Source organism: Ctenopharyngodon idella, chromosome 9 (assembly GCF_019924925.1).
Source record: "Ctenopharyngodon idella isolate HZGC_01 chromosome 9, HZGC01, whole genome shotgun sequence".
Classification (NCBI taxonomy): domain Eukaryota; kingdom Metazoa; phylum Chordata; class Actinopteri; order Cypriniformes; family Xenocyprididae; genus Ctenopharyngodon; species Ctenopharyngodon idella.
In genome coordinates this window covers 31,598,233-31,742,411 of record NC_067228.1, presented here as the reverse complement: position 1 = coordinate 31,742,411, position 144,179 = coordinate 31,598,233, and the positions used below count along the sequence as shown (strand labels likewise).

Sequence of the window (144,179 nt, the reverse complement as noted above, 5' to 3'; positions counted from 1 at the left end):
ACCACACAGCGTTTTTATTCATCTTGTCAGTGTATTTGTAAACCCAGCAATGACACATTATCATGCATGCATGTTAAATAATAAAAAAAAACAAGATTCTGTCACCAAATCTTTTATTCAGCTACATCATTCCAAACATATTACTTTCTTTCTTTTGTAGAACACAAAATAAAATGTTTAGAGGAATGTCTGTGCTGCACTTTCCATACAGTGAAAACATGCAGTGACCAGGGGCTCGCGAGCTCCAATCTGTGCCAGGAATAGTTCAAAATGCTTTCATAGCTTTAAATAGGTTTTGATTACATTCAGGCTATCTGCATACTTAAATGAGATTTGGGAGCTAACTAAATTTTTTTAGTTAATTCACTCCCCCAAAAAAAAAAAAAAAAAAAAAAAAGTATTTACTCCTTATTGTGTTCATATTGTGTTGCAAAACACTTGTGCTGCTATTGAGGTGGATATGGGTACAGTTAGGATAGGTTTGGTGGTATGGGTAGGTTTAAGGGTGGGTTAAGGGGTAAGAGAATGTCAACAGTGAAATTACAGATGTAATTACATACAGATATTTTTGTTAAATATAAGTACAATGTAAAAATCTATGTATAGAATAAGAGTGTTGTATCAAATAATTACTAATTGAATGTTATTACATAATAGTTAACCCTAGCCTAATGCATCATATTTGATACGCAAATTATCAACATGATCAAAACTTTGCAGAAAAAACTGTTGTACACTATCTAGTATGCGCCTTCTGTCATCTGACTGATAGTTTATACTTTTTAGAAAGTAAAAGGCCTTTAGTATAATTATTAATATATCACAGATTTTTATAAAGTAAATGTAAAATGAACTTTTATATTGTTAGAAATATTTCAAGATGAACACTTACTGGACTGAAGCAGCTTAGGTTTACTTTATTACCCATACATCATGGTTGTGAGGAAAGATAACCTTGCTTCCCAAAGAGCCCAACGTTAAGTGTAGCTGAGAGATTTGTGCTCACGCATTACATTGATGCGCTCTCGACATTTGTCATTAAAATAACCATAGAAACCGCCTTAAAGGAATCATTGAATCTGATTAGACCGTTAGCATCTCGCTCAAAAATGACCAAAGAGTTTCGATATTTTTTCTATTTAAAACTTGACTCTTCTGTAGTTACATTGTGTATTAAGACCGACAGAAAATGAAAAGTTGCGATTTTCTAGGCCGATATGGCTAGGAACTATACTCTTATTCCGGCGTAATAATCAAGGAACTTTGCTGCCGTACCATGGGTGCAGCAGGCGCAATAATATTACACAGCGCCTGTGACCTGTGAATGAGAGTATAGTTCCTAGCCATATCGGCCTAGAAAATCGCAACTTTTCATTTTCCGTCGGTCTTGGTACACGATGTAACTACAGAAGAGTCAAGTTTTAAATAAGAAAAATATTGAAAATCTTTGGTCATTTTTGAGCGAGATGCTAACGGTCTAATCAGATTCAATGAACTATGCTAAGCTAAGCTAAAAGTGGTTCCGCCAGACCCGGAGATCGGCTGAATGGATTCGAAAAAGGTAAAACTCAACTGTTTAACTCTAGGGGAGTTGGAATATGAGCCAATTTTCAAAAAAAGTGGAGTGTTCCTTTAAATTAACTATCAAAATAAGGATAAAGTCATGTCTGAAAGTTAATCAATAAAAATATTTTATTGGTTAAAATGAATGGAGAATATCTCATGTTTTTCCGTGGCTGCTCGAGCCCTCAGGATCGGCACTAATAGTTACATAAACAAGGCCCAGTTCTACGCTGGATTTACAGATCGTTTGAAACTGAAAGATGGAGCGGTCACAGCGATAATGATCCCGGTCATAAGTCGGAACCGCAGGTGCTGAGTAAAACTGCTTCAAATGTCTGTTTTGTTGGCAGTTGGCGCGTAAGTGCATATAATGTAAACAACACAAACGTATAGTGATTTAAAAGTTATCCAAGGATAATGCGATGGTGTATTGTGTGTTTAAATACATTTGTTTAGCTGAACATCGATAGCTTGCAGACGATCACTACAAAAAAGCTGCACATGCTCGTCACTCTTTAGCTTCGCCCACAGCACACCTTCGGAAAGACTCAGTACAGCATATCTGTCTTTTAGAAATATGATAAAACTAAAGACTCTTCGGAGATATGAAGGATGCAATACTACTCTATAGGTACTCAAGATTAACATGAGATTGGTAGAAACTGTGTGTGTTATGCCTGCTGTACCGTTATAAAGATCTCATTGATTTACATCTGAGGCTATAAGAAACTCATCTTACTTTTTGGCCATAAAAATATCAGCAACTGCACAAAACTGCTTATTCTCACTCAGTTTCAGCCTCTGAAAAAAATGTAGGCGTTTTTTCCTCCTCGAGTTTGAGCTCCATATTATTCTATATCATGATATATGAGCCAAAAATATAGCGTTTTCTGACTATTATTTCATATGTCAAGGTTAAAGACACTTAACATAAAGTGGGTCCATCTATTTTCTGTTCCTTGGTTCAAAAGAAAGTCATAAAGGTTTTGAACAACATCTGGGTAGTAAATTGTAAATGATGACAGAATCTTAATTTTTTGGCTGAACTAGTCATCCATCATAATAATACATCTAGAATGTTGTGTGTTTTGAGATTGGGTGACTACTCCAAATTGATCAGCTGAAAAGCACTGAACTCCCCGACTGCATTAGAGCCTGCATGTGGTAACACTGACTTCTTTCAAAGTAAAACTCCTTCACAGACTAAATGGTATTTAAATTTCAACTGTGTTTGTCAAACTGACAAGACTAAATATCCACAACATCAGATTTGAGCAATATTTGAAATGTTACTTTAGCGCAGTTCTTAAGTCTGATAACATGCATCACATTTTCCGGGTCCAAAAGCTCCTTCAGATCCCAAAAGCAAACAACAGATGGTGCTAATATACACTTACGATGTGCTGTAGTACTATCAAAAAAATCACGATGTAACCTTTACCTCTATAACGAAATCTTAGTTGGCCAGACAGTGATTCATCTTTTCTGAATCATTAAAATATTGGTCTATGGGACTAGAGATTGTAGTGTACAAAGTGAGTATTAAAAGCTTAAATGTGTGCTATATATGAGTAGTACTCAAAAACAGCTGTTGAGATTATAGTAAGGGCCTGGACCCGGAAACAGTTATATCAGAAAGATATCACGACTTTACGAGCAGATACTGACAATGGAAATCTCCTAGAAACTATTTCCTGTGGACAATGCAAATAAAATGCAAAACCAAACTCTGATAAAGAAATGTACCTCCAAAACAAGCCAAAGCTGCCCTCCAGAGAGCTCATCTGCTTTGTAAAACATGCCAAAGAACTTCACCACGTTGGGATGGTTGGACAGCGAGCGCAGGATGTTGTACTCCGCTTCAATTTCCTCATCCACATCCTGACACAACCATTAGCACAACCGCATTAATCATATATGTTAGTACACAAAACAGTGCCCTGGTTTATGGCGGTTCTATATAATTTGCATTTGTTGTGTGTAATGACATGGTGTTCTTATGAGATATGACTAACTACATGGACAACTGTCCTTAATTGAAGCTAGAAATGATTGAAAAATTGCTGCTGATTCAAAAAAGCTACCATATACAGTACAAAGACACTGTGGCAAAATAGATGATAACAATGAAAAAGGTGTAAAAATGCTCCCAAGCTTTCGTGCATGTGCTTGTATGACCAGCAGGGTATTCGATGGGTACAGTGAAGGCAGCCATGCATGCACTATGCAGCAGGGGGTTATGGGGGATCAAGCAGCACTAATGACATCACACTACATGGGGAATATCAGGGTTAGGCATAAAAATAAAACATCCTGACTAGTTTTCAAAAAATCAATAGCGCTATAATAGGAAAACATCTGTGGGGGAAAATTAGGAAGAACATCTACTTACTCTGTTAGTATGACTGGGATTCTGAGACAAGCCAGAGGACAAGAGGAGAAGAAATGCCTTTAAAAGGTTTTTTTCTGTTTTTGTTTGATTTTTAAATCATCGTAAATATGGAGTCTTACATCCTAAAATAAATTCATTTGACTGTAGAGAGCACAGGAAAAGGTTACATATATTCACAGGACATTTTTAGCACATTTTTCAGATTCATTACTGAATTGTAATGTCACACTGCCCCCTTTTGAATCTATTGGGTCTAGTCTGTAAAAATGAAGGTTTAAGACTCTCAGAAGAAAAGCAGAGTACAGTTCATGGAAGTAACAGTTTCCATGTGCTCACATCAGGAAGAGGATACTGTTGCAATATACTGAACACAGATGCCACAACTGAATAAAATCTCAGAAAGCCCAATAATGACTCACATTAATGGGATCCAAAACTTTCACAGCTGCTTGACTTCCATCTTTCTTACTGATGACTTTGTAGACCTTGCCATAGGTTCCTTTTCCAATTGTTTCCAAGATGTCCCAATCAGAAGATGGATCTGCCAGCGACTCTAGACCGATCATGCTTGACTTGTAGGGATACAGTCCATAGAGAGACCTCCTGAACATTACAAGTAACAGTAATTCAAAGCATAGATTTAATTACATTTCTTCACACATTTTTATACATATAGGTATGGTTACATTTATCATTGTTCGGTGAATTTTCATGGTCGAAATCAAGTCATTTCAATAGTAATTCTTAAAACTGGGAATTTTGCCTGAGGATGAAAGATATCCCTATGCAGAAGTTTGTCTCAAGTTTGACTTTTTTGCCCTCAAAATTTCACTTGTTACTGCACCTTTATGCTTAATGCAACGGTTCTCCACAAAATTAAAATTCTGTCACCATTTACTCGCCCTTATATCATTCCAAACCTGTATGATTTTTATTTCTCCATGAACACAAAACAAGAAATTTAGCATAGTTTGCACATTTAATGATCACTGTTCTTTTTCACACAATGAAAGTGAAAAGCGACAAGAGGTACGAAAATTGGCTACAAAAATGACGAATTGTGTGTAATGTTTCAAATCTTCTGAAGCCATATAATAGATCTGTGTGAGGAAAAGATTGAAATGCATTAGTCAATGACAATCTTCTCCTCTGCTGCAGGGCTCATATCTCATTAGTGTTCACATACAGTATATTGAAATATCACATCAAAACGTGTCACACCAGGTTTAACATAAGTATGCAAAACATGTGCCTTGAAACAAGATGCAATGCGCCAAATTTGAATATGCTCATATTTATAATTGCACAAAGGGAAAATTGCGCTTGAGGAAAATTAAAGGGAAGATTCAAAGTAAAAACTGACCAGATTTCAGTCTTTTCCTCACACAAAGCTTTTTTCATTCCTCACACAAAGCTCTTTTGTCATTTTTTTTTTAGCTTGACAGCCTAACAGCGAGAACATCCTGTCTATCATTCCTCTTGTATTTGGTGGGGATAAATCATTCAGGTTTTGGAACAACATGTGGGTATAGGAAAATATGAATAACTATCCCTATAAATGCTTGAAATTAGAAATATAAGACAGTTTTGCGGTCACTACAATTCACAACCTTTCATTTGTGTTGTTTCATAAATTTTGGTAACGTTACTATTGTTCTTTGCATCCAAACTTTTCACAGTTAGTACGTAAACACTAGGTAAATCTAATTAAAAAATGTCTCCTTAAGTCAAACAGGCTAAGGGTTCACATCAGGTTGGAGAATGCTTTGACAATACATGGCTAATTATGACAATCACACAAGGATTTACAAAACAACAAAATCACAAAATTATGATATTATCTTTTACTTGATGTTTGAGAAAAACAAGACGACATAACAGAAAATTAATGTCTCTCAAGAAATTGCATTAAATACCAGATTTAGAACTGCCGTTACAGGTCTGTATGACCTCTGCATAAGAAAGAAAGCTAATGCTCTCATTCCTTATAATATATTGCATAGAGGGAAGTATTTACAGCAAACAAAAAGGACCTAAGACTGAGCCTTGTGGTACACCATTAGTGTTTTGTAAGGTTTGAGCACTCAGTAACTCAAACACAGTGGTAATGATCTGATACTGTAGGTAGGATCGAAACACACTTATCCACAAATAAATCAAGAATATGAGAGCCATGTTCATAATCTGCTTTAGTTCACTGCTCTAGTGTAATGTTTGTTTGCCATTAGGGCAGACAGTTTTAAAAGAACATTACGATCACAATAGTGTAAGTACTTACATGGAGAACAAGACCCCTCTTTGACTCATCCTCTTAACAACAAACAGTAAATAACCAAATAGTCTCAGGAGTACAAAATGTCATCATAGTGCTCCAGCTAGGACAAAAAAAGGAAGAGAAAAGGAAAAAAGCAAGAAAGCTGTGTTTTGCTGGTGCCTGGGAGTATTCGTTGATGGATACAGATACCACTTTCCCGTCACTGCGCTCTAAGAAGTCACAATCAGCTCATCGTGATTGGATTTAACTGAGATTAACTCCGTCATGTAGCTCAGAACTACCACTCTCTCATTTATCATTTAGAGTCGAGATGTCCAAAACTTTCCCTCCTGAACGTAATCTAGAGAGGTATGGAGAGAGATACCACAGACAGGGACTGCAATACCAGGGGACCGATGTCTGTCCTCATTGCAGGGTGATGATAAACGACGCACAAAATGTGCTCTGATTCCCAGCTTTTGTTTAAAGGGATGGATTGACTTTAAATGGTAAAGCATAACGACAAATTAGAAAAAATAATACATAGTACAGAGGTGCTTAGGACGATGGATGCAATGGTTGGCAACCTTTTTGACTTTATTTTTAATTAATGTGCCAATATCAACATTATGGTTCCCATTAAGTTTAATTATGACACTTCATTAAAATAATGTAATGATCTCATTCCTTTGTAATAAAAGGCTAAGTCTGGAAAAAACCAAAGCACCTAGACGAACACGCTGCGGAAGATGGTTTTACTTTTACATGCTTGCATTTCATATTCACCTTTACAAAAAAATTTTTTTAAATAAATGATAATGGCTGTACCGAGTCTAATATATCAGGTCCATGTGATGAATTTTGCCTCTCAGGCAGACTCCTGAGGGAGGGAAGCGTTTATTTTGAGGTCACGTTGAAGTGGAAAAGGTAAATGGTGTTCTGCCCGTGGGGGCTCTGAGCCTTGCACACACAGAATTACGAATAGCATGAGAGATTAAACCGATGGATGCTTTGACTGTGCCGTGTGAGATGGATATTTCGCACCCCTCATCTATTTTCTGGAAAGGTAGAGAGCTGAATTTTGACTGATGTTTTTTTTTTTTTTAGGATGAAACACACATTTGCAAGACCACCCAAAGAAAACAGAACAGCTTATAATACATTGAATACTATACCATGGTTGTGCACCATTCAATATTAAATTAAAAATGCCTTTTAAATCACAACATTTTCTTAATTTGAAATTAATTTGAACTGAGGTATAGTAAACAGGCTGCAGAATAGTAATTCAACTTTGAATTGAAGGAAGTACATTTCTAATTATGTGTTACTCATTCGTATTCGTATATACGTATATTATCATCACACATATAGCATATGGTTTTTATTCTAGAAAATATGATAAATCAATGCATTTATAGAAACTGTTTATGTTATAAAGCATTTTAATTAAGCTGCTTTGTATCTGTATAAATCATTATATAAATAAATGTGATTTGACTTAAAGGATTGGTTCGCTTCAGAATTCAAATTTCCTGATAATTTACTCACCCCCATGTCATCCAAGATGTTCATATCTTTCTTTCTTCAGTCGAAAAGAAATTAAGGTTTTTTAGGAAAACATTCCAGGATTTTTCTCCATATAGTGGACTTCACTGGGGTTCAACGGGTTGAAAGTCCAAATGTCAGTTTCAGCGCAGCTTCAAAGGACTCTACACGATGAGGAAAAAAAATAAAAAAATAAAAAAATATATACTTTTTAACTACAAATGCTCATCTTGCACTGCTCTGTGATGCGCCACGCATTACGTAATCATGTTGGAAAGGTCACACGTGACGTAGGCGGATGTACCGATCGAATGTCTACAAAGCGAATGTGCAAGAATAAGTCAAACGGCCTTTAGAAAAAAAGGTAAAACAACGATGTCGGATGATTTTGAAGTTGGAGGAGAAAATGAGATGGAGTTTTTCGCCCTACCGTGGTACTTCCACCAACGTCACGTGTGACCTTTCCAGCGTGATTACGTAATGCGTGGCACATCGCAGAGCAGTGCAAGATGAGCATTTGTGGTTAAAAAGTATGTAAATTTTTATTTCTTTAGAAAATGACTGATCGTTTCGCTAGATAAGACCATTATTCCTTGTCTGGGATCGAGTAGAGTCCTTTGAAGCTGCATTGAAACTGCAATTTGGACCTTCAACCCGTTGGTAGTCCACTATATGGAGAAAAATCCTGGAATGTTTTTCTTCAAAAACCTTAATTTCTTTTCAACTGAAGAAAGAAAGACAAACATCTTGGACGTCATGGGGGTGAGTAAATTAATTAACTAATCCTTTCATATATCTCTTTCATATATATTCATATATCTCCATTAGATTTAATAAATGAAGTTTTTTTTAGTGGAAGGGCACTTATTTTCCAAGAATGCTTTAATTTACCCCAAAGTCAATTTGATTTCATTATAATTTACTTGAATTCAAAATCCAATTCACATTCACACTCATGAACAGACAGAAAGACGATTCTTAAATTCTGAATTTTGTCTAACACTGTTTTATACATATTACAAAGCAGCAGAAAACACACTAAGGTGTCTAATTAAATATATCACATTCCATAATTCCTTAAATGCTGCTTTAAAATTTTATCTAGAAAAGTTTTAGGTCTGACCAAACAGACAGCAGCCTTCAGCACTGAGAATGTGCAAGTCACTTTCTGCTGTGTGTAGGACAGCATGGACGGTTTATTAACGCTGCCCAAATGTGTTTTGAGTCACTGAAGCATCTGTCAGTGTAGAGGAGTTGAATTGCCTGTAGGTATCATCTGATCTGCTCTTTTCCATATTAACTTTCACCGTCTCTGACACTCCCTCACCTCTACACACCTCGCCCCACACACACGGAGAGACCGGTTCACTTATAGAAAAGCCACAACTCAATTCAACTAATATATTCTTCTTCAGATTATTAAATTACAGAGTATCAATACTTATATTTCATATTTCACAAGTTTTAAATTTTCAAAGGCAGAAGAAAAATAAAAATCCATCAGTTCTATTAATATTATTATTATTATTATTATTATTATTATTATAAGACACTGCAGGCTTAGCAAGCGCCTAATCATGCAAAACTTTGTTACATAACCATAAATATACTGTCCCCTCAGATACCATATTCAAATCCAGTACAAAAGAGCACCGATATGAATATCATAAAACAAGCAACTCCAACAAGTTTTCTCTTTTAGGAACTTTGGCAAAAGTATATATAGGAAGGAAATTTATAGCTTAAAATTGTTTAATTATGAGCAATAAATATGAAAAAAATAAATAAATAAAAATACATTAAAAAAATACATTAAAAAATGAACAAAGAACATACCTCAATTTGATAGACCTTCCTAACAAGTTGCTGAAATGTATGTGAGGGTTTGTCTAGAAGCCTAAATCATTCTAATCAGCCTCTATGAATTATTCATTAGGTTGTAATGTGTAATATGATCTTGTTTTAAATATTCATTAGCCAGATGGATCAAATCATAAAAGAGCTTCATATGGAAGACAGTAAGTTGCACAATACAGTTATACAGGTGCACATGAGTGGGAGGGAATTGTTTATGAATTGTGTCAGTCATGTGACTCGAACAACTCCCATAATATTTTCCCATAAAGGCAGAAGCACTTACATTCACAGATTATATGTTCACCTGTAACAGGGAATGACTCGCGATTATTTTAATATCGAAGTATTAGCTGTAAACTATAGAATGAACCTATTCATTGTTGATATAAAGCTCCCTCAGACAGGTTCAGAAATATAAAAAGAGGATTTAAACCATCATGGTCACAGACAAACAAACAAAAACGTGCTTATAAACAGAAAAATTTGTTAGTTCCAGTGAAAAACGCAAGATCTTTGTGTGCTAGCTCTGAGACGGAAATGACAGGATGAAACTGTGTCTGTGCAGTCATAAACAGAGACTGTGTTGCTACGGCTTATATTCCCAAGGGAACAGGAGACCAGTGAAGCAGGACCTGAGTGAAAACAACAAGCCAGTACAATAGTTCAGTGAACGCTGTCTCTCATTCTCTGCTGGTGCACGTGTCAGTTTAACATCTGTCCAATTTACACAGATCACATTCTGTATTCACAATGCACAGCCTAAATAGCCAGTTAACCCTTTGAAGCCTACTGTATCATATTTGATACATAAATTTATAAGACCTCTAAATTATCAACATAATAAAAACCTAGCTGAAAAAAAACTTGAACACAATCTACGACCTGTCTTATGTCCAGTGTTGGGGGAAGTTACTGTGGGATTACAAATTTAAGAATCTGTTTAAGATCTGCTGATCCTACATCCTGACATAACCTCACATGAAATATTAAGGTGAAGTATATTGTATTTAACATTTTGAGGTAAAGATAATGACAATTTAAGGAGATCAAGGCAAGCAGCCCAGGTGTCTGTAACATTAACCTTTTGTCTTCATGCACTTCCTAACCATTTGGCAGGACAAAGCTCAAGATACAGCGGTGCCTTTGTCTCTATGATAATGTAAAGGTATGGGCTATACTGTCAGACTGAGTGGATTAGCACCTATGCATTTGAATGACACCGTTATGCTGATTAGATCATGGCTGGGAAATGTAGGGAATGGGCTGATCCCTGCACTGCATTTGCATGCTTTGTTTAGATTGTCTCCACCTCTATTCTATGTATCCCTTCCCCTTGAATGTATATGAACTACCAAGTACACTGCCTTAGTTGGACTTGGATGACTACAGCGACGCACAGCGCGTTTCTCAATAAAGAGTAACTTCTGCTTGAAAAGATATCCCAACGTCTCCTGGTCTCTGTTTCGACGAGGAAAAAGTTTCCTACATTACTTTTAAAAGTAATGCATTACAATATTGCGTTACTCCCTAAAAAAGTAACTTATGCATTACTTAGTTACTTTTTATGAAAAGTAATGCGTTACATTACTTTTCCGTTAGTTTTTCTCACCTGGGCAAAAAAGGTCTATTTTTGGCAAATTTTAAGGCCCTTTCACACCAAAAGTGAAAAGTAATTTTCATCACCCAGAGGGCTCGCGGATGTCCGCACATCTTGTCCGCGTGCAGCCCAAATTTCGAGACCGTGCATGTGCAAGCAGGACAGAAGAGTCCACTAGGTGGCAGTATGCACAGTACTGAGCACAGTGTGCAGTCGTCAAAGGAGAGTGTGGAAAGAGCAACTCAAAAACAAGACACTTGACACAAGGAGGAAAAAATGACAATGGACGGCGAACTTGACGAGGGTTTGTGCGAAGAGATCAGAAAGTACATAGCATATCCTTCTCCATCGTTTTTGATTCTTGTTCTCTTCTGAACTATGTTGCAATGGTGGATGCACTATTTTTCTTCTCTGATCCTACCCAGCGAATGTCCCGTTGATGACACGACTCAGTGCTGCCCTCCGATGTCTGGTAGAGTATAGAAAAAATTGTACTTCGCATCTGCGCTTTATGTTGCAAATTGAAAAAGTAACGAGTTACTTTACTAGTTAATTGAAAAAGTAATCTGATTACGTAACTCAAGTTACTTGTAATGCGTTACCCCTAACACTGGTTATGTCACGATTGATAGTTTATTTTTAATCAACTGTAAAACTGCCCCGTTCAGGTTGTGGTACATATGTTTTTTGCTGTAAAAACATAAGAATATCTTTTATATTGTTAGTAATATTTCAATATGAACACTTACTGGACTAAAGCAACTTAGATTTACTTGATTATCCATCATTTTTTAAATCATGTATCAAATATGATCATCAGGCTTTTGAGGAACAGTTATTTGTCCATCTCTCAATTATCATTGAACTGCATTGAATTATGTTTTACTCCCCACAATAAAAACAACAGAACTTTGATCATAATACTAAGCATTTAAATATCATCTTACTAAGACATATGGTAGATAAAAAAGTGACAACTGATATTTACATGCAGTTTATGACTGTTATACTGTTATAAAGATCTCATTGATATACATTACAAGCTATCAGAATTTCATCAACATTTTTGGCCATGTAAATATTAGAAACTGCACCAAATTGGATAATTTTGCTCAGTTTGGGCCTCTGAATAAAACTGAAGTGTTTTTCCTCCTCAAATATGAGATCTATATTCTTCTATATGAGCCATAAAAGCCTGATGCATCAAATATAATACAAAACATAAAGCACATATATGCAATCTTCTTTTTAGAATTTCTTTTATTATTTCTTCTGCCCTGCTTTACAGGGTTAACTTTCAGTTTAAATATATTTTTTAAAACTGCCAGAAGTTTATTACTTTTCCATTACACCATAGCAATCACTTAGCACTGCCATAGCAACCATACCCTAGCAACTGTATAGCAGTGCACTAAAACACTCACTAAGAACACCTTAGCAACCGCATAACAACGGCCTGGCATTCTCTCTCAGCATGGGAAACCTGTGGTAGAGCAAAGCAGACACCACCCGCAGAGACTGATGGGTTTACATTACCATGCCAGCCACACACTGCAACACAACAACAACAACAACACAAAACCCAGAAATAGAAGGAATACTAAGCATAACTTTCAGTTTAGCAACTTCCTAGCGGATCACAGAGAGAAGCGTGGCAGAACTGGTCAGGTGAGCGTGTAAGTGTAATTGGAGTTGGCAGCATAGGCAGAGAGAAAGAAGGTCTTACAAGATAATCTTATTTTCTAACCTCCCCTCTCACACATTCACTGAGGCCTGACTTCATTCAGGGCAAAAGTGCACACTCCTGTCCGCTGTAATCCCGTTAAGGGAACGTGACAGACTGTGTCTACCAGTAAACGCTGGATTTAGAAGCATGACCTCCCACTTTCTGTCTGTCTGACAGATCGACCCATACTGAGACCAACCATCACATCTTTGCTATCACACTAACACTGGACAAAGCTTGATGAACACATTTATCATGCCTTTCTTAAAGGGATAGTTCACCTAAAAATGAAAATTCTGTCATCATTTACTCACCCTCAAGTTGTTCCAAACCTGTATGAGTTTCTTTCTTCTGCTGAACACAAAAGATGATATTTTGAAAAAAGCCAGTAATCAAACAGTTGCTGGTCCCCTTTGACTTTCATAGTATTAAAAAAAAAAATACTATGGTAGTCAGTAGGGACCAAAAAACGTTTGGTTACCGACATTTACATTTTTTGGGTGAACTGTCCCTTTAAAGACCATTCACACCAAGGAAGATAACTATAACAAAGATAACTATAAAGTTGTAATAATCATTAGATAAAAAATATATTTTTTTAATCAGCCACGATTTACTAATTCATTCCCTCGTTTTAAGTAAATTGTGTACACAATATAATAATTAGTTTCGTTTTACTAAATTACTAATTTACTAATAATTTGTTCCTTCAGTTTAGTAAATCGTGGCCACGTTGCACTAATATATTCCCTCGCTTTGATTCAACTAAAACAAGTGAACAATTATTATATTGTGCACAAGATTTACGTGGGAACAATTTGTTAATTCGTGGCCATGGTATACATTTTTTTTCATTAATCAACTGAACAGGGAACACGTGTGAAACTAATCAGAAGCCATGGAAACAAATGATGAACGAGAACTCAGGCAAATGGTGACAGGGAAACTGAAACGGAACATGACCATGAAACTAAACAGAACAAGATACAGAAACGAAATATGATATGATCGTGACAAAATATTATAACAATCTCTAGTTTTCATATTTGGTGACTGATTTTCAAAATAAATTACAAAGGAGCAGTAATTTATCAATTTGCAACAAGAATATTTTCATACTCATTAGGCATGTTCAGACCTTTATTATGAAATAGCGATGAACATGAAAAATCATTAACGATTGCTTGAAACATGTTTGTTTTCATGCCAAGAGTTCAAAAGATAACATCCATTCAATTTTTTGAGAAAAAAAAGGTCTGAAAATGTTTTTAATAGAAAAAAAAATACATTTATGATTGTGGTGGCGATCTATAACCCACATACATGTTGTTTTTATGTTTGTTAGAGGCTGAATTCATATCAAATTCTTCCAAACTTCCCATACTACTTCTATATAGGATGTCTACTTCATAAATTGTATGAAAATAATGGAAATATATGGTCCAGATCACTCAAACTATATATGGAAATGGAGGTGCCCTTATATGGTCAGTAATGGAGCTTGGTTGTCATCTAGTGAAAAAGTTTGGTACTGCGCCCAAACAAAATCTTACTGAAAGCTCATTTTTTGAGATATCAACCTGAAATTTGGAACACAACTTGTTCAGATTTTTGGCTTTGATTTTCTTGCAGTTTTAGAGTAAAACTTATTTTGTAAAATATATATTTTATATAAAATATAAAATATTATATTTTTACAATTTACATTTTTATAAATTTAAACTTCTATAAATTTATGTTTTTGTTTCACTTACATAAGTTATTTCACTTCTACAATAATCTGCCAAATTTCTTCTTTAAAACAAGACCAGCCTTATGTCTATATTCCAAAGTATTCTTGAATTACAACCATTTAAGTTTGGATAGTGCATTTTCATGTCTATAAAAAGTGGGGGTGACAGTTAACAGGTTAAAGTATTGATTTTTTTTTTTTTTTTTTTTTTTTTTTTTTTTTTTTTAAATCTTACTGACCCCACACATTTATAGTAATAATTATTATTATTTTAGCCACAATAACATAAAGATACAACCTTGGCCTATTCAACCTCCACACAAACTATATGACATAGTATCATATCACTCTATTGACATGTGTTTTTGAAGTGTGCATCCATGTGATTTAATGGCTAAATTTCCCATGATTACACTGCTGAAAGAATTTGTTCATTGCTTGATAGTTTGTGTAGCCTTAACCATGTAAATTGTTTTAACAATTATAGAAAATTACAATCAGTTGCTTTAAATTAAAACAATAAATGGTCAAATTAAATAATAATAATAATAACAACTCTGTGTTTGCAGTTAGCCTGCTGGACTCTATCACTAAACAGGGCAACTAGCAACTAAAGTGTTTTTATTTTATTTATTTATTTATTTAATTTTATTTTATTTTAGCAGGGTATCATTTAATTATGTCTTTATTTATGTGATCCGTTACAACCGAGGATGTAACAGACATTTCTGTTCAGGCATTACACTCAGCCCAAGGAGGATGAAACTTAAGAAAATAACTATTTTTGTTTGATGAAAAGTGATGCTAGCTAGATGTGATTACCAATACCAGTGCAAACCAGTGAATTGGAAGCAACCACTGACATGTACGTTTGTGGTACAGTGCAGAGATGTATGTTCTTCAGCTGTGTGTAATGCATATTAAACATCAGCATCACAGTGAAGAACCCCAGTCTCTCTCTCTCACCATATCCTGCCATGGAGATGATAAAACTCTGGCTTCTGTGTTTCCTCAGAGTTATCCAGCCCTCTGGGCACAGGGTAAACACACACACACACACACACACACACACACACACACATACACACACACACACTTATCATGAGCTTTAACTGGACATGCACTCATCAGACCATAGATTTCACTCCTAAAGACCCATTGTCAATGCAGTCCTTGACACACAGACCAAATTATAAGCATCAGGTCAGTCAAGAGTCATTTACCTCTCCATACGAGAGTAATAAACAACATATTGGCAGGCTGAGCCAATATAGAAGGAAAAAAATATTTGTAACCAAAGGTAAGTTTGGGTGATATGCAGGGGTGTAACGATACCCTCATGTCACGATTCAATATATATCACGATACTGAACTCACAATACAATATTATTGAGATACTCTAAGACATACAGTAAAAGGATAACAAAAAAAATGTACTGTTGATTAAAATGCTGAATCTGGTATTACATTGGGGGTGGAAAAAAAATAGGCTTGGACTTGGTGCCTGTAACCCAATGCACAGGACGTTGATACCAGAATAAAAATATTCAATTTTGAAACTGAAAATACAGATTTATTTTAGACGAATATGCTTACACTCTGTCACTGACTAGATATTGTGACCCTGGACCACAAGACCATTCATGAGTCGCACGGGAAAATTTGTAGCAATAGCCAACAACACATTGCATGGGTCAAAATGATCGATTTTTCTTTTATGCCAAAAATCATTAGGATATTAAGTAAAGATCATGTTCCATGAAGATATTTTGTAAACCCTACCCTACCCTAAATATTAAAATATATATATATATATATATATATATATATATATATATATTTGTGAGTGAATATGCATTGCTAAGGACTTCATTTGGACAACTTTAAAGGCGATTTTCTCAATATTTTTCTTTTTTTTCTTTTTTTTGCACCCTCAGATTCCAGATTTTCAAATAGTTGTATCCCAAATATTGCCCTATCCTAACAAACCATACATCAATGGAAAGCTTATTTATTCAGCTTTCAGATGATGTTGACCCTTATGACTGGTTTTGTGGTCCAGGGTCACATATAAAATAATGATGGCCACTTTTTACTGGTAACATAAGACATTTGGCATTATCAGGACCCACAAATATTCACCCATTTCATTATTGTACATTATATTCAACATTATAGTAGTTTAATGTATTAATTACACTAAAACTCTGTAAACTTGAATTTTTTCTCACACAGTAATTTTAATTTTGGGTGAACTATACACAATACATGTTGTCACTATCCACGATACATATTGTTGCATTTTTGTATTGCGATATATTGTGACGTGATATATTGTTACACCCCTAGTGATATGTCTAGTGATACTCAAACAGAAACAAAATAACCCCAAAATAGTAAATGTCTAAATGGCATCAAGGGGAACTTATCACATATCTAATGCAATACAAGTTTAGACATATTTACATGTAAATTAGGTGCCCAAATACTTATGGTGCTTCTTAAAAAATTATTTATAATAAATTTCCTAATCAATAATTTTAGATACATTAGTTTTGAAGACTATATATAACAAAATATAGAGCAATATTATGAGTTTTCCTTTAAAATTGTCTTAAGTCATAAGAAATCAATAAAAACTCTTTAGTTTGCTTAAAATGATACATTTTTGTTTTTACCTGCTTTGGACCGCATCGGTTCTTCCATTGGCATTTCCTGTAAGGATATTGAATAATTAGACTAAACAAAACCTTATGTTCAGTGTGGACTAGCTCAGGTTTTCTAGATGCTGTTCTGTGGACTCTCAAATAACCTATCACAGCTCACTGGATCACTCAGCACATCACCTGCAGTCATGTCTGTATCTATCTATGGCCTTGTACTGCACTAATGGCTTTGTTTTTCCATTCTGATTATTTTTCGACCAGCTGAAATAATAATTTAGAGAAGACCTACCTTCCATAGCTGGTTTCTGACATATCCGAAGTGATTTTCAAGTCTTCCTAGCTGTCCTGAGGTTAATAATTCACTAGAATTTGATAAGTTCCTGTGTGAGCGTTTCAGAGAGGAAGCAGTGTGTACACATGACCAATCCCAGCACACACCTCACAGCTCAAGCACAGTGTAATATAACACACATTCTATACTTACAAAAAAGCTGTATAATGACTTAAATAATATTTTAAAAAAAGTACAGTAAAAGGTTTTTAAATGCGATACAGTATTTGAGACTTTACTGTCATGAAATGAGGGTCAAAAAGCGAAAACAACTCAGTGGTCATAATAATAATAATAATAATAATAATAATAATGACAACCTACTATAGATGATAATGATACCTACTGCAGATGCTGGAATACATGTGCCATCAAAATATTCACTGCATCCATTACAAAGCATTTTTGGATAAAACCTGCATAAAAAGAAACTGCAACAGTCCAAACAAATCCAGTTTGCCAAGCAAATACACTATGATGTCATGCAAAATGCGGCAGTGCATTGGTCAGTGTGTCGTCCAGGCAGCTATTGTGTCGCCAACCCACTTTCCATTCAGCGCACAAACATGTTTACAGGGGTTTGGTTTCTGGGCCGCAGCAGGACATCATTGAAGATTGAGCCATTAGACAACTGAATGGCACACATTTAGCAAACTGTGAAACTAATGCAGTGAATCTAATGCTGTTTTGAATGTGTGGTCAGCTATAACATATAAGAAAAATTTGTTTAGCTTTAGCAAACAATAAATCAGAAAACCTAAACTGTCACAGAGTTCATGTTATCTGCTGTAACTAATTGGCGCAGAAAAGGTCATTATGTTCTCTCTCGGCCTAGATAAACTCAAGTCTCTAGTGGCCACAATTAACCCTCGTGAGAAAAGACAAGACTCTCATTAATATGATGCGGTCAGTTAACAAACCTCAGCAAAATTAACTGCTGCTACACTTGCAGATGAGAAATTTTATGCTAATTTAAAGATTTCTAATTTTGTTTTGCAGTCTCCTACAATAGGTTTGCATGCATCCAAGGTCAAAAAACACTTTAATTTTCTCATAATATACATTGCTTTTCTTCTTTTGTATTCAAAGTCATATAGGTTTGAAAAGACATGAGGGTGAGTAAATGATGACGGAATTTTACTTTTTGAGTTAACCATCCTGTGAGCTTCATTTCCAGAAGGCCAGTTTAAAGAGTGATCCGCTTTCGACTCACAAATACTGAATTTAGCAGTCAGATATTGACCTGCAATCCATTTTAAGGGTTGAAACCTACCAGTTATGAATAGAGTGTCAAAGAATTTATAAGAGCAAACTTGTCTAATTGTGTAGTACATTTACATATATGCATCTAACAGACGCTTTTATCCAAAGCAGCTTACAATAAGTATGAAGCAGCCATCTAGATGTACAAAGACACTTTAGACATGACACGTGTGTGTGTGTGTGTGTGTGTGTGTGTGTGTGTGTGTGTGTTATACTTATAATTACTTATACTAAACATGTGGCATCTTTTGAAGTACAAGTTGTAATAACTGCAATTATAATTACATATACAGTAAGCATATAGGCTTGTCTGTGGATAGATGGCTCAGGTTTAGAAATACAGCTTCATCTACTCACTGTAAAAAAGCCAAATGTACTTCATGGAGATCCAGAGAATATGAAGGGTTTTATATCTCTGGAACATAGGCTATGAGAGTAGATGGAGATTCATTTCCAGTCTGTAAAGTATAATGGAAGAAAACATCACTCAGTATTTTGTCTTGCATCATTGTAGTCAATTTTTCTTTGACATAATTTTAGTCAATGTTCCAAATGTCAGAAATTGTAATAAACCCGTGAACATTTTCAAAAATGTATCAATATATCAATATGAACAAGTACAACAATTATTGAGCAGCCCATCATTACATGAGATTAAAAAAAAAAGAGTTCATGAAATAATAGCCTTTTTCTGCTAATAATTCAGTATACTGAATTGACCCTTCACAAAGACCCGCCCCCCTTTGTTACTGTTGCTTTGTCCGACAAGCCATGGCGCTGTCACACCACACAGAGTGTAAAATACATTGCGGAGCAAAGAGGACACTGACAACACGTTGACAGACAAGACAGAGCAGGATACTTATGATATTAAAAAGTCCATGCTTTCAAATTGTGTATTTTTTTTAAGAAATTCGAACAATAAAAACGTCTCGGTTACGTATGTAACCCTCGTTCTCTGAAGGAGGGAACGGAGTCATACGTCAGTAGTGACTGACGAATTGGGATATCGCTAGAGAGCCCTATCAGCTTCGAGTGAACTACAACAGGCCAATGGAGTTGGCGTGCAATATTTGCATAATGCGCACCGCCCCCGCCAGGTGGTATAAATAGGGGAGCAGATGCCATCGCACTCTGTTTTTCGCTGAGGAGACAATCTAGTCCGCACTACAGCGAGGGTACAGCAACTGTGGCGACGGGACGTACGTCTCCGTTCCCTCCTTCAGGGAACGAGGGTTACATACGTAACCAAGACGTTCCCTTTCAGTCGGTCACGTTCGACGTACGTCAGTAGTGACCGACGAATTGGGATCCCAAATAAAGCGCCACAGTATGAACCCCTTCCAGTGCCCAGCGCAAGCTCTAGCCACCCGGCGCACCAGTGGGATGGGGAAGGGGGCAAGCTGACGCCGAGAGAGTCTACTGCTGTTCCGTCATACCCACTAAGTAAACTAGACTACACTGGGGAAGCGAACCCGTAGGGACCACTACCCACCCGTAGGGGAGGAATTTACGTGGAGAGTACACATATGGACTGGCCGTGGGCAGTACGCATATGGAGTCCCTGGGATGGCTCCACCTGGGTAGGGGGAGACTCATCTGACAGGTGACAGCAGAGCTGGCTCTGCTAGGGAAAGACACGGGCTCGCCGTACGGAGTTGACCGTGGACAAATACACACATGGGACCGCTCACGTGGAGGAGTCACGACATGTGGAACCCAGCTAAACGTCAACGTTGGAGACGGAGGTTTGGCCTGGCATCAGACACTCCGCAATGTCTGAGCCGAAGGGGGAGGCGGAGGAACTCGACAGGGTTCGTCAAGCGGGGAACTCGACTGGAGTAAAAAGGATGCACGTATCCGGCCCAGGGGGCGGGAGTGGCATTGCAAGCCGACACTAGAACGGGCTCTTTGCGTCTACCGGCTGGTGGAAGCGAGTACACGGGAAGATACCGGTTCTACACAAAGGCTATAGAATCTAGCGAACGTGTTAGGTGTGTTAGGAGATGCGGCTCACTGCGCCAGCCGGAGGTCGTTGGACACAGTTGCATCGCAACAGACCTCTCGACTGTGGGAATCCGTGTATATCCCCTATCCTCCCCGCCATCCAGGTTGGTGAAGGCGGACGAGGGACCAGGTCTCGCATGAACGCTATAGGGCGTCCGCCAGGACCTGGTCACCTCATCATGCACCTCCAGGAAGAATGGCATCGGGGCGGGGCGCTGGGGACCAGCGCGGGCCGCCCCGAGGTACCAATCATCGAGCCAAGAAGGTTCGGGACACGGTGGAGGGTTCCAGACGAGCCCGACCTTCTCGGCAGCCCAGGAAATTATAGCCGTCAACTCGGGATCGGGCTCGGACAACTCTACGGTCCCGGAGGGAGGTAACGCAGCCGAGTCCTCATCTCCTGAGGACTCTTGCTCACCTTCCGATGCCGCAATCGACATGCGGTCATCCGCCGGTGCTCCGACGGAAACAGCTGGTCGCTCCGTAGAGGGACCAGCATGCTCGATCGGCAACACCACCGGTTGCAGTGAGGTAGAGGGGACAGGGGCCCGCGGAGCGGCGTTCGGCGGGGAAGCCCTGACCGTGATCCTCAGATCACCCTGCCTACATGCCGACACACCGTCACCCCGGCCGAAGCCCCAGAAAATGGCGGAATGGGGCATAGGCGAGGGGACCCCCGCTCCCTGAGAACCAAGGAACGAGAGTCTCGATCTCAACACTGCAATAGTCATGTTCCCACAATGAGAACATGAACTATCCACAAAAGCTGCTTCAGCATGCTGAACGCCCAGGCACGTGATGCAGTGATTGTGGCCGTCAGCGGGGACCAATGAACGACCGCATCCAGTAATGCACAGACGAAATGACATCTTGAAAAAGATGCAGGGTTCGTCTGTGAAGCTCTTTTAGGAGGGGAAAATTCAGCTCTCTTGTGCTGAAGCACACAGGGAGTGTCACGATGTGTTCGGGTACACCACTCCCCAAACACCCGGCCCAAATCGCAGCAGACAACAGCTGGGAATTGGAAATTTTATGCTGTAACAACAGCAGTTGAGAGCTTAAGCTCAGGCTCCTCGGGAAGCTCGCGACCTCGCTGAAGTGCCGTCACACCAACACAAGATGCAATTTTCCTTTTCTCACGGCTTGAAGAATTCACTCTGAGTCTCAAAGGTGGAACACAACTAGATGGATCCGAAGTGAAAGATAGAGTGCGATGGCATCTGCTCCCCTATTTATACCACCTAGCGGGGGCAGTGCGCATTATGCAAATATCGCACACCAACTCCATTGGCCTGTTGTAGTTCACTCGAAGCTGATAGGGCTCTCTAGCAATATCCCAATATCCCTACTAACGTACGTCAAATGTGACCGACTGAAAGGGAACCGTTTTGTAGCTCTTTAATGTGTTGTGACAGATGGCTGTAGCGCCTCAGCTTAAGCGGCTCGTGAACCATTCATCTCTTCCTACTATTTTTAGTTCATTTATAGCATCAAATAAACATGAATGAACATGAGAAGGAATGTTGTTTTAAACGCGGAAAGACGACAGTACACATCATTTTTCAAGTTCAAGTCCACCGAGGTTAATCTTCTACCTCCTGACTGCTTTGTCGGACAAAATGGTGGATTCTGCATTATGATTGGTTAGATCGCTTGTCAATCAAACTTATTATTGCGGCGTATTCTTACCAGTATGTAACTTTGTTCAGTGTGTGTGGTAATTTAAACAAAATAAATAATTAATTTAATTAAAGGGTTCACCCAAAAATTAAAGTTCTGTCATTAATTACTTACTGTCATGTCATCCACACACGTAAGACAGTCCAAATTTTCCGAAATGGATAGATCGCTTTTTATAATGAACAGTCATTATGATGAATTTAGGCTTTTACTCGCATATAAACATTGATCAGCGAACAGAAGCTCAACCTAACTTAAATAAGACAAACCTCTTTCGGAAGCTCACACCATAGGCTCAAACGGCTCTGGCTCAAACGTGCTGCGTAACACACGAGGATAAACCTCATTGGTTACACAGCACATGTGAGCTTCCGGAAGAGGTTTGTTCTTGTGCGTTATTCAAGTATGCGAGTAAAAAAAATTAAACCAGTTCATCATAATGATCAATTCTCTTCAGAAACTTGGGACTAAACCGCTCAATTCATATGGATTAGTTTTCCGATCTCTTTATGAAATTTTTGAAGCATCAAATTTTCAGTTACAAAGGCAGTCAATGGAAGGAAATCTGACAGCATTCTGTCATTATAAATATCTTAATTTGAAGGTCTTACTGATGAGGGTGAATAATTAATGACAGAATTTTCATTTTTGGGTGAACTAACCCTTTAATCAAAGGTATTTAAGGGAATAAATAAAAATCACTATTGTTGAAAAGTCGTTATTTTGTTTTTTTGACGCACAAAAAGTATTCTCGTCGCTTTATAATATTAAGGTAGAACCACTGAAGTCAAATTAACTGTTTAAATATGTTTTTAGTATCTTTATGGATCTTGAGAGAGGAAATGTCATTGCTTTGAATGCAGGCCTCACTGAGCCATCGGATTTAATCAAAAATATCTTAATTTGTGTTCCGAAGATGCATGAAGGCCTTACGGGTGCAGAACGACATGAGGGTGAGTAATAAATGACATTATTTTCATTTTTGGGTGAACTAACCCTTTAATTTTACTTACGTTAACTAATGGGAGCTTATTGTGAGTTAGCAAAATATTGTGTGTGTGGAAATCTACTAGAATCATCAAGGGAACGAGGCAGACAAGTGCTATGAAATGTGGCCTTGAACTTGAGCCAGATATTGTGAGGAAATATTCTGAGACGGCTAGTGTTAGTGTCCTACCATGAGGTTTTATTATCAACCCAGAAGCACCACATCTAGAAGCCAGTCCAGATGGATGAGTGCGCGATCCACCTGAAACCATCCCATTCGGACTAGTGGAGGTAAAAAGCACATCTGCTGCCAACATTGATCAGGTTTCATTTATGAAAATTCAAAGAGGACAAGCCAAACTCAAAGAGACCCACAGGTACTACTGGCAGGTTCAAGGCCAGCTTGCAGTGACTGCTCTTCAGTCAGTCATGTGACTTTGTGACCGACACAAAACCAGATTTCACAATACAGAGGATCTGGCAAGATGATTCCTTCAATTAAAGACAAGCTAGACATGTACTATTATAATGTTTACTTGGACGTGTATCTTTCAGTGGTCTGAATGGACAGTTTCTGTTCATATTGAAGTAAATGACCTTTGGATTTATTCTTATATTAATATTAAGTATATTGTACATACCATGGTAAATGCATAATTATATTTTGTATGAGATTTTTTTGTAACATAGATATTACATTGCATTTGATACATTATACTCATACATACACACATTTATTCATATTATAAAATAAAGTATATAGTACTTGCTATTATATGTAAATATGTATATGATTTCTGAAGGATCATGTGACACTGAAGACCGGAGTAATGGCTGATGAAAATTCAGATTTGCATCACAGAAATGAATTATATTTGAAAGTAAGTTAAAATAGAAAACCATTATTTTAAATTGTAATAATATTTCATAATATCACTGTTTTTTCTGTATTTTTGATCAAATAAATGCAGGTTAGATGAGCATAAGAGACTTTTCTTTCAAAAACATTACAAATATGTCTCCAGACTTTTGACCGGTACTGTAGTCTATGTACATTCACTGCTCTAGAAACATTGGTCCCTGATAATTAACCATAAAACAGCAATTATGCCAGATTTGATTAATGTGAGTGGCACAACAGAATCCCAAAGGTGGTTTTCCTCGACCCTTCGAATGACCCTTTCCAGCAGAACTCTGAGGCGTGCGATGGCCTGTGGAATGATCAGTCCAGCAGCAACACTGGAGAGCGTATCATTGATGGTGAACCCTCGTCTGCCATGACCTCATCTCCAGGTTCAAGCAGGTCCAAGAAACTATAGTAATTTAAAAAATATCATTTCTCCTCATTGTAACTGAGCATGCCCATAACATGCATATCCGGCCCTGCGCTAGGTGTCACTAGTGTCGCAGAAACTACATATTTAACCTTTAAATTCATATTTTTATAAATCGTGGAATTATTAATTTTCAAAGCTTTAATTATTCATTATAGCCCTTAAGCTAATTGAGTACAATCATTTAATGAATTTACAGGTGCAATTGCAATTGACACCCCTTCAATTCAGTGGCCTGGGCATTTTCCAAAAAGACGCATGAATTAATTGAATAAGCGATAATAATATTTTTAATAAAAATCTCAAAACACAATAATTTTATTTATTTAGTTAAAATAATGATTACATGCAGTTTTCCATGGTCACTAGTTTCCTCTCTCCCACACGCTTGTCAAAATTAAAAGTTTGATTCGTCAGTTTCTGTTATTCCCGCCTGGATGTAATACTAAGATTTGCGCGTTTGTGGAATGTGGAGTTGAATTTGAAAACTATGAAGCAAATATCAATCAGTCGATGCTTTAAATGCCTCATTTGGATGGATATATATTTTTAGATATGTACTGCTGCATGAAACCGCGCAAATCCCATAAAGCAGAGACCGTTTATTATGATGAGATCATCCCCGTGTTTAACCAGAAGCCCCTTCGTCTCAGAGTAATATTGCAGAAGACATGCAAAGATAAGTACAAACATTTATAGTGTATAGTTATAGTTAAAAGATTCTAAACAGATTTCCTGCAGAAACCTCGTTTCTCGAAATGTCATTTTTTTTTTTTTTTTTTTTTTTTCATAAATCATTAGGTCACACTTTACTCTGGGTTTTGAAATATTTAACCAATAAAAAAAGTACTAAAAAGGTCTCGTGACTAAACCTCGTAAATCCATTGGCTCTTCTGAAGAATCTGCAGGACCTGGAGGATTTTTCTGAAGAACAGAGCTCAGTTTAACTGCTCAGAACAAACAAGGGACTCATGAACAACCATCACAAAACAAAAAAACAGTCGTAGATCATCCAGGTAACCACACACAGTATTAAGCATCAATGGTTCACAAACTTTTGAACTGGGTCATTTTAATAAATACAGCTATTTTTTTTGTCTTATGGATTATATGTAAACATCTTTTATGTAAAATATCTTACTCAGGACAGTACTAAATAAAAAATAACATGCGTTTTTTTGCAACTGTATGTACCGCTGCAAGAAATCAAACAATGAAACCGCGCAATTCCCATAACGCGTTTATTATGATGAGATCATCCCCGTGTTTAACCAGAAGCCCCTTCGTCTCAGATTAATATTGCAGAAGACATGCAAAGATAAGTACAAACATTTATAGTGTATAGTTATAGATTCAGAAATCATTACTATTGGTCACCCTTTACGTCTCTGTGTTTTAAAATATTTAACCAATAAAAAAAGTATTAAAAAGATCTCGTGACTAAACCTCGTAACTCCATTGGCTCTTCAAACTGTCAGTCAAACATCAACTCCACACGCCTCTATCGTGAATGAAGTGTTTGAAGAGAGATCTCTGCTTGTTTACAGTATTATGGTAAATGAACTGTTTGTTTGAGTAAGTACAGCGTTTTCTTTACTCAAGAATCTCTCTATATAAAAACTAATGTTTATGTGTTTGAGGAGCGGAGAAGAGTCTTAAATAGCCTGTGCGTAGCAGCTTAGTCTTTAATAACGTGAGATTTTGGCCAAATGTCAGAAGAAACTGAGTGTCCGCATATCTACAGTAATCTTCATAAGCTGTAAGTTGATGAACACGTGATGCACTGCCTCAGATGCGGCTGTTAATGACGAATCTCCGACATTCTCCGAAAATGGTCAAAAACCTCATAACTCCATTTGAGCTTGATTTTGCTAAAATTTTAATAATATATTGACACGTACAAGTGCCTGACCATATATAAATTCATTAATTCATTCAGGTTATTTGCTGTTTTCTAACTGTGAACTTAAAACTGTGCTGTTTTTTTTTATGTTATTTATTTGTATTATTGTTGTTGTTTTTTTTATATAATTTGGCATGCAGTTTTTATATACGATGCGTTTAGGCCTATATGATTTCCCCACCCTGTTTTATGAAGGCCGTTTGAACGTTTCTGGCCTCGCCCTGCTTCAATTAAAAGTATAGACGTTTAATTCAGATGTATTTCTTTTATTGGGATTCTGTTATTTGATTTAACTGAAATTTAGGAATTAATAATGTAATGAACATAGCTGGGCAATAAATTATCTGTCGTTTAAATGAAGTCAATCACGTAATTTTGAAGTTTTATTTTATTGACATAAAGTTCATATTATTTTGATTTATGATTTTGTTTTATTACCATACATTATTCCAACGCTTCTACAGTTTAGAAAGAATAAGTCTCATATGTATTAAAGAAAACGTCAAAATGAAGTTTGTAACTATTCAATAAATGTGTTTAGATTCGATGTGCGCTCACGCGCTCTGCTCACACACGTGACTTCAGGTGTGCGCGCATGAGTGATTCAAATTTTAGTTTCTATAGCGACGCGTGTTATGAATTCTGTCTGCATATATACACACTCGAACCAGATCGCTATCTGTTGGTTGAGAGGCGAAGCGAATTCAGAGACTTTTGCAGAGCATTTCTTGAGATTTTGAAGCTGAGAGGAGACTTTTATTCTAGAAGGAGAGCGGAGGATATTTCTTTCACATAGTTTTATTTATTTTGAAAGACTTCATATTATTTCTGAGGACAGTTTTATTGTTCTTTTTTATTTTAGAAGGAGTTTGTAGTTTCGGTTCTTTCTTTCTTTTTTTTTTAGCTTTTTCTTTCTTTCTTCTTCTTCTTTTTTTTTTTTGGAGGATTATTTCTGAGGAGAGTTGTATTTCATTCTTTTTTTATATATATTGTATTTTGTAAGTTATTGTTTTTATTGCAGTTTGGAAGAGGATGTCGATGGCTCACGGGGGTGAAAGAGGAGGTGAGTGCTTTAGTTTTTCATTTGTTTATGGTGTGTTATGGTATGATGTTGTACAATGATTTACTAAATTAATGTGAAGAAACTTGTGCGAGGGAACCCATTTGATCCCCCAATTTTCCCAGCTAAGTGATCACAAGTATTTGATCCCTTGCATATGAAGTAAACTTTTCAATTTGAGTAGCTATAGTACCAATTTGTTATTGACTGATATTGATTATTGATTATTATTAAAACATGACTAACTATGTGATGTCTGAAATATTCCAGCCTCAGGCAGCTCCAGATCCAGGAGAGCTGCTTCCTGTCAGACGGCTGGTCAGGAGCTTTGGAGACCCGGTTCTGGTGACCACGATCAGGATCCGCTGCCAGACCCGACCCAGACACTGAGCCAGGAGATATCTGGATATTTAACACCTCTGCCGTCAGACTTCTCTGTTTTTGTGTCCACAGGTCAGGATCACTGGAGGAGGAAGTGGCAGAGCGGCAGCCAGCAGAGCCCAGATGATGGACGTCCGTCCACTCCATTTAAAAGACTTGTTAAACGCTCTCACAGAGGTCAGAACAGGCTTTTGTTAAAGGAGTTATGGCTCAGTTAATAAACGATTTATCTTTGAAAGTTGAAGAAAAAAAAAAAAATTAACAATTTGATGTGACCACTGACACTGATTACTGATATTATTAAAAAACAGTTTTTGATGTTTGAAATATTCCAGCCTCCGGCCACTCCAGATCCACTCAGACAGATTCTTCACCGGGCATCATGTCCACATCATCTCTGTCCCTCTCTGAGGACAATGTAGAGAGGCGGTCATGCAGAGAGTTGATGAGCCTCAGCAGCAGAGGCTCGTACAGCGTCATATGGAGGTGGAGTGGTGATGGATCAGATCGCCCAAACCAACAGGGCAACCGGTGTTTGTCCAGGTCCGACAGCCTCGAAGAGTGGATGTGCCCTCCGCTGCCGGGTCAAGTTCCTGTCGGGCCGTCAGAGACTTCAAATGGCCGAACTGCTCAGGGTGCCGTGGAGGAGGCTTCTCCTGTGAACAAGAGCTCAACAGGTGAGAGTGAAATAAGGCTGGGCGGTGTAAAGTGTACAGATAGAGATTCTGATATTTCATGTGTTAAACTGGCTCAAGTTTTTACATGTTAATGTCTGGTCACATTTACTGTTACTCAGCAATATTTAGCTGAAATTGGACATTTTTCCATTACTTTGGATTTATAACATCACAGATAGAAGAATTTAACAGTAAAATTTAAGTTATGTCATTATATCATTGTTTAATTTGATGTCAGAGATGTTTCTAATAGTTGTTTTCAATTGTTTTTCTACATTTCAGAAGAACCTACAGAATGTCGGAAGAGGAAAGGATTTGGTTCTGTCTTCCAGAGGCTGTGGAAGGCTTTGAAGAGTCCTTTCGGCTGCTGTTTCCACAGTAGTGCTGTGGATGTTGTGGAGCCTTTTGTCCCTCCAGCAGATCTGGAGCCAGAGCCTGATCCTGAGCCGTCACCTGCTCCAGATCACTCCGCCGTCAAGACAAATAACGGTAAATCGACAGTCATTATTTCTCCAACAGCACTGATATTTTTAAAAAGAAACAAAGGATCTATCAAGCTCATATTTTTCTGTTTGTTTTCAGAGTCCTTTGAGTCTCTCTATAACGTGGGAGAGATGATTGGATCTGGAGGATTTGGCAGGGTGTACGAGGGAACACGCAGATTTGACTCCAAAAAGGTAAATCTTACCGAACTGTACAAACATGTTGCTCTTGCGTGCATCAAAACATATTTAAAACATTTAACAGATGGTTTAACCCTTGGATCAAGGTCAGCTGCTTGAATAATTTTCCTGTTATTGAATTGTTTTTTTCAGGTTGCCATCAAGCGGATGCGCAAGACTGACAACAATCGTTACCTTGATATTGTAAGTTGGCCAAAACCTGAATGTGTATTTAGTTGTTTAAGTGCAGATTACTGTAGTTAATACACCTGTAGGAAGCATTAGGTGTAAATGTAACAGACAAATAAGCCTAGAAACACCAAATGACCAAAAAGACTCTGAAAAGATCAAAGAAAAGTATATTTAAAAATAATTTGTTTTCTTCAGATTTTTACCCAGCTAACCTTCTGTCTACTACTTTTCTCTAGCCTGGGCATCCCGAACCTCTCGTTACAGAAGTGGCGCTGCTGCTGATGATGAGGCGAGAACCCATAAGCCCCTACATCATACAACTATACGAGTGGTTTGAACATCCTCGAAAATTCACTCTGGTCATGGAGTTCCCTGAACCCTGCGAGAGCTTGCTGGACTTCATCGTTCGTCATCCTCAACTGGACGAAACAACAGCGCGGGTCATCATGCGACAGGCTGTGCTGGCAGTACAACACTGCGTTGAGCATGGTGTTTTTCATAATGACGTTCATGCGCAGAACTTCCTGTTGAAGAAAAACACGTTAGAGCTCAAGCTGATAGACTTTGGCTGCGGTCAGCTGTTGAGCAGCGACGGCTACGAGAGGAACATATACCGTGGTGAGCGTTTTGGGAGTGAATGTAGTGAGCTTACTGATTATTTGATGCTTTAAAAAAAGCTCAACAATGTGCAAATGTCCTGCTTACAGGAATACTGGATTACTGCCCACCTGAAGTCTTGACAGACCCTCGATTTCACGCCGTCCCAGCGAATGTCTGGTCTCTAGGAGTGCTGCTGTATGAGATGGTGAACGCATGTTCTCCTTTTCAGGACAGAGCGGAAATCGCACAAGCCAAAGTTACATTTCAGAACTCCAGCTTATCCAAAGGTGAGTGAATAATATTGAAAACATTGATAAACACACACATAAAGCAAAGGCTCTGCACAGAAACAGTTAAAGGTGAAGTATGGAACATTTTACATTACATTAATCATGTTTTAGGTGCTGTTTTCATAGATGCCAAGTCACATGGTCATGACTAACCAGCTCTCTCCTTATTAAAATGTGTACAGAATGCAGAGATCTGATTAGCCAGTGCCTAACCCGGGATCCAACTAAACGGCCGACGTTAGAGCAGATGTTACAACATAGATGGATTAGAAATGATGTAGATTGGAGAAGTTCAGGAGATTCACTCCATCAGTGATTACAGGTGTGAGGAAGTGTAACAGACAGAGTAGATTATTATCATTTGCCTTCAATTCTGGATTGTTTCTAGTGAGATTTTCAAATTTGTCTTCACTGTAATGTTCTTCACATTAATAAACAGGAAAATAACAGAATCAGTGATGCCAACAGAATTCAGTTCTGTTGTAAATCAGTTCTGAATCATTCATGAGTTGACTCGTTCATTTAATCTTTGTATTGGATAGGAAACAACAGACTTGCTGTCGTCGGTGGAGGGCTTGAACTCGAGATTTGACTGAAGCCTGAAGTCCAACCCCAGCCTGACAGGAACTCAGAGCCGCCGCACCAGAGACTCAGAGCCTGTCCACGTCTGAGAAGAACACGAGAGACGACAAGACTGGAGAGAATCGTCAAGTCATTACAGACACATGTGCTTCGTTCTAAAATGTCAAGACGAGTCATCTTTATTTATGACCAATCTGTCTGTGACTGTATATGTATATATGTATATAAAATCTCTATATGACCCCTTTGAATAAATGTTTTTAGTTGCATAAATACTACATGGTTGCAAGCTTCAGTGCATTGTAGAGCCTGTCATAACAAAACATAATCCTACAATAAATGAGACTATAAATGGACAATAATAATAATTTGGTGCACTATCCACTATTCATGTATTAGAAAGATTTAGGTCAATCTTGAAGCTTATAGGAATAGTTACCCAAAAACGCAAAGTTCTGTCATGAAACTCTAGATGGCACAGGCTGATAGGTCCTAAACTCAGTCTGCTTGCAATCACATCATTCTCTTTAGGGCACAGCTGATTGGTTCCTGCTGTATCAGTAGCCAATGAGCTCGCTTGCCCAACCTTCAAGTACTTTGATAGCATTTGCTGTAGTTGCAGCGCGCTTTCAGAAACCTCCCACCTTCCCCAGCTCCACCTGTATAGATCTGCCATGGGTAATTCATGAATGCAATACTGTACAGCAGCAGAATGTCTGTTTATGTATTGGCAGTAGCAAGTCCTGAACTCGCTTTCCAGCAGCAGATCTATTCCACCAAGACCAAACATATCAACATTGTCATATCCATTACCATGACAAAAACACTGAAAGTTGTCATGACAGAAATTCTATCATCTACAAAAAATCCATCTCTTATTGTCACACTGAACTTAATTCAATGTGACAATAATATATCTAGAATAATATAAAATATCCAAAATATCATTGATCAGGTTTCATTTACGAAAATTCAAAGAGGACAAGCCAAACTCAAAGAGACCCACAGGTACTACTGGCAGGTTCAAGGCCAGCTTGCAGTGACTGCTCTACAGTCAGTCATGTGACTTTGTGACCGACACAAAACCAGATTTCACAATACAGAGGATCTGGCAAGATGATTCCTTCAATTAAAGACAAGCTAGACATGTACTATTATAATGTTTACATGGATGTGTATCTTTCAGTGGTCTGAATGGACAGTTTCTGTTCATATTATAGGAAATGACCATTGGATTTATTCTTATATTATTATTAAGTATATTGTACATACCATGAATGCATAATTATATTTTGTATTAGATTTTTTTTTGTGACAGATATTAAATACTTTGCATTTGATACATTATACTTACACATACAGTGGTGCTCAGCATTATTGGCACCCTTGGTAAATATGATCAAAGATAACTGTAAAAATAAATCTGCATTGTTTATCCTTTTGATCTTTAATTCATACAATTAGCAAAAATCTAACCTTTCATTGAAGGAAAAGAATTGAAAGTAGGGGGAAAATCACATCATGAAATAAATGTTTTTCTCCAAAACACGTTGGCCTCAATTATTGGCACCCCTAGAATTTTTTATGAGTAAAATATCTCTGAAGTATATTCCCATGCATATTTACATTTTTTTGGCACACCAGGGTGATCATGAACATGAAATTGTCCAGCCATGACTTCCTGTTCCACAGGAGTATAAACATGAGGAAACACAAAGGCCAAATTCCTGTAATCATTCATCACAATGAGAAAAACCAAAGAATATAGTTCTGCTGTGCAGCAAAAGATTGTTGAGCTTCACAAAATAGAAAGTGGCTGTAAGAAAATAGCTGAAGCATTGAAAATCCCCATTTCCACTATCAGGGCAATAATTAAGAAGTTCCAATCAACTAAAGATGTTTGAAATCTGCCTGGAAGAGGACACGTGTCTGAATCGTCCTAATGCACAGTAAGGAGGAGAGTTTGAGTGGCCAAAGACTCTCCGAGGATCACAGCTTGAGAATTGCAGAGATTAGTTGAGTCTTGAGTCTCAGAAAGCCTAAAAAAAAAATGATCAAACAGCACCTACATCCCCAAAAGTTGTTTAGGAGGGTTTCAAGAAAAATCCTCTGCTCTCATCCAGAAACAATCTCCAGCATATTCAGTTGTCAGACAAGACTGGAACTTTAAACGGGACCGGCTTCTATGGTCAGATGAAACTAAAACTAGAGCTTTTTGGCAGCAAACCCACCAGATGGGTTTGGTGCACACATGGATAAAAAGTACCCCATGCCCACGGTTAAATATACTGCTGGATCTTTAATGTTGGGGGCCTGTTTTTCTGCTGGAGGTCCTGGACATCTTGTTCAGATACATGGTATCATGGATTCTATCAAATACCAACAGATAAAAAAATCAAAACCTGACCGCTTCTGCTACAAATCCAATAATGGGCCGTGGTTGGATCATCCATCAGGACAGTGATCCAAAACAAATATCAAAACCAACACAAAAATGTGTCACTGAGCACAGAATGAAGCTTCTGCCATGGTCGTCCCAGTCCCCTGACCTGAACCCTATAGAAAATGAGTGGAGTAAACTGAAGAGAAGAAGCACCTACATGGAGCTGGAAATCTGAAGGATCTGTAGAGATTATATATAAATATGTATGATTTCTGAAGGATCATGTGACACTGAAGACCGGAGTAATGGCTGATGAAAATTCAGATTTGCATCAGAAATAAATTATATTTGGAAGTATATTCAAATAGAAAACCATTCATTTAAATTGTATTAATATTTCACAATATCACTGTTTTTTTTTTTCTGTATTTTTGATCAAATAAATGCAGGTTAGATGAGCATAAGAGACTTCTTTCAAAAACATTACAAATATGTCTCCAGACTTTTGACCGGTACTGTAGTCTATGTACATTCACTGCTCAAGAAACATTGGTCCCTGATAATTAACCATAAAACAGCAATTATGCCAGATTTGATTAATGTGAGTGGCACAACAGAATCCCAAAGGTGGTTTTCCTCGACCCTTCGAATGACCCTTTCCAGCAGAACTCTGAGGCGTGCGATGGCCTGTGGAATGATCAGTCCAGCACCAACACTGGAGAGCGTATCATTGATGGTGAACCCTCGTCTGCCATGACCTCATCTCCAGGTTCAAGCAGGTCCAAGAAACTATAGTAATTTAAAAAATATCATTTCTCCTCATTGTAACTGAACATACCTATAATATGCATATATCCGGCTAGGTGACGCTAGTCTCGCCGAAACTACATATTTCACCCTCAAATTCATGTTTTTTGGAATTATTAATTTTCAAAGCCTTACTTATTCATAGTCCGTAAGCTAATTGAGTACAATCATTTAATGAATTCACATTTTATTGTAATTGACACCCCTTCATTTCACTGGCCTGGGCCCACCCAAGTTTGATTCGTCAGTTTCTGTTATTCCCGCCCTGGATGTAATGGTAAGATTCGCGCGTTTGTGGAATGTGGAGTTGAATTTGAAAATCATGAAGCAAATATCAGTCACTTTAATCGCCTAATTTGTATATATATATATATATATAGATAGATAGATAGATAGATAGATACAGTTGCCAGAAAAAGTATGTGAACCACTTGCAGAATCTGTGAAAATGTGCAAAATTGTAACAAGATAAGAGAGATCATACAAAATGCATGTTATTTTTTATTTAGTACTGTCCTGAGTAAGATATTTTACATAAAAGATGTTTACATATAATCCATAAGACAAAAAAATTGCTGTATTTATTAAAATGACCCATTTAAAAAGTTTGTGAACCATTGATTCTTAATACTGTGTGTGGTTACCTGGATGATCTACGACTGTTTTTTTTGTTGTGTGATGGTTGTTCATGAGTCCCTTGTTTGTTCTGAGCAGTTAAACTGAGCTCTGTTCTTCAGAAAAAATCTCCAGGTCCCAAAAATTCTTCAGTTTTCCAGCATCTTTTGCATATTTGAACCCTTTACAGCAGTGACTGAATGATTTTGAGATCCATCTTTTCACACTGAGGACAACTGAGGGACTCAAACACAACTATTAAAAAAGGTTCAAACATTCACTGATGCTTCAGAAGGAAACACGATGCATTAAGAGTCGGGGGGTGAAAACTTTTGAACAGGATGAAGAGGTCCAAATTTTTCTTATTTCGCTGGAATATAATTTTTTTTTTTTTTCTCCATTTAGTACTGCCCTTCGAAAGCAACAGAAAATACTTGCATGTTTCCCGGAAGACAAATTAAATACAATTTACCTTGATCTTCAAATTCCAAATGTTTTCACCCTCCATCTATTAATGTATCATGCTTTTTTCTGGAGCATCAGTGAATGTTTGAACCTTTTTTAAAAGTTGTGTTTGAGTCCCTCAGTTGTCCTCAGTGTGAAAAGACGGATCTCAAAATCATTCAGTCACTGCTGTAAAGGGTTGAAATATGCAAAACATGCTGGAAAACTGAAGAATCTGCAGGACCTGGAGGATTTTTCTGAAGAACAGAGCTCAGTTTAATTGATCAGTACAAACAAGGGACTCATGAACAACCATCACACAACAAAAAAACAGTCGTAGATCATCCAGGTAACCACACACAGTATTAAGAATCAATGGTTCACAAACTTTTGAACTGGGTCATTTTAATAAATACAGCTATTTTTATTTATTTATTTATTTTTTTGTCTTGTGGATTATATGTAAACATCTTTTGTGTAAAATATCTTACTCAGGACAGTACTAAATAAAAAATAACATGCGTTTTTTTGCAACTGTATGTACCGCTGCAAGAAATCAAGCAATGAAACCGCGCAATTCCCATAACGCGTTTATTATGATGAGATCATCCCCGTGTTTAACCAGAAGCCCCTTCGTCTCAGAGTAATATTGCAGAAGACATGCAAAGATAAGTACAAACATTTATAGTGTATAGTTATAGATTCAGAAATCATTACTATTGGTCACCCTTTACGTCTCTGTGTTTTAAAATATTTAACCAATAAAAAAAGTATTAAAAAGATCTCGTGACTAAACCTCGTAACTCCATTGGCTCTTCAAACTGTCAGTCAAACATCAACTCCACACGCCTCTATCGTGAATGAAGTGTTTGAAGAGAGATCTCTGCTTGTTTACAGTATTATGGTAAATGAACTGTTTGTTTGAGTAAGTACAGCGTTTTCTTTACTCAAGAATCTCTCTATATAAAAACTAATGTTTATGTGTTTGAGGAGCGGAGAAGAGTCTTAAATAGCCTGTGCGTAGCAGCTTAGTCTTTAATAACGTGAGATTTTGGCCAAATGTCAGAAGAAACTGAGTGTCCGCATATCTACAGTAATCTTCATAAGCTGTAAGTTGATGAACACGTGATGCACTGCCTCAGATGCGGCTGTTAATGACGAATCTCCGACATTCTCCGAAAATGGTCAAAAACCTCATAACTCCATTTGAGCTTGATTTTGCTAAAATTTTAATAATATATTGACACGTACAAGTGCCTGACCATATATAAATTCATTAATTCATTCAGGTTATTTGCTGTTTTCTAACTGTGAACTTAAAACTGTGCTGTTTTTTTTTTATGTTATTTATTTGTATTATTGTTGTTGTTTTTTTATATAATTTGGCATGCAGTTTTTATATTCGATACGTTTAGGCCTATATGATTTCCCCACCCTGTTTTATGAAGGCCGTTTGAACGTTTCTGGCCTCGCCCTGCTTCAATTAAAAATATAGACGTTTAATTCAGATGTATTTCTTTTATTGGGATTCTGTTATTTGATTTAACTGAAATTTAGGAATTAATAATGTAATGAACATAGCTGGGCAATAAATTATCTGTCGTTTAAATGAAGTCAATCACGTAATTTTGAAGTTTTATTTTATTGACATAAAGTTCATTTTATTTCGATTTATGATTTTGTTTTATTACCATACATTATTCCAACGCTTCTACAGTTTAGAAAGAATAAGTCTCATATGTATTAAAGAAAACGTCAAAATGAAGTTTGTAACTATTCAATAAATGTGTTTAGATTCGATGTGCGCTCACGCGCTCTGCTCACACACGTGACTTCAGGTGTGCGCGCATGAGTGATTCAAATTTTAGTTTCTATAGCGACGCGTGTTATGAATTCTGTCTGCATATATACACACTCGAACCAGATCGCTATCTGTTGGTTGAGAGACGAAGCGAATTCAGAGACTTTTGCAGAGCATTTCTTGAGATTTTGAAGCTGAGAGGAGACTTTTATTCTAGAAGGAGAGCGGAGGATATTTCTTTCACATAGTTTTATTTATTTTGAAAGACTTCATATTATTTCTGAGGACAGTTTTATTGTTCTTTTTTATTTTAGAAGGAGTTTGTAGTTTCGGTTCTTTCTTTCTTTTTTTTTAGCTTTTTCTTTCTTTCTTCTTCTTCTTCTTTTTTTTTTTTGGAGGATTATTTCTGAGGAGAGTTGTATTTCATTCTTTTTTTATATATATTGTATTTTGTAAGTTATTGTTTTTATTGCAGTTTGGAAGAGGATGTCGATGGCTCACGGGGGTGAAAGAGGAGGTGAGTGCTTTAGTTTTTCATTTGTTTATGGTGTGTTATGGTATGATGTTGTACAATGATTTACTAAATTAATGTGAAGAAACTTGTGCGAGGGAACCCATTTGATCCCCCAATTTTCCCAGCTAAGTGATCACAAGTATTTGATCCCTTGCATATGAAGTAAACTTTTCAATTTGAGTAGCTATAGTACCAATTTGTTATTGACCTGATATTGATTATTGATTATTATTAAAACATGACTAACTATGTGATGTCTGAAATATTCCAGCCTCAGGCAGCTCCAGATCCAGGAGAGCTGCTTCCTGTCAGACGGCTGGTCAGGAGCTTTGGAGACCCGGTTCTGGTGACCACGATCAGGATCCGCTGCCAGACCCGACCCAGACACTGAGCCAGGAGATATCTGGATATTTAACACCTCTGCCGTCAGACTTTTCTGTTTTTGTGTCCACAGGTCAGGATCACTGGAGGAGGAAGTGGCAGAGCGGCAGCCAGCAGAGCCCAGATGATGGACGTCCGTCCACTCCATTTAAAAGACTTGTTAAACGCTCTCACAGAGGTCAGAACAGGCTTTTGTTAAAGGAGTTATGGCTCAGTTAATAAACGATTTATCTTTGAAAGTTGAAGAAAAAAAAAAAAATTAACAATTTGATGTGACCACTGACACTGATTACTGATATTATTAAAAAACAGTTTTTGATGTTTGAAATATTCCAGCCTCCGGCCACTCCAGATCCACTCAGACAGATTCTTCACCGGGCATCATGTCCACATCATCTCTGTCCCTCTCTGAGGACAATGTAGAGAGGCGGTCATGCAGAGAGTTGATGAGCCTCAGCAGCAGAGGCTCGTACAGCGTCATATGGAGGTGGAGTGGTGATGGATCAGATCGCCCAAACCAACAGGGCAACCGGTGTTTGTCCAGGTCCGACAGCCTCGAAGAGTGGATGTGCCCTCCGCTGCCGGGTCAAGTTCCTGTCGGGCCGTCAGAGACTTCAAATGGCCGAACTGCTCAGGGTGCCGTGGAGGAGGCTTCTCCTGTGAACAAGAGCTCAACAGGTGAGAGTGAAATAAGGCTGGGCGGTGTAAAGTGTACAGATAGAGATTCTGATATTTCATGTGTTAAACTGGCTCAAGTTTTTACATGTTAATGTCTGGTCACATTTACTGTTACTCAGCAATATTTAGCTGAAATTGGACATTTTTCCATTACTTTGGATTTATAACATCACAGATAGAAGAATTTAACAGTAAAATTTAAGTTATGTCATTATATCATTGTTTAATTTGATGTCAGAGATGTTTCTAATAGTTGTTTTCAATTGTTTTTCTACATTTCAGAAGAACCTACAGAATGTCGGAAGAGGAAAGGATTTGGTTCTGTCTTCCAGAGGCTTTGGAAGGCTTTGAAGAGTCCTTTCGGCTGCTGTTTCCACAGTAGTGCTGTGGATGTTGTGGAGCCTTTTGTCCCTCCAGCAGATCTGGAGCCAGAGCCTGATCCTGAGCCGTCACCTGCTCCAGATCACTCCGCCGTCAAGACAAATAACGGTAAATCGACAGTCATTATTTCTCCAACAGCACTGATATTTTTAAAACGAAACAAAGGATCTATCAAGCTCATATTTTTCTGTTTGTTTTCAGAGTCCTTTGAGTCTCTCTATAACGTGGGAGAGATGATTGGATCTGGAGGATTTGGCAGGGTGTACGAGGGAACACGCAGATTTGACTCCAAAAAGGTAAATCTTACCGAACTGTACAAACATGTTGCTCTTGCGTGCATCAAAACATATTTAAAACATTTAACAGATGGTTTAACCCTTGGATCAAGGTCAGCTGCTTGAATAATTTTCCTGTTATTGAATTGTTTTTTTCAGGTTGCCATCAAGCGGATGCGCAAGACTGACAACAATCGTTACCTTGATATTGTAAGTTGGCCAAAACCTGAATGTGTATTTAGTTGTTTAAGTGCAGATTACTGTAGTTAATACACCTGTAGGAAGCATTAGGTGTAAATGTAACAGACAAATAAGCCTAGAAACACCAAATGACCAAAAAGACTCTGAAAAGATCAAAGAAAAGTATATTTAAAAATAATTTGTTTTCTTCAGATTTTTACCCAGCTAACCTTCTGTCTACTACTTTTCTCTAGCCTGGGCATCCCGAACCTCTCGTTACAGAAGTGGCGCTGCTGCTGATGATGAGGCGAGAACCCATAAGCCCCTACATCATACAACTATACGAGTGGTTTGAACATCCTCGAAAATTCACTCTGGTCATGGAGTTCCCTGAACCCTGCGAGAGCTTGCTGGACTTCATCGTTCGTCATCCTCAACTGGACGAAACAACAGCGCGGGTCATCATGCGACAGGCTGTGCTGGCAGTACAACACTGCGTTGAGCATGGTGTTTTTCATAATGACGTTCATGCGCAGAACTTCCTGTTGAAGAAAAACACGTTAGAGCTCAAGCTGATAGACTTTGGCTGCGGTCAGCTGTTGAGCAGCGACGGCTACGAGAGGAACATATACCGTGGTGAGCGTTTTGGGAGTGAATGTAGTGAGCTTACTGATTATTTGATGCTTTAAAAAAAGCTCAACAATGTGCAAATGTCCTGCTTACAGGAATACTGGATTACTGCCCACCTGAAGTCTTGACAGACCCTCGATTTCACGCCGTCCCAGCGAATGTCTGGTCTCTAGGAGTGCTGCTGTATGAGATGGTGAACGCATGTTCTCCTTTTCAGGACAGAGCGGAAATCGCACAAGCCAAAGTTACATTTCAGAACTCCAGCTTATCCAAAGGTGAGTGAATAATATTGAAAACATTGATAAACACACACATAAAGCAAAGGCTCTGCACAGAAACAGTTAAAGGTGAAGTATGGAACATTTTACATTACATTAATCATGTTTTAGGTGCTGTTTTCATAGATGCCAAGTCACATGGTCATGACTAACCAGCTCTCTCCTTATTAAAATGTGTACAGAATGCAGAGATCTGATTAGCCAGTGCCTAACCCGGGATCCAACTAAACGGCCGACGTTAGAGCAGATGTTACAACATAGATGGATTAGAAATGATGTAGATTGGAGAAGTTCAGGAGATTCACTCCATCAGTGATTACAGGTGTGAGGAAGTGTAACAGACAGAGTAGATTATTATCATTTGCCTTCAATTCTGGATTGTTTCTAGTGAGATTTTCAAATTTGTCTTCACTGTAATGTTCTTCACATTAATAAACAGGAAAATAACAGAATCAGTGATGCAAACAGAATTCAGTTCTGTTGTAAATCAGTTCTGAATCATTCATGAGTTGACTCGTTCATTTAATCTTTGTATTGGATAGGAAACAACAGACTTGCTGTCGTCGGTGGAGGGCTTGAACTCGAGATTTGACTGAAGCCTGAAGTCCAACCCCAGCCTGACAGGAACTCAGAGCCGCCGCACCAGAGACTCAGAGCCTGTCCACGTCTGAGAAGAACACGAGAGACGACAAGACTGGAGAGAATCGTCAAGTCATTACAGACACATGTGCTTCGTTCTAAAATGTCAAGACGAGTCATCTTTATTTATGACCAATCTGTCTGTGACTGTATATGTATATATGTATATAAAATCTCTATATGACCCCTTTGAATAAATGTTTTTAGTTGCATAAATACTACATGGTTGCAAGCTTCAGTGCATTGTAGAGCCTGTCATAACAAAACATAATCCTACAATAAATGAGACTATAAATGGACAATAATAATAATTTGGTGCACTATCCACTATTCATGTATTAGAAAGATTTAGGTCAATCTTGAAGCTTATAGGAATAGTTACCCAAAAACACAAAGTTCTGTCATGAAACTCTAGATGGCACAGGCTGATAGGTCCTAAACTCAGTCTGCTTGCAATCACATCATTCTCTTTAGGGCACAGCTGATTGGTTCCTGCTGTATCAGTAGCCAATGAGCTCGCTTGCCCAACCTTCAAGTACTTTGATAGCATTTGCTGTAGTTGCAGCGCGCTTTCAGAAACCTCCCACCTTCCCCAGCTCCACCTGTATAGATCTGCCATGGGTAATTCATGAATGCAATACTGTACAGCAGCAGAATGTCGGTTTATGTATTGGCAGTAGCAAGTCCTGAACTCGCTTTCCAGCAGCAGATCTATTCCACCAAGACCAAACATATCAACATTGTCATATCCATTACCATGACAAAAACACTGAAAGTTGTCATGACAGAAATTCTATCATCTAGAAAAAAATCCATCTATTATTGTCACACTGAACTTAATTCAATGTGACAATAATATATCTAGAATAATATAAAATATCCAAAATATCATTGATCAGGTTTCATTTACGAAAATTCAAAGAGGACAAGCCAAACTCAAAGAGACCCACAGGTACTACTGGCAGGTTCAAGGCCAGCTTGCAGTGACTGCTCTACAGTCAGTCATGTGACTTTGTGACCGACACAAAACCAGATTTCACAATACAGAGGATCTGGCAAGATGATTCCTTCAATTAAAGACAAGCTAGACATGTACTATTATAATGTTTACGGATGTGTATCTTTCAGTGGTCTGAATGGACAGTTTCTGTTCATATTATAGTAAATGACCATTGGATTTATTCTTATATTATTATTAAGTATATTGTACATACCATGAATGCATAATTATATTTTGTATTAGATTTTTTTTTGTGACAGATATTAAATACTTTGCATTTGATACATTATACTTACACATACAGTGGTGCTCAGCATTATTGGCACCCTTGGTAAATATGATCAAAGATAACTGTAAAAATAAATCTGCATTGTTTATCCTTTTGATCTTTAATTCATACAATTAGCAAAAATCTAACCTTTCATTGAAGGAAAAGAATTGAAAGTAGGGGGGAAAATCACATCATGAAATAAATGTTTTTCTCCAAAACACGTTGGCCTCAATTACTGGCACCCCTAGAATTTTTTATGAGTAAAATATCTCTGAAGTATATTTGCATGCATATTTACATTTTTTTGGCACACCAGGGTGATCATGAACATGAAATTGTCCAGCCATGACTTCCTGTTCCACAGGAGTATAAACATGAGGAAACACAAAGGCCAAATTCCCATAATCATTCATCACAATGAGAAAAACCAAAGAATATAGTTCTGCTGTGCAGCAAAAGATTGTTGAGCTTCACAAAATAGAAAGTGGCTGTAAGAAAATAGCTGAAGCATTGAAAATCCCCATTTCCACTATCAGGGCAATAATTAAGAAGTTCCAATCAACTAAAGATGTTTGAAATCTGCCTGGAAGAGGACGCGTGTCTGAATCGTCCTAATGCACAGTAAGGAGGAGAGTTTGAGTGGCCAAAGACTCTCCGAGGATCACAGCTTGAGAATTTTTAAGACAATGGTTTAATTTTGAAGAAAATACCTGTATTTTCTGTCGAGTTGATATAGAGACAACTGATCATCTTTTTTTTTTCTTGTGTGTTTTCAAATATTTTCTGGGAAAATATGTCTTATTGGTTGGAGACAAAGATTCATTCACTGCCCAATTTTGCTAGGAAACATATTATGTTTGGAATGCTGTTGGATGGTTAAAAAAAAAGAAAAAAAAAAAGATTTTTTTATTAATGTAATGTTGATTCTGGGAAAATTTTTCATTCATAAATGCAAATGTATGAAGACGAAACCTTATTTTTCTGTATTCAAAGGAGACTTTATTTGTAATTACTTTCCATGATTGGTTTAGATCATTGTGATGAATGATCTGTTCAGAAATACAATGTGATTTGTGTATTCTAATGTGCGGCACCTCAAACATGTGTTGGGTCCTTTAAGAACGTCCTCCCACCCCCTGGGGCGTATGTACTAAGAATGCGCGAGAGCTATGTTCATATGTGATGTGTCATATGTGTGACACGAGCTCAGTTAATAAATATCATCACATTCACCTGTGGCTGTAACTGTATAATTTATCGGACAAACAACATGTTGTCAGAAGACGGCACGGACTTTTCGCCTGTGAGTTAATCAGTTTTGTAGATGATTTGAACCGTTCGCGAAAATTTTCTGGAGACCGCGCAGTGAGTGACTGGCGGATTGCTTTCGAAGACCAGACCCGCTCACTTTTGATTGAAATGTCGCCGACAGTTGGCGAATCTTCGAGCAAGAGTATGACATTTTCATCGCCGCCGCGCACTACGATAAGCCTGCCAAGACAAGGGCGTATATCCTCCTCAATCTCGCAGGGCCGGAAGCCGTAGATCGAGAGCGTTCATTTGTCTATGCAGCGGAGGAGCGTGCACCGGGCGAGAATGGCGCGATCTTGACTCCCGCTGAATCGAGAGAAGATCCAGAGTGCCTGAAGAGAAAATTTCGTGAAATATGCAACCCTCAACAAAATAAAACAATGGAGAGGCACAAGATTCACTCTAGAAACCAAAAACAAGGTGAGACTATTGAGGCATTCATCACTGATCTCAGAATTAAAGCTAAAAGTTGACAATTTGGAGAACTGACTGACGAGCTGATCTGTGATAGGATAGCATGTGGCATCAACAGTGAAAGCTTAAGGAAAGTACTGTTGAGAGACCGCGATCTAACTCCAACTAAAGCCATCTCAATTTGTTGCGTACATGAAATGACAGAGGAAAATAACGTTGGCTATACCTCAGACTACCACTAATGTGGATTCAATACAGCCAGTTTCCAGCAGGAGGCGCCAACACACAAGACATAAACAAAGAACGGAACAATACAATTCACTAACCATAACCAATTGTAGAAACTGTGGAAGCAATCATGCAGCAAAGAAAGAAATGCCCAGCTTTCAGAGAAGTGTCATAACTGCAAGAAAATGAATCATTACAAGAAATGTTGCAAAGCACGCAGTCAGTTTAGTCAGAAGAAATTCAGTCACAGGAAAGCGGTACATGAATTCGAAATAGACAAACCCCTTGACCATGATGACACTTTTTATGTTGATGGCATCGAATTTGACAAGTTTGTCAACACTGTTAACCCTCACATGCCAGGGTTGGAGGAGGGATTTGTCACTTTACACATAAACAAAACTTCAATTGAAGTGAAAGTTGACACCGGGGCAAAATGTAATGTAATGTCACAAATGACTTTTGAACAAATTGCCAACAACGAACGGCCAGTGAAGCAATCAAAGACACCTAACCTTGTAGCTTATGGTGGAAGTAAAATTGAAACAAAAGGCTTAGTCACATTGCAGTGTGGCCTTAATGGGCAAAATCATTTACTTCCATTCTTCTTGGTAAATCAAGATGTCCAACCGCTGCTAGGATTTCGTGCATGCCTCGACATGGGGATCGTTACAATCAGCCCAGATGTGCATCATGTCAGTATGGAGGGCAGCACTGAAGACATTCCCACTGAGTACAAAGACTTGTTCACAGATGAACTTGGAGAACTCCCGATAACATATTCTATGACAGTGGACCCCAGCATACAGCCTGTAGTTCGCCCTGCTCATCGCATTCCTCTGGCAATGCAAAGCCGTGTCAAAGGAGAGCTGGACCGCATGGAGAGCCTTGGCATCATAACGACGATCTCAGAGCCGACAGATTGGGTCTCGTCCATGGTGGTTACACATAAAAAGGACAGACAAGAAATCAGGCTGTGTATCAACCCAAAAGATTTCAACACTTCCTTAAAAAGACCACATTACCCAATGCGCAGCATAGAGGAAGTGGCGTCCCAGATGTTGGGAGCAACTGTATTTTCAGTGCTGGACGCGAAGAACTCTTTCTGGCAGATTCGCTTAGACCGCAAGTCCTCCATGATGACCACATTCAGCACATTCAGGCCTGAAAGCTGATCCTTCCAAGACAAAAGCAATCTCTGAGATGCCAGCCCCCAAGGATGTCCCTGCACTACAGCGCTTCCTTGGATTGGTAAATTATCTGGGGAAATTTATACCAAACTTGAGCGACATTGCCGCACCCCTCAGATAGCTGACACACAAAGAGACTGCATGGTGCTGGTATCAGCAACACCAAAACGCATTTGAAACCCTCAAGTCATGTTTGTCCACCCCAACTGTCTTAGCATACTATGATGTAAAGAAGCCGGTTACACTAACCTGTGATGCCTCATGTTTCGGGCTTGGTGCTGCTTGCATGCAGGAGGGCAGACCAGTTGCGTATGCGTCTCGCACACTCACAGACACAGAGACGCGGTATGCTCAGATAGAAAAGGAGCTGCTAGCTGTTTGCCTGTACTAAGTTCAGAGACTATGTGTACGGAAAACCCACACTCGTTGAAACGGACCACCAGCCCCTGGTGACCATTCTAAAGAAACCCATCCACACAGCCCCTGCAAGACTACAAATAATGTTGCTCAGGTTACAGTGCTACGACATCACTCTGGTGTACAAGAAGGGTAACCACATGTATCTCGCAGACACCCTATCTCGATCTCCAGACATTGAAAATGACACATGTGAGGTCATGTCTGTCAATTACATCTCGACTGCCCGACTGGAGGAACTCAGAAAGCATACGGCAGAGGATGAGGTGCTACAGGATCTCAGCATTGTGATTCAACGAGGTTCGCCAACTAAAGAACATAGCTTGTGCCCTGCTGTGCGTCCATACTTTCCTTACAGAGATGAGCTTGCTGTGGAAGATGGAATAGTGATGAAAGGCCACAAAACAGTCATTCCTCGCTCATTACAGAGAGAATACATCTGTATAGTCCACAGAGGTCATCCTGGTCTGGATGCTACCAAGCACAGAGCTAGAGGTATAATTTTCTGGCCAACGATGATGGCTGATATCACAGCAGAACTCCTAACGTGCTCAGTCTGTAACAGCACAAAGCCGCATCAACCGAAAGAACCATTAAAGCCATACCCTGTTCCAGACTTGCCTTGGTCTACCGTGGCAACAGATATGTTTGAGTGGCGTGGCCAAAACTACCTGGTGCTTGTGGATTCATACTCGGGTTGGTATGAGATTGACCTCACAATCACAGCCCCCAAACATGCCCAGCAAGTCACCGCACAGCTCCGTCATAAGAGGATGACCCAAAAGCGGTACTACGATGCCTCAGGTTGTCCACTGCAACCATTGGCAGAGGGACAAGTTGTCAGAATGCAAACCCCAAAAGGATACGACCACCTTGGCACAGTAAAGGAGGTGAATAAGGAGCCTTGGTCATACACTATCAAGTGCAATGGGAGAACATACAGGAGGAACCGACGCCACATCCTTCCTGTTGCAGAGCCCCCTCCATCACGGCTCAACCCGAGGACATTGACTCTCAGAACACCACTACACATACACAGGACTTTGCTCCCCCAACACCTTCCACAACCAGAATCCACTCCTACTGACCTGCCAAAGCACATTGCACAGTCTCCTACTAAGGTCAGTAATGCACCTTACAGAACACGTTCAGGTCGCATCTGCAAGCCTAATCCAAGATACGAACAGTGAGTTCTAGTAATGGTATATTTAGTGACACTTTGGTTATTATTTTGAGTGCCTGTTTAATTGTGTTTATTATGGCTATTTCTATACTGCCAGTGTCATTCTTTGTTGATGTGTTTTCTTCATGCATACAGAGAACATCGTGAGATTTGTATCTGTTATCGTTCATTTATTCACTGCAATGGATACAATTTTATAATGGAAGTCATTCATATTTTTGGTTGTTGATCAAGTCTGCATCATGCCTGTACTGTTCAGTGTTTAATATGTTTTCTTCCCTTTGATAGGAGGTTTCAGCTAAAGGAAGGGGATGTAGATCATTGTGATAAATGATCTGTTCAGAAATACAATGTGATTTGTGTATTCTAATGTGCTGCACCTCAAACATGTGTTGAGTCCTTTAAGAACGTCCTCCCACCCCCTGGGGCGTATGTACTAAGAATGCGCCAGAGCTATGTTCATATGTGATGTGTCATATGTGTGACACGAGCTCAGTTAATAAATATCATCACATTCACCTGTGGCTGTAACTGTATAATTTATCGGACAAACAACAATTGGAATGTATGAAAATGAAAAAGACCCAGAAATTTGCTGGAATAGTAAGAGAACTTGATCTCTTAGAAGAGGAATGAAGAGACTCCATCTTATTTTATTTTATTATTATTATTAAATATATGTAATTTTCTTTTATTAATATTTATTTAGGCTAACTGACATGTGCCTTGCTTGATACTCATTTAACTATTTTTGTTAATGCCATTGTAGGTTTTAATTTTTTTTTTTTTTGTTCTTGATGTTCAATAAAAAATAAAAAAAAAGTTTCTGTTATTCCCGCCTGGATGTAATACTAAGATTTGCGCGTTTGTGGAATGTGGAGTTGAATTTGAAAACTATGAAGCAAATATCAATCAGTCGATGCTTTAAATGCCTCATTTGGATACATATATATTTTTAGATATGTACTGCTGCATGAAACCGCGCAAATCCCATAAAGCAGAGACCGTTTATTATGATGAGATCATCCCCGTGTTTAACCAGAAGCCCCTTCGTCTCAGAGTAATATTGCAGAAGACATGCAAAGATAAGTACAAACATTTATTATGTATAGTTATAGTTAAAAGATTCTAAACATTAATTCATATCGTTGCTGTCCTGCAGAAACCTCGTTTCTCGTAATGTTTTTTTTTTTTTCATAAATCATTAGGTCACCCTTTACTCTGGGTTTTGAAATATTTAACCAATAAAAAAAGTACTAAAAAGATCTCGTGACTAAACCTCGTAAATCCATTGGCTCTTCAAACTGTCAGTCAAACATAACGCCTCTATCGTGAATGAAGTGTTTGGAGAGAGATTTTTATTTATTTCTTTATTTTATTTATTTATTTATTTTTTTTTTACAATATTAGGGCAAATAAAGAACTGTTTGTTTGAATAAGTAACTTGGAACTGTGTTGAGTTTTATTTTATTTATAGTGTGGTTTGCTGTGTATTGGAAAAGTGAAGTCAATCACGTCATTTTGAATATTCTTTTTATTGACAAAGTTCAGTATTTCAGTCCGAATCGGCACATGAAGCAGATAACACATAACACATCTGTTAATAAATTAAATAATTTGTTAAACGTTGTTTAAGAAAGATAGTGCTTATGATCATTGCAAAATACATGACGACCGTCATCCTCCACTCCTTTGGATTTCTTCGCCACTCTACCACTAATGACGCAATAGTGATACTGAAAGCTGATTGGCCTTGATGGTTATATATGCGGAAAAGTGCAAATTTGGATTTTATAATACGATGATGTCCGATTTATCATCCCTTGTGCCTTTTTGCACGCATTTTGGACAAAAGCAACGACTCTGGGATCCATTAGATTATAAGTGCCTTTTATTCAATTATGAATAATGACGGTTTTGGACACGAATAATTCCACGGATTATAATAATAAGAATAATAATAACTGTTTAGAAAGAATAAATCTCATATGTATTAAATATAACGTCAAAATTAAGTTAGCAAGTATTCAATAAATGTGTTTAGATTCGATATTCGCTCACACACGTGACTTCAGTTGTGCGTGCATATGAACGATTCAAATTTTAGTTGCTATAGCGACGCGTGTTATGAATTCTGTCTGCATATATACACACTCGAACCAGATCGCTATCTGTTGGTTGAGAGACGAAGCGAATTCAGAGACTTTTGCAGAGCATTTCTTGAGATTTTGAAGCTGAGAGGAGACTTTTATTCTAGAAGGAGAGCGGAGGATATTTCTTTTACATAGTTTTATTTATTTTGAAAGACTTCATATTATTTCTGAGGACAGTTTTATTGTTCTTTTGTTTTTAGAAGGAGTTTGTAGTTTCGGTTCTTTCTTTCTTTCTTTCTTTCTTTTTTTTAGCTTTTTCTTTCTTCTTTTTTTTTTTTTTTTTGGAGGATTATTTCTTAGGAGAGATATATTTCATTCTTTTTTTATATATATTGTATTTTGTAAGTTATTGTTTTTATTGCAGTTTGGAAGAGGATGTCGATGGCTCACGGGGGTGAAAGAGGAGGTGAGTGCTTTAGTTTTTCATTTGTTTATGGTGTGTTATGGTATGATGTTGTACAATGATTTACAAAATGAATGTGAAGAAACTTGTGCGAGGGAACCCATTTGATCCCCCAATTTTCATAATGATCACAAGTATTTGATTCCTCGCATATGAAGTAAACTTTTCAATTTGAGTAACTATAGTACCAATTTGTTATTGACTGATATTGATTATTGATTATTATTAAAACATGACTAACTGTGTGATGTCTGAAATATTCCAGCCTCAGGCAGCTCCAGATCCAGGAGAGCTGCTTCCTGTCAGACGGCTGGTCAGGAGCTTTGGAGACCCGGTTCTGGTGACCACGATCAGGATCTGCTGCCAGACCCGACCCAGACACTGAGCCAGGAGATATCTGGATATTTAACACCTCTGCCGTCAGAGTTTTCTGTTTTTGTGTCCACAGGTCAGGATCACTGGAGGAGGAAGTGGCAGAGCGGCAGCCAGCAGAGCCCAGATGATGGACGTCCGTCCACTCCATTTAAAAGACTTGTTAAACGCTCTCACAGAGGTCAGAACAGGCTTTTATTAAAGGAGTTATGGCTCAGTTAATAAACGATTTATCTTTGAAAGTTGAAGAAAAAAAAAAAAATTAACAATTTGATGTGACCACTGACACTGATTACTGATATTATTAAAAAACAGTTTTTGATGTTTGAAATATTCCAGCCTCCGGCCACTCCAGATCCACTCAGACAGATTCTTCACCGGGCATCATGTCCACATCATCTCTGTCCCTCTCTGAGGACAATGTAGAGAGGCGGTCATGCAGAGAGTTGATGAGCCTCAGCAGCAGAGGCTCGTACAGCGTCATATGGAGGTGGAGTGGTGATGGATCAGATCGCCCAAACCAACAGGGCAACCGGTGTTTGTCCAGGTCCGACAGCCTCGAAGAGTGGATGTGCCCTCCGCTGCCGGGTCAAGTTCCTGTCGGGCCGTCAGAGACTTCAAATGGCCGAACTGCTCAGGGTGCCGTGGAGGAGGCTTCTCCTGTGAACAAGAGCTCAACAGGTGAGAGTGAAATAAGGCTGGGCGGTGTAAAGTGTACAGATAGAGATTCTGATATTTCATGTGTTAAACTGGCTCAAGTTTTTTACATGTTAACGTCTGGTCACATTTACTGTTGCTCAGCAATATTTAGCTGAAATTGGACATTTTTCCATTACTTTGGATTTATAACATTACAGATAGAAGAATTTAACAGTAAAATTTAAGTTATGTCATTATATCATTGTTTAATTTGATGTCAGAGATGTTTCTAATAGTTGTTTTCAATTGTTTTTCTACATTTCAGAAGAACCTACAGAATGTCGGAAGAGGAAAGGATTTGGTTCTGTCTTCCAGAGGCTTTGGAAGGCTTTGAAGAGTCCTTTCGGCTGCTGTTTCCACAGTAGTGCTGTGGATGTTGTGGAGCCTTTTGTCCCTCCAGCAGATCTGGAGCCAGAGCCTGATCCTGAGCCGTCACCTGCTCCAGATCACTCCGCCGTCAAGACAAATAACGGTAAATCGACAGTCATTATTTCTCCAACAGCACTGATATTTTTAAAAAGAAACAAAGGATCTATCAAGCTCATATTTTTCTGTTTGTTTTCAGAGTCCTTTGAGTCTCTCTATAACGTGGGAGAGATGATTGGATCTGGAGGATTTGGCAGGGTGTACGAGGGAACACGCAGATTTGACTCCAAAAAGGTAAATCTTACCGAACTGTACAAACATGTTGCTCTTGCGTGCATCAAAACATATTTAAAACATTTAACAGATGGTTTAACACTTGGATCAAGGTCAGCTGCTTGAATAATTTTCCTGTTATTGAATTTTTTTTTCAGGTTGCCATCAAGCGGATGCGCAAGACTGACAACAATCGTTACCTTGATATTGTAAGTTGGCCAAAACCTAAAATGTGTATTTAGTTGTTTAAGTGCAGATTACTGTAGTTAATACACCTGTAGGAAGCATTAGGTGTAAATGTAACAGACAAATAAGCCTAGAAACACCAAATGACCAAAAAGACTACGCATCTGAAAAGATCAAAGAAAAGTATATTTAAAAATAATATGTTTTCTTCAGATTTTTACCCAGCTAACCTTCTGTCTACTACTTTTCTCTAGCCTGGGCATCCCGAACCTCTCGTTACAGAAGTGGCGCTGCTGCTGATGATGAGCCGAGAACCCATAAGCCCCTACATAATACAACTATACGAGTGGTTTGAACATCCTCGAAAATTCACTCTGGTCATGGAGTTCCCTGAACCCTGCGAGAGCTTGCTGGACTTCATCGTTCGTCATCCTCAACTGGACGAAACAACAGCGCAGGGTCATCATGCGACAGGCTGTGCTGGCAGTACAACACTGCGTTGAGCATGGTGTTTTTCATAATGACGTTCATGCGCAGAACTTCCTGTTGAAGAAAAACACGTTAGAGCTCAAGCTGATAGACTTTGGCTGCGGTCAGCTGTTGAGCAGCGATGGCTACGAGAGGAACATATACCGTGGTGAGCGTTTTGGGAGTGAATGTAGTGAGCTTACTGATTATTTGATGCTTTAAAAAAAGCTCAACAATGTGCAAATGTCCTGCTTACAGGAATACTGGATTACTGCCCACCTGAAGTCTTGACAGACCCTCGATTTCACGCCGTCCCAGCGAATGTCTGGTCTCTAGGAGTGCTGCTGTATGAGATGGTGAACGCATGTTCTCCTTTTCAGGACAGAGCGGAAATCGCACAAGCCAAAGTTACATTTCAAAACTCCAGCTTATCCAAAGGTGAGTGAATAATATTGAAAACATTGATAAACACACACATAAAGCAAAGGCTCTGCACAGAAACAGTTAAAGGTGAAGTATGGAACATTTTACATTACATTAATCATGTTTTAGGTGCTGTTTTCATAGATGCTGATCACATGGTCATGACTAACCAGCTCTCTCCTTATTAAAATGTGTACAGAATGCAGAGATCTGATTAGCCAGTGCCTAACCCGGGATCCAACTAAACGGCCGACGTTAGAGCAGATGTTACAACATAAATGGATTAGAAATGATGTAGACTGGAGAAGTTCAGGAGATTCACTCCATCAGTGATTACAGGTGTGAGGAAGTGTAACAGACAGAGTAGATTATTATCATTTGCCTTCAATTCTGGATTGTTTCTAGTGAGATTTTCAAATTTGTCTTCACTGTAATGTTCTTCACATTAATAAACAGGAAAATAACAGAATCATTGATGCAAACAGAATTCAGTTCTGTTGTAAATCAGTTCTGAATCATTCATGAGTTGACTCGTTCATTTAATCTTTGTATTGGATAGGAAACAACAGACTTGCTGTCGTCGGTGGAGGGCTTGAACTCGAGATTTGACTGAAGCCTGAAGTCCAACCCCAGCCTGACAGGAACTCAGAGCCGCCGCACCAGAGACTCAGAGCCTGTCCACGTCTGAGAAGAACACGAGAGACGACAAGACTGGAGAGAATCAAGTCATTACAGACACATGTGCTTCGTTCTAAAATGTCAAGACGAGTCTTTATTTATGACCAATCTGTCTGTGACTGTATATGTATATATGTATATAAAATCTCTATATGACCCCTTTGAATAAATGTTTTTAGTTGCATAAATACTACATGGTTGCAAGCTTCAGTGCATTGTAGAGCCTGTCATAACAAAACATAATCCTACAATAAATGAGACTATAAATGGACAATAATAATAATAATAATTTGGTGCACTATCCACTATTCATGTATTAGAAAGATTTAGGTCAATCTTGAAGCTTATAGGAATAGTTACCCAAAAACACAAAGTTCTGTCATGAAACTCTAGATGGCACAGGCTGATAGGTCCTAAACTCAGTCTGCTTGCAATCACATCATTCTCTTTAGGGCACAGCTGATTGGTTCCTGCTGTATCAGTAGCCAATGAGCTCGCTTGCCCAACCTTCAAGTACTTTGATAGCATTTGCTGTAGTTGCAGCGCGCTTTCAGAAACCTCCCACCTTCCCCAGCTCCACCTGTATAGATCTGCCATGGGTAATTCATGAATGCAATACTGTGCAGCAGCAGAATGTCTGTTTATGTATTGGCAGTAGCAAGTCCTGAACTCACTTTCCAGCAGCAGATCTATTCCACCAAGACTAAACATGTCAACATTGTCATATCCATTACCATGACAAACACACTGAAAGTTTTCATGACAGAAATTTTATCATTGTCTGCTTGCAATCACATCATTCTCTTTAGGGCACAGCTGATTGGTTCCTGCTGTATCAGTAGCCAATGAGCACGCTTGCTCAACCTTCACACAAAAACAATTTCCAAAATGTTGACAAGGCTAAGTTTAATATAACATCTTTTTAACTTATAACATGAAAGTAAGGTTAATAATATAACTTAGAGAACAAAATTTTCAGTTTTACTCAAATTAGGGTGATGCAAAAATGAGTACACCCCACTGAAAGTCTCTGGAGCAAAGCTAAATTTTAGACTATAAATGTCTAATTTAACAAGAATTCAACCACAGGTGAGTCTAATTATTCATTACACAGGTGTCCAGCAGACAGTTGACTATAAAAGGGTGTTAAAACCCCTTTCCCATTTCATGCTGTCAGCAATGGCTACGTGTTCATCAAACAGCTGTGGTAAGTCGGATCAGTCTACAAACATGGTGAGGCATGTCATCCTCTCCTTTTATTGTAACGTGTTGTGCCTGTCACATGCATAGTATAGCTTTCTCTGTCAGCGACGAGGGATTTACATGTCATAAACAGGGCTGGGTAGGTTACTTTTAAACTGTATTTTACTACAGATTACAAAATACATGCTTTAAAAAGTAATTTGTAACGTATTTCGTTAGATTACCCAAGTTTTGTAACTTAATCTAAATACTTTAGAATACTTTGGAATACTATTAAGTATGTAACACACACAAAAAAAAGGTAATTACAAGTTTTTCTCACCATTCTGACTTTTTTCTCAGAAGTGCATGATATGAAGTTGCAATTGCGAGTTATAAAGTCAGAATTCTGAGATATAAACTCGCAATTTCCCAGAAAAAAGTCAGAATCACAAGAAAAGAAGTCAGAATTGTGAGATTTCGTGCAATTGCAAGAAAAACGTCAGAACTGCACGTTTTTAATCACACAATTCTGACTTTATAACTTGCATTTACGAGTTTATATCTCCCAATTCTGACTTTATAAAATGCAATGCAGTTTAAATCTTGCAATTCTGAGAAAAAAGTCAGAATTGTGAGTAAAAAGTTGCAATTACCATTTTTTACAGTTACAAGGGACTCACAAACAACTATTGCAAAACATGAAAACAGTTGTGGATTATCAGGTAATGACAGGACAGTTAAGATTCAAGGGTATATACATTTTTGAATGGGGCAATTTTTATAAATTCAGTCATTTTGTCTTGTGGAATATATGTAAACATATTTTATGTGAAATATCTTATTCAGGACAGTACTAAATAAAAATAACTTGCAATTTTTATGATCCCTTTTATTTTGTTAAAATTATTAAAATGTTGCATATTCTGCAAGGGGAATGAAACTTATGAGCAGAAATGCAGCTGATGCTTTTGCAGACTGTCAGAGTCAGTCTTTTTACATTAATTACCCGTCACAGTTTACATTAATGTTTAAATGAAATTCAAAGTGATTACTTTGGTAATCTAAAATACTTTTCAAGTGTAACTGTAATTTGATTACCAACCATTTAAAATGTAACTGTAATGAAATACAGTTACTCAAATTTTGTATTTTAAATACGTAACTAAGTTACATGTATTTCGTTACACCCCAACCCTGGTCATAAATGTAGGGAAATAGTCAGGCTGACAGAGAAAATCTCAGAATTAGAGACACGCATCCAAACTTTAATCAAGGATAGTAAGAATGCAAGGGCTTTAGATACTGTTTTGGATGCGGCTAGCTTAGTGAACTCTGTACATTGTTCGGTTCCGGCTGTAGAGCCTGCGCAGCAGGGCAATTGGGTAACGGTGAGGCAGCACAGCCGAGGAAAACACCACTCTTCCGTTCCAATAAGAACATCAAACAGGTTCTCCCCACTCAGTGATACACCCACTGAGAATCCTGTTGAAAGTGCCCTAGTTATTGGTGATTCTATCACACGGAACGTCAAAATAGAGACACCAGCCACCATAGTCACATGTTTGCCAGGAGCCAGAGCACCTGACATCAAAGCAAATTTAAAAGTGCTGGCTAATTCTAAACGTAAATACTCTAAAATTATAATTCACGTCGGCACTAATGATGTTCGACTTCGCCAGTCAGAGATCACTAAAATTAACATTAAAGAGGTCTGTGAACTCGCAAGTACAATGTCAGAAACAGTAATTTGCTCTGGCCCTCTTCCTGTTCGTCGGAGTGATGAGATTATCATCACTCAATAGCTGGTTGTCTAAGTGGTGTCTACAGAATAATATAGGTTTCATAGACAATCGGAAAAGTTTTTGGGGCAGACCTGACCTGTTGAAAAGAGATGGTATTCATCCCTCCTGGGATGGTGCTGCTCTTCTCTCTAGTAATATGGCACATAGTCTTAGAGCTGAAACATGACAAACTGGGGCCCAGGTCAGGAAGCAGACATACTGGCTAAACCGACCATCTGCTAGCTGCCTCACGTCACAGAAGTCAGATAATTCCCAACACATAGAAACTCTTCCACCTAGATATTATCACATAGAGACTGTGTCTGTACCCCGAATTAGTAAAAACAAAAAACTTCCAAACCCATTTAAGGGTAAAAATGTAAGTGATGTTCAACAAATAAAAAATAAAGATAATACTGATAAACAAATGATAAAGCTTGGGTTGCTGAATATTAGTTGCCTTTCTTCAAAAGCACTTATTGTAAATTATATTATCACAGACAATAATCTAGATTATCACAGACAATAATCAGACAATAATCTGCTGTGTTTGACAGAAACCTGGCTAAAACCAGATGATTACATTACTTTAAATGAGTCTAGCCCTCAAGGTTACGATTATCGACACAATCCTCATCAGAAAGGCAAAGGGGGAGGTGTTGCTGTAATTTATAGTAATATTTACAGTATTACTCAAAAGTCTTTCAAATATAATTACTTCAAAGTGATGGTACTTTATGTAACGTTATGTAAGTTGACATTTGTGCTGGCTACTGTGTACAGGCCACCAGGACACCATACAGACTTTATCAAGAAATTTGATTTTCTATCAGAGTTAGTACTAGCTGCGGATAAAGTCCTTGTTGTTGGTAATTTTAATATCCATGTAGATAATGAAAAAGACGCATTTGGATTGGCATTTACAGACATTCTAAACTCTATTGGACAGCACAGAAGTAATGACTTTATGACTTTATGAACTATACTTGCAAGATTGACAATATTAGAGAGAAAATTGTAACCATGCAACCGTCTACTACAGTATCGTGTCAGACAGTGCATTGTAGTGTCCCTGAGGAAAAATTCAATTCATTCGCTGCTTTAGGAGAGGAAGAATTGTCTAAACTTGTTAAATCATCAAAATCAACAACATGTATGTTAAACCCTATACCGACTAAACTATTGAAAGAGATGCTTCCAGAGGTCATAGATCCTCTTCTTAATATCGTTAATTCATCTTTATCACTAGGATACGTACCAAAAACTTTTAAGATGGCTATTATTAAACCTCTTATTAAAAAAACACAACTTGTTTCTAGAGGATTAGTCAATTACAGGCCGATCTCAAATCTCACTTTTCTGTCAAAAATACTAGAAAAGGCAGTATCATCACAACTATGTTCCTTTTTAGAAAGAAATGGTATCTGTGAGAATTTCCAGTCAGGATTTAGACCGTACCATAGTACTGAGACTGCTCTCATTAGAGTCACTAATGATATGCTCTTAACATCAGATCGTGGTTGTATCTCTGTATTAGTGTTACTGGATCTTAGTGCTGCATTTGACACTATCGATCACAACATTCTTTTAAATAGACATTGTCATGGTTCAAATCATACTTACCAAAAACTTCTTCACGTAATAACCTAGAATACTGTCTAACACTTGATGGTGTTGTATTTATGCATGATAAGGTGCAGATAAAGGCTCAGGACGCACGCATTACTTATATTAACAGGAAACTTTACTCTCCATTTCTCAGGCACAGAACATGAGCACTAGCTCGTCACAGTAACATCCACATAGTCGAAACACCCATATCTAATTGGCAGATAGAAGAACCAATAGGAATAAGGCATATATCAATTCAGACATGTGATTGGCTTTTGCTTAAACATAAGAACACTACAGATGGCTGCTCTGTTAAGTCTTCGTCGTCAGTTAGGAACCTGGGTGTGCTCTTTGATACCAATCTTTCATTTGAAGGCCATGTTTCTAGCATCTGTAAAACCACATTCTTCCATCTTAAAAATGTATCTAAACTACGACATATGCTCTCAATGAAAAATGCAGAACAGTTAGTTCATGCGTTCATGACCTCAAGGCTAGATTACTGTAACGCTCTACTGGGTGGTTGCCCAGGAAGTATGACCATATTAGCCCGGTTCTGTCAACACTACATTGGCTTCCTGTTAAACGTCGTATAGATTTTAAAATCTTGCTAATTACTTACAAAGCACTAAATGGTTTATCTCCCCAGTACCTAAGCAAACTCTTAATGCATTATAGTCCTTCACGTCTATTGCGATCTCAGAATTCAGGCCAATTAATAATACCTAGAATATCAAAATCAACCGCAGGCGGTAGATCCTTATCCTATTTTGCACCTAAACTCTGGAACAATCTTCCTAGCATTGTTCGGGAAGCAGACACACTCTGTCAGTTTAAATCTAGACTAAAAACGCATCTCTTTAACCTGGCATACACATAACACATTATCAATTTATATTCTCAAATCCGTTAAAGGATTGTTAGGCTGCATAAATTTGGTCAGCCGGAACCGGGAACACTTCCTATAACACCAGATGTACTCGTTACATCAGAAGAAGAATGGCTTCTACGCTAATATTAGTCTCTCTGTTTATCCCGAGGTTTACCGTAGTCAGCCGGATCCGGGCCGTATCCAGGTGAGATCGAGGACCTGCGCCTTGACACAACGCAGCCCTGAAGTGTCAGCAGAGATTGAGTCAACTAGATCCACTGTGAAGGCCTCAACGACACGACAGCCAGTGGCACAGTTCCTCTACAAACCATCTGTACCACTGTGATGAATACGATCCTCAACTGGATGGAACTGGAATAAATATTTTGATTGTTCTGAATCATAACAAAGCACTGTTCGCCAGAGGAGAACTGGCCCCCCGACTAAGCCTGGTTTCTCCCAAGGTTTTTTTTCTCCATTTTTAACACCTGTTTGCCACCTGATGTCACCTGTTGGAGTTTGGGTTCCTTGCCGCTGTCGCCTTTGGCTTGCTTAGTTGGGGACACTTGACATTTGATATTCAACAGTGTTTTGATCTGCCTGCATTGACAGCATTGTATGCGAACTGAACTGAGCTGGATGATGACATCACTGTTTACTCCAGTACTGAATTTACTTAAGATGGATACTGACACCATTTTCTTTAAGAGCTGCTGTGCAGCCAAAATTATATACCAGTTATCACTGTAAAGCTGCTTTGACACAATCTGCATTGTAAAAAGCGCTATATAAATAAAGGTGACTTGACTTGACTTGACTATAAAGGTTACCCATAGTTCAGCTTGTCAGATTGAAGAGGCCACAAGATCAAAATGTACTGCCTGGGGGACAAAATAGCCGACTATCATGGGTTACTGTGTGAAAACTTTCTGCACTTTTTTTATTGATAAGGTCACTTCCACTAGAGCTCTTATTTCATGTTCTGGGTCTTATTTCATGTTCTTATTTCACATTCTGTCCTCTGTTCCTCTGTTTTTGACAGGTTTGAGCCTGTGACCTTGTCTGTGCTACAGGAGATTGTTGATCATTTAAAGCCCTCAGGTTCTCCACATGATGCTGTTCCTCCTCAACTTTTTTAAAGAGGTCTTTCCTACTGTAGGGCCCTCTGTTCTTGCAGTTGTTAATAGCAGTCTGTCCTCAGGTGTGGTTCCTAAAATTTTAAACACGCAGTAGTGCAACCTCTGATTAAAAAACCTGGTCTGGATCCTGTAGATCTTGTAAATTTCAGGCCTATTTCCAAACTACCTTTTCTTTCAAAAATCCTTGAAAAGATCAATTAATGGCCTTTTTGAAAGGCCACAATATTCTTGAAATTTTCCAGTCCGGTTTTAAAACTTTGCACAGCACGGAATCTGCTCTTTTAAAAGTTTTTAATGATATCTTTTTAGCTACTGACTCTGGTGATTGTGTTGTTTTTGTGCTTCTTGATTTAACTGCTGCATTTGACACTGTGGACCATGAAATCCTGATCTCACATTTGGAGCAGTGGGTGGGCATCAAGGGCATAGCGCTCGAATGATTTACTTGGAAGGTCGGACTTTCTGTGTCAGCTGTGGTGACTCTGAGTCCTCCTCTGCTCCTCTCTCTTGTGGGGTCCCACAGGGCTCAGTTTAAGGCCCTCTTCTCTTCTCTCTGTATTTGCTCCTGCTAGGTTCAATAATCAGGAAGCATGGCATGTCTTTCCCTTTTTACGCAGACGATAGCCAGATTTATGTGCCTCTTAAAAAGAACGACACTGTCAGACCGTTACTCTAGTGTCTTGACGATATACATGCCTGGTTGTCTCTTAACTTTTTAAGTTTTAATGTAAAAAAGACAGAGGTGATGGTTTTTGGTGGCACCATTGGGACCTCTTCTGTTGATTTGGGAGCCTTGGTCCAGTACAACTAACCAACCATTACTAGGGGTTAAAATCGACTCTGACCTTAAGCTTGACAGTCAGATCAGAGCAGTCGTTAAATCTAGCTTTTTTCAATTGAGGCAGCTGGCCAAAATAAAGCCATTTCTTTCAAGGCAACACTTTGTGACAGTAATCCACGCCTTTGTCACCACTCGGCTGGATTACTGTAACGCACTGTATGTGGGGGTTAGTGGGTCTTCTGTTGCTCGTCTGCAGATGGTACAAAACGCTGCAGCACGCCTGTTAACTGGAACATGCAAATACGAGCACATTTCCCCTATTTTAACCCTTACTTCGCTGCCCATACATTTCAGGATCCATTTTAAAATTCTCTTGAGCTTACACCCTTATACACCCACCAGTTCTCTCAGGTCAGCTGATCAACTGCTCCTGAATGTGCCCAAAACAAAACGTAAGCTCAGAGGGGACCGTGCCTTTGCTGTGGCAGCTCCTAAACTGTGGAATGATCTGCCTCTGCCCACTAGACAGGCCTCTTCATTGTCTTCTTTTAAGTCGCTTCTTAAAACCCACCTTTTCTCTTTGGCCTTTGACACTTGATTTTGACGTTTGTTTCTTAATTTGTTTTAATTGTATTCTATGTTTTGTATGAGTTGGGTATTTTATGTTTATATATTCTTCTGTACAGAACTTTGGTCTACTTCGGTTGTTTTAAAGTGCTCTATAAATAAAGTTTGATTGATTGATTGATTGATTGATTGATTACTGTAAGCAGGTTCCGGGACGTTTGTCATGTGATTAGCACAAGAATCATCAAGGACACGAGGCCTTGAACTTGTGCCAGATATTTTGAGGAAATATTCTGAGACGGCTAGTGTTAGTGTCCTACCATGAGGTTTTATTATCAACCCAGAAGCACCACATCTAGGAGCCAGTCCAGATGGATGAGTGCGCGATCCACCTGAAACCGTCCCAATCGGACTAGTGGAGGTAAAAAGCACATCTGCTGCCAACACTGATCAGGTTTCATTTATGAAAATTCAAAGAGGACAAGCCAAACTCAAAGAGACCCACAGGTACTACTGGCAGGTTCAAGGCCAGCTTGCAGTGACTGCTCTACAGTCAGTCATGTGACTTTGTGACCGACACAAAACCAGATTTCACAATACAGAGGATCTGGCAAGATGATTCCTTCAATGAAAGACAAGCTAGACATGTACTATTATAATGTTTACATGGATGTGTATCTTTCAGTGGTCTGAATGGACAGTTTCTGTTCATATTATAGTAAATGACCATTGGATTCATTCTTATATTATTATATTGTGTATTTTACATAACATGAATGCATAATTATATTTTGTATTAGATTTTTTTGTGACAGATATTACATACATTGCATTTGATACTGTAATGATGGGTCAACAGAATGGGGATCCATTTGCAGCTTTATTTAAGAATAGTATACACACAGGTAAGGGCAGAGGCAGAGACGAAAACGGGGACAGGCAATGGTCGAGGCAGGAGGCAGACAAACAGTATCAGGAAGCAGGCAGAGATCAGGGCAGGCGGCAAACAAACACAGTCCAGTAAGCAGGCAAGGATCAAGGCAGGCAGCAGAGAATCACAAGAGGTAAACAGTCCAAACGGCAACAGTATAACAATTCACAGAAAACGCTTAGAAATGATCACCGGGGCAAATCAAGACTTCGCAGTGTGTGTGTGTGTGCATGCTGCTTAAATAGTGTGAGTGTGATGTGGTGCAGGTGTGTGTGCAATCAGTCCCAGGAATGAGGGCCTATGGGAAATGTAGTCTGAATGATGGTTATCAATATTCCGGTGAAGGCTCCCTCCGGTGGTGCGGGGGAGGAAGTGCGGGAGCCTCACTTGTGACAGAGCCCCCCCCCCTGCGAGCGGCTCCAGACGCGAGGAGGCGGACGACGCCGGGGTCTACCACGTGGTCGAGGGGCCGGTCTCTCCGGATGCGTCCTGTGAAACTCTTCTGTGAGTGAGGGGTCCAGGATATCATCCACATCGACCCAGGATCGCTCCTCCGGGCCGTACCCCTCCCAGTCGACTAGGTACTGAAGTCTCCCACCCCGGCGCCTGGAATCGAGTAGTTCTCGAACTTGGTAAGCCTCCTCGCCTTCGATCAGCATGGGTGGGGGGTTGCGGGCCTCGACTCCCTCCGACTCCCCCCTCGGACCACCAGAGGGTTTCAGCAAAGACACATGGATAGTGGGAGAAACACGGTAGTTAGTGGGTAGGTCTAATCGGAATGACACGGGTGTAATTTGTTTAATAATTTGAAAAGGCCCTACAAACCTGGGACTGAGCTTTCTGCATGGAAGTCGGAGGCGAAGATCTCGTGTGGATAGCCAGACCCATTGGCCCACGGTGTACTCTGGACTGGGACGCCGGTGACGATTGGCCTGTACCTCCTGCCTTCTCACAGCGCGCTGCAGATTGTGATGGGCGAGGTCCCAGGTCTCCTCACTGCGTTGCAGCCACTCTGTCACGGATGGTAGGTTGGTCGGTTCACCGGACCAAGGGAAAAGTGGTGGCTGGTAGCCAAGTACACATTTGATGGGAGTCACTCCGGTGGCGGTTTTCTGGAGAGAGTTTTGTGCGTATTCCGCCCACATCAGGTAACGACTCCAGTCGTTTTGATTTTGTTGGCAGTAAGTGCGTAGGAATCTGGTGAGCTCTTGGTTCATGCGCTCTGTTTGGCCATTGGATTCGGGGTGGTATCCTGATGTGAGACTGACATTGACATTCAGGTGTTTAAAGAAAGCTGCCCATACCCGGGATGTGAACTGTGGCCCTCTGTCTGATACAATGTCCTCAGGCAGGCCGTAGAAACGGAATACGTAGTTGCAGAGGGTCTCTGCTGTTTCAAAAGCAGATGGTAGTTTGGGTAGTGGAATGAGTCGACAGGCTTTAGAGAATCGGTCCACAACCGTGAGAATGGTGGTGTGGCCACGGGACACAGGGAGGTCGGTGACGAAGTCAATTGCTATGTGGGACCAGGGGCGTTGAGGAATGGGCAGTGGCTGTAACAAACCGGAGGATACTTGACGGGATGGTTTTGAGGTTTGACAGGTTGTGCAGTTTTTTACGAACTGAGTGGTCTCTGCTAGCATGGTGTCCCACCAGAACCGGTTCTGTAACAGATGGAGTGTGGCAGTAATACCCAGGTGACCAGAACTGGGAAGAGCATGAACTTGATACAGTAATTTGCTGCGGAGGGCTTCTGGTACAAACGTGCGACCTGGTGGGCATTCTGGGGGTGGTACAGTCTGTGCGTTGAGTTCGATGATTTCTGTCATGATGTCCCATTGTACAGGAGCGACCAGAAGTTTGTCGGGGATGATGTTTTCCTCGATCTTTGTTCTCTCTACCTCCTCCACTTGGCGAGACAGCGCGTCGGCTTTGATGTTCCTTGAGCCTGGTCGATATGTCACGGTGAACTGAAATCTGGTGAAGAACATGGCCCACCTGGCTTGTCTGGGGTTTAAGCGTTTGGCTGAACGGAGATATTCAAGGTTCTTGTGGTCAGTGAGTATGGTGAATGGGTGTTGTGCTCCCTCCAGCCAGTGCCGCCACTCCTCCAATGCTGCCTTCATAGCTAGTAGCTCCCGGTTGCCTACATCGTAGTTTCGTTCTGCTGCTGATAACTTCCTCGAGTAGAATGCACATGGAAACATTTTGGCTGGATTTCCTTGACGTTGTGAGAGTACGGCCCCGATGCCTGTGCTGGATGCGTCAACCTCTACAATGAAGGGGAGCTCTGGATCTGGGTGACGGAGAATGGGAGCAGTGGTGAAACGTTCCTTTAATTCCTGGAAAGCCTGTATAGCCTCATTGGACCAGGTGAGACGTGTGGATTGTCGTTTGGTCATGGAGGTTAGAGGAGCTGCAATGCCACTGAAGTTCCTTATAAACCGCCTGTAGAAATTAGCGAACCCCAGGAATCGTTGCAGTTCTTTCAGCGTTCGCGGTTGTGGCCATTCTAGAACTGGTCTCACCTTGCTGTCGTCCATAGCCACTCCCTCGTGACTGATGACATACCCCAAGAAAGACGTGGATGTGCGGTGAAACTCACATTTCTCGGCCTTGGCGTAGAGTTGGTGTTGAATGAGGCGTTGTAGAACAGCCCGGACGTGTTGGATGTGTTCCTCAAACATGCTGGAATAGATGAGGATGTCATCTATGTAAAGTACGACCCAGCGGTTGAGCATGTCCCGAAAGACATCGTTAATGAAGGACTGGAACACGGAGGGACTGTTGGCCAGCCCGAACGGCATCACAAGGGTCTCGTAGTGGCCAGTGGCGGTGGAAAAGGCAGTTTTCCATTCGTCCCCCTCTCTGATGCGTATTAGATTATAGGCACAGCGAAGATCCAGCTTGGTAAAGTATTTAGCCTGCCGTAACTGCTCTAGAGCTGCTGGAACCAGGGGCAAAGGGTAACGAAATTTGACGGTGATGTCATTAAGTCCGCGGTAGTCAATGCAGGGTCTGAGACTACCGTCCTTCTTCTTGACAAAGAAGAAGCCTGATGCCGCTGGTGACGTTGAGGGCCGGATGAATCCTTTGGCTAGCTCCTCTTCAATGAATTTTTTCATAGCAGCAGATTCAGGTTGGGATAAAGGGAATATTCTGCCCTTGGGGGGCGTGGTACCTGGTAGTAAGTCAATGGCACAGTCACTGGATCGATGTGGGGGTAACTCCGTGGCTTTGCTCTTGCTGAAAGCGATTGCCAGGTCAGCATACTCGACGGGGATGTGGGACTCGTCGGAATTAACTTTGTGGACAGATACAGCTTGAACTGGTAATGGGGGGACTCGTTTCAGACAAAGTTCATGACAGGATGGATCCCATTGAATAATCTGTCCCTCCTTCCAGGAAATGTGTGGGTTGTGGGTCCTGAGCCACGGGAGACCAAGGATGACTGGGTTGTTGGGTGAGTGGATGACGTAAAATCTGATGGGTTCATGGTGTAATACTCCTACTTGCAGAACAACTTCAGCAGTGATGTGGGCGACTTTCCCCTCTCCGATGGGCCGACCATCTAGCGCCTCCACTGTCAATTGAGAATCGCAAGCAGTTAGAGTGATGTTGTGTTCCTGAATGAAAGTGTTTGACATGAAATTGCCTGCCGCCCCAGAGTCTATGAGCGCCTGAGTGGATATGCGCTGGTCGTTAACAGTCACATGTACTGGTATTTTGAAACTGTTAGCTGAATAGCTGGTGGATTGCTGGGAACTCACCGCTTTCAGGGTTAGAGGGACTTGGCCGGATGGGACAATTGACTTTGATGTGACCGGCTTGGCCGCAGTACAGACACAGGTGGAGTTGTCTTCTTTCTCTTTCTTCTGGGTGAAGCGGAGTATAGCCGAGCTGCATGGGTTCTGGAGTGGGGTTGGTTAAGGTTTGGGAAGTGGGCCATCGGATCGGACGTCGAGAGCGAAGTAAGTTGTCAATTTGGATGGCCAGTTCTATGAATTCGCTAAGCGTTCTTCCCTCGTCACGGCAGGCTAGTTCGGCTTGAAGTTCTAGAGACAGACCTTTGCGAAACAGCAACTTCAACGTATCGTTGACCCAGTTTGTTTGAGCTGCTGGAACGTGAGAGCATACTCAGCAGCGGTGGTTTTGCCCTGGCACAGCGACAGCAGTTGATCTCCAGCGCTTTTACCTCCCACGGGATGTTCGAAAACCTCTTTGAACTTTCGAAGAAATGCAGAGAATGTGGGAAACACGGAGCCGTCCTCTCTCCACACTGCCGTGGCCCAATCCAGCGCTTTACCAGACAGCAGCGAGCAAACAAAGGATATCCGACTGGAATCGGTGGGATACAGAGCAGGCTGTTGGTTAACAAAGAGTGAGCATTGAAGCAGAAATCCCTTACATTTAGCTGGATTGCCATCAAACTTCTCCGGGAAGGCGAGTCGCGGGTTCACCGCAGGAGCGGGAGTGAAGGCCTGGTTGTCGGGAGCCGCGGGCGGCGAGGCGGCGGCCTCGGGGGGTCTGAACCGAAGGCTCTGTAGGGTCTTTACCAGCTCCTCGGTAAGAGAAGTTAGTCGGTTCAACTGATGTGGATGAACCGCGAGCTGGTTGGCCTGGGCGGATAGCTCAGTGGTGAGCTGCATGATAGCTGCTGGATCGCTAGTCGGCGAAGTCTTCTGTAATGATGGGTCAACAGAATGGGGATCCATTTGCAGCTTTATTTAAGAATAGTATACACACAGGTAAGGGCAGAGGCAGAGACGAAAACGGGGACAGGCAATGGTCGAGGCAGGCGGCAGACAAACGGTATCAGGAAGCAGGCAGAGATCAGGGCAGGCGGCAAACAAACACAGTCCAGTAAGCAGGCAAGGATCAAGGCAGGCAGCAGAGAATCACAAGAGGTAAACAGCCCAAACGGCAACAGTATAACAATCCACAGAAAACACTTAGAAATGATCACCGTGGCAAATCAAGACTTCGCAGTGTGTGTGTGTGTGCATGCTGCTTAAATAGTGTGAGTGTGATGTGGTGCAGGTGTGTGTGCAATCAGTCCCAGGAATGAGGGCCTATGGGAAATGTAGTCTGAATGATGGTTACCAATATTCCGGTGAAGGCTCCCTCCGGTGGTGCGGGGGAGGAAGTGCGGGAGCCTCACTTGTGACAGATACATTATATTTACATATACACACATTTATTCATATTATAAGATTAAGTATATTGTCAGGGTTATGTTTGTGTTGCCTTTGAGTTTTTGAATTTTTGTCTGCTGTGTTAGTTTTTCCTTTGACCCAGTTTTCCCCATGTGTTTAATTCATTAATCCAAATCACCTGTGCTGTCAATCACCTCGTTAATTCTCATTTGCTCATTTGTTGGCCTTGTATATAAGCCCTCAGTTTCAGTCCGGTCTTTGTCCTGTATTGTTTAATGTTGTGGATATGTGTGGTGTCCATTCTTCTGCCTTCTTTGTGATCTACCTCGTGGATTATCAAGTAAAGTCTGAGTTTGATTGTCATTTGCCTTCATTGTGTTCATCTACACCAGCAGCTCGTGACATATAAACAGAGCTGGGTAGATTACAGTTACTGATTACAAATTACATGACAAAATTTGTAATCAGTAATATAATCTCTTAGATTACACATTTTTGGTAACGTAATCTGACTACTTTTGGATTACATTTAGATTACTTTTGTGCTAACCCTATTTTGATGTCACATATGTTGTAGGATAATCTTGTACTATTTTGACAGATACAAAGGAAAATATATATTCCAAAAAATATATTTCACCAACAAGAGCCTCAACAGATTATTAAGTGCAATGTATGGACAGTTAATACTTCAAAATACTAACATTAATGTACCTGTTAGTGTTTGCTGATAGTAACACTGAATAAAACAAAATCACATCTTATGATTTTAAATCATATTTACTTAAAATTAAGTAAATTTAGAAAACAGCAACTTTACAAAAACAAATTTTCTTGTTGTTGCCGATTTCTGTGCACGATTTCACACCGCTCCCCCTCACTGCCGGAAAAACTCGAGGATTCACGAACATGTATAAGCGGCAGGTTTATTATGAAAAAAATAAACAAATTTTTAAAAAATTATAAAAAAAATTAAAATTTAGGAGAATTAATGAATTGTGAACAACTTACTGCCATTGTGTAAATAATATGTAATCATGTAATCCATAAAAAAGTAACTGTAGTCTGATTATGAGTATTTTAAAAAGTAGTTTACTCTAATTACAAGTACTTGATTTTTGTAATCTGATTACGTAATCCAGATTACATGTAATCCCTTACTACCCAGCTCTGCATATATAGTACTTGCTATTATATGTAAATATGTATATGATTTCTGAAGGATCATGTGACACTGAAGACTGGATCAATGGCTGATGAAAATTCATCTTTGCATCATAGAAATAAATTATATTTTAAAGTTATATTAAATTAATATTTCACAATGTTACAGTTTTTTTCTGTATTTTTGATCAAATAAATGCAGGCTTGATGAGCATAAGAGACTTCTTTCAAAAACATTAAAAATATGTTTCCAGACTTTTGACCGGTATTGTAGTCTATATGTAACCCCTCTACCCAGGTCCTATTCGCCCCGGTCTGTGCGGGCCTCAAACCTGGGTCTCCAGCGTGGGAGTCAGACGCTCTAACAAGGAGGCTAAAGGCCGAAACCCCTAGTGTCAGTCGCTAGAGCATCTCTTGAGATCAGAGGAGTGAGGTTTTACTTACACAGTCCCTACTAGCTGGCCTCTGTTACACTCACCCCCCCTAAACCAGATATTGTATATTATAGGGAGATGAGAGGGTCTGTATCTCTTACCATTGGAGAAAGCGTAACGGCTAACTTAATCACGTGCGGCACCTCTCAGCCTATTGTGTAATGGGAGTGACATCAGTCGCTACATTCCCTAGTCTGCCTTCTCTTAAAAAAATTACATTTTTATCAAGCTAAAATCTACATATAGTTCCCAACGAAAGTATTGTTTAGTGTAAAACATGCTGAAGATTAGCAAACAGGCTGTCTATTAATTAAATGATTAGCTATTTCCCCACAAAAGCTGTTTAATCAGTATAGTGAACCCTCTCATCCATTGACATCCATTCAAAAAACAGCCGCTGGTCTCTTTCCCTGCGTACTGCCGGGGACGGAGCGTTAGCATTAGCCGTTACGCTTTTTTGGCTAAAGGTTGCAGGCTTGCCTTCCAGTGGCTTTGCCTAAACCTCACTCCCATCCGGGTCCCAGTGTAACCCCTCTACCCAGGTCCTACTCGCCCCGCAATAGAGTACCTCAGGGATGACTTCTTTTTGTAGGCAAAACCCGGAAGCGAGTTAGCATTTTAGGACTTCCGGTTCCATCGCCCCGAAGTCAATGGGTTTTTTGAATGGGTTTTTTGCTAAATCGCCTAAAATAAGGTCTGTGGTTAACAAAGCCTCCAAATATTTTCACGTTTTGATCTATGACATAAAACACACCAGTTATAACCCGCTTGTGAATTTTTAAACCTTTATTGTGTCTTAAAAACGGCGGTTGCTAACAAATTGCTAAAAGGGACTACTTCCTTTGGACGTAGACGTCATCATGACAAACTGGACATTTGGACAGCATTTGTCATGAAAAAGTGGATAAGTTTTCATACACAGCGCAGATCATAGTCAACGAGCATGTTTTTAAATAAAGTTGTTATCTAAATAAAGTTTGAGGAAGCTTGGTGGTGGTGACGTTGATCCGCGACCATGGTGTGTTATAGTCCGTTTATAGCCTACTGTTAGCTTTTAATATCTGACTACTTTATTTAGGCTTCAAAATGTATAAATGTTGTGTTAAAGATTATCTTGATAGACAAAACGTGTAAGTGTCATAACCCTTTGTTAAACACAGAGCTTATTTTTGCGATTTTCCAAAAGTCTATGGGAAAAATGCAGAGGCTTTCGATCGAGGGAACCCGTGTGCCGCTAACTTCCGGGTTGGCCTACAAACACCCGTCATCCCTGAGGTACTGTCTATGCCAGTGGCGAGTTTTCCCAATTTAAGCTGAATTTAACTAACATATTTTTAAACTCTGTTACATATATACATTCACTGCTCAAGAAACATTGGTCCCTGATAATTAACCATAAAACAATTATGCCAGATTTGATTAATGATTGATTAATTAATAAAATTTGATTAATAAAATTTGATTAATAAATTGAGTTGAATTTGAAAATTATGAAGCAAATATCAATCATTCAACACTTTAAACGCCTAATTTGTATATATATAGATACAGTTGCAAGAAAAAGTATGTGAACCACTTGCAGAATCTGTGAAAATGTGCAAAATTTTAACAAGATCATACAGAGATCATACAAAATGCATGTTATTTTTTATCTAGTACTGTCCTGAGTAAGATATTTTACATAAAAGATGTTTACATATAATCCATAAGACAAAAAAATAGCTGTATTTATTAAAATGACCCAGTTCAAAAGTTTGTGAACCATTGATTCTTAATACTGTGTGTGGTTACCTGGATGATCTACGACTGTTTTTTTGTTGTGTGATGGTTGTTCATAAGTCCCTTGTTTGTACCGATCAATTAAACTGAGCTCTGTTCTTCAGAAAAATCCTCCAGGTCCCAAAAATTCTTCAGTTTTCCAGCATTTTTTTGGCATATTTGTACCACACTGAGGACAACTGAGGGACTCAAACACAACTATTAAAAAAGGTTCAAACATTCACTGATGCTTCAGAAGGAAACACGATGCATTAAGAGTCGGGGGGTGAAAACCTTTGAACAGGATGAAGAGGTCCAAATTTTTCTTATTTTGCTTGAATATCATTTTTTTTTTCATTTAGTACTGCCCTTCGAAAGCAACAGAAAATACTTGCATGTTTCCCGGAAGACAAATTAAATACAATTTACCTTGATCTTCAAATTCCAAATGTTTTCACCCCCCATCTATTAATGCATCATGTTTTTTTCTGGAGCATCAGTGAATGTTTGAAACTTTTTTTAAAATGTTGTGTTTGAGTCCCTCAGTTGTCCTCAGTGTGAAAAAAATCATTCAGTCACTGCTGTAAAGGGTTGAAATATGCAAAACATGCTGGAAAACTGAAGAATCTGCAGGACCTGGAGGATTTTTCTGAAGAACAGAGCTCAGTTTAACTGTTCAGAACAAACAAGGGACTCATGAACAACCATCACAAAACAAAAAAAAAAAACAAAAAAAAAAACAGTCGTAGATCATCCAGGTAACCACACACAGTATTAAGAATCAATGGTTCACAAACTTTTGAACTGGGTCATTTTAATAAATACAGCTATTTTTTTGTCTTATGGATTATATGTAAACATCTTTTATGTAAAATATCTTACTCAGGACAGTACTAAATAAAAAATAAGATGCGTTTTTTTGCAACTGTATGTACCGCTGCAAGAAATCAAGCAATAAAACCGCGCAATTCCCATAACGCGTTTATTATGATGAGATCATCCCCGTGTTTAACCAGAAGCCCCTTCGTCTCAGAGTAATATTGCAGAAGACATGCAAAGATAAGTACAAACATTTATAGCGTATATAGATTCAGAAATCATTACTATTGGTCACCCTTTACGTCTCTGTGTTTTAAAATATTTAACCAATAAAAAAAGTATTAAAAAGATCTCGTGACTAAACCTCGTAACTCCATTGGCTCTTCAAACTGTCAGTCAAACATCAACTCCACACGCCTCTATCGTGAATGAAGTGTTTGAAGAGAGATCTCTGCTTGTTTACAGTATTATGGTAAATGAACTGTTTGTTTGAGTAAGTACAGCGTTTTCTTTACTCAAGAATCTCTCTATATAAAAACTAATGTTTATGTGTTTGAGGAGCGGAGAAGAGTCTTAAATAGCCTGTGCGTAGCAGCTTAGTCTTTAATAACGTGAGATTTTGGCCAAATGTCAGAAGAAACTGAGTGTCCGCATATCTACAGTAATCTTCATAAGCTGTAAGTTGATGAACACGTGATGCACTGCCTCAGATGCGGCTGTTAATGACGAATCTCTGACATTCTCCGAAAATGGTCAAAAACCTCATAACTCCATTTGAGCTTGATTTTGCTAAAATTTTAATAATATATTGACACGTACAAGTGCCTGACCATATATAAATTCATTAATTCATTCAGGTTATTTGCTGTTTTCTAAATGTGAATTTGAAACTGTGCCGCTTTTTTTTTTTTTTTTTTTTTTAATTTTATTTATTTGTATTATTGTTGTTGTTTTTTATATAATTTGGCATGCAGTTTTTATATTCGATACGTTTAGGCCTATATGATTTTCCCACCCTGTTTTATGAAGGCCGTTTGAACGTTTCTGGCCTCGCCCTGCTTCAATTAAAAGTATAGACGTTTAATTCAGATGTATTTCTTTTATTGGGATTCTGTTATTTGATTTAACTGAAATTTAGGAATTAATAATGTAATGAACATAGCTGGGCAATAAATTATCTGTCGTTTAAATGAAGTCAATCACGTAATTTTGAAGTTTTATTTTATTGACATAAAGTTCATTTTATTTCGATTTATGATTTTGTTTTATTACCATACATTATTCCAACGCTTCTACAGTTTAGAAAGAATAAGTCTCATATGTATTAAAGAAAACGTCAAAATTAAGTTTGTAACTATTCAATAAATGTGTTTAGATTCGATGTGCGCTCACGCGCTCTGCTCACACACGTGACTTCAGGTGTGCGCGCATGAGTGATTCAAATTTTAGTTGCTATAGCGACGCGTGTTATGAATTCTGTCTGCATATATACACACTCGAACCAGATCGCTATCTGTTGGTTGAGAGGCGAAGCGAATTCAGAGACTTTTGCAGAGCATTTCTTGAGATTTTGAAGCTGAGAGGAGACTTTTATTCTAGAAGGAGAGCGGAGGATATTTCTTTCACATAGTTTTATTTATTTTGAAAGACTTCATATTATTTCTGAGGACAGTTTTATTGTTCTTTTTTATTTTAGAAGGAGTTTGTAGTTTCGGTTCTTTCTTTCTTTCTTTTTTTTAGCTTTTCTTTCTTTCTTCTTCTTATTCTTTTTTTTTTTTTGGAGGATTATTTCTGAGGAGAGTTGTATTTCATTCTTTTTTTATATATATTGTATTTTGTAAGTTATTGTTTTTATTGCAGTTTGGAAGAGGATGTCGATGGCTCACGGGGGTGAAAGAGGAGGTGAGTGCTTTAGTTTTTCATTTGTTTATGGTGTGTTATGGTATGATGTTGTACAATGATTTACTAAATTAATGTGAAGAAACTTGTGCGAGGGAACCCATTTGATCCCCCAATTTTCCCAGCTAAGTGATCACAAGTATTTGATCCCTTGCATATGAAGTAAACTTTTCAATTTGAGTAACTATAGTACCAATTTGTTATTGACCTGATATTGATTATTGATTATTATTAAAACATGACTAACTATGTGATGTCTGAAATATTCCAGCCTCAGGCAGCTCCAGATCCAGGAGAGCTGCTTCCTGTCAGACGGCTGGTCAGGAGCTTTGGAGACCCGGTTCTGGTGACCACGATCAGGATCCGCTGCCAGACCCGACCCAGACACTGAGCCAGGAGATATCTGGATATTTAACACCTCTGCCGTCAGACTTTTCTGTTTTTGTGTCCACAGGTCAGGATCACTGGAGAAGGAAGTGGCAGAGCGGCAGCCAGCAGAGCCCAGATGATGGACGTCCGTCCACTCCATTTAAAAGACTTGTTAAACGCTCTCACAGAGGTCAGAACAGGCTTTTATTAAAGGAGTTATGGCTCAGTTAATAAACGATTTATCTTTGAAAGTTGAAGAAAAAAAAAAAATTAACAATTTGATGTGACCACTGACACTGATTACTGATATTATTAAAAAACAGTTTTTGATGTTTGAAATATTCCAGCCTCCGGCCACTCCAGATCCACTCAGACAGATTCTTCACCGGGCATCATGTCCACATCATCTCTGTCCCTCTCTGAGGACAATGTAGAGAGGCGGTCATGCAGAGAGTTGATGAGCCTCAGCAGCAGAGGCTCGTACAGCGTCATATGGAGGTGGAGTGGTGATGGATCAGATCGCCCAAACCAACAGGGCAACCGGTGTTTGTCCAGGTCCGACAGCCTCGAAGAGTGGATGTGCCCTCCGCTGCCGGGTCAAGTTCCTGTCGGGCCGTCAGAGACTTCAAATGGCCGAACTGCTCAGGGTGCCGTGGAGGAGGCTTCTCCTGTGAACAAGAGCTCAACAGGTGAGAGTGAAATAAGGCTGGGCGGTGTAAAGTGTACAGATAGTGATTCTGATATTTCATGTGTTAAACTGGCTCAAGTTTTTACATGTTAATGTCTGGTCACATTTACTGTTACTCAGCAATATTTAGCTGAAATTGGACATTTTCCCATTACTTTGGACTTATAACATTACAGATAGAAGAATTTAACAGTAAAATTTAAGTTATGTCATTATATCATTGTTTAATTTGATGTCAGAGATGTTTCTAATAGTTGTTTTCAATTGTTTTTCTACATTTCAGAAGAACCTACAGAATGTCGGAAGAGGAAAGGATTTGGTTCTGTCTTCCAGAGGCTTTGGAAGGCTTTGAAGAGTCCTTTCGGCTGCTGTTTCCACAGTAGTGCTGTGGATGTTGTGGAGCCTTTTGTCCCTCCAGCAGATCTGGAGCCAGAGCCTGATCCTGAGCCGTCACCTGCTCCAGATCACTCCGCCGTCAAGACAAATAACGGTAAATCGACAGTCATTATTTCTCCAACAGCACTGATATTTTTAAAACGAAACAAAGGATCTATCAAGCTCATATTTTTCTGTTTGTTTTCAGAGTCCTTTGAGTCTCTCTATAACGTGGGAGAGATGATTGGATCTGGAGGATTTGGCAGGGTGTACGAGGGAACACGCAGATTTGACTCCAAAAGGTAAATCTTACCGAACTGTACAAACATGTTGCTCTTGCGTGCATCAAAACATATTTAAAACATTTAACAGATGGTTTAACACTTGGATCAAGGTCAGCTGCTTGAATAATTTTCCTGTTATTGAATTTTTTTTTCAGGTTGCCATCAAGCGGATGCGCAAGACTGACAACAATCGTTACCTTGATATTGTAAGTTGGCCAAAACCTAAAATGTGTATTTAGTTGTTTAAGTGCAGATTACTGTAGTTAATACACCTGTAGGAAGCATTAGGTGTAAATGTAACAGACAAATAAGCCTAGAAACACCAAATGACCAAAAAGACTCTGAAAAGATCAAAGAAAAGTATATTTAAAAATAATATGTTTTCTTCAGATTTTTACCCAGCTAACCTTCTGTCTACTACTTTTCTCTAGCCTGGGCATCCCGAACCTCTCGTTACAGAAGTGGCGCTGCTGCTGATGATGAGGCGAGAACCCATAAGCCCCTACATCATACAACTATACGAGTGGTTTGAACATCCTCGAAAATTCACTCTGGTCATGGAGTTCCCTGAACCCTGCGAGAGCTTGCTGGACTTCATCGTTCGTCATCCTCAACTGGACGAAACAACAGCGCAGGTCATCATGCGACAGGCTGTGCTGGCAGTACAACACTGCGTTGAGCATGGTGTTTTTCATAATGACGTTCATGCGCAGAACTTCCTGTTGAAGAAAAACACGTTAGAGCTCAAGCTGATAGACTTTGGCTGCGGTCAGCTGTTGAGCAGCGATGGCTACGAGAGGAACATATACCGTGGTGAGCGTTTTGGGAGTGAATGTAGTGAGCTTACTGATTATTTGATGCTTTAAAAAAAGCTCAACAATGTGCAAATGTCCTGCTTACAGGAATACTGGATTACTGCCCACCTGAAGTCTTGACAGACCCTCGATTTTACGCCGTCCCAGCGAATGTCTGGTCTCTAGGAGTGCTGCTGTATGAGATGGTGAACGCATGTTCTCCTTTTCAGGACAGAGCGGAAATCACACAAGCCAAAGTTACATTTCAGAACTCCAGCTTATCCAAAGGTGAGTGAATAATATTGAAAACATTGATAAACACACACACAAAGCAAAGGCTCTGCACAGAAACAGTTAAAGGTGAAGTATGGAACATTTTACATTACATTAATCATGTTTTAGGTGCTGTTTTCATAGATGCCAAGTCACATGGTCATAACTAACCAGCTCTCTCCTTATTAAAATGTGTACAGAATGCAGAGATCTGATTAGCCAGTGCCTAACCCGGGATCCAACTAAACGGCCGACGTTAGAGCAGATGTTACAACATAAATGGATTAGAAATGATGTAGATTGGAGAAGTTCAAGAGATTCACTTTATCAGTGATTACAGGTGTGAGGAATTGTAACAGACAGAGTTGATTATTATCATTTGCCTTCAATTCTGGATTGTTTCTAGTGAGATTTTCAAATTTGTCTTCACTGTAATGTTCTTCACATTAATAAACAGGAAAATAACAGAATCAGTAATGCAAACAGAATTCAGTTCTGTTGTAAATCAGCTCTGAATCATTCATGAGTTGACTCGTTCATTTAATCTTTGTATTGGATAGGAAACAACAGACTTGCTGTCGTCGGTGGAGGGCTTGAACTCGAGATTTGACTGAAGCCTGAAGTCCAACCCCAGCCTGACAGGAACTCAGAGCCGCCGCACCAGAGACTCAGAGCCTGTCCACGTCTGAGAAGAACACGAGAGACGACAAGACTGGAGAGAATCGTCAAGTCATTACAGACACATGTGCTTCGTTCTAAAATGTCAAGACGAGTCATCTTTATTTATGACCAATCTGTCTGTGACTGTATATGTATATATGTATATAAAATCTCTATATGACCCCTTTGAATAAATGTTTTTAGTTGCATAAATACTACATGGTTGCAAGCTTCAGTGCATTGTAGAGCCTGTCATAACAAAACATAATCCTACAATAAATGAGACTATAAATGGACAATAATAATAATAATAATTTGGTGCACTATCCACTATTCATGTATTAGAAAGATTTAGGTCAATCTTGAAGCTTATAGGAATAGTTACCCAAAAACACAAAGTTCTGTCATGAAACTCTAGATGGCACAGGCTGATAGGTCCTAAACTCAGTCTGCTTGCAATCACATCATTCTCTTTAGGGCACAGCTGATTGGTTCCTGCTGTATCAGTAGCCAATGAGCTCGCTTGCCCAACCTTCAAGTACTTTGATAGCATTTGCTGTAGTTGCAGCATGCTTTCAGAAACCTTCCACCTTCCCCAGCTCCACCTGTATAGATCTGCCATGGGTAATTCATGAATGCAATACTGTGCAGCAGCAGAATGTCTGTTTATGTATTGGCAGTAGCAAGTCCTGAACTCACTTTCCAGCAGCAGATCTATTCCACCAAGACTAAACATATCAACATTGTCATAACCATTACCATGACAAACACACTGAAAGTTTTCATGACAGAAATATCATCGTCTGCTTGCAATCACATCATTCTCTTTAGGGCACAGCTGATTGGTTCCTGCTGTATCAGTAGCCAATGAGCTCGCTTGCTCAACCTTCACACAAAAACAATTTCCAAAATGTTGACAAGGCTAAGTTTAATATAACATCTATTTAACTTATAACATGAAAGTAAGGTTAATAATATAACTTAGAGAACAAAATTTTCAGTTTTACTCAAATTAGGGTGATGCAAAAATGAGTACACCCCACTGAAAGTCTCTGGAGCAAAGCTAAATTTTAGACTACAAATGTCTAATTTAACAAGAATTCAACCACAGGTGAGTCTAATTATTCATTACACAGGTGTCCAGCAGACAGTTGACTATAAAAGGATGTTAAAACCCCTTTCCCATTTCATGCTGTCAGCAATGGCTACGCGTTCATCAAACAGCTGTGGTAAGTCGGATCAGTCTACAAACACGGTGAGGCATGTCATCCTCTCCTTTTATTGTAACGTGTTGTGCCTGTCACATGCATAGTATAGCTTTCTCTGTCAGCGACGAGGGATTTACATGTCATAAACAGGGCTGGGTAGGTTACTTTTAAACTGTATTTCACTACAGATTACAAAATACATGCTTTAAAAAGTAATTTGTAACGTATTTCGTTAGATTACCCAAGTTTTGTAACTTAATCTAAATACTTTAGAATACTTTGGAATACTAATAAGTATGTAACACACAAAAAAAAGGTAATTACAAGTTTTTCTCACCATTCTGACTTTTTTCTCAGAAGTGCATGATATGAAGTTGCAATTGCGAGTTATAAAGTCAGAATTCTGAGATATAAACTCGCAATTTCCCAGAAAAAAGTCAGAATCGCAAGAAAAGAAGTCAGAATTGTGAGATTTCGTGCAATTGCAAGAAAAACGTCAGAACTGCACGTTTTTAATCACACAATTCTGACTTTATAACTTGCATTTACGAGTTTATATCTCCCAATTCTGACTTTATAAAATGCAATGCAGTTTAAATCTTGCAATTCTGAGAAAAAAGTTCAGAACTGTTAGATGCAAACTCGCAATTGCAAGGAAAAAAGTCAGAATTGTGAGTAAAAAGTTGCAATTACCATTTTTTACAGTTACAAGGGACTCACAAACAACTATTGCAAAACATGAAAACAGTTGTGGATTATCAGGTAATGACAGGACAGTTAAGATTCAAGGGTATATACATTTTTGAATGGGGCAATTTTTATAAATTCAGTCATTTTGTCTTGTGGAATATATGTAAACATATTTTATGTGAAATATCTTATTCAGGACAGTACTAAATAAAAATAACTTGCAATTTTTATGATCCCTTTTATTTTGTTAAAATTATTAAAATGTTGCATATTCTGCAAGGGGAATGAAACTTATGAGCAGAAATGCAGCTGATGCTTTTGCAGACTGTCAGAGTCAGTCTTTTTACATTAATTACCCGTCACAGTTTACATTAATGTTTAAATTAAATTCAAAGTGATTACTTTGGTAATCTAAAATACTTTTCAAGTGTAACTGTAATTTGATTACCACCCATTTAAAATGTAACTGTAATGAAATACAGTTACTAAAATTTTGTATTTTAAATACGTAACTAAGTTACATGTATTTCGTTACTCCCCAACCCTGGTCATAAATGTAGGGAAATAGTCAGGCTGACAGAGAAAATCTCAGAATTAGAGACACGCATCCAAACTTTAATCAAGGATAGTAAGAATGCAAGGGCTTTAGATACTGTTTTGGATGCGGCTAGCTTAGTGAACTCTGTACATTGTTCGGTTCCGGCTGTAGAGCCTGCGCAGCAGGGCAATTGGGTAACGGTGAGGCAGCACAGCCGAGGAAAACACCACTCTTCCGTTCCAATAAGAACATCAAACAGGTTCTCCCCACTCAGTGATACACCCACTGAGAATCCTGTTGAAAGTGCCCTAGTTATTGCCGATTCTATTACACGGAACGTCAAAATAGAGACACCAGCCACCATAGTCACATGTTTGCCAGGAGCCAGAGCACCTGACATCAAAGCAAATTTAAAAGTGCTGGCTAATGCTAAACGTAAATACTCTAAAATTATAATTCACGTCGGCACTAATGATGTTCGACTTCGCCAGTCAGAGATCACTAAAATTAACATTAAAGAGGTGTGTGAACTCGCAAGTACAATGTCAGAAACAGTAATTTGCTCTGGCCCTCTTCCTGTTCGTCGGAGTGATGAGATAGTTAGCAGATTATCATCACTCAATAGCTGGTTGTCTAAGTGGTGTCTACAGAATAATATAGGTTTCATAGACAATCGGAAAAGTTTTTGGGGCAGACCTGACCTGTTGAAAAGAGATGGTATTCATCCCTCCTGGGATGGTGCTGCTCTTCTCTCTAGTAATATGGCACATAGTCTTAGAGCTGAAACATGACAAACTGGGGCCCAGGTCAGGAAGCAGACATACTGGCTAAACCGACCATCTGCTAGCTGCCTCACGTCACAGAAGTCAGATAATTCCCAACACATAGAAACTCTTCCACCTAGATATTATCACATAGAGACTGTGTCTGTACCCCGAATTAGTAAAAACAAAAAACTTCCAAACCCATTTAAGGGTAAAAATTTAAGTGATGTTCAACAAATAAAACATAAAGATAATACTGATAAACAAATGATAAAGCTTGGGTTGCTGAATATTAGTTCCCTTTCTTCAAAAGCACTTATTGTAAATTATATTATCACAGATAATAATCTAGATTATCACAGACAATAATCAGACAATAATCTGCTGTGTTTGACAGAAACCTGGCTAAAACCAGATGATTACATTACTTTAAATGAGTCTAGCCCTCAAGGTTACGATTATCGACACAATCCTCATCAGAAAGGCAAAGGGGGAGGTGTTGCTGTAATTTATAGTAATATTTACAGTATTACTTAAAAGTCTTTCAAATATAATTACTTCAAAGTGATGGTACTTTATGTAACGTTATGTAAGTTGACATTTGTGCTGGCTACTGTATACAGGCCACCAGGACACCATACAGACTTTATCAAGAAATTTGATTTTCTATCAGAGTTAGTACTAGCTGCGGATAAAGTCCTTGTTGTTGGTAATTTTAATATCCATGTAGATAATGAAAAAGACGCATTTGGATTGGCATTTACAGACATTCTAAACTCTATTGGAGTTCTACAATACGTGTCAGGACCCACTCAATGTCGTAATCATACTGTAGATCTAATATTGTCACATGGAATCAATATTGATGCCGTTGAAATTCTGCAGCAGAGCGACGACATCTCAGATCATTATCTAGTCTCGTGTATACTACATTTAGTCAAGGCTGCTAAACTGCCTCCCTGCCACAAATATGGTAGAACCATCACTTCTACCACTAAAGATCGCTTTATAAATAATCTTCCTGATCAGTTTCATCGCCTTAACATACCAGACAGCTAAGAAAACCTCGATGTTGCAACAGAAACTATTGACTCTGTCTTTTCCAGCACATTAGATGCAGTTGCGCCTTTGCGCTTAGAAAAGATTAAGGAAATTAATCCAACACCGTGGTACAACGAGCACACTTGGGTCCTAAAGGGAGCAGCCAGAAAAATGGAGCGCAGCTGGAAAAAAACAAAACTAGAAGTTTTTCGCATTTCGTGGAGAGAGAGAGAATGATTGAGTACAGAAAGGCCTTAAAAACTGCTAGAGCTGCCTATTTTTCAAAACTTTTAGAAGAAAATAAACACAACCCTAGGTATTTATTTGATACAGTGGCTAAATTAACAAGAAATAAAGTTTCAACTTCTGATGTTTCCAAACAGCACAGCAGTAATGACTTTATGACTTTATGAACTATACTTGCAAGATTGACAATATTAGAGAGAAAATTGTAACCATGCAACCGTTTACTACAGTATCGTGTCAGACAGTGCATTGTAGTGTCCCTGAGGAAAAATTCAATTCATTCGCTGCTTTAGGAGAGGAAGAATTGTCTAAACTTGTTAAATCATCAAAATCAACAACATGTATGTTAAACCCTATACCGACTAAACTATTGAAAGAGATGCTTCCAGAGGTCATAGATCCTCTTCTTAATATCGTTAATTCATCTTTATCACTAGGATACGTACCAAAAACTTTTAAGATGGCTATTATTAAACCTCTTATTAAAAAAACACAACTTGTTTCTAGAGGATTAGTCAATTACAGGCCGATCTCAAATCTCACTTTTCTGTCAAAAATACTATAAAAGGCAGTATCATCACAGCTATGTTCCTTTTTAGAAAGAAATGGTATCTGTGAGGATTTCCAGTCAGGATTTAGACCGTACCATAGTACTGAGACTGCTTTCATTAGAGTCACTAATGATATGCTCTTAACATCAGATCGTGGTTGTATCTCTGTATTAGTGTTACTGGATCTTAGTGCTGCATTTGACACTATCGATCACAACATTCTTTTAAATAGACATTGTCATGGTTCAAATCATACTTATCTGACCATTATCAGTTTGTAGTAGTAAACGAAGAGATGTCATATCGATCACAAGTTCAATATGGAGTACTGCAATGCGCAGTACTAGGACCGTTGCTTTTCACTCTGTACATGCTACTCTTGGGTGATATCATTAGGAAGCATGGCGTTAGATTTACGCTGATGACACTCAGCTCTATATTTCTTTGCGCCCTGACGAAACTTACCAATTCACAAAATTAACGGAACGCATAGCTGATATAAAAAATTGGATGACCAGTAATTTCCTACTAAATTCAGAAAAAACAGAGATTCTAATTTTTGGACCAAAAACTTCTTCACGTAATAACTTAGAATACTGTCTAACACTTGATGGTGTTGTATTTATGCATGATAAGGTGCAGATAAAGGCTCAGGACGCACGCATTACTTATATTAACAGGAAACTTTACTCTCCATTTCTCAGGCACAGAACATGAGCACTAGCTCGTCACAGTAACATCCACATAGTTGAAACACCCATATCTAATTGGCAGATAGAAGAACCAATAGGAATAAGGCATATATCAATTCAGACATGTGATTGGCTTTTGCTTAAACATAAGAACACTACAGATGGCTGCTCTGTTAAGTCTTCGTCGTCAGTTAGGAACCTGGGTGTGCTCTTTGATACCAATCTTTCATTTGAAGGCCATGTTTCTAGCATCTGTAAAACCACATTCTTCCATCTTAAAAATGTATCTAAACTACGACATATGCTCTCAATGAAAAATGCAGAACAGTTAGTTCATGCGTTCATGACCTCAAGGCTAGATTACTGTAACGCTCTACTGGGTGGTTGCCCAGGAAGTATGACCATATTAGCCCGGTTCTGTCAACACTACATTGGCTTCCTGTTAAACGTCGTATAGATTTTAAAATCTTGCTAATTACTTACAAAGCACTAAATGGTTTATCTCCCCAGTACCTAAGCAAACTCTTAATGCATTATAGTCCTTCACGTCTATTGCGATCTCAGAATTCAGGCCAATTAATAATACCTAGAATATCAAAATCAACCGCAGGCGGTAGATCCTTATCCTATTTTGCACCTAAACTCTGGAACAATCTTCCTAGCATTGTTCCGGAAGCAGACACACTCTGTCAGTTTAAATGTAGACTAAAAACGCATCTCTTTAACCTGGCATACACATAACACATTATCAATTTATATTCTCAAATCCGTTAAAGGATTGTTAGGCTGCATAAATTTGGTCAGCCGGAACCGGGAACACTTCCTATAACACCTGATGTACTCGTTACATCAGAAGAAGAATGGCATCTACGCTAATATTAGTCTCTCTGTTTATCCCGAGGTTTACCGTAGTCAGCCGGATCCGGGCCGTATCCAGGTGAGATCGAGGACCTGCGCCTTGACACAACGCAGCCCTGAAGTGTCAGCAGAGATTGAGTCAACTAGATCCACTGTGAAGGCCTCAACGACACGACAGCCAGTGGCACAGTTCCTCTACAAACCGTCTGTACCACTGTGATGAATACGATCCTCAACTGGATGGAACTGGAATAAATACTTTGATTGTTCTGAATCATAACAAAGCACTGTTCGCCAGAGGAGAACTGGCCCCCCGACTAAGCCTGGTTTCTCCCAAGGTTTTTTTTCTCCATTTTTTAACACCTGTTTGCCACCTGATGTCACCTGTTGGAGTTTGGGTTCCTTGCCGCTGTCGCCTTTGGCTTGCTTAGTTGGGGACACTTGACATTTGATATTCAACAGTGTTTTGATCTGCCTGCATTGACAGCATTGTATGCGAACTGAACTGAGCTGGATGATGACATCACTGTTTACTCCAGTACTGAATTTACTTAAGATGGATACTGACACCATTTTCTTTAAGAGCTGCTGTGCAGCCAAAATTATATACCAGTTATCACTGTAAAGCTGCTTTGACACAATCTGCATTGTAAAAAGCGCTATATAAATAAAGGTGACTTGACTTGACTTGACTTGACTATAAAGGTTACCCATAGTTCAGCTTGTCAGATTGAAGAGGCCACAAGATCAAAATGTACTGCCTGGGGACAAAATAGCCGACTATCATGGGTTACTGTGTGAAAACTTTCTGCACTTTTTTTATTGATAAGGTCACTTCCACTAGAGCTCTTATTTCATGTTCTGGGTCTTATTTCATGTTCTTATTTCACATTCTGTCCTCTGTTCCTCTGTTTTTGACAGGTTTGAGCCTGTGACCTTGTCTGTGTTACAGGAGATTGTTGATCATTTAAAGCCCTCAGGTTCTCCACATGATGCTGTGCCTCCTCAACTTTTTTAAAGAGGTCTTTCCTACTGTAGGGCCCTCTGTTCTTGCAGTTGTTAATAGCAGTCTGTCCTCAGGTGTGGTTCCTAAAAATTTTAAACAGGCAGTAGTGCAACCTCTGATTAAAAAACCTGGTCTGGATCCTGTAGATCTTGTAAATTTCAGGCCTATTTCCAAACTACCTTTTCTTTCAAAAATCCTTGAAAAGATCAATTAATGGCCTTTTTGAAAGGCCACAATATTCTTGAAATTTTCCAGTCCGGTTTTAAAACTTTGCACAGCACGGAATCTGCTCTTTTAAAAGTTTTTAATGATATCTTTTTAGCTACTGACTCTGGTGATTGTGTTGTTTTTGTGCTTCTTGATTTAACTGCTGCATTTGACACTGTGGACCATGAAATCCTGATCTCACATTTGGAGCAGTGGGTGGGCATCAAGGGCATAGCGCTCGAATGATTTACTTGGAAGGTCGGACTTTCTGTGTCAGCTGTGGTGACTCTGAGTCCTCCTCTGCTCCTCTCTCTTGTGGGGTCCCACAGGGCTCAGTTTAAGGCCCTCTTCTCTTCTCTCTGTATTTGCTCCTGCTAGGTTCAATAATCAGGAAGCATGGCATGTCTTTCCCTTTTTACGCAGACGATAGCCAGATTTATGTGCCTCTTAAAAAGAACGACACTGTCAGACCGTTACTCGAGTGTCTTGACGACATACATGCCTGGATGTCTCTTAACTTTTTAAGTTTTAATGTAAAAAAGACAGAGGTGATGGTTTTTGGTGGCACCATTGGGACCCCTTCTGTTGATTTGGGGGCCTTGGCCCAGTACAACTAACCAACCATTACTAGGGGTTAAAATCGACTCTGACCTTAAGCTTGACAGTCAGATCAGAGCAGTCGTTAAATCTAGCTTTTTTCAATTGAGGCAGCTGGCCAAAATAAAGCCATTTCTTTCAAGGCAACACTTTGTGACAGTAATCCACGCCTTTGTCACCACTCGGCTGGATTACTGTAACGCACTGTATGTGGGGGTTAGTGGGTCTTCTGTTGCTCGTCTGCAGATGGTACAAAACGCTGCAGCACGCCTGTTAACTGGAACATGCAAATACGAGCACATTTCCCCTATTTTAACCCTTACTTCGCTGCCCATACATTTCAGGATCCATTTTAAAATTCTCTTATTTGTTTTTAAATCTTTAAATGGTCTTGCCCCACTCTACATTTCTGAGCTTACACCCTTATACACCCACCAGTTCTCTCAGGTCAGCTGATCAACTGCTCCTGAATGTGCCCAAAACAAAACGTAAGCTCAGAGGGGACCGTGCCTTTGCTGTGGCAGCTCCTAAACTGTGGAATGATCTGCCTCTGCCCACTAGACAGGCCTCTTCATTGTCTTCTTTTAAGTCGCTTCTTAAAACCCACCTTTTCTCTTTGGCCTTTGACACTAGATTTTGACGTTTGTTTCTTAATTTGTTTTAATTGTATTCTATGTTTTGTATGAGTTGGGTATTTTATGTTTATATATTCTTCTGTACAGCACTTTGGTCTACTTCGGTTGTTTTAAAGTGCTCTATAAATAAAGTTTGATTGATTGATTGATTGATTGATTGATTGATTGATTACTGTAACCAGGTTCCGGGACGTTTGTCATGTGATTAGCACAAGAATCCTCAAGGACACGAGGCCTTGAACTTGTGACAGATATTTTGAGGAAATATTCTGAGACGGCTAGTGTTAGTGTCCTACCATGAGGTTTTATTATCAACCCAGAAGCACCACATCTAGGAGCCAGTCCAGATGGATGAGTGCGCGATCCACCTGAAACCATCCCAATCGGACTAGTGGAGGTAAAAAGCACATCTGCTGCCAACACTGATCAGGTTTCATTTATGAAAATTCAAAGAGGACAAGCCAAACTCAAAGAGACCCACAGGTACTACTGGCAGGTTCAAGGCCAGCTTGCAGTGACTGCTCTTCAGTCAGTCATGTGACTTTGTGACCGACACAAAACCAGATTTCACAATACAGAGGATCTGGCAAGATGATTCCTTCAATTAAAGACAAGCTAGACATGTACTATTATAATGTTTACATGGATGTGTATCTTTCAGTGGTCTGAATGGACAGTTTCTGTTCATATTGAAGTACATGACCATTGGATTCATTCTTATATTATTATATTATATATTTTACATAACATGAATGCATAATTATATTTTGTATTAGATTTTTTTGTGACAGATATTAGATACATTGCATATGATACATTATATTTACATATACACACATTTATTCATATTATAAGATTAAGTATATTGTCAGGGTTATGTTTGTGTTGCCTTTGAGTTTTTGAATTTTTGTCTGCTGTGTTAGTTTTTCCTTTGACCCAGTTTTCCCCATGTGTTTAATTCATTAATCCAAATCACCTGTGCTGTCAATCACCTCGTTAATTCTCATTTGCTCATTTGTTGGCCTTGTATATAAGCCCTCAGTTTCAGTCCGGTCTTTGTCCTGTATTGTTTAATGTTGTGGATATGTGTGGTGTCCATTCTTCTGCCTTCTTTGTGATCTACCTCGTGGATTATCAAGTAAAGTCTGAGTTTGATTGTCATTTGCCTTCATTGTGTTCATCTACACCAGCAGCTCGTGACATATAAACAGAGCTGGGTAGATTACAGTTACTGAATACAAATTACATGACAAAATTTGTAATCAGTAATATAATCTCTTAGATTACACATTTTTGGTAATGTAATCTGACTACTGTTGGATTACATTTAGATTACTTTTGTGCTAACCCTATTTTGATGTCACATATATTGTAGGATAATCTTGTACTGTTTTGACAGATACAAAGGAAAATATATATTCCAAAAAAATATATCACCAAAAAGAGCCTCAACAGATTATTTTTTAAAGTGCAATGTATGGACAGTTAATACTTTAAAATACTAACATTAATGTACCTGTTAGTGTTTGCTGATAGTAACACTAAATAAAACAAAATCACATCTTATGATTTTAAATCATATTTACTTAAAATTAAGTAAATTTAGAAAACAGCAACATTACAAAAACAAATTTTCTTGTTGTTGCCGATTTCTGTGCACGATTTCACACCGCTCCCCCTCACTGCCGGAAAAACTCGAGGATTCACGAACATGTATAAGCGGCAGGTTTATTATGAAAAAAATAAACAAATTTTAAAAAAATTATAAAAAAATTAGGAGAATTAATGAATTGTGAACAACTTACTGCCATTGTGTAAATAATATGTAATCATGTAATCCATAAAAAAGTAACTGTAGTCTGATTATGAGTATTTTAAAAAGTAGTTTACTCTAATTACAAGTACTTGATTTACTTGATCTGATTACGTAATCCAGATTACATGTAATCTCTTACTACCCAGCTCTGCATATATAGTACTTGCTATTATATGTAAATATGTATGATTTCTGAAGGATCATGTGACACTGAAGACTGGATCAATGGCTGATGAAAATTCATCTTTGCATCATAGAAATAAATTATATTTTAAAGTTATATTAAATTGTATTAATATTTCACAATGTTACAGTTTTTATCTGTATTTTTGATCAAATAAATGCAGGCTTGATGAGCATAAGAGACTTCTTTCAAAAACATTAAAAATATGTTTCCAGACTTTTGACCGGTACTGTAGTCTATATGTAACCACTCTACCCAGGTCCTATTCGCCCCGCTCTGTGCGGGCCTCAAACCTGGGTCTCCAGCGTGGGAGTCAGACGCTCTAACAAGGAGGCTAAAGGCCGAAACCCCTAGTGTCAGTCGCTAGAGCATCTCTTGAGATCAGAGGAGTGAGGTTTTACTTACACAGTCACTACTAGCTGGCCTCTGTTACACTCACCCCCCCTAAACCAGATATTGTGTATTATAGGGAGATGAGAGAGTCTGTATCTCTTACCATTGGAGAAAGCGTAACGGCTAACTTAATCACGTGCGGCACCTCTCAGCCTATCGTGTAATGGCAGTGACATCAGTCGCAACATTCCCTAGTCTGCCTTCTCTTAAAAAAATTACATTTTTATCAAGCTAAAATCTACATATAGTTCCCAACGAAAGTATTGTTTAGTGTAAAACATCCTGAAGATTAGCAAACAGGCTGTCTATTAATTAAATGATTAGCTATTTCCCCACAAAAGCTGTTTAATCAGTATAGTGAACCCTCTCATCCATTGACATCCATTCAAAAAACAGCCGCTGGTCTCTTTCCCTGCGTACTGCCGGGGACGGAGCGTTAGCATTAGCCGTTACGCTTTTTTGGCTAAAGGTTGCAGGCTTGCCTTCCAGTGGCTTTGCCTAAACCTCACTCCCATCCGGGTCCCAGTGTAACCCCTCTACCCAGGTCCTACTCGCCCCGCAATAGAGTACCTCAGGGATGACTTCTTTTTGTAGGCAAAACCCGGAAGCGAGTTAGCATTTTAGGACTTCCGGTTCCATCGCCCCGAAGTCAATGGGTTTTTTGAATGGGTTTTTTGCTAAATCGCCTGAAATAAGGTCTGTGGTTAACAAAGCCTCCAAATATTTTCACGTTTTGATCTATGACATAAAACACACCAGTTATAACCCGCTTGTGAATTTTTAAACCTTTATTGTGTCTTAAAAACGGCGGTTGCTAACAAATTGCTAAAAGGGACTGCTTCCTTTGGCGGGGACTTTAGACGTCATCATGACAAACTGGACATTTGGACAGCATTTGTCATGAAAAAGTGGATAAGTTTTCATACACAGCGCAGATCATAGTTAACGAGCATGTTTTTAAATAAAGTTGTAACGTGTAAGTGTCATAACCCTTTGTTAAACACAGAGCTTATTTTTGCGATTTTCCAAAAGTCTATGGGAAAAATGCAGAGGCTTTCGATCGAGGGAACCCGTGTGCCGCTAACTTCCGGGTTGGCCTACAAACACCCGTAATCCCTGAGGTACTGTCTATGCCAGTGGCGAGTTTTCCCAATTTAAGCTGAATTTAACATATTTTTAAACTCTGTTACATATATACATTCACTGCTCAAGAAACATTGGTCCCTGATAATTAACCATAAAACAATTATGCCAGATTTGATTAATGATTGATTAATTAATAAAATTTGATTAATAAAATTTGATTAATAAATTGAGTTGAATTTGAAAACTATGAAGCAAATATCAATCATTCAACACTTTAAACGCCTAATTTGTATATATATAGATACAGTTGCAAGAAAAAGTATGTGAACCACTTGCAGAATCTGTGAAAATGTGCAAAATTTTAACAAGATCATACAGAGATCATACAAAATGCATGTTATTTTTTATTTAGTACTGTCCTGAGTAAGATATTTTACATAAAAGATGTTTACATATAATCCATAAGACAAAAAAATAGCTGTATTTATTAAAATGACCCAGTTCAAAAGTTTGTGAACCATTGATTCTTAATACTGTGTGTGGTTACCTGGATGATCTACGACTGTTTTTTTGTTGTGTGATGGTTGTTCATGAGTCCCTTGTTTGTACTGATCAATTAAACTGAGCTCTGTTCTTCAGAAAAATCCTCCAGGTCCCAAAAATTCTTCAGTTTTCCAGCATTTTTTTGGCATATTTGTACCACACTGAGGACAACTGAGGGACTCAAACACAACTATTAAAAAAGGTTCAAACATTCACTGATGCTTCAGAAAGAAACACGATGCATTAAGAGTCGGGGGTGAAAACTTTTGAACAGGATGAAGAGGTCCAAATTTTTCTTATTTTGCTTGAATATCATTTTTTTTCATTTAGTACTGCCCTTCGAAAGCAACAGAAAATACTTGCATGTTTCCCGGAAGACAAATTAAATACAATTTACCTTGATCTTCAAATTCCAAATGTTTTCACCCCCCATCTATTAATGCATCATGTTTTTTTCTGGAGCATCAGTGAATGTTTGAAACTTTTTTAAAAGTTGTGTTTGAGTCCCTCAGTTGTCCTCAGTGTGAAAAAAAATCATTCAGTCACTGCTGTAAAGGGTTGAAATATGCAAAACATGCTGAAAAACTGAAGAATCTGCAGGACCTGGAGGATTTTTCTGAAGAACAGAGCTCAGTTTAACTGCTCAGAACAAACAAGGGACTCATGAACAACCATCACACAACAAAACAAAACAAAAAAAAAGTCGTACAGTCGTAGATCATCCAGGTAACCACACACAGTATTAAGAATCAATGGTTCACAAACTTTTGAACTGGGTCATTTTAATAAATACAGCTATTTTTATTTATTTATTTATTTTTTTGTCTTGTGGAGTATATGTAAACATCTTTTGTGTAAAATATCTTACTCAGGACAGTACTAAATAAAAAATAACATGCGTTTTTTTGCAACTGTATGTACCGCTGCAAGAAATCAAGCAATGAAACCGCGCAATTCCCATAACGCGTTTATTATGATGAGATCATCCCCGTGTTTAACCAGAAGCCCCTTCGTCTCAGAGTAATATTGCAGAAGACATGCAAAGATAAGTACAAACATTTATAGTGTATAGTTATAGATTCAGAAATCATTACTATTGGTCACCCTTTACGTCTCTGTGTTTTAAAATATGTAACCAATAAAAAAAGTATTAAAAAGATCTCGTGACTAAACCTCGTAACTCCATTGGCTCTTCAAACTGTCAGTCAAACATCAACTCCACACGCCTCTATCATGAATGAAGTGTTTGAAGAGAGATCTCTGCTTGTTTACAGTATTATGGTAAATGAACTGTTTGTTTGAGCGTTTTCTTTACTCAAGAATCTCTCTATATAAAAACTAATGTTTATGTGTTTGAGGAGCGGAGAAGAGTCTTAAATAGCCTGTGCGTAGCAGCTTAGTCTTTAATAACGTGAGATTTTGGCCAAATGTCAGAAGAAACTGAGTGTCCGCATATCTACAGTAATCTTCATAAGCTGTAAGTTGATGAACACGTGATGCACTGCCTCAGATGCGGCTGTTAATGACGAATCTCTGACATTCTCCGAAAATGGTCAAAAACCTCATAACTCCATTTGAGCTTGATTTTGCTAAAATTTTAATAATATATTGACACGTACAAGTGCCTGACCATATATAAATGTATTAATTCATTCAGGTTATTTGCTGTTTTCTAACTGTGAACTTAAAACTGTGCTGTTTTTTTTTAATGTTATTTATTTGTATTATTGTTGTTGTTTTTTTTATATAATTTGGCATGCAGTTTTTATATACGATACGTTTAGGCCTATATGATTTCCCCACCCTGTTTTATGAAGGCCGTTTGAACGTTTCTGGCCTCGCCCTGCTTCAATTAAAAATATAGACGTTTAATTCAGATGTATTTCTTTTATTGGGATTCTGTTATTTGATTTAACTGAAATTTAGGAATTAATAATGTAATGAACATAGCTGGGCAATAAATTATCTGTCGTTTAAATGAAGTCAATCACGTAATTTTGAAGTTTTATTTTATTGACATAAAGTTCATTTTATTTCGATTTATGATTTTGTTTTATTACCATACATTATTCCAACGCTTCTACAGTTTAGAAAGAATAAGTCTCATATGTATTAAAGAAAACGTCAAAATTAAGTTTGTAACTATTCAATAAATGTGTTTAGATTCGATGTGCGCTCACGCGCTCTGCTCACACACGAGACTTCAGGTGTGCGCGCATGAGTGATTCAAATTTTAGTTGCTATAGCGACGCGTGTTATGAATTCTGTCTGCATATATACACACTCGAACCAGATCGCTATCTGTTGGTTGAGAGACGAAGCGAATTCAGAGACTTTTGCAGAGCATTTCTTGAGATTTTGAAGCTGAGAGGAGACTTTTATTCTAGAAGGAGAGCGGAGGATATTTCTTTCACATAGTTTTATTTATTTTGAAAGACTTCATATTATTTCTGAGGACAGTTTTATTGTTCTTTTTTATTTTAGAAGGAGTTTGTAGTTTTGGTTCTTTCTTTCTTTTTTTTAGCTTTTTCTTTCTTTCTTTCTTCTTCTTCTTCTTCTTTTTTTTTTTTTTGGAGGATTATTTCTGAGGAGAATTGTATTTCATTCTTTTTTTATATATATATTGTATTTTGTAAGTTATTGTTTTTATTGCAGTTTGGAAGAGGATGTCGATGGCTCACGGGGGTGAAAGAGGAGGTGAGTGCTTTAGTTTTTCATTTGTTTATGGTGTGTTATGTTATGATGTTGTACAATGATTTACAAAATGAATGTGAAGAAACTTGTGCGAGGGAACCCATTTGATCCCCCAATTTTCCCATCTAAGTGATCACAAGTATTTGATCCCTTGCATATGAAGTAAACTTTTCAATTTGAGTAGCTATAGTACCAATTCATAATTGACACTGATGTTGATTATTGATTATTATTAAAACATGACTAACTATGTGATGTCTGAAATATTCCAGCCTCAGGCCGCTCCAGATCCAGGAGAGCTGCTTCCTCTCAGACGGCTGGTCAGGAGCTTTGGAGACCCGGTTCTGGTGACCATGATCAGGATCCGCTGCCAGACCCGACCCAGACACTGAGCCAGGAGATATCTGGATATTTAACACCTCTGCCGTCAGACTTTTCTGTTTTTGTGTCCACAGGTCAGGATCACTGGAGGAGGAAGTGGCAGAGCGGCAGCCAGCAGAGCCCAGATGATGGACGTCCGTCCACTCCATTTAAAAGACTTGTTAAACGCTCTCACAGAGGTCAGAACAGGCTTTTATTAAAGGAGTTATGGCTCAGTTAATAAACGATTTATCTTTGAAAGTTGAAAAAAAAAAAAAAAAAATTAACAATTTGATGTGACCACTGACACTGATTACTGATATTATTAAAAAACAGTTTTTGATGTTTGAAATATTCCAGCCTCCGGCCACTCCAGATCCACTCAGACAGATTCTTCACCGGGCATCATGTCCACATCATCTCTGTCCCTCTCTGAGGACAATGTAGAGAGGCGGTCATGCAGAGAGTTGATGAGCCTCAGCAGCAGAGGCTCGTACAGCGTCATATGGAGGTGGAGTGGTGATGGATCAGATCGCCCAAACCAACAGGGCAACCGGTGTTTGTCCAGGTCCGACAGCCTCGAAGAGTGGATGTGCCCTCCGCTGCCGGGTCAAGTTCCTGTCGGGCCGTCAGAGACTTCAAATGGCCGAACTGTTCAGGGTGCCGTGGAGGAGGCTTCTCCTGTGAACAAGAGCTCAACAGGTGAGAGTGAAATAAGGCTGGGCGGTGTAAAGTGTACAGATAGAGATTCTGATATTTCATGTGTTAAACTGGCTCAAGTTTTTTACATGTTAACGTCTGGTCACATTTACTGTTGCTCAGCAATATTTAGCTGAAATTGGAAATTTTTCCATTACTTTGGATTTATAACATTACAGATAGAAGAATTTAACAGTAAAATTTAAGTTATGTCATTATATCATTGTTTAATTTGATGTCAGAGATGTTTCTAATAGTTGTTTTCAATTGTTTTTCTACATTTCAGAAGAACCTACAGAATGTCGGAAGAGGAAAGGATTTGGTTCTGTCTTCCAGAGGCTTTGGAAGGCTTTGAAGAGTCCTTTCGGCTGCTGTTTCCACAGTAGTGCTGTGGATGTTGTGGAGCCTTTTGTCCCTCCAGCAGATCTGGAGCCAGAGCCTGATCCTGAGCCGTCACCTGCTCCAGATCACTCCGCCGTCAAGACAAATAACGGTAAATCGACAGTCATTATTTCTCCAACAGCACTGATATTTTTAAAACGAAACAAAGGATCTATCAAGCTCATATTTTTCTGTTTGTTTTCAGAGTCCTTTGAGTCTCTCTATAACGTGGGACAGATGATTGGATCTGGAGGATTTGGCAGGGTGTACGAGGGAACACGCAGATTTGACTCCAAAAAGGTAAATCTTACCGAACTGTACAAACATGTTGCTCTTGCGTGCATCAAAACATATTTAAAACATTTAACAGATGGTTTAACCCTTGGATCAAGGTCAGCTGCTTGAATAATTTTCCTGTTATTGAATTGTTTTTTTCAGGTTGCCATCAAGCGGATGCGCAAGACTGACAACAATCGTTACCTTGATATTGTAAGTTGGCCAAAACCTGAATGTGTATTTAGTTGTTTAAGTGCAGATTACTGTAGTTAATACACCTGTAGGAAGCATTAGGTGTAAATGTAACAGACAAATAAGCCTAGAAACACCAAATGACCAAAAAGACTCTGAAAAGATCAAAGAAAAGTATATTTAAAAATAATTTGTTTTCTTCAGATTTTTACCCAGCTAACCTTCTGTCTACTACTTTTCTCTAGCCTGGGCATCCCGAACCTCTCGTTACAGAAGTGGCGCTGCTGCTGATGATGAGGCGAGAACCCATAAGCCCCTACATCATACAACTATACGAGTGGTTTGAACATCCTCGAAAATTCACTCTGGTCATGGAGTTCCCTGAACCCTGCGAGAGCTTGCTGGACTTCATCGTTCGTCATCCTCAACTGGACGAAACAACAGCGCGGGTCATCATGCGACAGGCTGTGCTGGCAGTACAACACTGCGTTGAGCATGGTGTTTTTCATAATGACGTTCATGCGCAGAACTTCCTGTTGAAGAAAAACACGTTAGAGCTCAAGCTGATAGACTTTGGCTGCGGTCAGCTGTTGAGCAGCGACGGCTACGAGAGGAACATATACCGTGGTGAGCGTTTTGGGAGTGAATGTAGTGAGCTTACTGATTATTTGATGCTTTAAAAAAAGCTCAACAATGTGCAAATGTCCTGCTTACAGGAATACTGGATTACTGCCCACCTGAAGTCTTGACAGACCCTCGATTTCACGCCGTCCCAGCGAATGTCTGGTCTCTAGGAGTGCTGCTGTATGAGATGGTGAACGCATGTTCTCCTTTTCAGGACAGAGCGGAAATCGCACAAGCCAAAGTTACATTTCAGAACTCCAGCTTATCCAAAGGTGAGTGAATAATATTGAAAACATTGATAAACACACACATAAAGCAAAGGCTCTGCACAGAAACAGTTAAAGGTGAAGTATGGAACATTTTACATTACATTAATCATGTTTTAGGTGCTGTTTTCATAGATGCCAAGTCACATGGTCATGACTAACCAGCTCTCTCCTTATTAAAATGTGTACAGAATGCAGAGATCTGATTAGCCAGTGCCTAACCCGGGATCCAACTAAACGGCCGACGTTAGAGCAGATGTTACAACATAGATGGATTAGAAATGATGTAGATTGGAGAAGTTCAGGAGATTCACTCCATCAGTGATTACAGGTGTGAGGAAGTGTAACAGACAGAGTAGATTATTATCATTTGCCTTCAATTCTGGATTGTTTCTAGTGAGATTTTCAAATTTGTCTTCACTGTAATGTTCTTCACATTAATAAACAGGAAAATAACAGAATCAGTGATGCCAACAGAATTCAGTTCTGTTGTAAATCAGTTCTGAATCATTCATGAGTTGACTCGTTCATTTAATCTTTGTATTGGATAGGAAACAACAGACTTGCTGTCGTCGGTGGAGGGCTTGAACTCGAGATTTGACTGAAGCCTGAAGTCCAACCCCAGCCTGACAGGAACTCAGAGCCGCCGCACCAGAGACTCAGAGCCTGTCCACGTCTGAGAAGAACACGAGAGACGACAAGACTGGAGAGAATCGTCAAGTCATTACAGACACATGTGCTTCGTTCTAAAATGTCAAGACGAGTCATCTTTATTTATGACCAATCTGTCTGTGACTGTATATGTATATATGTATATAAAATCTCTATATGACCCCTTTGAATAAATGTTTTTAGTTGCATAAATACTACATGGTTGCAAGCTTCAGTGCATTGTAGAGCCTGTCATAACAAAACATAATCCTACAATAAATGAGACTATAAATGGACAATAATAATAATTTGGTGCACTATCCACTATTCATGTATTAGAAAGATTTAGGTCAATCTTGAAGCTTATAGGAATAGTTACCCAAAAACGCAAAGTTCTGTCATGAAACTCTAGATGGCACAGGCTGATAGGTCCTAAACTCAGTCTGCTTGCAATCACATCATTCTCTTTAGGGCACAGCTGATTGGTTCCTGCTGTATCAGTAGCCAATGAGCTCGCTTGCCCAACCTTCAAGTACTTTGATAGCATTTGCTGTAGTTGCAGCGCGCTTTCAGAAACCTCCCACCTTCCCCAGCTCCACCTGTATAGATCTGCCATGGGTAATTCATGAATGCAATACTGTACAGCAGCAGAATGTCTGTTTATGTATTGGCAGTAGCAAGTCCTGAACTCGCTTTCCAGCAGCAGATCTATTCCACCAAGACCAAACATATCAACATTGTCATATCCATTACCATGACAAAAACACTGAAAGTTGTCATGACAGAAATTCTATCATCTACAAAAAATCCATCTCTTATTGTCACACTGAACTTAATTCAATGTGACAATAATATATCTAGAATAATATAAAATATCCAAAATATCATTGATCAGGTTTCATTTACGAAAATTCAAAGAGGACAAGCCAAACTCAAAGAGACCCACAGGTACTACTGGCAGGTTCAAGGCCAGCTTGCAGTGACTGCTCTACAGTCAGTCATGTGACTTTGTGACCGACACAAAACCAGATTTCACAATACAGAGGATCTGGCAAGATGATTCCTTCAATTAAAGACAAGCTAGACATGTACTATTATAATGTTTACATGGATGTGTATCTTTCAGTGGTCTGAATGGACAGTTTCTGTTCATATTATAGTAAATGACCATTGGATTTATTCTTATATTATTATTAAGTATATTGTACATACCATGAATGCATAATTATATTTTGTAATAGATTTTTTTGATTTTTTGACAGATATTAAATACTTTGCATTTGATACATTATACTTACACATACAGTGGTGCTCAGCATTATTAGCACCCTTGGTAAATATGATCAAAGATAACTGTAAAAATAAATCTGCATTGTTTATCCTTTTGATCTTTAATTCATACAATTAGCAAAAATCTAACCTTTCATTGAAGGAAAAGAATTGAAAGTAGGGGGAAAATCACATCATGAAATAAATGTTTTTCTCCAAAACACGTTGGCCTCAATTATTGGCACCCCTAGAATTTTTTATGAGTAAAATATCTCTGAAGTATATTCCCATGCATATTTACATTTTTTTGGCACACCAGGGTGATCATGAACATGAAATTGTCCAGCCATGACTTCCTGTTCCACAGGAGTATAAACATGAGGAAACACAAAGGCCAAATTCCTGTAATCATTCATCACAATGAGAAAAACCAAAGAATATAGTTCTGCTGTGCAGCAAAAGATTGTTGAGCTTCACAAAATAGAAAGTGGCTGTAAGAAAATAGCTGAAGCATTGAAAATCCCCATTTCCACTATCAGGGCAATAATTAAGAAGTTCCAATCAACTAAAGATGTTTGAAATCTGCCTGGAAGAGGACGCGTGTCTGAATCGTCCTAATGCACAGTAAGGAGGAGAGTTTGAGTGGCCAAAGACTCTCCGAGGATCACAGCTTGAGAATTGCAGAGATTAGTTGAGTCTTGAGTCTCAGAAAGCCTAAAAAAAAAAAGATCAAACAGCACCTACATCCCCAAAAGTTGTTTAGGAGGGTTTCAAGAAAAATCCTCTGCTCTCATCCAGAAACAATCTCCAGCATATTCAGTTGTCAGACAAGACTGGAACTTTAAACGGGACCGGCTTCTATGGTCAGATGAAACTAAAACTAGAGCTTTTTGGCAGCAAACCCACCAGATGGGTTTGGTGCACACATGGATAAAAAGTACCCCATGCCCACGGTTAAATATACTGCTGGATCTTTAATGTTGGGGGCCTGTTTTTCTGCTGGAGGTCCTGGACATCTTGTTCAGATACATGGTATCATGGATTCTATCAAATACCAACAGATAAAAAAATCAAAACCTGACCGCTTCTGCTACAAATCCAATAATGGGCCGTGGTTGGATCATCCATCAGGACAGTGATCCAAAACAAATATCAAAACCAACACAAAAATGTGTCACTGAGCACAGAATGAAGCTTCTGCCATGGTCGTCCCAGTCCCCTGACCTGAACCCTATAGAAAATGAGTGGAGTAAACTGAAGAGAAGAAGCACCTACATGGAGCTGGAAATCTGAAGGATCTGTAGAGATTATATATAAATATGTATGATTTCTGAAGGATCATGTGACACTGAAGACCGGAGTAATGGCTGATGAAAATTCAGATTTGCATCAGAAATAAATTATATTTGGAAGTATATTCAAATAGAAAACCATTCATTTAAATTGTATTAATATTTCACAATATCACTGTTTTTTTTTTTCTGTATTTTTGATCAAATAAATGCAGGTTAGATGAGCATAAGAGACTTCTTTCAAAAACATTACAAATATGTCTCCAGACTTTTGACCGGTACTGTAGTCTATGTACATTCACTGCTCAAGAAACATTGGTCCCTGATAATTAACCATAAAACAGCAATTATGCCAGATTTGATTAATGTGAGTGGCACAACAGAATCCCAAAGGTGGTTTTCCTCGACCCTTCGAATGACCCTTTCCAGCAGAACTCTGAGGCGTGCGATGGCCTGTGGAATGATCAGTCCAGCACCAACACTGGAGAGCGTATCATTGATGGTGAACCCTCGTCTGCCATGACCTCATCTCCAGGTTCAAGCAGGTCCAAGAAACTATAGTAATTTAAAAAATATCATTTCTCCTCATTGTAACTGAACATACCTATAATATGCATATATCCGGCTAGGTGACGCTAGTCTCGCCGAAACTACATATTTCACCCTCAAATTCATGTTTTTTGGAATTATTAATTTTCAAAGCCTTACTTATTCATAGTCCGTAAGCTAATTGAGTACAATCATTTAATGAATTCACATTTTATTGTAATTGACACCCCTTCATTTCACTGGCCTGGGCCCACCCAAGTTTGATTCGTCAGTTTCTGTTATTCCCGCCCTGGATGTAATGGTAAGATTCGCGCGTTTGTGGAATGTGGAGTTGAATTTGAAAATCATGAAGCAAATATCAGTCACTTTAATCGCCTAATTTGTATATATATATATATATATAGATAGATAGATAGATAGATAGATAGATACAGTTGCCAGAAAAAGTATGTGAACCACTTGCAGAATCTGTGAAAATGTGCAAAATTGTAACAAGATAAGAGAGATCATACAAAATGCATGTTATTTTTTATTTAGTACTGTCCTGAGTAAGATATTTTACATAAAAGATGTTTACATATAATCCATAAGACAAAAAAATTGCTGTATTTATTAAAATGACCCATTTAAAAAGTTTGTGAACCATTGATTCTTAATACTGTGTGTGGTTACCTGGATGATCTACGACTGTTTTTTTTGTTGTGTGATGGTTGTTCATGAGTCCCTTGTTTGTTCTGAGCAGTTAAACTGAGCTCTGTTCTTCAGAAAAAATCTCCAGGTCCCAAAAATTCTTCAGTTTTCCAGCATCTTTTGCATATTTGAACCCTTTACAGCAGTGACTGAATGATTTTGAGATCCATCTTTTCACACTGAGGACAACTGAGGGACTCAAACACAACTATTAAAAAAGGTTCAAACATTCACTGATGCTTCAGAAGGAAACACGATGCATTAAGAGTCGGGGGGTGAAAACTTTTGAACAGGATGAAGAGGTCCAAATTTTTCTTATTTCGCTGGAATATAATTTTTTTTTTTTTTTCTCCATTTAGTACTGCCCTTCGAAAGCAACAGAAAATACTTGCATGTTTCCCGGAAGACAAATTAAATACAATTTACCTTGATCTTCAAATTCCAAATGTTTTCACCCTCCATCTATTAATGCATCATGTTTTTTTCTGGAGCATCAGTGAATGTTTGAACCTTTTTTAAAAGTTGTGTTTGAGTCCCTCAGTTGTCCTCAGTGTGAAAAGACGGATCTCAAAATCATTCAGTCACTGCTGTAAAGGGTTGAAATATGCAAAACATGCTGGAAAACTGAAGAATCTGCAGGACCTGGAGGATTTTTCTGAAGAACAGAGCTCAGTTTAACTGCTCAGAACAAACAAGGGACTCATGAACAACCATCACAAAACAAAAAAAAAACAGTCGTAGATCATCCAGGTAACCACACACAGTATTAAGAATCAATGGTTCACAAACTTTTGAACTGGGTCATTTTAATAAATACAGCTATTTTTTTTTTTTTTTTTTTTTTTGTCTTGTGGATTATATGTTAACATCTTTTGTGTAAAATATCTTACTCAGGACAGTACTAAATAAAAAATAACATGCGTTTTTTTGCAACTGTATGTACCGCTGCAAGAAATCAAGCAATGAAACCGCGCAATTCCCATAACGCGTTTATTATGATGAGATCATCCCCGTGTTTAACCAGAAGCCCCTTCGTCTCAGAGTAATATTGCAGAAGACATGCAAAGATAAGTACAAACATTTATAGTGTATAGTTATAGATTCAGAAATCATTACTATTGGTCACCCTTTACGTCTCTGTGTTTTAAAATATTTAACCAATAAAAAAAGTATTAAAAAGATCTCGTGACTAAACCTCGTAACTCCATTGGCTCTTCAAACTGTCAGTCAAACATCAACTCCACACGCCTCTATCGTGAATGAAGTGTTTGAAGAGAGATCTCTGCTTGTTTACAGTATTATGGTAAATGAACTGTTTGTTTGAGTAAGTACAGCGTTTTCTTTACTCAAGAATCTCTCTATATAAAAACTAATGTTTATGTGTTTGAGGAGCGGAGAAGAGTCTTAAATAGCCTGTGCGTAGCAGCTTAGTCTTTAATAACGTGAGATTTTGGCCAAATGTCAGAAGAAACTGAGTGTCCGCATATCTACAGTAATCTTCATAAGCTGTAAGTTGATGAACACGTGATGCACTGCCTCAGATGCGGCTGTTAATGACGAATCTCTGACATTCTCCGAAAATGGTCAAAAACCTCATAACTCCATTTGAGCTTGATTTTGCTAAAATTTTAATAATATATTGACACGTACAAGTGCCTGACCATATATAAATTCATTAATTCATTCAGGCTATTTGCTGTTTTCTAACTGTGAACTTAAAACTGCTGTTTTTTTTAATGTTATTTATTTGTATTATTGTTGTTGTTTTTTTATATAATTTGGCATGCAGTTTTTATATTCGATACGTTTAGGCCTATATGATTTCCCCACCCTGTTTTATGAAGGCCGTTTGAACGTTTCTGGCCTCGCCCTGCTTCAATTAAAAATATAGACGTTTAATTCAGATGTATTTCTTTTATTGGGATTCTGTTATTTGATTTAACTGAAATTTAGGAATTAATAATGTAATGAACATAGCTGGGCAATAAATTATCTGTCGTTTAAATGAAGTCAATCACGTAATTTTGAAGTTTTATTTTATTGACATAAAGTTCATTTTATTTCGATTTATGATTTTGTTTTATTACCATACATTATTCCAACGCTTCTACAGTTTAGAAAGAATAAGTCTCATATGTATTAAAGAAAACGTCAAAATGAAGTTTGTAACTATTCAATAAATGTGTTTAGATTCGATGTGCGCTCACGCGCTCTGCTCACACACGTGACTTCAGGTGTGCGCGCATGAGTGATTCAAATTTTAGTTGCTATAGCGACGCGTGTTATGAATTCTGTCTGCATATATACACACTCGAACCAGATCGCTATCTGTTGGTTGAGAGACGAAGCGAATTCAGAGACTTTTGCAGAGCATTTCTTGAGATTTTGAAGCTGAGAGGAGACTTTTATTCTAGAAGGAGAGCGGAGGATATTTCTTTCACATAGTTTTATTTATTTTGAAAGACTTCATATTATTTCTGAGGACAGTTTTATTGTTCTTTTTTATTTTAGAAGGAGTTTGTAGTTTCGGTTCTTTCTTTCTTTTTTTTTTTAGCTTTTTCTTTCTTTCTTCTTCTTATTCTTTTTTTTTTTTTGGAGGATTATTTCTGAGGAGAGTTGTATTTCATTCTTTTTTTATATATATTGTATTTTGTAAGTTATTGTTTTTATTGCAGTTTGGAAGAGGATGTCGATGGCTCACGGGGGTGAAAGAGGAGGTGAGTGCTTTAGTTTTTCATTTGTTTATGGTGTGTTATGTTATGATGTTGTACAATGATTTACAAAATGAATGTGAAGAAACTTGTGCGAGGGAACCCATTTGATCCCCCAATTTTCCCAGCTAAGTGATCACAAGTATTTGATCCCTTGCATATGAAGTAAACTTTTCAATTTGAGTAACTATAGTACCAATTTGTTATTGACTGATATTGATTATTGATTATTATTAAAACATGACTAACTATGTGATGTCTGAAATATTCCAGCCTCAGGCAGCTCCAGATCCAGGAGAGCTGCTTCCTGTCAGACGGCTGGTCAGGAGCTTTGGAGACCCGGTTCTGGTGACCACGATCAGGATCCGCTGCCAGACCCGACCCAGACACTGAGCCAGGAGATATCTGGATATTTAACACCTCTGCCGTCAGACTTTTCTGTTTTTGTGTCCACAGGTCAGGATCACTGGAGGAGGAAGTGGCAGAGCGGCAGCCAGCAGAGCCCAGATGATGGACGTCCGTCCACTCCATTTAAAAGACTTGTTAAACGCTCTCACAGAGGTCAGAACAGGCTTTTGTTAAAGGAGTTATGGCTCAGTTAATAAACGATTTATCTTTGAAAGTTGAAGAAAAAAAAAAAAATTAACAATTTGATGTGACCACTGACACTGATTACTGATATTATTAAAAAACAGTTTTTGATGTTTGAAATATTCCAGCCTCCGGCCACTCCAGATCCACTCAGACAGATTCTTCACCGGGCATCATGTCCACATCATCTCTGTCCCTCTCTGAGGACAATGTAGAGAGGCGGTCATGCAGAGAGTTGATGAGCCTCAGCAGCAGAGGCTCGTACAGCGTCATATGGAGGTGGAGTGGTGATGGATCAGATCGCCCAAACCAACAGGGCAACCGGTGTTTGTCCAGGTCCGACAGCCTCGAAGAGTGGATGTGCCCTCCGCTGCCGGGTCAAGTTCCTGTCGGGCCGTCAGAGACTTCAAATGGCCGAACTGCTCAGGGTGCCGTGGAGGAGGCTTCTCCTGTGAACAAGAGCTCAACAGGTGAGAGTGAAATAAGGCTGGGCGGTGTAAAGTGTACAGATAGAGATTCTGATATTTCATGTGTTAAACTGGCTCAAGTTTTTACATGTTAATGTCTGGTCACATTTACTGTTACTCAGCAATATTTAGCTGAAATTGGACATTTTTCCATTACTTTGGATTTATAACATCACAGATAGAAGAATTTAACAGTAAAATTTAAGTTATGTCATTATATCATTGTTTAATTTGATGTCAGAGATGTTTCTAATAGTTGTTTTCAATTGTTTTTCTACATTTCAGAAGAACCTACAGAATGTCGGAAGAGGAAAGGATTTGGTTCTGTCTTCCAGAGGCTGTGGAAGGCTTTGAAGAGTCCTTTCGGCTGCTGTTTCCACAGTAGTGCTGTGGATGTTGTGGAGCCTTTTGTCCCTCCAGCAGATCTGGAGCCAGAGCCTGATCCTGAGCCGTCACCTGCTCCAGATCACTCCGCCGTCAAGACAAATAACGGTAAATCGACAGTCATTATTTCTCCAACAGCACTGATATTTTTAAAACGAAACAAAGGATCTATCAAGCTCATATTTTTCTGTTTGTTTTCAGAGTCCTTTGAGTCTCTCTATAACGTGGGAGAGATGATTGGATCTGGAGGATTTGGCAGGGTGTACGAGGGAACACGCAGATTTGACTCCAAAAAGGTAAATCTTACCGAACTGTACAAACATGTTGCTCTTGCGTGCATCAAAACATATTTAAAACATTTAACAGATGGTTTAACCCTTGGATCAAGGTCAGCTGCTTGAATAATTTTCCTGTTATTGAATTGTTTTTTTCAGGTTGCCATCAAGCGGATGCGCAAGACTGACAACAATCGTTACCTTGATATTGTAAGTTGGCCAAAACCTGAATGTGTATTTAGTTGTTTAAGTGCAGATTACTGTAGTTAATACACCTGTAGGAAGCATTAGGTGTAAATGTAACAGACAAATAAGCCTAGAAACACCAAATGACCAAAAAGACTCTGTTGAACGCATCTGAAAAGATCAAAGAAAAGTATATTTAAAAATAATATGTTTTCTTCAGATTTTTACCCAGCTAACCTTCTGTCTACTACTTTTCTCTAGCCTGGGCATCCCGGACCTCTCGTTACAGAAGTGGCGCTGCTGCTGATGATGAGGCGAGAACCCATAAGCCCCTACATCATACAACTATACGAGTGGTTTGAACATCCTCGAAAATTCACTCTGGTCATGGAGTTCCCTGAACCCTGCGAGAGCTTGCTGGACTTCATCGTTCGTCATCCTCAACTGGACGAAACAACAGCGCGGGTCATCATGCGACAGGCTGTGCTGGCAGTACAACACTGCGTTGAGCATGGTGTTTTTCATAATGACATTCATGCGCAGAACTTCCTGTTGAAGAAAAACACGTTAGAGCTCAAGCTGATAGACTTTGGCTGCGGTCAGCTGTTGAGCAGCGATGGCTACGAGAGGAACATATACCGTGGTGAGCGTTTTGGGAGTGAATGTAGTGAGCTTACTGATTATTTGATGCTTTAAAAAAAGCTCAACAATGTGCAAATGTCCTGCTTACAGGAATACTGGATTACTGCCCACCTGAAGTCTTGACAGACCCTCGATTTCACGCCGTCCCAGCGAATGTCTGGTCTCTAGGAGTGCTGCTGTATGAGATGGTGAACGCATGTTCTCCTTTTCAGGACAGAGCGGAAATCACACAAGCCAAAGTTACATTTCAGAACTCCAGCTTATCCAAAGGTGAGTGAATAATATTGAAAACATTGATAAACACACACATAAAGCAAAGGCTCTGCACAGAAACAGTTAAAGGTGAAGTATGGAACATTTTACATTACATTAATCATGTTTTAGGTGCCGTTTTCATAGATGCCAAGTCACATGGTCATGACTAACCAGCTCTCTCCTTATTAAAATGTGTACAGAATGCAGAGATCTGATTAGCCAGTGCCTAACCCGGGATCCAACTAAACGGCCGACGTTAGAGCAGATGTTACAACATAAATGGATCAGAAATGATGTAGATTGGAGAAGTTCAGGAGATTCACTCCATCAGTGATTACAGGTGTGAGGAAGTGTAACAGACAGAGTAGATTATTATCATTTGCCTTCAATTCTGGATTGTTTCTAGTGAGATTTTCAAATTTGTCTTCACTGTAATGTTCTTCACATTAATAAACAGGAAAATAACAGAATCAGTGATGCAAACAGAATTCAGTTCTGTTGTAAATCAGTTCTGAATCATTCATGAGTTGACTCGTTCATTTAATCTTTGTATTGGATAGGAAATAACAGATTTGCTGTCGTCGGTGGAGGGCTTGAACTTGAGATTTGACTGAAGCCTGAAGTCCAACCCCAGCCTGACAGGAACTCAGAGCCGCCGCACCAGAGACTCAGAGCCTGTCCACGTCTGAGAAGAACACGAGAGACGACAAGACTGGAGAGAATCGTCAAGTCATCACAGACACATTTATTTTGTTTTAAAACGTCAAGACGAGTCATCTTTATTTATGACCAATCTGTCTGTGACTGTATATGTATATATGTATATAAAAACTCTATATGACCCCTTTGAATAAATGTTTTTAGTTGCGTAAGTGCTACATGGTTGCAAGCTTCAGTGCATTGTAGAGCCTGTCTACAACATAACCCTACACAAAATGAGACTATCAATGGTCAACAATAATAATTATAATTTGGTGCACTATCCACTATTCATGTATTAGAAAGATTTAGGTCAATCTTGAAGCTTATAGGAATAGTTACCCAAAAACACAAAGTTCTGTCATGAAACTCTAGATGGCACAGGCTGATAGGTCCTAAACTCAGTCTGCTTGCAATCACATCATTCTCTTTAGGGCACAGCTGATTGGTTCCTGCTGTATCAGTAGCCAATGAGCTCGCTTGCCCAACCTTCAAGTACTTTGATAGCACTTGCTGTAGTTGCAGCGCGCTTTCAGAAACCTCCCACCTTCCCCAGCTCCACCTGTATAGATCTGCCATGGGTAATTCATGAATGCAATACTGTACAGCAGCAGAATGTCTGTTTATGTATTGGCAGTAGCAAGTCCTGAACTCACTTTCCAGCAGCAGATCTATTCCACCAAGACTAAACATATCAACATTGTCATATCCATTACCATGACAAACACGCTGAAAGTTTTCAATACAGAAATTTTATCATCTAGAAAAAATCCATCTATTATTGTCACAGTGAACTGAATTCAACGTGACAATAAAATATCTAGCTTCCACCAGACCACTTTCCGTATTCAATGTAGGAAGAAAGCGTAATGCGTCTCGCAGTTCAAAACGCTTACATTACGTCATATGCCTTCCGTATTCAACTTACGATAAAAGCGCATCAGTTACACTTTATTCGTAAGTTAACTAAGTTAACTAATCCTTTAAAATAAGTTTCAGTCCTGGATCTCAGCATTGATTAAATACAGTGCTCACTGTAAATGAGTACACCCCCTTTGAAAAGTAACATTTTAAACAATATCTCATTGAACAAAAACAATTTCCAAAATGTTGATAAGACTAAGTTATATAACATCTGTAGTGATTTTTACTTTCGCCCATCCAAGGATGCGAAGCAAAATAGGGATTGGTACTCACGTCACCACTGACGTTGTAATTTTTGGATCACACGTCTCTTAAGGTGTGGTTATGAGTACATCAGATGACCACTTCCCCCCTTTTCCTAGTTCAGGGCACCAGTCAAGGTCTTTACCTTGGCAGTATGAGAACACTCCCAACAGGGGCTTTCATTCATTTGGAATGAATGTAAAGTGGTCAGCTGATTTATCTGAAAGATTGGTGAGATTGCTAACTTGTAGAGCCTTTTCTGTATTATCAGCACAAGGAAGACACAAGTGTAATAAAATAAATTTTATTAACAAAAGATAAACAAGAATAACTAACACAACTACTAAATGAATACCATATACAAGTGATTAAGTTGGTGTGGCTATGGAAGAGTTACGTTATCTTATGGAAAGATAAACTGTTTCTCTGAAAAATAATAAGGTGGAGAACCTTATTATGCACTAAACAAATAAACGAAAGATTATTTGTTATTAACTAACATCAGCTATATTACATCTAATGGGAATTAGGAAATTATATACTGACAATATACAACAATGCCAAGGTCTCTGGAAAGAGGTTTGGTTAAGTGATATTTACGTTCCACGTGGTTGAGTCCGATGACGGTGACGTCTTCCACTGGTTGTGCTGGGTGACAATGCAGTGGGGAGAGGAGTCAGAATCTGTTTCAACAGTCTTGAACACGAAGCTCTGCGGGATGCTGATCTCCAGAAGCACCAAAGGGTCCTAAAATCTGGAACACGCAGATGAGGCCCTGGTGTAGGTGCAGTAGGTCCTTAACAATCTGGAACACGCAGACGAAGGTACCTTGGAGTGAAGGTTTGCTCTCCTGAGCTTAACCTTGTTGCAGATGTCGTTACTGTCTCGCTGGACGGAAACTCTGAACGTAGTGTTTGTTAATGTCTCTTTCCTCACAGGCTGGAGGCTCAGAACGTGGTCGTCTCTGTTGCTGCCTCGCCAGCTGTAGATCATGGGATCTGTTGTTGTCTCTCTGGACGAACCAGAGGCTCAGAACGAGAATGTATCTGTCAATGCCTATCCCCGTGCAGGACAGACTCAGAACGGTGTATCTGTTAATGTCTCACTCCTTACAGAGTTGAGACCCAGAACGGTATATCTGTTATGTCTTTCCCCTTTGAAGGGCAGACTCAGAACAAGGAATGTCTGTTGAAAGGGTACCTTTATCCCTTTCTGATGAGGAGGAGATTGCAATTTGGCGCTTCTCCATTCGAGTGCTGTGATTGGCTGCTGGCATCAGAGGGGACACACACAGTGTGGCCCACCCTTCTTTCCCCTGTGGAACTCATTTGCATAAAGCACAAAGTTGGAAGTCTTTACAGTGTCTTTAAAGTTTACCAATGCATTTCTCATTTTCCAAACCACCACCAGAATACCTTTGGCAGTATTCTAAATAAATAGAGACTAAACATGATGGAAGAAGATTGAACCGTCATGCTTTCATTCAATTGTACATTAACAGCTGAATCTGTGTCAGATGTTGCACTACAAATAGCTGTCACTGAGAATACTTATTCCTGTGAATAAGTATGAAATGGATGCGTAGTTTGCATCAGTTCTAAGGTTTTCAAACACAGTTTTGAATGGCTTTGGATGGATCTTTGTGATCTCTCTTTGTTTTACCCATTGCTGCTGAGGTCCCAAGGAATTTTTATGGCAGTCTCTGGCCAACCTTAGGAAGTAGTCTCTAGATGGGTGAAGGGCAGAAACTGCATGTGGACCAATGAGAAGTCCTGTCCTTCCTAGGCTTGGTACAAGAGGTCTTCTTCTTGCCCTCTAAGAGAGGTCTGGATGTTGTCCTTACATCTTTATCTGATGGCGTTGGACAGTTTGTTTGTGTTAGTCCACCAAGATCCAATCAAAATGTAGCAAACCTTTGTCCGCTGTTACGGACAGAGAGGGGCCCGGCCATAAACTGGGCCCTGGAATGTGCTGTTCACTACACATCTGTTTAACTTATATTATTAACCTTACTTTCATGTTATAACTTAGAGAACAAAATTTTCAGTTTTACTCAAATTAGGGTGATGCAAAAATGAGTACACCCCACTGAAAGTCTCTGGAGCAAAGCTAAATTTTAGACTACAAATGTCTAATTTAACAAGAATTCAACCACAGGTGAGTCTAATTATTCATTACACAGGTGTCCAGCAGTTGACTATAAAAGGGTGTTAAAACCCCTTCCCATTTCATGCTGTCAGCAATGGCACCACATGGAAGAGAAATGTCGGAAGACCTGAGAAAGAAAATTTCTTTACACCAGAAAGGTGAAGGCTACAAGAAGATCAGCAAAGCTTTACTTACCCATCAGAATACTGTAGCAAAAGTGGTACAAAAATTTAAAAAAGATGGAACTGCAACCATCTCACAGAGACGTCCAGGTCGTCCAGGGAAGTTAACACCTCGACAGGAGCGTCTTCTGATGAGAAGGGTTGAAGAAAATCAGCATGCAAGTTCACTGCAGTTATCTAAAGAAGTAGAAAGCCAAACTGGGGTGATTATTTCCCGTGACACAATACGGCGTACACTGCAGAGGAATGGCATGCATGGGTGCCGTCCACGAAAGAAGCCTTTCCTAAAGCCCAGGCACAAAAAAACCCGCCTAGAGTTTGCCAGAGCCCATGCTGACAAAGATGAAGACTACTGGGACTCTATACTCTGGAGTGATGAGCCCAAGATAAATGTTTTTGGAACCGATGGCTTCAAAACTGTATGGTGTCGCAAAGGTGAGGAATACAAAGAAAAATGCATGGTGCCTACAGTGAAACATGGTGGTGGCAGTGTCCTTATGTGAAATCCAAGTTATATTATTAACTTTACTTTCATGTTATAAGTTAAACAGATGTTATATATATATATATATAGATATATATATATTTATTTATTTATTTTTATTAAGGATTTTCAAATAGTACAAACAAGGAAGACAAAGACAAACAAACAAACAAACTGTCTCGGTTACGTATGTAACCCTCGTTCCCTGAAGGAGGGAACGGAGACGTACGTCAGTAGTGACCGACGAATTAGGATATCGCTAGAGAGCACTATCAGCTTCGAGTGAACTACAACAGGCCAATGAAGTTGGCGTGCGATATTTGCATAATGCGCGCTGCCCCCACCAGGTGGTATAAATAGGGGAGCAGATGCCATCCCACTCTGTTTTTCGCTGAGGAGACAACCTAGTCCGCACTACAGCGAGGGTACAGCAACTGTGGCGACGGGACGTACGTCTCCGTTCCCTCCTTCAGGGAACGAGGGTTACATACGTAACCGAGACGTTCCCTTTCAGTCGGTCACGTTCGATGTACGTCAGTAGTGACCGACGAATTGGGATCCCAAATAAAGCGCCACAGTATGAACCCCTTCCAGTGCCCAGCGCAAGCTCTAGCCACGCGGCGCACCAGTGGGACGGGGAAGGGGGCAAGCTTACGCCGAGAGAGTCTACTGCCGTCATACCCACTAAGTAAACTAGACTACACTGGGGAAGCGAACCCGTAGGGGATGCTGCAGAGACCACTACCCACCCGTAGGGGAGGAATTTACGTGGAGAGTACACATATGGACTGGCCGTGGGCAGTACGCATATGGAGTCCCTGGGATGGCTCCACCTGGGTAGGAGGAGACTCATCTGACAGGTGACAGCAGAGCTGGCTCTGCTAAGGGAAAGACACGGGCTCACCGTGGGGAGTTGACCGTGGACAAATACACACATGGGACCACTCACGTGGAGGGGTCACGACATGTGGAACCCAGCCAAACGTCAACGTCGGAGACGGGGGTTTGGCCTGGCATCAGACACTCCGCAATGTCCGAGCCGAAGGGGGAGGCGGAGGAACTCGACAGGGTTCGCCAAGCAGGGAACTCGACTGGAGTAAAAAGGATGCACGTATCCGGCCCAGGGGGCGGGAGTGGCATTGCAAGCCGACACTAGAACGGGCTTTTCGCGTCTACCGGCTGGTGGAAGCGAGTAAACAGGAAGATACCGGTTCTACACGAAGGCTATAGAATCTAGCGAACGTGTTAGGTGTCGCCCAGCCCGCAGCTCTACAGATATCTGTCAGCGAGGCGCCGTGCGCCAGCGCCCAGGAAGAGGCCACTCCTCTGGTGGGCTCTCAACCCGAGCGGGCAAGGCACGCCCTGGGATTCATACGCCAGGGCGATGGCGTCCACTATCCAGTGGGCCATCCTCTGCTTGGAGACAGCCTTTCCCTTCTGCTGGCCTCCGTAACAGACAAAGAGCTGATCTGAGGTCCTAAAGCTTCGCGTTCTGTCCACGTACAGGCGCAGAGCGCGGACGGGACAGAGCAAAGCTAGGGCTGGGTCTGCCTCCTCCGAAGGCAGCGCTTGCAGGTTCACTACCTGATCTCGAAAGGGAGTGGTAGGAACCTTGGGCACAAATCCAGGCCAGGGTCTCAGGATAACGTGAGAGTCACCGAAAATGCGTGCAGGTCCCCTACCCTCTTGAGCGAGGCCAATGCAACCAGGAGGACGGTCTTTAGGGACAGTACTTTTAACTCCGCTAATTGCAAAGGCTCGAAGGGACGACCCCGGAGAGATGTAAGAACCAGGGTCAGATCCCAAGAGGGTACAGAGGGGGGCCGGGGAGGATTCAGTCTCCTCGCCCCCCTCAAGAACCTGACGATCAGATCGTGCTTCCCTAGTGATTTACCATCAACTGCATAGTGATGTGCGGCAATAGCGGCAACATACACCTTGAGGGTGGAGGGAGACAGGCTTCACTCCAGGCCCTCTTGCAGAAAGGAAAGCACGGCTCTGACCGAACATGATCGGGGGTCCTCTTGGTGAGAGGAGCACCATTCGACAAACAGGTTCCACTTCAGCGCATAGAGGTTCCTCGTAGAAGGAGCTCTAGCAGAAGTGATAGTGTCTGCGACCGCTTGCGGGAGATCACTCAGAACCTCCGCGTCCCGTCCAGGGACCACACATGGAGTTTCCACAGATCGGGACGCGGGTGCCAGAGGGTGCCCCGTCTCTGAGTCAGGAGGTCCTTCCTCAGAGGAATGGGCCAGGGAGGTGCTGTTGCGAGGAGCGTGAGGTCTGAGAACCAGGTCTGAGTGGGCCAGTATGGAGCCACTAACAAGACCTGCTCCTCGTCCTCCCTGACTTTGCACAGGAGCTGTGCGAGAAGGCTCACTGGGGGAAAACGCATATTTGCGTAGGCCCCGGGGCCAGCTGATTGCCAGGGCATCCGTGCCGAGCGTGCCGCCGGTCAGGGAATAGAACAACTGGCAGTGGGCAGTCTCCGGGGAGGCGAACAGATCTATCTGTGCCTCGCCGAAGCGCTGCCAGATCAGCTGGACCACCTGGGGATGGAGTCTCCATTCGCCCGGAGGTGGAGGCTGCCGTGAGAGCTCGTCGGCTGCACGGTTGAGCGCGCCTGGGACGTGAATGGCACGAAGCGACCTCATATGCTTCTGACTCCATAGCAAGAGATGGCGGGCGAGTTGCGACATACGGCGGGAGCGTAGACCACCCTGATGGTTGATGTACGCAACGGCTGCAGTGCTGTCCGAGCAGACCAGTACATGCTTGTCTGTCAACAGCTCCTGGAAGCGGCCCAGTACAAGATGTACTGCTAGCAACTCGAGGCAATTGATATGCCAATGCAGTTGGGGCCCCGTCCACAGACCCGACGCTGCATGCCCGTTGTATGTGGCCCCCCACCCCGTGGCAGAGGCATCTGTGTGGACCACAGCATGCCTGGACACTTGTTCGAGGGGAACTCCAGCCCACAGGAACGAAGGGTCCGACCACTTGGTGAGGGTGCGACGGCAGTTCGGTGTCACAGGGACACGGAACGTACCGCGCTGCCACGCCCATCTCGGGACCCGGCCACGGAGCCAGTGTTGAAGCGGCCTCATATGAAGCAATCCGAGCGGCATGACTGCGGATGCCATATGCCCCAGGAGCCTCTGAAAGAGTTTCAGTGGGGCCGCCGTCCTGCGCTTGAGCGTACTCAGGCAGGTCAACACTGACTGGACGGGCGACCAAATCCAGTTCCATACTGAGATAAGAGATCCTCTGCCCGGGGGAGAGTTTGCTCTTGTCCCAGTTGACCCGAAGACCCAACCGGCTGAGGTGAGCTTACACCATGTCCCTGCGTTTGCACAACTGCTCCCGCGAGCTGGCCAGGATGAGCCAGTCGTCGAGGTAGTTGAGGATGCAAACGCCCTGTTCCTTGAGCGGAACAATGGCCGCCTCCGCAACCTTCGCAAAGACGCGGGGCGACAGGGCCAGCCCGAAGGGTAGGACTTTGTACTGATATGCCCGACCCTCGAACGCAAACCATAGGAGTCTGTGACGAGGCAGAATCGAGACATGAAAGTACGCGTCCTTCAGGTCGATTGCTGCAAACCAATCCTGGGGACGGATGCATTTGAAAATGCACTTCTGCGTAAGCATCTTAAATGGCAGCCTGTGAAGGGACCGATTCAGGACACGCAGATCCAGGATTAGCCGTAGCCCACCGCCCTTCTTGGGTACAATGAAGTAGGGGCTGGAGAACCCTGACTCCATATCGGCTGGAGGGACCAGCTCGACTGCATCCTTCGCCAGGAGGACAGCAATCTCCGCCCAGAGAACAGGTGCATTGTCCAGGGACACATGAGTGTAATGGACACCCCTGAACACCGGGCGAACTGAATCGCATAGCCGAGTCTGATGGCACGAATGAGCCAGCGGGACGGGCTGGAAAGTGCTAGCCAGGCTTCCAGACACCGAACCAGCGGGACCAAAGGCAGCACAGACGTACCGGGCGTGGGGCAGTGAGGTAGAGTGCTGGGACCCGACTCGGACGGCATAGCGACCCGTAGTGGGGTCAGACTCTGCAAGGTGGCAGTGTGAATGGGAGACGGCACATGGGAGGCGGCCTCGACCAACACACTGGGACCTGCTGGTGAAGTGAGAGGGGGCTGAGAGTGGCGAGGTGGGGCCTCACACACTGCCAGCCGCGCCCTCTTGGGACCTGGAGGGTTAGAAAACAGTTCTACTTCATGGGTCCGCCGCTGGCTCTCCGGAGACCAGCGGCGGAACAAACCAAAATTCTCCACCCGGCCCTCCTCCGGGGAGGGAGCGATGCGGGCATCGTCTCCCGAAGAACTGTTTACCTCAGCTCCAGGTCACCCATTTCTCCAGGACCGCTTCTCGCTAGCCAAGTGGCTTGGCTGCGGGCTGAGCGGGCTGGATTTTAGGCCAGCTTGTGAGATGAGAACGTCGAGAAAGCGTACTTAGACGATGACCCAGATGTGAGCACAGGACCAAAATACATGAAAAAATTTTGGAAAAATACCATCACAGATCTTGGTCCAATCATCGGAATTAAACAAAACTCCTAGGTCCCGTTCCCACAGTGGTTTCAAAGAATCATAAACTGAGGAATCAGAGTAAGCTAGTAAGGCATAACATTTGGAAATAAGCCCTTTGAAAGAATTGACTGACAATATGGTTTCTTCCAATTCTGATCATTTGAATCGAAATCTGTTTTGCTTTAAAAGAGACTCTATAAAATGCCGAATTTGAAGTTATTTAAAAAAGTCTTCGAAGGGAATATCAAACTCTATTCTAATTTGTTCAAATGTTCTCAAAATTTCAGAGTTAAACATTCCTGAGAAGTCAGACAAACCTTTAAAACTCCAGTCCAGCAATCCAATGCTCCTAATCTGAATGGGAAAGTCCGGGTTCAAAGCCAGAGGGGAGTGAATGGATATATTTTGAGGGATATTCAAATGTTTTTTCACATCATTCCAGACCAGTAATGTGTTATAGACAATCACATTGTCAGTAAGAGATTTTATCTGGGATATATTGTTAATAAACCACAGGAAATCTAATCTTCTTGGATGGCAAAATAAAGATTCAAAGTCAATCCACAGAGCGTCCTGCCTATTTATAACCCAGCTTGTTATCATTTTGATTTTAGCAGCACAGTAATAAAGCTGGAAATTGGGTAAGGACAGACCCCCAAGATCCTTTGGTTTACAAATTTTAGAAAGACCAACTCTCTGTTGCTTATTATTCCAGATAAAACATGATATGTAAGAATTCAAAGATTTAAAGAACCATGTAGCTAAGTAGCATGGAAGATTTTGAAAAAGATAGTTTAGTCAAGGAAGTATGTTCATTTTAATGACGTTAACTCTCCCAAGAAGGGAAATTGGCAAAGAGGTCCACGTTACTAAATCTTTTTTAACTTTTTGAATTAAAGGAGAATAATTTGTTTCAAACAAATTATTCAAGTCAGGAGTGAGGAAAATGCCCAAATATTTAAAACCTTTTTTAGAAACCTCAAAAGGAAATTGTAGGCTATCAGAGAATTATGGGAGTAATTGAAAGACATAGAAACAGACTTTTCGATATTAACTTTATAACCTGACACAGTACTGAATGAAGCTAAGGAATTCAGAACTGCGGAAGTGGAGGTCTGCAAATTCTCGAAATATTAAAGGACGTAATCTGCATACAGAGAGATGACGTGTTTTTTCCCATTAATTATAATTCCGGATGTATCAGGATTAGTCCTGATAGACTCTGCCAGAGGTTCAATAAATAATGTAAACAATAAGGGTGATAGGGGACATCCCTGTCTGCAACCTCTACGAGCTGGAAAACCTTCGGACATCAAACCGTTTGTATTGACGGAGGCAATAGAATCTGTGTAAAGATGCTTAATAACATTAATAAAATTAGAGTTTAATCCAAATTTTTCCAAAACCAAAAATAAGAAGGGCCACTCCACGTGGTCAAAAGCCTTTTCGGCATCCAAAGATAATATCATTGATGTCTTTTTCTGAGTATGAAAATAATGTATAGCATTAAGAGCACAACGTACATTATCCGAACCATGCCTGGATTTCACAAAGCCTGCTCGATCAGGATTTATCACCTTAGGAAGAGTAGATTCCAATCTGCGAGCCAAAACTTTTGCCACTATCTTATAGTCCACATTAAGAAGACTAATAGGCCTGTAAGATGAGCAATTTAGAGGATTTTTTTAATCTTTTTTTAGGAGTAAACTAATTGAAGTGTGTCTCCATGATGGGGGGATTTCACCTTTCCAGATACCATTGATTGTAGGCATAAAAATCGGGTGGATATTAGGCCAGAATTTTTTGCAAAATTCCAATGGGAAACCATCTGGGCCAGGACATTTCCCATTCGGCATGGACTGAATTGCTGCCCAAACTTCCTCTACTGAAAATAGTAATGTGATATTACTTAAAAAGGCAGCAATGTCAGAGTCTGTCGCTTTTGATTTAGAACTATATAGAGATTTATAGAATTCCTTGAAAGTACTGTTTATGGCTAAAGGGTCGCTCAAAGTGACACCATTTATATTTCGTATATTAATATATTAATTGACCGGTCATTATTTTGATTCTTTAGTTGGTATGCCAGTAACCAGCTAGATTTATTGCCAAATTCATAATATTTTTGTTTAGTAAAGAGCAGAAGCTTCTGAATATGGGAGGTGTGATCCATATTTAGCTTAGTTCTTGCATTCACCAAAGCGTTTAAGTTTGAAACTGTAGGGAATTGCTTATGTATTTGTTCCAACCTGGTTACCTCCTTTTCAAGATTTTTCCTATACTATCTTTGACTCTTTTAAGATGGGAAGTGTAAGAAATAAGATGACCGCGTAGAGAGGCTTTAGCTGCATCCCAAATCATGGCAGAAGACACTGGAGAATCTCTGTCGTCGAGCCAAAATTGAGACAAACTATCTGAAACAAAAGATGAAAAAGGATCGCTGTTTAAAAGAGATGTATTAAACCTCCTATTTAAAGTTCTAGGGATACTGAAAGCGGGATCAATTTGCAAACATACTGCTGCGTGATCTGATAGGACGATAGAATCAATATGACAAGACACTGCATGTAAAAATTGATTAGGAAGAAAGAAATAGTCAAGCCTGGAATATGAATTGTGGGGGTGAGAATAAAATGTATAATCTCTCACTTTAGGATTTAATTGACGCCATACGTCTATCAAGCTAGAATCTGAACATAAACTATTAAGCACCTTAGATGATTTAGGGTTTGATACATTTGCAGATGAAGATTTGTCTAGGGAAGCATTCATTATACAATTAATGTCTCCGGCTAGAAAACCTAAGCCTTTACAGTGGTAAGTGAACAGTAAGATCATCTGGGATATAAAGTTAGGGGAATCATAATTTGGAGCATAAACATTTGCTATATGGTGTTTGAAGATTGATCCTGTTATCATAATAAATCTCCCTTCAGGATCTGATTCTTTATGTTCTAAAATAAATAAGAATAAGAATGGCTACCCCTCTTTTGTTCTGCTTGACCCACCCAGTCTTTCCCCAGCTTTGAATGTTCAGTGTCAGCAGTACTATGTCGGGTTTTTGTTTTTTCAAATGAGTTAAAATTTTTTTCCTTTTAATTACATGTCAAATCCCTTGAACATTCCAAGTGATAAGTTTAAGTGAAGTGGAGAAAAGAGAGTCCCTTAGGAATAAAATGAGAACTATATTATAAATGGGGAGCTATACTTAAAATTAAATCAAACCTCATGTAAATATCACTTTGAAACAGGTATAAATCAGAAAGAAGAAGAAAGAATAAATAAATAAATAAATAAATAAAAATGATATGCATTTAAAATGTTTATAAATACGTAAATGATAATGACATTATCAATAAGGTTAGCTCCGTTAAATAGTCAAAAGAAAATAAAAGATGATGACAGGGACTCGCTGTAAATCAAATCAATATTCTTCCCAAAAAACAAGAGTAAGGCCACTGAATTGAAGGGGTGTCAATTGCAATTGCAAGCACATAATGAATAATTAAAGCTTTGAAAATGAATAATTCCACGATTTATAAAAACATGAATTTAAAGGTGAAATATGTAGTTTCGGCGAGACTAGTGGCACCTAGCCGGATATATGCATATTATGGGCATGTTCAGTTACAATGAGGAGAAATGATATTTTTTAAATTACTAGTTTCTTGGACCTGCTTGAACCTGGAGATGAGGTCATGGCAGACGAGGGTTCACCATCAATGATACGCTCTCCAGTGTTGGTGCTGGACTGATCATTCCACAGGCCATCGCACGCCTCAGAGTTCTGCTGGAAAGGGTCATTCGAAGGGTCGAGGAAAACCACCTTTGGGATTCTGTTGTGCCACTCACATTAATCAAATCTGGCATAATTGCTGTTTTATGGTTAATTATCAGGGACCAATGTTTCTAGAGCAGTGAATGTACATAGACTACAGTACCGGTCAAAAGTCTGGAGACATATTTGTAATGTTTTTGAAAGAAGTCTCTTATGCTCATCTAACCTGCATTTATTTGATCAAAAATACAGAAAAAACTGTAATATTGTGAAATATTCATACAATTTAAAATAATGGTTTTCTATTTGAATATTTTTTCAAGTATAATTTCTGTGATGCAAATCTTTCATCAGCCATTACTCCGGTCTTCAGTGTCACATGATCCTTCAGAAATCATACATATTTACACACTGTATAAAAGCAAGTACTATATACTTCATGTTATAATATGAATAAATGTGTGTATAAGTGTAATCTATCAAATGCAATGTAATATATGTTACCAAAAAAATCTAAAACAAAATATAATTATGCATTCACCATATGTACAATAGCCATCCTAGGAGTATATGACTTTCTTCTTTCAGACGAATACAATCAGAGTTACAGTATATTAATATATATCCTGATGCTCCTAAACTTTATAATGGAAGTGCATTGAAACACCGGTTTGAAACTCAGAAAAGTCCATCCATCCATCATAAACATACTCCACACGGCTCTGAAAGGTTAATAAAGGCCTTCTGAAGCGAAGCGTTGCGTTTGTGGGAGAAAATATCCATATTTAACACATTATAAAGTAAAATAACTAGCTTCTGCCAGACCTCTTCCGTATTCAACTTACGAATAAAGTGTAACTGGTGCGCTTTTATCGTAAGTTGAATATGGAAGGCATATGACATAACGTAAGCGTTTTGAACTGCGAGAAGCATTACACTTTCTTCCTACGTTGAATACGGACGGCAGTCTGGTGGAAGCTAGATATATTATTGTCACATTGAATTAAGTTCAGTGTGACAATAATAGATGGATTTTTTCTAGATGATAGAATTTGTGTCATGACAACTTTCAGTGTGTTTGTCATGGTAATGGATATGACAATGTTGATATGTTTGGTCTTGGTGGAATAGATCTGCTGCTGGAAAGCGAGTTCAGGACTTGCTACTGCCAATACATAAACCGACATTCTGCTGCTGTACAGTATTGCATTCATGAATTACCCATGGCAGATCTATACAGGTGGAGCTGGGGAAGGTGGGAGGTTGGGCAAGCGAGCTCATTGGCTACTGATACAGCAGGAACCAATCAGCTGTGCCCTAAAGAGAATGATGTGATTGCAAGCAGACTGAGTTTAGGACCTATCAGCCTGTGCCATCTAGAGTTTCATGACAGAACTTTGTGTTTTTGGGTAACTATTCCTATAAGCTTCAAGATTGACCTAAATCTTTCTAATACATGAATAGTGGATAGTGCACCAAATTTATTGTAGGATTATGTTTTGTTATGACAGGCTCTACAGTGCACTGAAGCTTGCAACCATGTAGAATTTATGCAACTAAAAACATTTATTCAAAGGGGTCATATAGAGATTGTATATACATATATACATATACAGTCACAGACAGATTGGTCATAAATAAAGATGACTCGTCTTGACATTTTTAAACGAAGCACATGTGTCTGTAATGACTTGATTCTCTCCAGTCTTGTCGTCTCTCGTGTTCTTCTCAGACGTGGACAGGCTCTGAGTCTCTGGTGCGGCGGCTCTGAGTTCCTGTCAGGCTGGAGTTGGACTTCAGGCTTCAGTCAAATCTCGAGTTCAAGCCCTCCACCGACGACAGCAAGTCTGTTATTTCCTATCCAATACAAAGATTAAATGAATGAGTCAACTCATGAATGATTCAGAACTGATTTACAACAGAACTGAATTCTGTTTGCATCACTGATTCTGTTATTTTCCTGTTTATTAATGTGAAGAACATTACAGTGAAGACAAATTTGAAAATCTCACTAGAAACAATCCAGAATTGAAGGCAAATGATAATAATCTACTCTGTCTGTTACACTTCCTCACACCTGTAATCACTGATGGAGTGAATCTCCTGAACTTCTCCAATCTACATCATTTCTAATCCATCTATGTTGTAACATCTGCTCTAACGTCGGCCGTTTAGTTGGATCCCGGGTTAGGCACTGGCTAATCAGATCTCTGCATTCTGTACACATTTTAATAAGGAGAGAGCTGGTTAGTCATGACCATGTGACTTGGCATCTATGAAAACAGCACCTAAAACATGATTAATGTAATGTAAAATGTTCCATACTTCACCTTTAACTGTTTCTATGCAGAGCCTTTGCTTTATGTGTGTGTTTATCAATGTTTTCAATATTATTCACTCACCTTTGGATAAGCTGGAGTTCTGAAATGTAACTTTGGCTTGTGCGATTTCCGCTCTGTCCTGAAAAGGAGAACATGCGTTCACCATCTCATACAGCAGCACTCCTAGAGACCAGACATTCGCTGGGACGGCGTGAAATCGAGAGTCTGTCAAGACTTCAGGTGGGCAGTAATCCAGTATTCCTGTAAGCAGGACATTTGCACATTGTTGAGCTTTTTTTAAAGCATCAAATAATCAGTAAGCTCACTACATTCACTCCCAAAACGCTCACCACGGTATATGTTCCTCTCGTAGCCATCGCTGCTCAACAGCTGACCGCAGCCAAAGTCTATCAGCTTGAGCTCTAACGTGTTTTTCTTCAACAGGAAGTTCTGCGCATGAACGTCATTATGAAAAACACCATGCTCAACGCAGTGTTGTACTGCCAGCACAGCCTGTCGCATGATGACCCGCGCTGTTGTTTCGTCCAGTTGAGGATGACGAACGATGAAGTCCAGCAAGCTCTCGCAGGGTTCAGGGAACTCCATGACCAGAGTGAATTTTCGAGGATGTTCAAACCACTCGTATAGTTGTATGATGTAGGGGCTTATGGGTTCTCGCCTCATCATCAGCAGCAGCGCCACTTCTGTAACGAGAGGTTCGGGATGCCCAGGCTAGAGAAAAGTAGTAGACAGAAGGTTAGCTGGGTAAAAATCTGAAGAAAACAAATTATTTTTAAATATACTTTTCTTTGATCTTTTCAGAGTCTTTTTGGTCATTTGGTGTTTCTAGGCTTATTTGTCTGTTACATTTACACCTAATGCTTCCTACAGGTGTATTAACTACAGTAATCTGCACTTAAACAACTAAATACACATTCAGGTTTTGGCCAACTTACAATATCAAGGTAACGATTGTTGTCAGTCTTGCGCATCCGCTTGATGGCAACCTGAAAAAAACAATTCAATAACAGGAAAATTATTCAAGCAGCTGACCTTGATCCAAGTGTTAAACCATCTGTTAAATGTTTTAAATATGTTTTGATGCACGCAAGAGCAACATGTTTGTACAGTTCGGTAAGATTTACCTTTTTGGAGTCAAATCTGCGTGTTCCCTCGTACACCCTGCCAAATCCTCCAGATCCAATCATCTCTCCCACGTTATAGAGAGACTCAAAGGACTCTGAAAACAAACAGAAAAATATGAGCTTGATAGATCCTTTGTTTCGTTTTAAAAATATCAGTGCTGTTGGAGAAATAATGACTGTCGATTTACCGTTATTTGTCTTGACGGCGGAGTGATCTGGAGCAGGTGACGGCTCAGGATCAGGCTCTGGCTCCAGATCTGCTGGAGGGACAAAAGGCTCCACAACATCCACAGCACTACTGTGGAAACAGCAGCCGAAAGGACTCTTCAAAGCCTTCCACAGCCTCTGGAAGACAGAACCAAATCCTTTCCTCTTCCGACATTCTGTAGGTTCTTCTGAAATGTAGAAAAACAATTGAAAACAACTATTAGAAACATCTCTGACATCAAATTAAACAATGATATAATGACATAACTTAAATTTTACTGTTAAATTCTTCTATCTGTAATTTTATAAGTCCAAAGTAATGGGAAAAATGTCCAATTTCAGCTAAATATTGCTGAGTAACAGTAAATGTGACCAGACATTAACATGTAAAAACTTGAGCCAGTTTAACACATGAAATATCAGAATCTCTATCTGTACACTTTACACCGCCCAGCCTTATTTCACTCTCACCTGTTGAGCTCTTGTTCACAGGAGAAGCCTCCTCCACGGCACCCTGAGCAGTTCAGGCCATTTGAAGTCTCTGACGGCCCGACAGGAACTTGACCCGGCAGCGGAGGGCACATCCACTCTTCGAGGCTGTCGGACCTGGACAAACACCGGTTGCCCTGTTGGTTTGGGCGATCTGATCCATCACCACTCCACCTCCATATGACGCTGTACGAGCCTCTGCTGCTGAGGCTCATCAACTCTCTGCATGACCGCCTCTCTACATTGTCCTCAGAGAGGGACAGAGATGATGTGGACATGATGCCCGGTGAAGAATCTGTCTGAGTGGATCTGGAGTGGCCGGAGGCTGGAATATTTCAAACATCAAAAACTGTTTTTTAATAATATCAGTAATCAGTGTCAGTGGTCACATCAAATTGTTAATTTTTTTTTTTTTCTTCAACTTTCAAAGATAAATCGTTTATTAACTGAGCCATAACTCCTTTAATAAAAGCCTGTTCTGACCTCTGTGAGAGCGTTTAACAAGTCTTTTAAATGGAGTGGACGGACGTCCATCATCTGGGCTCTGCTGGCTGCCGCTCTGCCACTTCCTCCTCCAGTGATCCTGACCTGTGGACACAAAAACAGAAAAGTCTGACGGCAGAGGTGTTAAATATCCAGATATCTCCTGGCTCAGTGTCTGGGTCGGGTCTGGCAGCGGATCCTGATCGTGGTCACCAGAACCGGGTCTCCAAAGCTCCTGACCAGCCGTCTGAGAGGAAGCAGCTCTCCTGGATCTGGAGCGGCCTGAGGCTGGAATATTTCAGACATCACATAGTTAGTCATGTTTTAATAATAATCAATAATCAACATCAGTGTCAATTATGAATTGGTACTATAGCTACTCAAATTGAAAAGTTTACTTCATATGCAAGGGATCAAATACTTGTGATCACTTAGATGGGAAAATTGGGGGATCAAATGGGTTCCCTCGCACAAGTTTCTTCACATTAATTTAGTAAATCATTGTACAACATCATAACATAACACACCATAAACAAATGAAAAACTAAAGCACTCACCTCCTCTTTCACCCCCGTGAGCCATCGACATCCTCTTCCAAACTGCAATAAAAACAATAACTTACAAAATACAATATATATAAAAAAAGAATGAAATACAACTCTCCTCAGAAATAATCCTCCAAAAAAAAAAAAAAAGAAGAAGAAGAAAGAAAGAAGAAGCTAAAAAAAAAGAAAGAAAGAAAGAACCGAAACTACAAACTCCTTCTAAAATAAAAAAGAACAATAAAACTGTCCTCAGAAATAATATGAAGTCTTTCAAAATAAATAAAACTATGTAAAAGAAATATCCTCCGCTCTCCTTCTAGAATAAAAGTCTCCTCTCAGCTTCAAAATCTCAAGAAATGCTCTGCAAAAGTCTCTGAATTCGCTTCGCCTCTCAACCAACAGATAGCGATCTGGTTCGAGTGTGTATATATGCAGACAGAATTCATAACACGCGTCGCTATAGCAACTAAAATTTGAATCACTCATGCGCGCACACCTGAAGTCTCGTGTGTGAGCAGAGCGCGTGAGCGCACATCGAATCTAAACACATTTATTGAATAGTTACAAACTTCATTTTGACGTTTTCTTTAATACATATGAGACTTATTCTTTCTAAACTGTAGAAGCGTTGGAATAATGTATGGTAATAAAACAAAATCATAAATCGAAATAAAATGAACTTTATGTCAATAAAATAAAACTTCAAAATTACGTGATTGACTTCATTTAAACGACAGATAATTTATTGCCCAGCTATGTTCATTACATTATTAATTCCTAAATTTCAGTTAAATCAAATAACAGAATCCCAATAAAAGAAATACATCTGAATTAAACGTCTATACTTTTAATTGAAGCAGGGCGAGGCCAGAAACGTTCAAACGGCCTTCATAAAACAGGGTGGGGAAATCATATAGGCCTAAACGTATCGAATATAAAAACTGCATGCCAAATTATATAAAAAACAACAACAATAATACAAATAAATAACATTAAAAAAAACAGCAGTTTTAAGTTCACAGTTAGAAAACAGCAAATAGCCTGAATGAATTAATGAATTTATATATGGTCAGGCACTTGTACGTGTCAATATATTATTAAAATTTTAGCAAAATCAAGCTCAAATGGAGTTATGAGGTTTTTGACCATTTTCGGAGAATGTCAGAGATTCGTCATTAACAGCCGCATCTGAGGCAGTGCATCACGTGTTCATCAACTTACAGCTTATGAAGATTACTGTAGATATGCGGACACTCAGTTTCTTCTGACATTTGGCCAAAATCTCACGTTATTAAAGACTAAGCTGCTACGCACAGGCTATTTAAGACTCTTCTCCGCTCCTCAAACACATAAACATTAGTTTTTATATAGAGAGATTCTTGAGTAAAGAAAACGCTGTACTTACTCAAACAAACAGTTCATTTACCATAATACTGTAAACAAGCAGAGATCTCTCTTCAAACACTTCATTCATGATAGAGGCGTGTGGAGTTGATGTTTGACTGACAGTTTGAAGAGCCAATGGAGTTACGAGGTTTAGTCACGAGATCTTTTTAATACTTTTTTTATTGGTTAAATATTTTAAAACACAGAGACGTAAAGGGTGACCAATAGTAATGATTTCTGAATCTATAACTATACACTATAAATGTTTGTACTTATCTTTGCATGTCTTCTGCAATATTACTCTGAGACGAAGGGGCTTCTGGTTAAACACGGGGATGATCTCATCATAATAAACGCGTTATGGGAATTGCGCGGTTTCATTGCTTGATTTCTTGCAGCGGTACATACAGTTGCAAAAAAACGCATGTTATTTTTTATTTAGTACTGTCCTGAGTAAGATATTTTACACAAAAGATGTTTACATATAATCCACAAGACAAAAAAATAAATAAATAAATAAAAATAGCTGTATTTATTAAAATGACCCAGTTCAAAAGTTTGTGAACCATTGATTCTTAATACTGTGTGTGGTTACCTGGATGATCTACGACTGTTTTTTTTTGTTTTGTTTTGTTTTGTGATGGTTGTTCATGAGTCCCTTGTTTGTTCTGAGCAGTTAAACTGAGCTCTGTTCTTCAGAAAAATCCTCCAGGTCCTGCAGATTCTTCAGTTTTCCAGCATGTTTTGCATATTTCAACCCTTTACAGCAGTGACTGAATGATTTTTTTCACACTGAGGACAACTGAGGGACTCAAACACAACATTTTAAAAAAAGGTTCAAACATTCACTGATGCTCCAGAAAAAAACATGATGCATTAATAGATGGGGGGTGAAAACATTTGGAATTTGAAGATCAAGGTAAATTGTATTTAATTTGTCTTCCGGGAAACATGCAAGTATTTTCTGTTGCTTTCGAAGGGCAGTACTAAATGAAAAAAAAAATGATATTCAAGCAAAATAAGAAAAATTTGGACCTCTTCATCCTGTTCAAAAGTTTTCACCCCCGACTCTTAATGCATCGTGTTTCCTTCTGAAGCATCAGTGAATGTTTGAACCTTTTTTAATAGTTGTGTTTGAGTCCCTCAGTTGTCCTCAGTGTGGTACAAATATGCCAAAAAAATGCTGGAAAACTGAAGAATTTTTGGGACCTGGAGGATTTTTCTGAAGAACAGAGCTCAGTTTAATTGATCAGTACAAACAAGGGACTCATGAACAACCATCACACAACAAAAAAACAGTCGTAGATCATCCAGGTAACCACACACAGTATTAAGAATCAATGGTTCACAAACTTTTTAAATGGGTCATTTTAATAAATACAGCTATTTTTTTGTCTTATGGATTATATGTAAACATCTTTTATGTAAAATATCTTACTCAGGACAGTACTAAATAAAAAATAACATGCATTTTGTATGATCTCTCTTATCTTGTTACAATTTTGCACATTTTCACAGATTCTGCAAGTGGTTCACATACTTTTTCTTGCAACTGTATCTATATATATATATACAAATTAGGCGTTTAAAGTGTCGAATGACTGATATTTGCTTCATAATTTTCAAATTCAACTCCACATTCCACAAACGCGCGAATCTTACCATTACATCCAGGGCGGGAATAACAGAAACTGACGAATCAAACTTGGGTGGGCCCAGGCCAGTGAAATGAAGGGGTGTCAATTACAATAAAATGTGAATTCATTAAATGATTGTACTCAATTAGCTTACGGACTATGAATAAGTAAGGCTTTGAAAATGAATAATTCCAAAAAACATGAATTTAAAGGTGAAATATGTAGTTTCGGCGACACTAGTGGCACCTAGCCGGATATATGCATATTATAGGCATGTTCAGTTACAATGAGGAGAAATGATATTTTTTAAATTACTATAATTTCTTGGACCTGCTTGAACCTGGAGATGAGGTCATGGCAGACGAGGGTTCACCATCAATGATACGCTCTCCAGTGTTGGTGCTGGACTGATCATTCCACAGGCCATCGCACGCCTCAGAGTTGTGCTGGAAAGGGTCATTCGAAGGGTCGAGGAAAACCACCTTTGGGATTCTGTTGTGCCACTCACATTAATCAAATCTGGCATAATTGCTGTTTTATGGTTAATTATCAGAGACCAATGTTTCTAGAGCAGTGAATGTACATAGACTACAGTACCGGTCAAAAGTCTGGAGACATATTTGTAATGTTTTTGAAAGAAGTCTCTTATGCTCATCTAACCTGCATTTATTTGATCAAAAATACAGAAAAAAACAGTGATATTGTGAAATATTAATACAATTTAAATGAATGGTTTTCTATTTGAATATACTTCCAAATATAATTTATTTCTGATGCAAATCTGAATTTTCATCAGCCATTACTCCGGTCTTCAGTGTCACATGATCCTTCAGAAATCATACATATTTATATATAATCTCTACAGATCTTTCAGATTTCCAGCTCCATGTTGGTGCTTCTTCTCTTCAGTTTACTCCACTCATTTTCTATAGGGTTCAGGTCAGGGGACTGGGACGACCATGGCAGAAGCTTCATTTTGTGCCCAGTGACACATTTTTGTGTTGGTTTTGATGTTTGTTTTGGATCACTGTCCTGATGGATGATCCAACCACGGCCCATTATTGGATTTGTAGCAGAAGCGGTCAGGTTTTGATTTTGTTTATCTGTTGGTATTTGATAGAATCCATGATACCATGTATCTGAACAAGATGTCCAGGACCTCCAGCAGAAAAACAGGCCCCCAACATTAAAGATCCAGCAGTATATTTAACCGTGGGCATGGGGTACTTTTTATCCATGTGTGCACCAAACCCATCTGGTGGGTTTGCTGCCAAAAAGCTCTAGTTTTAGTTTCATCTGACCATAGAAGCCGGTCCCGTTTAAAGTTCCAGTCTTGTCTGACAACTGAATATGCTGGAGATTGTTTCTGGATGAGAGCAGAGGATTTTTCTTGAAACCCTCCTAAACAACTTTTGGGGATGTAGGTGCTGTCTGATCATTTTTTTTTAGGCTTTCTGAGACTCAAGACTCAACTAATCTCTGCAATTCTCAAGCTGTGATCCTCGGAGAGTCTTTGGCCACTCAAACTCTCCTCCTTACTGTGCATTAGGACGATTCAGACACACGTCCTCTTCCAGGCAGATTTCAAACATCTTTAGTTGATTGGAACTTCTTAATTATTGCCCTGATAGTGGAAATGGGGATTTTCAATGCTTCAGCTATTTTTTTACAGCCACTTTCTATTTTGTGAAGCTCAACAATCTTTTGCTGCACAGCAGAACTATATTCTTTGATTTTTCTCATTGTGATGAATGATTACGGGAATTTGGCCTTTGTGTTTCCTCATGTTTATACTCCTGTGGAACAGGAAGTCATGGCTGGACAATTTCATGTTCATGATCACCCTGGTGTGCCAAAAAAATGTAAATGTGCATGGGAATATACTTCAGAGATATTTTACTCATAAAAAATTCTAGGGGTGCCAGTAATTGAGGCCAACGTGTTTTGGAGAAAAACATTTATTTCATGATGTGATTTTCCCCCTACTTTCAATTCTTTTCCTTCAATGAAAGGTTAGATTTTTGCTAATTGTATGAATTAAAGATCAAAAGGATAAACAATGCAGATTTATTTTTACAGTTATCTTTGATCATATTTACCAAGGGTGCCAATAATGCTGAGCACCACTGTATGTGTAAGTATAATGTATCAAATGCAAAGTATTTAATATCTGTCACAAAAAAAATCTAATACAAAATATAATTATGCATTCATGGTATGTACAATATACTTAATAATAATATAAGAATAAATCCAATGGTCATTTACTATAATATGAACAGAAACTGTCCATTCAGACCACTGAAAGATACACATCCGTAAACATTATAATAGTGCATGTCTAGCTTGTCTTTAATTGAAGGAATCATCTTGCCAGATCCTCTGTATTGTGAAATCTGGTTTTGTGTCGGTCACAAAGTCACATGACTGACTGTAGAGCAGTCACTGCAAGCTGGCCTTGAACCTGCCAGTAGTACCTGTGGGTCTCTTTGAGTTTGGCTTGTCCTCTTTGAATTTTCGTAAATGATCAATGATATTTTGGATATTTTATATTATTCTAGATATATTATTGTCACATTGAATTAAGTTCAGTGTGACAATAATAGATGGATTTTTTCTAGATGATAGAATTTGTGTCATGACAACTTTCAGTGTGTTTGTCATGGTAATGGATATGACAATGTTGATATGTTTGGTCTTGGTGGAATAGATCTGCTGCTGGAAAGCGAGTTCAGGACTTGCTACTGCCAATACATAAACCGACATTCTGCTGCTGTACAGTATTGCATTCATGAATTACCCATGGCAGATCTATACAGGTGGAGCTGGGGAAGGTGGGAGGTTTCTGAAAGCATGCTGCAACTACAGCAAATGCTATCAAAGTACTTGAAGGTTGGGCAAGCGAGCTCATTGGCTACTGATACAGCAGGAACCAATCAGCTGTGCCCTAAAGAGAATGATGTGATTGCAAGCAGACTGAGTTTAGGACCTATCAGCCTGTGCCATCTAGAGTTTCATGACAGAACTTTGTGTTTTTGGGTAACTATTCCTATAAGCTTCAAGATTGACCTAAATCTTTCTAATACATGAATAGTGGATAGTGCACCAAATTATTATTATTGTCCATTTATAGTCTCATTTATTGTAGGATTATGTTTTGTTATGACAGGCTCTACAATGCACTGAAGCTTGCAACCATGTAGCACTTACGCAACTAAAAACATTTATTCAAAGGGGTCATATAGAGATTTTATATACATATATACATATACAGTCACAGACAGATTGGTCATAAATAAAGATGACTCGTCTTGACATTTTAAAACGAAGCACATGTGTCTGTGATGACTTGACGATTCTCTCCAGTCTTGTCGTCTCTCGTGTTCTTCTCAGACGTGGACAGGCTCTGAATTTCTGGTGCGGCGGCTCTGAGTTCCTGTCAGGCTGGGGTTGGACTTCAGGCTTCAGTCAAATCTCGAGTTCAAGCCCTCCACCGACGACAGCAAGTCTGTTGTTTCCTATCCAATACAAAGATTAAATGAACGAGTCAACTCATGAATGATTCAGAACTGATTTACAACAGAACTGAATTCTGTTGGCATCACTGATTCTGTTATTTTCCTGTTTATTAATGTGAAGAACATTACAGTGAAGACAAATTTGAAAATCTCACTAGAAACAATCCAGAATTGAAGGCAAATGATAATAATCTACTCTGTCTGTTACACTTCCTCACACCTGTAATCACTGATGGAGTGAATCTCCTGAACTTCTCCAATCTACATCATTTCTAATCCATCTATGTTGTAACATCTGCTCTAACGTCGGCCGTTTAGTTGGATCCCGGTTTAGGCACTGGCTAATCAGATCTCTGCATTCTGTACACATTTTAATAAGGAGAGAGCTGGTTAGTCATGACCATGTGACTTGGCATCTATGAAAACAGCACCTAAAACATGATTAATGTAATGTAAAATGTTCCATACTTCACCTTTAACTGTTTCTGTGCAGAGCCTTTGCTTTATGTGTGTGTTTATCAATGTTTTCAATATTATTCACTCACCTTTGGATAAGCTGGAGTTCTGAAATGTAACTTTGGCTTGTGTGATTTCCGCTCTGTCCTGAAAAGGAGAACATGCGTTCACCATCTCATACAGCAGCACTCCTAGAGACCAGACATTCGCTGGGACGGCGTGAAATCGAGGGTCTGTCAAGACTTCAGGTGGGCAGTAATCCAGTATTCCTGTAAGCAGGACATTTGCACATTGTTGAGCTTTTTTTAAAGCATCAAATAATCAGTAAGCTCACTACATTCACTCCCAAAACGCTCACCACGGTATATGTTCCTCTCGTAGCCGTCGCTGCTCAACAGCTGACCGCAGCCAAAGTCTATCAGCTTGAGCTCTAACGTGTTTTTCTTCAACAGGAAGTTCTGCGCATGAACGTCATTATGAAAAACACCATGCTCAACGCAGTGTTGTACTGCCAGCACAGCCTGTCGCATGATGACCCGCGCTGTTGTTTCGTCCAGTTGAGGATGACGAACGATGAAGTCCAGCAAGCTCTCGCAGGGTTCAGGGAACTCCATGACCAGAGTGAATTTTCGAGGATGTTCAAACCACTCGTATAGTTGTATGATGTAGGGGCTTATGGGTTCTCGCCTCATCATCAGCAGCAGCGCCACTTCTGTAACGAGAGGTTCGGGATGCCCAGGCTAGAGAAAAGTAGTAGACAGAAGGTTAGCTGGGTAAAAATCTGAAGAAAACAAATTATTTTTAAATATACTTTTCTTTGATCTTTTCAGAGTCTTTTTGGTCATTTGGTGTTTCTAGGCTTATTTGTCTGTTACATTTACACCTAATGCTTCCTACAGGTGTATTAACTACAGTAATCTGCACTTAAACAACTAAATACACATTCAGGTTTTGGCCAACTTACAATATCAAGGTAACGATTGTTGTCAGTCTTGCGCATCCGCTTGATGGCAACCTGAAAAAAACAATTCAATAACAGGAAAATTATTCAAGCAGCTGACCTTGATCCAAGGGTTAAACCATCTGTTAAATGTTTTAAATATGTTTTGATGCACGCAAGAGCAACATGTTTGTACAGTTCGGTAAGATTTACCTTTTTGGAGTCAAATCTGCGTGTTCCCTCGTACACCCTGCCAAATCCTCCAGATCCAATCATCTCTCCCACGTTATAGAGAGACTCAAAGGACTCTGAAAACAAACAGAAAAATATGAGCTTGATAGATCCTTTGTTTCATTTTAAAAATATCAGTGCTGTTGGAGAAATAATGACTGTCGATTTACCGTTTGTCTTGACGGCAGAGTGATCTGGAGCAGGTGACGGCTCAGGATCAGGCTCTGGCTCCAGATCTGCTGGAGGGACAAAAGGCTCCACAACATCCACAGCACTACTGTGGAAACAGCAGCCGAAAGGACTCTTCAAAGCCTTCCACAGCCTCTGGAAGACAGAACCAAATCCTTTCCTCTTCCGACATTCTGTAGGTTCTTCTGAAATGTAGAAAAACAATTGAAAACAACTATTAGAAACATCTCTGACATCAAATTAAACAATGATATAATGACATAACTTAAATTTTACTGTTAAATTCTTCTATCTGTGATGTTATAAATCCAAAGTAATGGAAAAATGTCCAATTTCAGCTAAATATTGCTGAGTAACAGTAAATGTGACCAGACATTAACATGTAAAAACTTGAGCCAGTTTAACACATGAAATATCAGAATCTCTATCTGTACACTTTACACCGCCCAGCCTTATTTCACTCTCACCTGTTGAGCTCTTGTTCACAGGAGAAGCCTCCTCCACGGCACCCTGAGCAGTTCGGCCATTTGAAGTCTCTGACGGCCCGACAGGAACTTGACCCGGCAGCGGAGGGCACATCCACTCTTCGAGGCTGTCGGACCTGGACAAACACCGGTTGCCCTGTTGGTTTGGGCGATCTGATCCATCACCACTCCACCTCCATATGACGCTGTACGAGCCTCTGCTGCTGAGGCTCATCAACTCTCTGCATGACCGCCTCTCTACATTGTCCTCAGAGAGGGACAGAGATGATGTGGACATGATGCCCGGTGAAGAATCTGTCTGAGTGGATCTAGAGTGGCCGGAGGCTGGAATATTTCAAACATCAAAAACTGTTTTTTAATAATATCAGTAATCAGTGTCAGTGGTCACATCAAATTGTTAATTTTTTTTTTTTTTCAACTTTTTTCAAAGATAAATCGTTTATTAACTGAGCCATAACTCCTTTAATAAAAGCCTGTTCTGACCTCTGTGAGAGCGTTTAACAAGTCTTTTAAATGGAGTGGACGGACGTCCATCAACTGGGCTCTGCTGGCTGCCGCTCTGCCACTTCCTCTTCCAGTGATCCTGACCTGTGGACACAAAAACAGAAAACTCTGACGGCAGAGGTGTTAAATATCCAGATATCTCCTGGCTCAGTGTCTGGGTCGGGTCTGGCAGCGGATCCTGATCATGGTCACCAGAACCGGGTCTCCAAAGCTCCTGACCAGCCGTCTGACAGGAAGCAGCTCTCCTGGATCCTGAGCTGCCTGAGGCTGGAATATTTCAGACATCACATAGTTAGTCATGTTTTAATAATAATCAATAATCAATATCAGTGTCAATTATGAATTGGTACTATAGCTACTCAAATTGAAAAGTTTACTTCATATGCAAGGGATCAAATACTTGTGATCACTTAGATGGGAAAATTGGGGGATCAAATGGGTTCCCTCGCACAAGTTTCTTCACATTCATTTTGTAAATCATTGTACAACATCATAACATAACACACCATAAACAAATGAAAAACTAAAGCACTCACCTCCTCTTTCACCCCCGTGAGCCATCGACATCCTCTTCCAAACTGCAATAAAAACAATAACTTACAAAATACAATATATATAAAAAAAAGAATGAAATACAACTCTCCTCAGAAATAATCCTCCAAAAAAAAAAAAAAAGAAGAAGAAGAAGAAGAAAGAAAGAAAAAGCTAAAAAAAAAGAAAGAAAGAACCGAAACTACAAACTCCTTCTAAAATAAAAAAGAACAATAAAACTGTCCTCAGAAATAATATGAAGTCTTTCAAAATAAATAAAACTATGTGAAAGAAATATCCTCCGCTCTCCTTCTAGAATAAAAGTCTCCTCTCAGCTTCAAAATCTCAAGAAATGCTCTGCAAAAGTCTCTGAATTCGCTTCGTCTCTCAACCAACAGATAGCGATCTGGTTCGAGTGTGTATATATGCAGACAGAATTCATAACACGCGTCGCTATAGCAACTAAAATTTGAATCACTCATGCGCGCACACCTGAAGTCACGTGTGTGAGCAGAGCGCGTGAGCATTTATTGAATAGTTACAAACTTAATTTTGACGTTTTCTTTAATGCATATGAGACTTATTCTTTCTAAACTGTAGAAGCGTTGGAATAATGTATGGTAATAAAACAAAATCATAAATCAAAATAATATGAACTTTATGTCAATAAAATAAAACTTCAAAATTACGTGATTGACTTCATTTAAACGACAGATAATTTATTGCCCAGCTATGTTCATTACATTATTAATTCCTAAATTTCAGTTAAATCAAATAACAGAATCCCAATAAAAGAAATACATCTGAATTAAACGTCTATACTTTTAATTGAAGCAGGGCGAGGCCAGAAACGTTCAAACGGCCTTCATAAAACAGGGTGGGGAAATCATATAGGCCTAAACGTATCGAATATAAAAACTGCATGCCAAATTATATAAAAAAACAACAACAATAATACAAATAAATAACATTTAAAAAAAGCGGCACAGTTTTAAGTTCACAGTTAGAAAACAGCAAATAACCTGAATGAATTAATGAATTTATATATGGTCAGGCACTTGTACGTGTCAATATATTATTAAAATTTTAGCAAAATCAAGCTCAAATGGAGTTATGAGGTTTTTGACCATTTTCGGAGAATGTCAGAGATTCGTCATTAACAGCCGCATCTGAGGCAGTGCATCACGTGTTCATCAACTTACAGCTTATGAAGATTACTGTAGATATGCGGACACTCAGTTTCTTCTGACATTTGGCCAAAATCTCACGTTATTAAAGACTAAGCTGCTACGCACAGGCTATTTAAGACTCTTCTCCGCTCCTCAAACACATAAACATTAGTTTTTATATAGAGAGATTCTTGAGTAAAGAAAACGCTGTACTTACTCAAACAAACAGTTCATTTACCATAATACTGTAAACAAGCAGAGATCTCTCTTCAAACACTTCATTCACGATAGAGGCGTGTGGAGTTGATGTTTGACTGACAGTTTGAAGAGCCAATGGAGTTACGAGGTTTAGTCACGAGATCTTTTTAATACTTTTTTTATTGGTTAAATATTTTAAAACACAGAGACGTAAAGGGTGACCAATAGTAATGATTTCTGAATCTATAACTATACACTATAAATGTTTGTACTTATCTTTGCATGTCTTCTGCAATATTACTCTGAGACGAAGGGGCTTCTGGTTAAACACGGGGATGATCTCATCATAATAAACGCGTTATGGGAATTGCGCGGTTTCATTGCTTGATTTCTTGCAGCGGTACATACAGTTGCAAAAAAACGCATGTTATTTTTTATTTAGTACTGTTCTGAGTAAGATATTTTACACAAAAGATGTTTACATATAATCCACAAGACAAAAAAATAAATAAATAAATAAAAATAGCTGTATTTATTAAAATGACCCAGTTCAAAAGTTTGTGAACCATTGATTCTTAATACTGTGTGTGGTTACGGGGATGATCTACGACTGTTTTTTTTTTTTGTTTGTTTTGTGATGGTTGTTCATGAGTCCCTTGTTTGTTCTGAGCAGTTAAACTGAGCTCTGTTCTTCAGAAAAATCCTCCAGGTCCTGCAGATTCTTCAGTTTTCCAGCATGTTTTGCATATTTCAACCCTTTACAGCAGTGACTGAATGATTTTGAGATCCGTCTTTTCACACTGAGGACAACTGAGGGACTCAAACACAACTTTTAAAAAAGGTTCAAACATTCACTGATGCTCCAGAAAAAAACATGATGCATTAATAGATGGGGGGTGAAAACATTTGGAATTTGAAGATCAAGGTAAATTGTATTTAATTTGTCTTCCGGGAAACATGCAAGTATTTTCTGTTGCTTTCGAAGGGCAGTACTAAATGAAAAAAAAATGATATTCAAGCAAAATAAGAAAAATTTGGACCTCTTCATCCTGTTCAAAAGTTTTCACCCCCCGACTCTTAATGCATCGTGTTTCTTTCTGGAGCATCAGTGAATGTTTGAACCTTTTTTAATAGTTGTGTTTGAGTCCCTCAGTTGTCCTCAGTGTGGTACAAATATGCCAAAAAAAATGCTGGAAAACTGAAGAATTTTTGGGACCTGGAGGATTTTTCTGAAGAACAGAGCTCAGTTTAACTGCTCAGAACAAACAAGGGACTCATGAACAACCATCACACAACAAAAAAACAGTCGTAGATCATCCAGGTAACCACACACAGTATTAAGAATCAATGGTTCACAAACTTTTGAACTGGGTCATTTTAATAAATACAGCTATTTTTTTGTCTTATGGATTATATGTAAACATCTTTTATGTAAAATATCTTACTCAGGACAGTACTAAATAAAAAATAACATGCATTTTGTATGATCTCTGTATGATCTTGTTAAAATTTTGCACATTTTCACAGATTCTGCAAGTGGTTCACATACTTTTTCTTGCAACTGTATCTATATATATACAAATTAGGCGTTTAAAGTGTTGAATGATTGATATTTGCTTCATAATTTTCAAATTCAACTCAATTTATTAATCAAATTTTATTAATCAAATTTTATTAATTAATCAATCATTAATCAAATCTGGCATAATTGTTTTATGTTTAATTATCAGGGACCAATGTTTCTTGAGCAGTGAATGTATATATGTAACAGAGTTTAAAAATATGTTAGTTAAATTCAGCTTAAATTGGGAAAACTCGCCACTGGCATAGACAGTACACATAGTTAGTCATGTTTTAATAATAATCAATAATCAACATCGGTGTCTATTATGAATTGGTACTATAGCTACTCAAATTGAAAAGTTTACTTCATATGCAAGGGATCAAATACTTGTGATCACTTAGATGTGAAAATTGGGGGATCAAATGGGTTCCCTCGCACAAGTTTCTTCACATTAATTTAGTAAATCATTGTACAACATCATAACATAACACACCATAAACAAATGAAAAACTAAAGCACTCACCTCCTCTTTCACCCCCGTGAGCCATCGACATCCTCTTCCAAACTGCAATAAAAACAATAACTTACAAAATACAATATATATAAAAAGAACGAAATACAACTCTCCTCAGAAATAATCCTCCAAAAAAAAGAAGAAAAAGCTAAAAAAAAGAAAGAAAGAACCGAAACTACAAACTCCTTCTAAAATAAAAAAGCACAATAAAACTGTCCTCAGAAATAATATGAAGTCTTTCAAAATAAATAAAACTATGTAAAAGAAATATCCTCCGCTATAAATACATATATATGTAAATACACATTTATTGAATAGTTACACACTTCATTTCGACGTTTTCTTTAATACATATGTGACTTATTCTTTCTAAACAGTTATTATTATTTTTCTTATTGTTATTATAATCCGTGGAATTATTTGTGTCAAACATCGTCATTATTCATAATTGAATAGCTAATAAAAGGCACTTAAAGTCTAATGGATCCAAGAGTCGTTGCTTTTGTCCAAAATTTGTGCAAAAAGGTACAAGGGAGGATAAATCGGATATCATCTCAATTTAAATTCTAGATGAATTAAATTAGCCTTTTCCCGTATATATAACCATAAAGGCCAATCATCTTTCAATATCACTAATGCGTCATCAAACTGGCGAAGAAATCCAAGTTAATAAAGGATCCCAAAACTAGACCAAACGAAAAAGCACAATTATAATTTTACTAATGACGGAGTGGAGGATGACGTTCATCGTGTATTTTACAACGATCATAAGCACTATCTTTCTCAAAATTGTTTAACAGGTTATTTAAATTAATAACAGATTTGTTATGTGTTATCTGCGTCATGTGCCGACTCGTTATAGTGGTAATTTCATCTCATTGTCATTTTAAAGTGCTTCTGAACAACCGACTTAACGCAAGGAACAGAAGGAAACACGGGGCTTAAATGACAGCAGACAGAAGATCTAACGAGACTAATTAACAAGACGCAGCTGAACTCAAACACTAATCAAATCAGAAACCGCATAGTAACAAACAGGCAAAGGACAGAACTACTTCACAGTACCAGAAAACCAACCCAGACTCAAACAATAAACAGATTGAATGACACAACCTCAAAACATGAACAAAACTCAAAACGTGACAGTTTCCAGAAGGTGACAGAAATCATCTAAAGCATTAGAAATGATCTGTTATCTCTATGAATTAAAATGGCAAATTTAGACTTCTTTAAAGTGAATTTTACTGCACAACTGTAGAGTTAAAAAATTAAGTGTTAATTTAAAAATATATATATTTTATTGTGTTGGAAGGGGCGTTATAGTAGAATAATATAATAGTAAAAATATGTTTTTATAAATCATGAAGATGGTGGAACAAATACTACACAAATATGCAAAACTGTAAATATTTACATATTTTACTACTATAAAGTACTATAATATTTTTGTAGAATATTTCTTTGCATGACATTAATGTGAATGAGATTTTTTTTTTTTTTTTGTATTATTATGGTATTGAGTTTAAATGTTTTGGTGTTGAAATGTTAAGCAAAATATAATATAAATGTGATTTTTGGTTAAATTTATGTAGAAAGTAAAACATTTTAAAATATGAATGAAACATTTTAAATATCAATTTATTTTTCAATTTAGAAATACATTTTATATTATAATTTAGAAATAGCCTGTTCGACTTGATCTTACCCACATTAAAAAAGGAATATTACACAAAATTGATATGAATATTTTACATGTTTATTTTATTGATTATTTATTTAAAAATGGCAAATACAGTATAATTCAGAAGTCTGGGGTCAGTATGATTTTTTTTATTTTTTTTTTTATGATTTTTTCTCTAATACTTACCAAGGCTGCATTTATTTGTTCAAAAATGTTCAAAAATTGTAAAATATTATTACAATTTAAAATAACTTTTCTTTTTTAATCCTTATTTTAAACTAATTTATTCCTGTTATCAAAGCTGAATTTTCAGCATCATTACTCCAGTCTTCAGTGTCATGTGATCCTTCAGAAATCATTCTGATATGCTGATTTGCTGCTCAAGAAACATTTATCAATGTTCAAAACAGTACTTTGTAACATTACAAAAGCTGTCATTTTTGATCAGCAAGTATCCTTGCTAAATAAAGGTATTAATTTCATACAAAAACAACTTAAGCTTGTTTCAGGCACGGAATAAAATATAATTAATGTAATTGTGACTTTTTATCTCACTTTTTTTTTTTTAAATTCAGAATTGTAAGTTTATATTTTGCAATTCTGACTTTTTCCTCAAAAAAATAAAGTTAGAATTGTGAGATGAAAAGCCACAATTTTATTCTATGCCGGAAACAAGCTTCAATGTTTTTTTGTAAGAAATTAATACTTTTATTCAGCAAAGATACTTTAAATTGATCAAATGTTACCTTATATGGGCCATTCTACAGAATTGGTGCAAACTGCTGTCCCACAACCAAAAAACACATTTAAAAAGCATTTAAGTATTCAAATTTTAAATGTTTACTAAGATCCTTCTATTATCTATTGAATCCCACTATAACATTTAAAATATCAGGAAGCTTAATATATATAAAATCATCATTTATTGGGTACTTTCAATTGGGAGGTGTCTGTCCCGAACCCTAACCCCTAAATTTCAACTTGTGAAAACAATATTGGAATATTTTTTGCATTTTTTTCCATTGTTGTTTTTAAAATATGTTTAGTAAAACAAATATTTATTTTATATTTTATTTTCAAATCGTGAAACTTTATGTAAAAAAAGTGGCCCGCATTTTCATGTCACTGCCGAAACAATGTATGTTTAGTCCATTGGCTGAGACTGACTTTAAGCAAACTTCTACATTTCTGATCAGGAAATATTCCTGTGTCCCTCCCTCTCAGCTCTCTTTCATAGTAGATAGGTACCATCATTTTGAGTTAAATTTGTTTGTAACTTTAAGGAACGTCACTTCCAAACACCTTTTTTCTGCAATTAAGCCAATTTTTTTGGGGTGTTATTCCATGAAATTTAGTTTTTATGTGTGTACAACTGTTCAGAACTGTGCTAGCTAACCATGCGCTGATTAGCATATTTGAGCTAGGCTCAAAACTATCTAAAATTGTCACCGAAACAGTCACGACAAAAACATGTGGTGAAGTTTCGGTTGTGACATCACTGTTTTTTGAGTGTTATTTGATAAAATTTAGTTGTTGTTGTTGTTTTTTTTCTGTGTACAACTGTTCAGAACTGTGCTAGCTAACCATGTACTGATTAGCATCTTTGGGCTAGGCTCAGAACTATCTAAAATTGTCACTACTGAAACATGTCATCATTGTTTTGGTAGTGACAAAAGGGAGCACATAATCATTTATTTGGGGGAAATAAACAAAATTTAGTACAGTTATGCAAATCATTAGTATTGGGTTGTTTTTAACCCAGCACTTTTTGTGTGCACCAAAAAAACTGCCTAAAATAGAGTTTTTTTTGTTTGTTTGTTTAAAGGTGGTAAAAGTAAAGTATAGAAACAAGTCTTGGGGTTTACACCCCAATAAAAATAAAGGAACACAATAATCAGTAAAAAGATTTTCACAAGGTTATCGCTTTGGGATTTGAATCTGTCTTTAAGAAATCTTTATCTGATGATGTTCAGGCTATTGTTGCAAGAAAATGTATCCTGAAATAGTTAATCAGTTGTATTATATACTCATGGGCTTCAGCCATATATTGTGTAAAATAAGTATTATTATTATAGATAGCCTATATATGTTGTTACAATGCTATTCTTTGGCTTAGTGTGCGAATTTTTAATATTTAATCAGCCCAGTGACCATGTGATCTGTTTATAACACCAGTGTTAATTAATATGTGTTGTCATTGACAAATAAATAAATACACAGTTTATATTATATGTTTTTTTTTATTATACATGCATTCATATAGAGCATGTAAACACAACAAAAATATTAAATATGTGAAATCGCACAAAATTTAGTGAACATGCGACATAAATCTTCAATCTGCTCTTGTTCCAACTGTTGGTCCATACACGGCTTTTTTGGTGGAGGAGACTGATCCACACCTGCATTGTCCTGTTGAAGAAACAGACATAATCATGTGACGCTGACCAGATTTACTGTGATCTACCATTTCAGTATGAGGGGTCTGAGTTGAAAAAGGATATGATTATCATCCCAGATGTTTAATTTAAAGTCTAACCAATGCTCTTTTCCGGTTCAGATGGGACCAGGTTCTCTGATGCAGTTGATGGTTGTGGCTCCTTAGTTTAAGATTCAGCTGCACCTTGTTGTAAATTTCCACATATAGTTTTTGTGGAGGTGACTGGTCCACACCTGCATTGTCCTGTTGAGGGAACAGATATAATTGTGTAATGCTGGGCAGGTTTAATGAGTGCTTCTTGAACAATCTAAAGCAGTGAGAGAGACATCCAAAATGTGCAGTGCTGGGGGTCCTCCAGGACAGGTTTGGGAACCACTGATCTAAAGACGTATCTTTCTATATTCTTTTGAAATTTTGAATAGAGGACCAATGTAAGGCTGAACACCGTTACTGACAATATTCACTGTGAGATTCTCCAGCTTTGTTGTTGTTGAGCAACCGAAGAGTGAGCTGTTAAAGCTCCACCCTCTTCTGGAAAGGGTGCCGGGAGCAGCAGCTCATTTGCATTTAAAGGGACACACACAAAAGCGGTGTGTTTTTGCTCACACCCAAATAGTGGCAAATTTAACAAGCTATAATAAATGATCTGTGGGGTATTTTGGTATTTTGAAATTTCACAGACACATTCTGGGGACACCAGAGGTCCCCTTTAATTTTTTAGAATAAATCTTATAAATAAGTAAAAATAAGAGATAGAAGGAACTTACAGAAGTCAGTGTTCTGTGTGGGGTCTTGGCAAGTACAGACACTCCCTTTGGGGTATTCTGCTGCCTCCACTGTTCCCTCCACTGCATAGGGATCCTGAAGTTTGCTTCCTGTTGTGGGGAACCTGCAGGCACATGTGCTCCCTGTGGGGTCCCAGAATGCATAGGCGCAACTTTTGCGATCCTGGAGGGCATGGGTGCTCCCTGGGTGGAAGGCGCAGACACTGCTGCACCCTTCGGAGACTCCGCGGACACTGGTGCTGCTTGCAGAGAACTGGCTCCTTGTTGGGTCCCAGCATGTACAAGCGCTTCCACTGGAGTCCTGTCAGGTACAGTTGTGTCCTGTTTGAACTTGGCTGGAATAGATACTCCCTGAAGCGAAGAGGCTAGAGGCTTCTGCTGCAGCAGCTCCCGTCTCAACGGCTCAGGGATTTTCAGTTTTTGCCTCTTCGGGATCTTGTCATTCATGGGTGCTCCATTTGGGGCAGCCACAGGTGCTCTCTGTAGAGACTTGGGTGTTTCTTGCGGGGACACTCCCTGTTGGGACCTAGAAGGAAAAGGTGCTCCCAGTTCAGAAGAGGCCTTTTGCAGATGCTTAACCAGATGATCAGGAATCTTGAGTTTTCCTCTATGTTGGGACCTGACAGGCACATGTGGTTCCTGTGGGGATCCAACAGGCACGGGTGCTACCTGTGGCTTTTTCTTCCTCCACTTTCTCCTCTGGTCTCTCTCCTTCAGTGATGCAACTGAGAAGACCAAGATCTCAGGCTTCTCAGATGCATCACTGAAGACCAGGGATGAGGTGAGGTCCACTTTTTTTGAACCAGCAGAGTTCTGTTGGGACCTGACAAGCACGTGTGCTTCCTGTGTGGACCCGTCAGGTGCTTTTTGTGGCTTCTGCCTCCACTGTGGTGACTCAGCCTTCTCTGATCCATCAGTGAAGACCGGAAATGAGGTGAGCTTTCTGCCCTCAGTTGTCCCAGAACCAGGTGCTCCCTGTGACTTTTTCTGTCTCTGCTTTTTTCGCTTCTTCGTAGTCTTTAGTGCTGCATCTGAGAAGCCTGAGTTCAGGGCCTTCTCAGATGCACCACTGAAGACCGGGGGTGAGGTGAGGTCCCCCTTCTCAGAACTGGAGGACACAGGTGCTCCCTGTTTGGACCTGGCAGAAAAGGGCATTGTCTTCTGCCTCCACTGCTTTGAGGTCTTCAGTGTTTCATCTGCGAAGTCAGAGTGCTGGGATGTTCTCTGAGCCTTCTCAGAGGCATCACTGAAGGCCAGGGATGTGGGCCATGAAGTTTCTCCTGCCTCCAGTGTGTCCCCCCACTGGCCTGAGATGAGGTCCACATACTCATTCTCCTCAGATATGGGATCTGAAACTTCCATTATTGCCCACCAGCGGCCCTCAGCAAGGGCCGTGGTGAGCTCATCTGAGAATTCAGAAGATGATGACTGCTCTGGACTCTCAGAAAACATGGTGGGAATGGATGACACACTCATGTTGATGGTGAATTTGATGGGGAAAGACAAACAATACTTTTTGCAATCTATATCTCTGAAACACTATGAAAGAAAGAGAAAGAGATGAGTTGAGTAAAGAGCTTGAAAGCCCAAAGTATACTTGTATCATCTACGTTCTTCTATTTTCATCATCAGAAGGTCCACAGTCTAATTTTTGTGTTTGCGCTGACGGTGTGTGTACAACAGTGCATACGCTTGGTGAATGTTAAAGGGATAAGTCACTATATATATATATATATATATATATATATATATATATATATATATATAAATAAATTAATTATAAAATAAATTAATAAATATATAATAATTATATATATATAATTGTTGATAATTTATATTTAATTGTTCATTGTTCATTTAATTGTTAATTGTTCATATATATATATATATGGGTCAAAGACATTTAGATCAATAGAAATTTACCACTAATGTAAAAGTTACCACTAATTGTAACTAATATTTATGTAAAAATTTAAACAACACACTTATTCTGAGCTGTACATTTTAAATTTATAAAAGAATAGGTGAACATACAAAATTTTATTGCATTTTAAATGAGTAAATAATTCTTGCTGACAAATGGGCAAAACCTAAACATAGTTTAAACATGTAAAACTACAAGTAATTAGCATTTGGGGTAAAAGTAATTAGTCTTTAATATGGCATAAATAGATTTTTGTTGTAAATATACATTTTTCCCATGATTTACAGAAAACACCCACTAAAATGTCATTCAGTGTAACAATCTTGTCAGGGATATTTAATTTTTACTCAGAAAAAAAAAACCTTTTTTCGTCTTTGACCCATATAACGTTATATATATATATATATATATATATATATATATATATATAATTAGTTTGATCTTTACTGATTTACA

At 39.0% G+C, this 144,179-nt stretch overlaps 7 protein-coding genes and 2 long non-coding RNA genes across 40 annotated transcripts in view; 4 read left to right on the top strand and 5 right to left on the bottom strand.

Moving 5' to 3' along the window:
* Nucleotides 1–17,653, bottom strand: part of myo3b (myosin IIIB) — a 163,142-nt gene extending 145,489 nt beyond the window's left edge. The window contains exons 1-5 of the mRNA XM_051906658.1: nucleotides 17,625–17,653; nucleotides 17,348–17,384; nucleotides 15,636–15,698; nucleotides 4,375–4,558; nucleotides 3,310–3,444 (exon numbers count right to left, since the gene is read on the bottom strand). Of these exons, the coding sequence (XP_051762618.1) occupies nucleotides 3,310–3,444; nucleotides 4,375–4,558; nucleotides 15,636–15,698; nucleotides 17,348–17,384; nucleotides 17,625–17,631 (426 nt within the window). The 5' untranslated portion in view covers nucleotides 17,632–17,653. The remainder of the gene's footprint in view (nucleotides 1–3,309; nucleotides 3,445–4,374; nucleotides 4,559–15,635; nucleotides 15,699–17,347; nucleotides 17,385–17,624) is intronic.
* A 7,733-nt stretch (nucleotides 17,654–25,386) lies between these two features.
* On the top strand, nucleotides 25,387–53,561 carry LOC127519128 (serine/threonine-protein kinase pim-2-like). Of its 15 annotated transcripts, none has more exons than XM_051906599.1 (11): nucleotides 25,387–25,953; nucleotides 37,810–37,851; nucleotides 38,120–38,407; nucleotides 38,566–38,907; nucleotides 39,190–39,396; nucleotides 39,490–39,584; nucleotides 39,723–39,773; nucleotides 39,998–40,379; nucleotides 40,469–40,648; nucleotides 40,834–40,973; nucleotides 41,194–41,560. In XM_051906599.1, exons 2-10 carry the CDS (start codon nucleotides 37,821–37,823, stop codon nucleotides 40,965–40,967), a joined length of 1,710 nt encoding a protein of 569 aa, XP_051762559.1. In that variant the 5' UTR covers nucleotides 25,387–25,953; nucleotides 37,810–37,820; the 3' UTR covers nucleotides 40,968–40,973; nucleotides 41,194–41,560. The 15 variants fall into 15 exon arrangements, with proteins under 15 accessions (XP_051762559.1, XP_051762562.1, XP_051762561.1 ...); XM_051906602.1 differs by lacking the exon at nucleotides 37,810–37,851 and adding an exon at nucleotides 27,862–27,903; XM_051906601.1 differs by lacking the exon at nucleotides 25,387–25,953 and adding an exon at nucleotides 26,521–26,696.
* Nucleotides 26,246–96,461, top strand: LOC127519130 (serine/threonine-protein kinase MARK1-like). 10 transcript variants are annotated; one of them, XM_051906620.1, is made up of 12 exons: nucleotides 26,246–26,512; nucleotides 49,822–49,863; nucleotides 73,693–73,875; nucleotides 93,069–93,173; nucleotides 93,334–93,675; nucleotides 93,959–94,165; nucleotides 94,259–94,353; nucleotides 94,492–94,542; nucleotides 94,767–95,148; nucleotides 95,238–95,417; nucleotides 95,603–95,742; nucleotides 95,963–96,460. In XM_051906620.1, the coding sequence occupies exons 2-11, from the start codon at nucleotides 49,833–49,835 to the stop codon at nucleotides 95,734–95,736; spliced, it is 1,710 nt and encodes a 569-aa protein (XP_051762580.1). In that variant the 5' UTR covers nucleotides 26,246–26,512; nucleotides 49,822–49,832; the 3' UTR covers nucleotides 95,737–95,742; nucleotides 95,963–96,460. The 10 variants fall into 10 exon arrangements, with proteins under 10 accessions (XP_051762580.1, XP_051762576.1, XP_051762579.1 ...); XM_051906616.1 differs by lacking the exons at nucleotides 26,246–26,512; nucleotides 49,822–49,863 and adding exons at nucleotides 35,864–36,458; nucleotides 73,383–73,424; XM_051906619.1 differs by lacking the exon at nucleotides 26,246–26,512 and adding an exon at nucleotides 35,864–36,458.
* LOC127519133 (uncharacterized) lies at nucleotides 73,280–102,883 on the bottom strand. Its single transcript, XR_007931735.1, has 2 exons — nucleotides 102,785–102,883; nucleotides 73,280–73,629 (listed from the first exon to the last, which is right to left on the bottom strand). It is a non-coding gene; the product is annotated as an uncharacterized LOC127519133 (long non-coding RNA).
* LOC127519132 (serine/threonine-protein kinase pim-2-like) lies at nucleotides 75,291–77,139 on the top strand. Of its 2 annotated transcripts, XR_007931734.1 has the most exons (5): nucleotides 75,291–75,343; nucleotides 75,569–75,950; nucleotides 76,040–76,219; nucleotides 76,405–76,544; nucleotides 76,765–77,139. XR_007931734.1 is itself a non-coding variant. In XM_051906624.1 (4 exons), the coding sequence occupies exons 1-4, from the start codon at nucleotides 75,308–75,310 to the stop codon at nucleotides 76,812–76,814; spliced, it is 648 nt and encodes a 215-aa protein (XP_051762584.1). In that variant the 5' UTR covers nucleotides 75,297–75,307; the 3' UTR covers nucleotides 76,815–77,139. The 2 variants fall into 2 exon arrangements, 1 of the variants encoding a protein (XP_051762584.1); XM_051906624.1 differs by lacking the exon at nucleotides 76,405–76,544 and having other exon boundaries at nucleotides 75,297–75,343.
* LOC127519131 (aurora kinase A-like) lies at nucleotides 99,824–106,251 on the top strand. The gene is made up of 10 exons (XM_051906622.1): nucleotides 99,824–102,579; nucleotides 102,847–103,134; nucleotides 103,293–103,634; nucleotides 103,917–104,123; nucleotides 104,217–104,311; nucleotides 104,450–104,500; nucleotides 104,738–105,119; nucleotides 105,209–105,388; nucleotides 105,574–105,713; nucleotides 105,934–106,251. Exons 1-9 carry the CDS (start codon nucleotides 102,549–102,551, stop codon nucleotides 105,705–105,707), a joined length of 1,710 nt encoding a protein of 569 aa, XP_051762582.1. The 5' UTR covers nucleotides 99,824–102,548; the 3' UTR covers nucleotides 105,708–105,713; nucleotides 105,934–106,251.
* A 13,712-nt stretch (nucleotides 106,252–119,963) lies between these two features.
* Nucleotides 119,964–132,885, bottom strand: LOC127519373 (serine/threonine-protein kinase pim-2-like). 8 transcript variants are annotated; one of them, XR_007931801.1, is made up of 8 exons: nucleotides 122,526–122,579; nucleotides 122,036–122,242; nucleotides 121,848–121,942; nucleotides 121,659–121,709; nucleotides 121,053–121,434; nucleotides 120,784–120,963; nucleotides 120,459–120,598; nucleotides 119,964–120,238 (listed from the first exon to the last, which is right to left on the bottom strand). XR_007931801.1 is itself a non-coding variant. In XM_051907017.1 (8 exons), exons 1-7 carry the CDS (start codon nucleotides 132,688–132,690, stop codon nucleotides 130,339–130,341), a joined length of 1,341 nt encoding a protein of 446 aa, XP_051762977.1. In that variant the 5' UTR covers nucleotides 132,691–132,885; the 3' UTR covers nucleotides 119,964–120,238; nucleotides 130,333–130,338. The 8 variants fall into 8 exon arrangements, 7 of the variants coding, with proteins under 7 accessions (XP_051762977.1, XP_051762976.1, XP_051762978.1 ...); XM_051907017.1 differs by lacking the exons at nucleotides 120,459–120,598; nucleotides 120,784–120,963; nucleotides 121,053–121,434; ... (2 more) ...; nucleotides 122,036–122,242; nucleotides 122,526–122,579 and adding exons at nucleotides 130,333–130,472; nucleotides 130,658–130,837; nucleotides 130,927–131,308; ... (2 more) ...; nucleotides 131,910–132,113; nucleotides 132,396–132,885; XM_051907016.1 differs by lacking the exons at nucleotides 120,784–120,963; nucleotides 121,053–121,434; nucleotides 121,659–121,709; ... (1 more) ...; nucleotides 122,036–122,242; nucleotides 122,526–122,579 and adding exons at nucleotides 130,658–130,837; nucleotides 130,927–131,308; nucleotides 131,533–131,583; ... (1 more) ...; nucleotides 131,910–132,113; nucleotides 132,396–132,885.
* On the bottom strand, nucleotides 122,588–124,049 carry LOC127519374 (uncharacterized). The gene is made up of 3 exons (XR_007931802.1): nucleotides 123,584–124,049; nucleotides 123,027–123,314; nucleotides 122,588–122,868 (listed from the first exon to the last, which is right to left on the bottom strand). It is a non-coding gene; the product is annotated as an uncharacterized LOC127519374 (long non-coding RNA).
* A 7,975-nt stretch (nucleotides 132,886–140,860) lies between the features above and the next one.
* LOC127518871 (neurofilament heavy polypeptide-like) lies at nucleotides 140,861–143,298 on the bottom strand. Its single transcript, XM_051906086.1, has 3 exons — nucleotides 141,782–143,298; nucleotides 141,114–141,257; nucleotides 140,861–140,986 (listed from the first exon to the last, which is right to left on the bottom strand). The coding sequence occupies exons 1-3, from the start codon at nucleotides 143,273–143,275 to the stop codon at nucleotides 140,861–140,863; spliced, it is 1,764 nt and encodes a 587-aa protein (XP_051762046.1). The 5' UTR covers nucleotides 143,276–143,298.
* Between the last annotated feature and the right edge of the window lie 881 nt (nucleotides 143,299–144,179).

Excerpts from the sequence above, each read along its gene's own strand:
- LOC127519128 (XM_051906596.1), top strand. The coding sequence starts at position 37,821 with ATGTCGATGGCTCACGGGGGTGAAAGAGGAG. Across the intron at positions 38,908-39,189 it reads TGTGAACAAGAGCTCAACAG|AAGAACCTACAGAATGTCGG; the intron begins GTGAGAGTGAAA and ends TCTACATTTCAG. Across the intron at positions 39,774-39,997 it reads ACAATCGTTACCTTGATATT|CCTGGGCATCCCGAACCTCT; the intron begins GTAAGTTGGCCA and ends ACTTTTCTCTAG.
- LOC127519130 (XM_051906621.1), top strand. The coding sequence starts at position 49,833 with ATGTCGATGGCTCACGGGGGTGAAAGAGGAG. Across the intron at positions 93,174-93,333 it reads TGTTAAACGCTCTCACAGAG|CCTCCGGCCACTCCAGATCC; the intron begins GTCAGAACAGGC and ends GAAATATTCCAG. Across the intron at positions 94,543-94,766 it reads ACAATCGTTACCTTGATATT|CCTGGGCATCCCGAACCTCT; the intron begins GTAAGTTGGCCA and ends ACTTTTCTCTAG.
- LOC127518871 (XM_051906086.1), bottom strand. The coding sequence starts at position 143,275 with ATGAGTGTGTCATCCATTCCCACCATGTTTTCTGAGAGTCCAGAGCAG. Across the intron at positions 141,258-141,781 it reads CACACAGAACACTGACTTCT|GACAATGCAGGTGTGGACCA; the intron begins GTAAGTTCCTTC and ends TTCCCTCAACAG. Across the intron at positions 140,987-141,113 it reads TGAACCGGAAAAGAGCATTG|GACAATGCAGGTGTGGATCA; the intron begins GTTAGACTTTAA and ends TTTCTTCAACAG.
- LOC127519132 (XM_051906624.1), top strand. The coding sequence starts at position 75,308 with ATGCGCAAGACTGACAACAATCGTTACCTTGATATT. Across the intron at positions 75,344-75,568 it reads ACAATCGTTACCTTGATATT|CCTGGGCATCCCGAACCTCT; the intron begins GTAAGTTGGCCA and ends ACTTTTCTCTAG. Across the intron at positions 75,951-76,039 it reads CGAGAGGAACATATACCGTG|GAATACTGGATTACTGCCCA; the intron begins GTGAGCGTTTTG and ends TCCTGCTTACAG.
- LOC127519373 (XM_051907013.1), bottom strand. The coding sequence starts at position 132,690 with ATGTCCACATCATCTCTGTCCCTCTCTGAGGACAATGTAGAGAGGCGG. Across the intron at positions 122,243-132,395 it reads TGTGAACAAGAGCTCAACAG|AAGAACCTACAGAATGTCGG; the intron begins GTGAGAGTGAAA and ends TCTACATTTCAG. Across the intron at positions 121,710-121,847 it reads GCAGATTTGACTCCAAAAAG|GTTGCCATCAAGCGGATGCG; the intron begins GTAAATCTTACC and ends TGTTTTTTTCAG.
- LOC127519131 (XM_051906622.1), top strand. The coding sequence starts at position 102,549 with ATGTCGATGGCTCACGGGGGTGAAAGAGGAG. Across the intron at positions 102,580-102,846 it reads TCACGGGGGTGAAAGAGGAG|CCTCAGGCAGCTCCAGATCC; the intron begins GTGAGTGCTTTA and ends GAAATATTCCAG. Across the intron at positions 105,120-105,208 it reads CGAGAGGAACATATACCGTG|GAATACTGGATTACTGCCCA; the intron begins GTGAGCGTTTTG and ends TCCTGCTTACAG.